This window comes from Sorex fumeus, unplaced genomic scaffold (genome assembly GCF_029834395.1).
Source record: "Sorex fumeus unplaced genomic scaffold, SorFum_2.1 ptg000029l, whole genome shotgun sequence".
Classification (NCBI taxonomy): domain Eukaryota; kingdom Metazoa; phylum Chordata; class Mammalia; order Eulipotyphla; family Soricidae; genus Sorex; species Sorex fumeus.
The window spans coordinates 5,449,006-5,570,901 of NW_026606086.1; the positions used below are offsets into that span (position 1 = coordinate 5,449,006).

General features: G+C 45.0%; 1 protein-coding gene across 2 annotated transcripts; it reads left to right on the forward strand.

Moving 5' to 3' along the window:
- The first annotated feature begins 9,384 nt into the window (after nucleotides 1–9,384).
- USP3 (ubiquitin specific peptidase 3) lies at nucleotides 9,385–121,634 on the forward strand. Of its 2 annotated transcripts, XM_056115635.1 has the most exons (16): nucleotides 9,706–9,722; nucleotides 41,067–41,127; nucleotides 42,626–42,741; nucleotides 45,839–45,970; nucleotides 71,842–71,925; nucleotides 75,900–75,981; nucleotides 79,786–79,868; nucleotides 81,772–81,885; nucleotides 85,543–85,656; nucleotides 96,040–96,186; nucleotides 100,909–101,015; nucleotides 101,191–101,271; nucleotides 114,601–114,719; nucleotides 116,928–117,041; nucleotides 117,160–117,227; nucleotides 118,856–121,634. In XM_056115635.1, the coding sequence occupies exons 3-16, from the start codon at nucleotides 42,698–42,700 to the stop codon at nucleotides 119,019–119,021; spliced, it is 1,455 nt and encodes a 484-aa protein (XP_055971610.1). In that variant the 5' UTR covers nucleotides 9,706–9,722; nucleotides 41,067–41,127; nucleotides 42,626–42,697; the 3' UTR covers nucleotides 119,022–121,634. The 2 variants fall into 2 exon arrangements, with proteins under 2 accessions (XP_055971609.1, XP_055971610.1); XM_056115634.1 differs by lacking the exon at nucleotides 42,626–42,741 and having other exon boundaries at nucleotides 9,385–9,722.
- The last annotated feature ends 262 nt before the right edge of the window (nucleotides 121,635–121,896 follow it).

Below are 121,896 nucleotides of genomic sequence, written 5' to 3' on the forward strand. Positions count from 1 at the left end.
AGCATTAATTCGAAAGGATCCATGCACACCTGTGTTTGTCACCACACTTAGTACAATGATTAAGATCTGGAAACAACTCAGATGCCCAACTTCAGATGAATGGACCAAGAAGTTGTGATCATATACACCATGAAACACTCTGCAGCTCCAAGAAAGAACAAAATCATGCAGTTGGCTACAACACAAATGGAACCAGAGAATATCATGCTGAGTGACGTCAGTCTGAAAGAAAGGAACAGATACAGAATGATCTCTCTAATATTTGGGACTTAAAGATACACAGCCAGGGAGTGACAACAAAAGGCCAGAGGCAACACAGCAGAACTGATGTACACAATTGAATTTTTGGTGGTGCTGAGGAGTGTTGAAATGGAGGAGCAGTGGGGTCACTGGGGGATAAAGGGGGTGCACTAGTGATGGGTATGGTGGAGGAAGTATATGCATAGGATACAACCAATAACAATATTGTAAATCACAAACCTCAATCACTAATAAAAAAAAATTAAAAAAAAACTCTCGGGGCTGGAGTGATAGCACAGCGGGGAGGGTGTTTGACTTGCACACAGCCGACCCCGGTTCGACTCCCAGCATTACATATGGTCCCCCATGCACTGCCAGGAGTAATTCCTGAGTGCATGATCCAGGAGCAACCCCTGTGCATTACTGGGTGTGACCCCCCCAAAAAGCAAAAGCAAAACAAAACAAAACAAAACAAAACTCTTGCCTTTTATCTCCCCAACTCCACCCCCAGATTCTTAGAGTGAATCTGACATTGGTGGTACAAATCCTCTCTCCCTTCTGCCAGCCTCAGCCTCACAGGTGTGAGAAACCAGAGTCAAAGGGGAAGTAAGCCAGGCTGATGAAAGCAGGTAGGGTTCACACTTCCGAGTTCAGGCCTCTCAACCCCGTGGTGGTACTTGCTCATGGTGCATCAGCATACCACGTGTCTCCCGGGCTGACACTACAGGCAGGCAGTGTTAGTCTGAATTTCCAGTGCCAGATACGCTATGCTGGGGAGGGGCTGCTCACAGACACCAGCTGGCTGGAGGCTGCAGGGGGCTCTGGAGAGACCAGCTGTGCTGCAGGTGCCTCTCTCCTAGTGAACCTGTCTGTTCTCTCTGCACTCAGGACAGCCCAGAGGAAGTGCAAGAAAAGAATGTTCCACGTGATTCTGTGCAGACTCAGACAAGCCAGGATCAGGCATACCAGGAGCTTGCAAAGGGGTCTGGAGTGCTAGACACCAGTGTTGGTGCTCTGGGATTGGTTTTCCTCCTGTGAAATTCTTGGGCCCTGCCAGCATTCAAGTCATTCTCCTCTAGGGGCACTTCGGAGGATGATCTCACAGAAGCTTTGGGGATTCAGCTCCTGTTACTGTCTGGAGCTATAGCACAGTGGTAGGGCGTTTGCCTTGCACTCAGCCAACATGGCCGACCCGAGTTCGATTCCTCCGCCCCTGTCGGAGAGCCCGGCAAGCTACCGAGAGTATCTCGCCCGCACGGCAGAGCCTGGCAAGCTCCCCGTGACGTATTCGATATGCCAGACACAGTAACAACAAAGTCTCCAATGGAGACATTACTGGGCCCGCTCGAGCATGCCAGACACAGTAACAACAAAGTCTCCAATGGAGACGTTACTGGGCCCGCTCGAGCAAATCGATGAACAACGGGAGGGCCTTTACCTTTACCTTTACTGTCTGAAAGCAACGGCTGCTCCAAGGAACTGGGAAGAGCTGGAAGGGCACACCTTCCTCCCCTGCATTCTTTGAACGGTCATAACGTTAAACACCTTCTCACCCTGTTGCTGCCAATTCATAACCAGGTTAACCACTGCAGAGATTTGTAGATGATGTAATTAGAAAATACGCTTATAATCTTTGGGGATAATTACATAAATGCACAGATTATGGGTGTTGTCAACTTCAGAAAATAACTCTGACCCTCACCTGTAAATCTCAGCTCCAAGTTCCCAAACATCAGGTACTTGGCTGAGGGAGACATGTGGGCCAGTCACCATTTTAGAAGCAGCTTTCCCTGTTCCCTCCTTCTGAAAGGGGGCTCCAGAGAGGTCAGATTATTGGCCTCGGTCACACAGCAGGCCAGAGACACAGGCCCTCAGCTGGAAGCAACCAAAGCTCGGCTTGTTCCTGCAGCACCAGCAGCATCAGGAAAGCCAGGGTTACGGGGTGTCAGGGGCTTGCAAAGGGTTCTAGATGGCAGGACAGATGTGTGACCCTCTCAGAATCAATTTTCCTCCTGTGACACTTTGCACCCTGCCAGCATTCAAGTCATTTTACTCCAACATCAACTATGCTTAAGGCTTAGTTCTGGCTCTGCATTCAGGGGTCATTCCTAATGGGGCTTAATCACTTAAAATCACTTAACTTCCCGTTGGTCGTCGATTTGCTCGAGTGGGCGCCAGTAATGTCTCCATTTGTCCCTGTCGCGTGCTAGTGTAGCCCAATGGCATCTGTTCGCTCTGGGAACATGAAGAGCCTCAAACCGATTGTTCATGATCTTCACAAAGAAGTCTGACCATCTGGTAGGTGGGCGGCCACGCGGTCTTTTGACATCCGTGGAATCCAGTCAGTAACAGCTCTAGTCCAGCGGTCGTCTTTAAATCTCATTACGTGACCAGCCCATCTGATTTTCGACACCTTGGCAAATGAGACAGCGTCTCTGATCCTTGATCGTCGACGGATGTCAGAACTCCGGATTCGTTCTCTCATTTGAGTGAAACGTGATATTCCAAGCATAGCTCTTTCTATTCTTCTTTGGGAGACCTTCGTGTCTCCCAATGGGGCTTAAAAAAAATTTTTTTTTAAGGGAAAGCTGAGTCTTGACAGTATGATAACCCAAAGTCAATATAAGAAAAAAAAAAAACCAAAGTCAATCTAAGGTGGCATATAAAATAAGCTGGCCAAACATTGGCTGTATCCTGGTTCGTAAAATTATTTAACTTGTCTTTGGTTTTATTCTCTCAATAGTGATAATATCTACCTTTTGTATTTGTTGTAGGGACCAAAGGATAAATGAAAACTACTTAAAGTAGGCTCTGACACCTTGTTGGAAACCAATAAATGCAAAGTTCTGTTCTCACATAGTTGAGGTTCTTTCTGTGATTCCAGAGGACCATGTAATTGCTGGGAAGGGGCATTTCTACACTTAATCAACAAACATAATATTAAAGACAAATCTGCAACTGCTTGACAGGTACCTAAGCTCCAGAGGAGAAAGGAAAAGCCTCTATTTCCCAGGGAGCCCGGCATGGGCCAGAGCAACAGTACACGGGGGAGGGCACACACCTTGCACGTGGACAACTAGGGTTCGATCCCTGGCATCCTAGATGGTCCCCTGAAACCTGCCAGGAGGGATCCCTGAGTGCAAAGCCCTGAGCATCACGTGGGTGTGGCCCCCCAAACACACAAAAAAGTAATGGAGATTGACATTTGGGCACAAAGTCACAGCACCAAGTGCCTAGTTGCAGGGACAGTGTGTGTGTGTGTGTGTGTGTGTGTGTGTGTTTAGTTGCAGGGACAGTGTGTGTGTGCCTAGTTGCAGGGACAGTGTATGTGTGTGTATGTGTGTGTGTGTGTCTATGTGCCTAGTTGCAGGGTGTGTGTGTGTGTGTGTGTGTGCCTAGTTGCAGGGACAGTGTGTGTGTGTGTGTGCCTAGTTGCAGGGACAGTGTGTGTGTGTGTATGTGTGTGTGTCTATGTGCCTAGTTGCAGGGACAGCGTGTGTGTGTGTGTGTGTGTGCCTAGTTGCAGGGACAGTGTGTGTGTGCCTAGTTGCAGGGACAGTGTGTGTGTGCCTAGTTGCAGGGACAGTGTGTGTGTGTGTGTGCCTAGTTGCAGGGACAGTGTGTGTGTGTGTGTGTATGTGTGTGTGTGTGTCTATGTGCCTAGTTGCAGGGACAGCGGGTGTGTGTGTGTGTGTGCCTAGTTGCAGGGACAGTGTGTGTGTGTGTGTGTGTGTGTGTGTGTGCCTAGTTGCAGGGACAGTGTGTGTGTGCCTAGTTGCAGGGACAGTGTGTGTGTGCCTAGTTGCAGGGACAGTGTGTGTGTGCCTAGTTGCAGGGACAGTGTGTGTGTGTGTGTGTGTGCCTAGTTGCAGGGACAGTATGTGTGTGTGTGTGTGTGTGTGCGCGCGCTACAATCAGCCTTGGTTGAGTGATGGAGGGCTTCTCACTGGCGGCTATGCAATGCTTCATGGAGAATGAGTGAGAGCTAACCAAGTAGAAGTAGAAGTTTGGGAGGAACCAGAGGTGTGGGACACAGTTTCCATCTGAGGGAAGTCTCTGAGAGGCAGCTCCTATTCTGACAGCACAGAGCTTTGGGGGAACCAGGGATGGGTGAGTGCTGGTGGCAGACTCTAGGTTCCACATTCCCAGAGATGGTTCACCACGGAACAATTGGGGCACAGAGGTTACATGGGATGGGAGAACGGGGCAAAAATGTCAGGGACTGCCGCGAGCCGGGTGAGAACAGGCTGACTGGAACATGCCCCACTTCCACTGCTTTGCCCAGTCTCCCAGTAAACCCTTACCAGGCTGTGTTCCAGGCTGGAAATCAGGCAGTAAATAGGAGGTACAAGTGACAACAGGTAAGCAAGTGAACAGGAACCGAGTATCAGGCAAGTGCCCTGGGAAAGTCAAACCAGGTGAGAGAAGAGTCCCTGGCATTGGCTTCTTACTCCCCCCCTTCCCTGGATCTCCAAATCGCCTTTGCATCTGGGCTTGGCTTCCCTCTGAGGCTTCCCTCTTGGAAGAATCTCTAATGCAAATCATTAATGCAGCTCCCTGGGTGCCAGCAGCAGGAGTGAGGACACAGCCACAGCCATAGTCTCCAGGGCTGGGTAGTTTGTAATTGATGCTTCCTGAATACCAATTCTCAAGTCTAAGGCTGTGGGGAGGAAAGGTCACAGTGACCTGAGACCTTTCCAGAACAGTTCCCATGGTAACATGCCCCTCCCATATATAAATCTATATCTCCTTTTGGAAACATTTGACAGGATTGAAATAGTGCATTCCTAGTCTCTGAAATAATGCACTTACAAACATGGCTGATGGTCCTGGCATGACCCGCCATCCCCTGCCCCATGCTAGGGTGGTGGGTTGTACAGAGGACCCTTGCAGACAGTTTCCCTGCGGTTCTCTGTATTCCCTGTGGGCTGGATGCTCACTGCCAGAGCTCTGGTGTGTAAATCAGAGCTTGGTAATGCCCAAGAGATATGGGCCAAGGACAGAAATGTGAGCATTGTGCTAAATGCAGCTGAAGAAATATAGGGCTGGAAAGGCAGCTTTCCTGTGCCCTTTCACTGCCTGAGTTTTATTCATGGAAGGCTCAACACTCCCCCCCCCTTTTTTTTTTTTCTAATTAAGAAAACATTTTCAAAGAGAAGAGAATTAGCAGTCCTCAAGGGATGGGGGATTGGTCTTCCTTCCTGTCTCCCCGCCCTTACAAGGTCCTGACTGTCACGCCCACGAACTGCCTCTGGGTGACATTTAAGCATATTAAAGGCCAGGATCCAGACACTCACAAATAAATCTCGGAACCGAGCAGAGCAGCTCCCTGCAGAGATTCTCTGGGCCCTAATTACTTAAAATTTTAGAATTCCAGGAGTGTGCAGCCGCTTTGTGTGAAATCTCATGCATAGCAATACAAAATCTTATCTAGCATCTGCCTGTGGGTCAGGCTTGAGTGGTGGTGGGAAAATTCAAAATCATGGTGGTGGAAACATGTAATGGTGGTGGGGTTGGTGTTGGAATATTGAATATATACTGAATAATAGTAACTGGATCGATAGCACAGCAGGTAGGGCGTTTGCCTTGCATGCGGCCGACCTGGCTGACCTGAGTTCGATTCCTTCCCCCTCTCGGAGAGCCGGCAAGCTAGCGAGAGTATCTTGCCTGCATGGCAAAGCCTGGCAAGCTACCCATGACGTATTCGATATGCCAAACACAGTAACAACAAAGTCTCACAATGGAGACGTTACTGGGCCCGCTCGAGCAAATCGACGATCAACGGGAGGACAGTGCTACAGTGCAATTATTTTGAACAACTTTGTGAAAATAAAAATAAAAAATAAAGGAAATTAGCAAATTAAAAAAGAAAAGAAAAAAAAGAAAGCTATGTTTTGGAGTGACCAAGCAGAAAGCCCAGGAATGCAGACCTGAAGTCCAGCTTCTCTCTGGGCTTCCTGATGATAATACTTAGTTTGTCCAGTCACAAAATGACTAAATTAGGGACCTTGTTCTGAGGTGTGCTCATTCCAGCCATGGAGAGAACACACTCACAAAAGGAGTATCTTTTCTTTCCCTCCATTTTTAGCAGTTGATTCTCTGCAAGGTATGTTCACAGTCTTATTCGCAGGAAAAGAAGAGAAAGCAGAAGGGAATTTGGAGATCACCGGCGGTGGGGTGTGGGAGAGGTGTCCCCTTTCCAGCTCCTGCCTCTGGGACCCCGGAACAGATGTCTTCTCAGTTGGCTACTGACTCATCCACGAACTACTGTTCATGTGCCACATGCTACATTAGAAGCAGAGCAGAAAACCAGACAGACTTGTTTGCCACTCTGGTGGACCTCCAGGGGAAGGCAGACATTAAATAAATGATTACATGCATCCAGAGTGTTTAAAAAGGGCAGAGTGGAGGGGCAGGCAAGGACATCTCACAGGGCTGGGGCGAACCTGGGTAGGAGGGCGGGGAGCAGGGTCAAGAGAGGCGTCCTCTAGGCGCGAGAGTCAGAAACCCAGTTGGACAGGGTAAGTAAGTAGCACTACGGTCTAACACAGGACTCAGCGTATGGCTGCAGGAACATACTGGGCTTAAAGGCTGCGGGAAGGTGGGCTCAAGGGGTCCAAAGAGAAACGAGCTGGTGGAGACAGGCCGGAACCAAGATCAGATGTGTTAGGGCCTGAGCAATAGTATGGCGGGTAGGGCTCTTGCCTGGCCTAGAGCTGAGCCTGGTTGCATCCCTGGCACCCCAGGGGTGAGCTCTGAGCACAGAGCCCTGAGCACCACCTGGTGCGGTCACAAAACAAGCAAAAAGACCGGTTATTTATCAACCCCTTCATGGAAGTTTTCCCTGGCTCAGTCCCCTGGAGATGGTGGGGCAGGAGTGGGGGTTTCATGTCACCCCAGCACCTGAAAGACTGGGTGCCAATGATCTGCTCGTCCCCATGGGGGGACTGCTAGGACAGGGCTTGGGACATTGGTGAGCAGGGCTGGGAGTGAGCAACTGTGTCTCCCATAACTCTCAAGGCGGTGAAATCTTGGACCCAGGCCCCATCTAAGCTTCAGCTGAAACCTGGAAAGCACCGAGGGGCTTTGACGGAGGAATCCATCAAAGACATGGGGGTTAGCGTGAGTGACGAAGGTGAGCAGAAGGCCCTGTGGGTACAAGAGCTTGGGACGGAGGAGTAGGGGGTGGGAGGCCGGCAGGAGGGGCCCTGCTCTAAGCACTAGGCAGCCCAGCCAGGCCAATCATTTCCTGACCTTCCCTGCCCCTTGTGCCCTGATGGCAGGATTGCCACATCAGCTGGCTGGCCCCAGCTCTGTCGCAGGGTTTTCCCAGGAACCCCATGTAATAGCCTCAAGGCCTGCCGGGGAAGGTCTCAGCTGAGCCAGCCCACTGCCAGGGGCAGCCCCTTGCATTTTCACAGGGGGAAGAGAGTCCTGAACTGTTTCCCCCAAAATGGGGAAAGAAAGAAAGACCAGAGTAACCTAGGGTGGCAGGAGCGTGGCTGTGTAGCCACTTTGTGCCTGGGGTGGGCAGGCCTGCGGTGGGGTCACACCCTCCTGGTGACTGAGTACCTGCATCACACCTTCCTGGTGACTGGGTACCTGCATCATACCCTCCTCGTGACCGGGTACCTGCATCTCAGACCCCACAGGGCCAAGTAGGAAAGTCGCACCATAAGTCCTGGAGGTTTGGGGGCCACACAGGGTCACTGCTGGTGGGCTCAGGGACCACATGGGTGGGGGTGACTCCTGGACGATTCAGGGACCGTATGAGTGTGGGGAGGGTGATCCTGGCGGGATCAGGGACCACACGGGCGCCAGGGATGACTTCTAGCAGGCTCAGGGACCACACGGGTGCCGGGGTGACTCCTGGCAGATTCAGGGACCATATGGAGCACCCGTGTCGAACCCGGGGCCGTCGCGCGTTGGCCAGCGCCCTCCCGGCGTCCTGTCTCTCGGGCAAGGCCAGGGGCTTTTACTGCTCTTCCTTCAGGTCCCAGCCCCACCAATTCAGCCCCAACATGCAGGGCGGCGCTCGGGCCCCCGCCGAGCAGCTGTACTTGAACCAAGGCGACGCTGGCCGTCCCCGGGGTGGCCACGCCACCCCCAGCGGCCGACGGGGTGCCTCGAAGCGGGTCAGTGCACGCTGCTGCAGCGGCAGGAACGCAAGACTCGGGTTGCTCCCGGTCAAAGCAGCCGCGAGCCGCAAGGTCAGGCCCTTAACCTCTCTGGACTCCTGTCTTTCTCCGTGTGCTGGTGCCCGGGCGGGGTTTGCTTCTTTACACTGTCCAGCGCGGCCAGAGGTCCGGCAGCTGGATCGAAGGTGGTCAGACCGCCGTCTGCTCCCGCCGCGACGAACCCGACCGACCCGCACGGCGCGCAACCCTCTGTGCCAGCCTTTCCCGGAGCCCACCGAGCCACGACAGTCGGGGTGGGCAAAGCGCTGGCGGGTGGTGGGGAGGATCCTGCCCCCGAGAGGGCTCGGGGGCGGGGCCTGACGGGAGGGGCGGAGCCTACCGGGGGGCGGGGCGCGCCGGGAAGGCGGAAGCAAGCGGGGCTGCGGAGCCTGCGCCTCTGGACGACCCGGGGGCGGGGCCTCCACTGAGGGCGTGGCCTATCGGGCAGGGCGGGGCCTAACCGGGCAGGGCGGGGCCTACCGGATGGGCGGGGCGCGCAGGGAAGGCGAAAGCTCCGGCGCTGCGGAGCCTGCGCCTCCTGAGCGCCCGGGGGCGGGGCCTGAATGGTGGGCGTGGCCTATTTGGAGAGCGGGGGGGCCTAATCAAGCGGGGCGGGGCCTATCGGGTGGGCGGGGCGCGCCGGTAAGGCAGAAGCCGCGGCTTTGCGGAGGCTGTGCCTCGGGAGGGCCTGGGAGCGGGGCCTGCACCGTGGGCGTGGCCTATTGGGCAGGGCGTGGCCTACAGGACGGGGCGGGGCGCGCCGGGAAGGCGGAAGCCGCGGGGCTGTGAGCCTGCTCCTCGGAAGAGCCTGGGGGCGGGGCCTGCGCTATGGGCGTGTCCTGTTTGACAGGGCGGGGCCTAATCGGGAGGGGCGGGGCCTAACCGGGGGCTGGGCGCGCCGGGAAGGCGGAAGCCGCGGGGCTGGGAGCCTGCGCCTCGGGAGGGCCGGGGGGCGGGGCCTGCCCGGCGGGGCGGGGCGGGGCGCTCGGGGAAGGCGGAAGCCGCGCTCGGTAGGCGGCAGCACCGGGATCGCGGAGTCTGCGCTGCGCGGAGCGGGGTTGCGGGCTCGGCGGCTGCGAAGACCCGGCGCCCGGAAGCCTCTCGCTCTCTTTGACGCAGAGCGCGGACGAGCCGCCGTCGGCCGAGCGCTTGGACGGGGCCCCGGGAGTCGGTCCGCTCGAGCCCCGGCCCCCGCCGGCGCCGTCCCCGCGGCCATGGAGTGTCCGCACCTCAGCGCCAGCGTCTGCATCGCGCCCGACTCGGCCAAGTTCCCCAACGGCTCCCCTTCGTCCTGGTGCTGCAGCGGTGAGTCGGCCCCGCGCGCACCCGAGGCCGCGGCTCGGCCCGGGCCTGCCGTCGGGGGCGCGGGCGTGCGGGTGGCGGCGGCGGCGGGCGCGGCGGCTCCTTTGTCTCCGCGGCCCGACGGCCCGGCCTGCGCCGAGGCCTGAGCGCGTGGGGCGCGGGCGGGCGCGGCGGGCCCGGAGCCCTCGGCGGGGCCGCACGTGCCGGGGCCGCCCGGAGCCCGCCGAGCCGCGCCGCGCCGGGCGCGGGAGGTGGGCGCGCGCGGCCCGGGCTCGCTCCGCGGCCGGCGGGCGCCCGGTCCCGGGGCTCGCGGGGTCGGGGCAGCCCACGGCCCCGGCCTCGGCCCCCGCGTCGGTCGGTGCGGCCGCGCCGGCTCGCGCGCGCCGACTTCCTGCTCGGGCCTGCCGCCCCGGCCTTTGTCTGCCGGCCGGGTGATCGATGCTCGGGGCGCTGGACCCGACGGTGCCGGGCCGGCCTGTCGGTGCCTCTCGGGGGAGGGTCGCGGCCCGGCCCGCGCCGGAAGGTCGGGGGCGCCGCGCGCTCTGACAGCTTCCCCGCGGCTGCGAGCCGGGCGCCTTTGTGAGCCGGGCGCCCGACCCTCCCGAGCCCGCAGGACCAGCCGGCCGGCCGGTTTCGCGGCGCGGGCTGCGTTCCTTTTGTCGGGGCGCAGAAACTTGCCCAAGTCCGCCTCGCCCCGGGAGTGCTGGCGGTGGGACGCACGTAGGTGCCGCCCGTTGCCTTGCAGGCTGGTCGCCGCGCGTCACCCTCGTTATCGATCAGAGCGCTCCGGCTCCGGCCTGCATTTAGGCGCCCACCGCCGTCCCCGAGAGCTTGAACCAGGAAAAAACAAAATCTCAGCACGAGAAAAAGATTCTTGCGCGTGTGTAGTGAATCACAAGGACACACGCCGGCCGGTTAGCGCGCTTCTGCCTGTCTCGGGGTAAAATCGTGCTGAAGTTGGGTTGCAGCCACGCAGGGAGAGAGGCGGCCGTTTGTCCGTCCGCGGGTCTGTCGGTCGGTCGGGGTGTCCCGGTAGCTGGGGAAGAGACGCAGCAAATCGTGCATTTCTTGCAGACCTCCTTTAAAAGGGAACCGACTGGTCGGGTCCTGGGGGAGGGGCCGTCGTGTGTGTGTGTGTGTGTGTCTGTGTGTCTCTGTGTCTGTGTGTGTGCCTGTGTGTCTCTGTGTTGCCGTAGGACTAGAATGCCATCTTTCAGCTTGCAGCAGCGTTTGCCTCTGATGCTCTGCCTGGCCGGTTTGAGGGTGGTTCTAATCCTGTGGTTGGATTTGTAGAACCATTGAAGCCAGTTTCGCAACTTCTGTAGGTTTTTCCCTTCTGTCCACATTCTGTGCATTTGCGCCTCTTTTTTGAGCCCCCCCCCCACCCCCCGTGTTAATCTGTTGGCATCCGTTCGTTGGTAGAATCTAGTGTTACTGTATTGTGCTTGATCTTGTTCTTGCCTGTCTCTCATTTGAATGATTGGATGAGTCTCTGCTAGTTCTTAAACAGGTGATAATCTTGTGGTGCTGTGGTGTTCTGTATTTTGGGATTCTCCAACACACTTGAATTTTTAATTGTTTCTAGATTTTTTTTGTTTTGTTTTGTCTTTCTGGGTCAGGAACCAAAAGGGTATCCAGAGCGAATAATTTCACGACTGGGGTAGTGGGTCTGATTACATTCTTATTAGGAGTGAAAAAAAAAATCCCGGTTTTGGCACTGATACGGTTAAGGTAATGCTCTTGCCTAGTTTTCTTTGTGAGTTTGCAATTATACCATAGCGAGAGACAGCCGAGGGCAGCCAACCAGATTGCAAAACCCCAGCTTCCTAGGTATTGCCAGCTAGCAGGCACTCTTGGATGAGGGGTTGTCAGTCCTGAGAGCATCATTTCATTATGTCATCATTCTCATAGGTTGCTATTTGGATGACAGGGCAATTTTGGTGAAAAGACCAAGAAACCCCTATACACGACCAAGCATTAGGTGGTATTACAGGTCAGGGTGCCATTTCTGGCCCTTAAATGTCCAAAGGCCCTTACATAGAGGCTTTAGACAAAACTATTCTTTAGAAGGTGATGTATTAACTCAGCAGGGTTAGGGAATGTGTATGGGTATACTTTAGAATTGACTTACGTGTCTTATCTGTGGAAAGCATTATATATCATTAGGTTGTGTATTTGTGTACTATGGCATTTCTCAAACATTTTGTTCCCAGGAACCCTGAACACTCTTAAAAATGGTCCCTTGAGCCACTCTCTGGGTGATTTCTAAGCAGAGAGCAAGGCTAAACCCTGGGCATGACCAGGTGTAAATTGCCCCTCCAAAAAAAAAATCTGGAAAAGCCATTTGTATGGTATACTATTCATAATTGCTATACCCTAGGTTTAAACAGAAATTAAAATGTGTTTATGAAACAGTTTATAAATGATGTGTCTCTTATAAACATAAATAATAGTTTCTATAAAATAACTTAACATTTCAAATCAAAAATTTGTAAGAGGAGTATTATTCCGTCTCTCGCAGTTCTTTGTCTGGCTTAATAGAAGACAGCTGGGGTTTCATAGCTGCTTTTGTCCTTACTCTCTTGAGATATCACACATTGTGTAGCCTCTGGAAAACTGCTGCGTACTCCTTTGAGAGAATGAGACACAGTGAAAGTAACATACTGCTGTTATTTGTGAGGAACATAGCTTGATCTTATGCGCCCCCAAAAGAATTTTGGCAACTCTCAGGGACTCAGCACCACCCTTTGAGGACCCACTAGTATGTGACGACAGGAACTGGTTAGGACACCTGATGTTATGAGAAAGTCTTCAGGCTTTAAGGCCTTAAAGGCCTGTACATCTTTGTGGCGACTCACAATTTATAGTTCGGATAAACTATGTTGTGGTTTAGGATGAATGTTGAAAATAGTAAGCGCCTAATCAGGTAGAAAGCTGATTTATGTCTTATCCTTTGAAGGCGTTCTAGTTTTTTAAATGAAAAAGTTTAAAATAAAAACTAGGTCTTTCCCCCGGCTTTTGGTTATGTCACACACCAGATGTTATTTTCAGAAGCTGGAGGTTTGGGCATTTCTTATTTTTTGAGTAAAAGAATTGACCTTGTGGCAGAACATACGGGGGGAGGGGAGTGTGAATTGTTTATAAAGATGCCCTGAATACAACTATTTAAGAACCAAGGAAAGCCAAAGATCAGGTATTTGGACTTTGGGAGTTTGGCCTCACTCGCTGGGTAGGCATTCAGGATGTTCTTAGAGCACAGACAGCAGCGAGGCCCTGACTGAGGGGCCCCTTTCCTGTTCCTGCACCCTGTCTTCACATGGCTCTACCCAGGGGGAAGGTGCATGTTCTGCTATCTTTATAGATAATGTAAATACCCCTCCCCTCCTTTTTTGATCTATTTAGTACAATGTGATATCCTTGTCAGTGATTTGTAAGTAGTAAAGTTTGAAATAAATGTGAGACATCCCCTAGATGGAGTGATGAGTTATTTTGGGTTTTATTTGTCACACAACCTATATTCTAGGGAGATTATAAAAAGGTTTTTAAGTTGTAGTTGAAGTAACACGGCTACATTAGTATATTTATAATTTGTTGTTGTTGTTGATTTTGAGCCACCCTCAGTGCTCAGGGCTTACTCCTGGCGCTGAGCTCAGAAATCACTTCTGGCAGTGCTTGGGTGACAATATAGGGTACCGGGAATGGAACTTGGGTTGGCCGCTTGCAAGGCTCATTCCCTACCTGCATGAGCTCCACCTACCTACTTACCTACTACCTCTCCAGCCCGTATTAGTATTTATTATCATGCGGTACACACAATATTACACAATCACCAAAGTACCATCCCCACACCATCCCCAAAGTACACCCCCCCCTCCCGCCACTGTTTTCGTATCACTTCTGGTCCCCATTTTCCTCCCAAACCTGCTCACCACATCACCTTTGTTCTATGTTCAGATTCCAAGGAAGTTGTTGCCATGGGCTGCTTTGTTTCATTTTGTCTTCATGTCCCACATATAAATGAGACCTGGTATTTGTCCTTCTGCCACTGTCTCCCGCGGCTCTGCTTTGAGTGTAGTGGAAGGCAAGAATTGGTAATTTCTTGTACTGAGTAGTGTTCCATAGTGTATATATACACTACAACTTCAGGAGGTTCTTGAATGTCTTATAGACCCAACTAGGGCAATTTCCATAGGATCAGTATCTGTTCCCTTAAGTGAGCTGCGTTTGTTGCTTTTCAGAAATATTGTGAAATTCTTATGCTCATAGTGTAATAGGCTTCTCACTACATGGCCAGGGAGATGGTTCCAACAGCCGGCTGTAGTAGCTGTGTGCCTTGCCTGGCAGGTTCCGTCCCTGATACCAACTGTTTCCTGAGCACTGATCTGGGAGTACCCCTCTAGCACTATTGTGTTTGATGTGGCTCAAATCCCCCACCTCCAAAAAATCAAAAACGAAAACTCAGTTATATATTTGCTCAATACATAAATGAAGGCCCTCTTTGCTGTAGATTGTTGCTCAAATGTGTGTTTTTTTTTTCTTTCTTTTCTTTTTGGGTCACAGCCGGTGATGCACATGCACAAGGGTTACTTCTGGTTCATGCACTCAGGAATTACTCCTGGCCGGAGTAATACGAAATGCTGGGAATTGAACTTATGTCGGCAGCCTGCAAGGCAAACGCCCTACTGCTGTGCTATCGCCCCAGCCCCGTCAAATGTTATTTAATTTGAACATAAAAGCAGTCAGTAGATTCCCGGCCTCCCGCTTGATTTATGGGGAGTTGCATTTAGACTTAGAAGTAGCACCAGTCCCTCCCCCGGGTCCAGCCTCCCACACCTGAGTTTCCCGCCTTGCTGGCACTTCAGTTCTGTGGACTGGTCTGGACCTCGTGTTTTAGTGTTGCTGAGTTGTGGTTTGGATGGAGTGTTGCCACCTCCCTGCATAGCTGAGGTGCCCGAGGCCCCTTCGCTCCCCCATATGCCCCTTATCTTCTTTCCCCCCTTGACTTTTTCATTTTCTTGCCCTCTTCCTCCCTACACTGGGGTGAATTTGTGTTCTGTGGAGGTTTTGTCTCTCTGAGTGGACAGGTGGATGTGATGGGCAGTTGAACGCCTGTGGAGGCCCTTCTCAGCATTTTGGACATTAGTGTTGGGCCCTGTAGACAGTGTCACTTGCTGTCATCTGCAGTGCAGCCCCTGGCACTGCTGAGCCCACAGCCAGGGCAAAGCTCTGACCCCAAACAGACGAACACAGTTTATTAATATTTGTAAGCAATTGAGATGTCCTTTTTTTGTCTGTTTGGTATTTTCTTTTGTCTTTTTCCCTCATCCCGTTTTCCCCCTGCTGCTGTGTGTGGTGTGGTGTCCCCAGTGCTTGGGGGGGGGGGGGCTAGATGCCTCTCCCAGTGCTCCTCTCCTGACCACAGGCCTCGTGCTGTCGGCCACCACAGCCGACCCGTGAGACGGTGAGGGATCAGGGCCCAGTCTTGGGGCTCTTCCTGCCTGGCACGTACTCCGGGCTTTGTGCAGTTTCCCAGACCCATACATTTTAGGTTTTATGGGAACGAGGGTAGAGGCTGAGGCTTCACTCTGAGCCCGGGTCACTCCTGTCCCCTGCCGGTCCCTAGAGCCTAGTGATGAGCGGGTAGGTGGGAAGGATCTGGGGTGTGGAACTCACTGCATGCATGAAGAGATTCAGTGCAGGGACTCAGCCTAACTCGTTAAGAATCTGTTTTCCAAATAGTGTTCTCAGTGGTACAGACCAGGAGTCTCCTCACCTAAGCAGAGGGAAGAATGGGACTGGGGGGATTTGAGTTCTTTGTTTCAGTTTCCTTATTAATTTATTCTCAGCATAATTCCTTCTCATTGTTTGCTTTCACAGCTTTAGCCCTAGGCACTTAAACATCCCACTTTTTCCTCATTGGTATTTATGCAATTTCCTTATTTACTGGAATATAACAGATTAATTTTGAATCCTTCAAACTTGATTTAGAAATATATTTTTATAACATTTGTTTCTCAGTAAACAGAAGAATGAGTAATTTAGTTTGTAGCTCAATTAGTAATTTAAATTCCTCTTTTAAAATTTGAGTCCCACTTTTCATCAGATACTAATTTACATGTACATTTCCTTCTAATCTTTATTTTTTTCCCTTTTGAGCTTTTTCAACCTTCCAGAGAATATTTTATGCTTTTCCCCTTGGTTAAAAAAGTCTCCTTTTATTTTTATTTTTTACTCATTTAAAAAAAATTTTGGGGTCACACCTGGCGATGCGCAGGAGTTACTCCTGGCTCTGCACTCTGAAATTACTCCTGGCAGTGCTTGGGTACCATATAGGATGCCGGGGATGGAAACCCGGTCAGGTGCACGCAAGGAAAGCGCCTTCCCCCCTGCACTCTCTCTCCTGCCCCTAAAGTCTCCTTTTATGAAGCTGCATTTTCTGAATGACTTAACCTACATACTACCTATGGATTTTGTGTTCAACCTATGCCTGGGAGGAGACTTGGTTAGGTAATCTATCAGAGTTTGAAGTAAAGTATGTATTAATTCATCTGTTTTATATGTTTTTTAATTTTTTAATTTTTATTTATTTTTTGCTTTTTGGGTCACACCCGGCAATGCACAGGGGTTACTCCTGGCTTTACACTCAGGAATTACTCCTGGCGGTGCTCAGGGGACCATATGGGATGCTGGGAATCGAACCTGGGTCGGTCGTGTGCAAGGCAAATGCCCTACCAGCTATACTATCGCTGCAGCCCCATATGTTTTTATTAATAGCTCCTTCAGGCATAAGAAAGAACATTCTTAAGTTTTTTTTTTTAATACATATATAGTAGCTCAATGAGTAATTTAAATTCCTCTTTTAAAATTTGAGTCCCACTTTCATCAGATACTAATTATATATTGGGGTTTTGTCCAGAGGTGTGTGATCTGGGATGGGGCTGGTGATGGAATGGGGACACATGGCCATCAGGACCTGGAGCAGGTAGGCCTGTGCTCTGCCCCCTGACTACGTCACAGTGGTTTGGGGTTTTCTCAGAGGTTTGGTAGACTGGTGGTATAGGAGATACAAACGTTCTCAGCAGGGGCTGGTGCTGTCTGGTGGCTTGGTATGGAAGGCTTACCTGGATTGACATTCTGGAATACTGGAATAACATCAATGCCAGCAATAACCAGACTTTCAGATACTCAGATTGTAAGCCTGAGAATTTTACCTAGTAATTGTTCGTTGCTATTGTCTCTTAGAATTTCTTGCCGTTGTTGGGTGACATAGACTTAGAGAGTTGTGATGGAGATGGTCCGTGGCTGCTGAGTGTGTGAGGATATTCGTTCCAGATGTTTTCTTATTCGCTTTACTGAGTAGGAGGAGAATTGGGAGCAGCATAAAGGAACATCAAAGGGACTTGCCAGCTTTTAATCCTGACTAATCAGCTACCCATCTTGTAGTTTTTCCTGTTTTATACATTGTGAAACTGAGACAAAGATTAAGAGAATTGCTTAAGATGAATTGTGGGGGCTGGTAATTAGGAGTAGCTTAGAGCTAGTGTTGAAATACTGCTCAAATCACAACTTCCAGTTTGCCCCCACGAAAACCAGGTCTTAATCAAACAGTATCTTTGGTGCTTGAGACTCTAAAGGATTTGAAATGTATGGAAGTACATTAGAAATAATTCCTTTGAAGATCCTGACATGAAAATACATTTTCAATTCCATATCTTGAAAGTTCTGTATTTGGTTAACTCTCCTTTCCCTTCTATATCGATTGAAATATAGGCAAGTTGGAACAGGACTGGGGATACAAATGAAAGAAGACAACTGGTTTTACAGTGGCTTAACTTGGCTACATTTTGAATCTGATTTTTTTAGGTTACAATTGACATCACTTTAGATCAGATACAATGAATGAGTCTCAAGTAGATAAAATGCAGCTAGATTTTTTTTATTTTTTTAAATTTTTTTATTTTATTTATTTATTTTTTTATTAGTGAAGCACCATGAGGTACAGTTGTAGATTTACAAATCTTTGTGCTTGAGTTTCGGTCATACAATGATCAAATACCCATCCCTCCACCAGTGCCCATTTCCCCCCACCCCCCCTCCCACCCTGCCTCTGTGGCAGGGCATTCCCCTTTGTTCTCTCTCTCCTTTTAGATTTTGGTTTTTTAAGTGTACTTATTAACCCCCTTTCTGTGTTTCATTTTTCTCTTTGTCAAGGAAGAGGCAGCTTTTGGGAGGTGTTTTTACGTGGGCTGGAGATGGGGAGAATCCCTGAGAGAGGGAATTTTGCTTTTGCTTCAGGTAGCTCATCTGAGCGCTTTCAGTTTCTGTTGTTTCCATTTAGTTTTTTTTTCTAAGAATTTCCTATTATATTTCTTGCTTGATTTGTTTCGCTGCTGCTGCTCAGTGCTCAGGGATCACTCCTGGTGGGACCCAGGGGACCATCTGGGTGCTGAAACTGAACCCAAAGGATGGGGTCAGCTGTTGCCAAGTGCCCTGCGGACTGTCCAGGCCCCTTCAGTCGTGTTTCTTAAAAAATTTATTTTTAGATTGGAGCTGAAAACAGATTTCCCTCTGGTTAAGCATGCTGGAAAGTAGTACCATGTAAAGTACAGTTGAGTTTATAAAGGCCGTTTCACATTTTCAGAGCTTGTTGAAGTTAGACGTGGACTTTGGAAGATGAAGTTTATTGTTAGTGTTTGGAGTAGATAAATGGCTTGAAGTAGATTAATGATTTCTAGCTAATTAAATTTTCTCAGACCCCTTCAAGGAGGGAATTGAGAGTTTATTTTTAGGAAGAACCAGCTTATATCTGGTTGAACATATATTCTGACAAATTAGATCCTATCTGGAAGCTGCTCAGTGTTTGGAATGACAAGCTCTATCATGGGCTGTTTTCAATTTTGAGATGTTTGTCCCAACATTTTATATTTGTTCTTGCTGGGTTTAAGAAAGGCAGGCTGGGTTTAAAAATAGGCAGGTCTAGATATCACCTGCCTATTTTTCTTTGATCCATCCTGAACATTTACAACTTTATGGATTGTTCTAGTTAGCTATCCTATTACTGCAGGTTAATGAAACTGGTTATAGAATAATATATTTATAACTTTAGCTTCCTTACACCTTACTGAAAATGTTCTGACTTTCTCTCAAAGTAATGGGTTATTTTCCAGTTCTTTTGTTTCCAACATTTGTTGTGCATTATTGGGGTTGTAATATTTTGATCAAAGATTTTGAAGATCATGTTAAAATTCTAGGAAACAAATTTTTGGAATAGAGTGTTTTCTTGGGGTAACTGAAAAATAACATGTTAAGAGAAGTGTTCTGATGTGACAATTGAGTATTTTTTTTGGTTTGCTTTGTTTGGGAGAAACATACATCCGTGCTCAGGGATTACTCCTAGATCTGTGCTCAGGTCACCCTAGCAGTACTTAGAGGACCATCTGTGGTGCTGAGACTTGAACCTGGGTGTCCACATATAAGGCAAGCACCTTAATCCTGTGCTATCTCTCTGGCCCCTGATATTAGACATTTTAAATTTGTATTAAATTTTTCGGGAGGAGCTTCAGTCACTTTTTTCTTCTTTTTTTATTTCTTCACTTTTTTTTTTTTTTCTCTTTGCAGCACTGGGAATCAAACCCAGGGCTTTAAACATGTAAGGTAAGCTCCACCTCTGACCCTGGACATTTTTTTAAAAAAGACAATTGAGGCTGGAGACCCATAAGGAGCTGAGTACACTGCTCTGCAGGAGGAATGCCTGCTTTTGTCCGGGGACCCCATGAATCCCTGAGTTCAGCAAGTGTTTCCTCAAAACAAAAGTAACAAAAAAAGAAAAGAACCTCTATAGAACTTAGAGATTCAGGGCTGACATATTGATTTATTGGTATTTAGTATCACACAGGAAACTGTTCTTTGATTCGAGATTATCTTTATTTTCATCGGAATTATTCTGAATGGTATCAGTGAGACATGTTGCCTTGGAGGGATTGCTCTGTGTTTCTAGGTACTCAAGGCCCACCTTACCTGTATGCAGTTGTGTCTGACCTCAGTGTTTGTGCATGATAATTCTAAGTGCTTAACTGCTTCAGTTTTCGTCTTAGTTACTTCAAATACTTTGTGGGTAGTCTCTTTAGAACCTCATTAAATTTTTACTTGTTAAGGCTTTTTGTTTTGTTTTCTTCCCAAAAATCTGCACTAATGTTCACTGTAGATCAGATTTTATTTTATTTATTTATTTATTTTGCTTTTTCTGGGTCACACCTGGCAATACACAGGGGTTACTCCTGACTCTGCACTCAGGAATTACTCCTGGCGGTGCTCAGGGGACCATACGGGATGCTGGGAATCGAACCTGGGTCGGCTGCGTGCAAGGCAAACGCCCTACCCACTTTGCTATTGCTCCAGCCCCTGAATCAGATTTTATTGGTTGTAAAAGAATTTCAAATTCTTGGGGCCAGAGAGGTAGGAAGGCCTTGCTGTGGCTAGCCCTGTACAATCCCCGAGCTCTATCAGAAGTGATTCTTGAGCACAGATCTGAGGAAGCTCTACGCATTGCCGAGTGATTCCCCCAAATAAAACAAATTCAAATACTTTAGTTTTGGTTAAATACAGCGTATTTTCAGAGACACTAGATATTTATTCGGTCCTTCTGAGCAGAGTGTGACTATGTGCCAGGTTTATATTTTTCTTTCCGTTTTTCCCTAATGGTTCATTAGTTCTGAGAGGAGTGAAGACTGCTGGCACAGCAGCGTGTGCAAGAGACGCAGCTCTCTCCCGCCTTAACTGTGTAGCGCACAGATGTACATAATGTAACACAGATACTAAGACTGTTGTTCCTGAATAAAGTTCATTAGAAATCTGTATAACTCTCCCTTGTTTTGCTTATTTGTGAGAGGTACTGCTTCCTTTAAAAATTTGCAGCTGGTGGGAGCTTGCCCCGCCCTCACACAGCCAGCAGTTCAGTCTCCAGCCCTCAGCATCCCAGGGTCCCTTGAGCACTGCCAGGTGTGATCCCAGGTGTAGAGTCAGAAGGAACCCATGAGCACTGCTGGGTGTGGCCCCCAGACAAGCAACAATTCTTGTTTTGTCTCTTTTAAATATTCTTTACCTAGCATTTCTTTGAATTTGTAACAAGTGTGGTTCACTGCTTTTGTTTACTGCAGGACATTTTTAGTAAAGAAACTTATAGTCTCGCGTGCATCTAAAAGTAGTATCAAAATCATTTAAAAAGTTATCCCAGGGGCTGGAGCTATAGCACAGCGGGTAGGGCGTTTGCCTTGCATGCGATCGACCCAGGTTCAATTCCCAGCATCCCATATGGTCCCCTGAGCACTGCTAGGAGTAATTCCTGAGTGCAGAGTCAGAAGGAACCACTGTGCATTGCCAGGTGTGATCCAAAAAGCAAAAAACCCAAAAAAACAAAAACAAAAACAAAAAATCCCAAAAAGTTATCCCAGAGGCTGGAGCAATAGCACAGTGGTAGGGTGTTTGCCTTGCATGCGGCTGACCGGGGTTCGATTCCCAGCATCTCATATGGTCCAGCTGAGCACTGCCAGGAGTAATTCCTGAGTGCTCAGTATCCTCTGAACACCATCGGGTATGACCCAAAAAGCAAAAAAAAAAAAAAAAAAAAGTTATCCCAAATAACCAAACAAACCAAATAAATATTTGTGAAGGCACATATTTTATTTTCCCCTAAGAGCCAAGGAAAGAGCTGAAAGATATGAGCTGCATTGTCTGATGGAGCACTGGTTCGCGTCGTAAGAAGTAACACATACAGGAGCACATGAAGTCATGTAGATATCCATTTCCTTATCCTTTATGTTGTTAAGAAATGAATGGTTGTATCTAGTTTACATTTATGACATTTAATTCCTTTTGAAGATCCCATTGCTGTTTAATATTGAATTTACTTGCTGAGAATGTTGGCAAAAGCATGTAATTGCATCAGATTTTGCTTGTACTTCTACATGGATTGGATGTCAGAATTTTCATTCTTCATAGAGCTTCATAGAGCAAGTTATTTTTGACAGTATAAACTGGTACATTTTCTACAGTTACTTGTATTTGCTCTTCTAAAGGCAAATGTAATAACATTTTGACACTGATTTAGTAATTTGCTTTGGCTTGAGTGTTTTGGTTCTTTTTAAAAATTTTTTAAAATATTTTTTGCTTTTTGGGTCACACCTGGCGATGCACAGGGGTTACTCCTGGTTCTGCACTCAGGAGTTACTCCTGGCGGTGCTCAGGGGACCATATGGGATGCTGGGAATCGAACCCGGGTCGGCCGCGTGCAAGGCAAACGCCCTACCCGCTGTGCTATCTCTCCAGCCCCGAGTGTTTTGGTTCTTTCCCCACTGTCCAGTGCTCTAATTTGGAGGTAAGGCCATAGTTCCAGAGGCTGAGTTGTAGTATAGTGGGGAGCATGCTTGCCTTGCTCATGATTGACCCGGGTTCCATCTCCAACATCCCTGAGCGCCACCAGGGGGAATTTTCTGAGTGTAGAGCCAGGAGTAACCTCTGAGCATTGCTGGGAACATTTGTGTCCCAAAACAAAACAAAACACAGCTAAACAAAAAAGGACCATAGTTTCAGTATTTTTGCTGTTTGTTTAGAGTGTATACATATAGCTTAATTAGTTGGTTTTTAACAAAATAGTTCTGATTTGTGATAGAATGAATAGAGGTTTAGTGTAATAAAGTTTTTTGAGAATTTGCTAGTTTCACCTACATTATTTCCATATGTTGTTTTTATTTGGTGTTGCAAGCTGATTTCCCAAATCTATTTCAAAACAGAAAATGCTTGCCCCAGTGAGGTGCTCGCCGTATGGATCAGAGTTTGCTCTGTGTGGGAGTCAGCAGGACCAGATGTCCTCTGTTCCCTGGCTCTGTGGGTGTCTGGATCTGTTACCATACATAACAAATTACGGATAGCTTTGAAATCGCATTTTCTCGTGGAAGACACACAGCATTAGCTTTGTAAATTACCCTTGGATAATAGAGGGAATTCACTAGATGCTGGTCCCAAATTACAAATTACTAATGTGATAATACATTTTTTGAACATTATACATTTTTTGTTGGTTTGGGGGCCACTCCTGGCAGTGCTCAGGCTTATTCCTGGCTCTGCTCAGGGATCACATGTGTCAGTGTGGGAAACCGTCTGTGACACCACGATCTGAGCTGGGCTAGCCCCATGCACGGCAAGTGCCTAACTTCCTGCACTATTGCTCTGGTCCTTACATAATTTTAAAGATAAAAAATTAATGTAGGCACATTTATGAATTGACAGTCTTGTCAATATAAATATATATTTTAACCATTTTACTATTTAAATACGTCACGGGTAGCTTGCCAGGCTTTGCCATGTGGGTGAGATACTCTTGGTAGCTTGCTGGGCTCTCAGAGAGGGACAGAGGAATCGAACCTGGGTCGGCCGTGTGCAAGGCAAACGCCCTACCCGCCCGCACAGCAAAGCTACCCGTGAGTGTTTGATATGCCAAACACAGTAACAAGTCTCACAATGGAGATATTACTGGGCCCACTGGAGCAAATGGATGAACAATGGGAGGACAGTGCTTACAGTGCGACAGCTTCCTCTGATGTTACGTACTTCTGTGTATGCTGTGTTAGCTAGCTTGGCAGTTATATAGGCATTACCTCTTAATATCTTGCAGTGATAAATTAAGGCATTAGTGTTTGACCAACTTGCCCTCTTCCCTTCCATTTCCTGTTTTTCATTTGGGAGATGATTTGGAATCACTCCTGGCAGAGATTGGGGGGCCCGTACCCGTGCTAGGATTGGAACCAGGATGTTGGCGGTTGCTGCGATCCCTCTGCCCACCTCCTGATAGATAACACATTTTTGTTACTATTTTGACTCCCTCTTCTTTCTTTTATTTTATTTTTCTTTGAGTTAATAATTTCCTTTTAGAAAGATTAGTTTACCTTCTGTACATTTTCTCCAAGATGTACCTGTCAAATGCCAATGAATGTTATTTTTCAAGCACTTAAGCAGACAAGTGGTCTCTTAAGTGGACTTATTTTCCCCCTCTGAAAAACTCCTTTCCAGAACACTTTTACTCTCATCCTGATTGTTTTATAGGTAATACTTTAAATTTTTCAATGTCTCCCTGCTGTTCTCCACAAAGGCTTCCTTTATGGACCGAGATGACAGCTGCATCAGCAGCAAGTTAGGGCTGGAGCGATAGCAGGGCTGGAGCGATAGCAAGGGCTGGAGCGATAGCAAGGGCTGGAGCGATAGCACAGCGGGTAGGGCGTTCGCCTTACAAGTGGCCAACATGGTCGACCCGAGTTCGATTCCTCTGCCCCTCTCGGAGAGCCCGGCAAGCTACCGAGAGTATTCGATATGCCAAACACAGTAACAACAAAGTCTCCAATGGAGACGTACTGGGCCCGCTCGAGCAAATCGACGACGATCAACGGGAGGGCCTTTACCTTTTACCTTTACCTTTACCCTGCTGTTCTCCACAAAGGCTTCCTTTATGGACCGAGATGACAGCTGCATCAGCAGCAAGTTAGGTTCGTTTCCCGGCATCCTGTCAGCTCTAGTTGGCTTCTCACTAGTGATGAGATCTCTTTGGTTTGGTTTTATTTCCTTGACAATCATTGGTGATAAACACTTTCACGTACTTGTATCTTCTTTGAGAAAGTGTCTGTTTATCTCCTTTTTTGGTTTGTTTTTTGTCTTGGGGCCGCACCTGGCTATACTCAGGGCTTACCCCTGGCTCTGTGCTTAGGAACCATTCCTGGAGGGCTCGGGGGAATATATGGGATCCTGGGATGGAACCCAGTTTGGCTGCAAGTGCCCTACCTGTTGTCATATTGCTCCTGCCCCGATTTCCTGATTTTTGGTGGGATTGTTCGTTGCGTTCTGTCAGTGCATCATATATTTCAGGTATTAGCGTCTTTTCAGAAGTACGCTGTGCCAACATTTTCTTCCATTCAGTAGAATGTCTTTAACTGTCATTTCTTTCCCAGTGCAGAAGCCTGCTCTGTGGAGGTCACGGAAGTTCCCTGGTGGTGCTAGAGTTGGCTGCATGCTCTCTCCCTCTGCCTCCTCCCCACTTTTTTTGTTACTAAGTTTGTCTTGTTTCATTTTTTCAAAGCCAGCCTGCTTACTGGAGAGAGAGTGTGTGGGTTAAACACTTGCTGGTCTTGCAAGCAGCTGGCCCTGGTTTGAACCTCAGCATATCTCATTTCTAGTTTCTGTTTTTTCTTTTGGGGTCATCCCTGGTGGTGCTCAGGGATCACTCCTGGCAGTTTTCAGGAGAGCTCGCAGAGCAGGAGGTTGAACTCTGGCTCCCATATGCATATTATGTGCTCTAGCCCTTTGAGTTATCTTCCCGCACTGTGGCGTGTTTTAAGAATATGGACCATTTTGTAAATTGTATCACAGTATTAGTTTCCCTGATGTTTTCTCATGATTAGATTAGATTCAGGTTACACACACATACACACACACACATGTTTACTGATTCATGTTTTGGTTAGGAATACTTTAGAAGTAATGTGTTTTCTCTAACATCCTAAAGCTTTTGTTACTAGATTACCTTGTTTGTAGTGATGTTAACTTAATTTTATTAAGGGAATATTTGCTAGGTTAATCCATTGTAAAGTTACTATTTTACATTTCTCAGTAATTTTTGTTTTCTTTTTTTGTTTTTGGGCCATACTTGGCAATGTTCAGGGGTTACTCCTGGCTCTGCACTCAGGAATCATTCCTGGCAGTGCTTGGGGGACCATATGGGATGCCGGAGATTGAACCCAGGTCAGCTGTGTGCAAGGCAAGTGCCCACTGTACTGTGGCTCCAGCTTCCCACCCCTGTTTATTTTTAAAATTGGTATTCCGTGCTTTGTAGTACTGTTGGTGATGGTTTCTCATGCACATCGTTCTGACACCGTACCTATCACCAGTGTACCCACCTCCCCCATGATTTTTTTTGGGGGGGCGTGGGAATGCTAGGGATTGAGGTTTGAACCCAGGTCGCATGCATGCAAAGCATATGCTTTTGCTGCCCAATGAGCCACATACGTGATCTGTTTTTTCCCCCTTTTTGGGTTGGTTTCTTAGGACTTCACATTTGCAAGGCCAGCACTCTACCACTGAACTGTGTCCCAGCCCTGACGATGATTCTCACCTGAAACTGTCAATACTAGGATGTTTTGTAAGATGCTTGTGATCACCTAACTCACTTTCTCTGGATGTTTTAGCTGATATTCTGCTACTGTAAGGAGATTTCCTTTCTTCCCATTTATTTTATTTATGACATTAGTATGGATCTATGGTTGTTTTATTATATGACATTCTTTTTTAATCTTGAACTACACGTTTCTTAGGTTTGTCCAGTGGGAACCCCTAGGGCCATAATATTGATGTGTTTCTGTTCTTTGAGTCCTTTATAGCTTTCTGGGAGAGCAAGATGCTCTTCTAGGCTAATATTGTACTTGGGATCAGCAACCTCTCTAAGTAGCAGATAAGAGAGAGGAAACATAAATAGACATGTTCACATCTGATTATTCTGTGTAACTGTTGGTTCATATGATAGCTGAAATTCCAGTTCAACACCACAAGACCAGTCTTGTCTCTTCCCATATTTGTGACACCATGTTCTAATAGTGAGAATCTGGTTCCCATTATCTTCATCATATGCTCTTATTTGCTCAATTCCAGAGTAGAAGAAAGTAGTTCCAGAGCTGCTAACCTATATCATTGTGGAGAAAATGCCTTATAATTAGCAACATTTATTTATTTATTTATTTTCTTTTTGGGTCACACCGGCAATGCACAGGGGTTCCTCCTGGCTCTGCACTCAGAAATTACTCCTGGTGGTGCTCAGGGGATGCTAGAAATCGAACCCAGGTCGGCCGCGTGCAAGGCAAACACCCTATCTGCTGTGCTGTCACTCCAGCCCCTTTACAGTTTTTTATCTGTATACAGACAATAACTTAAACATTAAACATTTAGTACAATAATGTCACTTTGGTCAGTTTTTTCCTGATTTTTTTTTAAATATTCTATTGGCATAATCCTTTTCTTTATTTTTATTTTTCTTGACACTATGATTTACAAAGTTGTTCGTCGTAGAGTTGTTCAGGCAACAACTTTCCAAGCATACATTGTTCCAACTCCAGTCCCACCCCCAGTTCCCCTCTCTTCCACCACCGCCCCCAGGTTCCCTCCCATCCCCCGCCCTGCCCCCTTGGCAGGCATGCTAACAAATTGATTTAATATTACTTGGTCCAATAATACTTAAAGTAATGGCAAGTAGAGTTATCTGAAAATAAGTCAATGAAAGTCAGTTTGCGATGATTGCTATATATTTTTCACCCTTATTAATCTAGTATAGGACACCCATATGCAGCATTAGTGAGTGCCATACTCAACACCACATGATGGGAAGTTCCTTCTGTCCTTTAAAGGAGCTCTTTCAAAGCTTCTTGCAAAACTGGTTTCAAGGCTGTGAATTCCCTGAGGTGTTGCCTGTCCATGAAGCTCTGTGTCATTCCTTCAAATCTGAGTGATAATCTAGCTGGATGGAATATCCTTGGAGAGATGTTCTTTTCAGTGAGTTCTTACACTACATCCCGTCATGCTCTCCAACCTCACAGAGTCTCATTTTCCAGATGTTCTGTACATCTAATGGGCGTTCTTTTGTACGTAAGTTCCTTTTTTGCTCTTGCTGCTTTCAGTATTCTGTCTCTATCTTTGGATTTTGTCATTTTGAGTACAGTGTGTCTTAGAGTTTTCCTAGTTGGGTCTGTTTTTCACCGGGACCCTTCAGACCTCTTGGATCTTGGTACCTGTGATTTTCAAGTCTGGGAAGTTCTTATTGATGATTCTTTGCTTCTTCATCACATTTTCCTTCCTGTTCTTCAGGGGTTCTGATTCTTAAATTGTTCTCTTGGACTCATCTCGTAGTTCTCTATATGTTGTTCATGTTTTAAAAATTACATTTTTAAATAGTTGTTCACAATAATTATTTCATTCAGTATTCCGGCACTAGTCCCACCACCATTATTTCGAATTTTCTCACCACCACCTAAGCCTGCCCCAAAAGTAGGTACTGAATAATTTATTTAGTATTGTTTGCTATGAATAGTCCACTAAAAATGATCCAAAAAAGTTTCCTTAAAGGAAGGTGTGTGGAGGTTATTGTGTCACTTCCTGGATACCATTAAGCCCCTTGTATAAGAGATTACTAACATTTGTTACAGGTTGAACCTTTGTGTTCATATATATATATATATATATATATACATATATATATATAATTTGTTTGTTTGCTTGTTTGTTTTATTGGGATGAGAATGGTTGCCTTCTACTTCACAGTTCATCAGATATGGTGTGCTACTCTTGGTACATCGAGATGTCGTGTGGCTGCAAATGCTCCCGTAATTCTAAAATTTTAAGTAGGGTGATACAGCTGGAGTTAAATGTTTACTGGACGGTGACTTTGCATCTGGAGGCATCTCTGCAGCTTGTGGCTTTTTTCCAAGATTCATTTGTGAATCTGCTGTTCATTTTATTTTCAAACCATTTTCTACCTTGTGCTGTTTCCTAGCAGTTTCCTCTCATCTTGGAGCTCCTTGATCTTCTGCTCAGCTGCCGCTGTTCTGTTGAGAGTGCCTATTGACTTTTTTTTTTTTTAATATCACCTGCAGTGTTAATCATTTTCGTCATTTCTGAGTGTCGAAGTTTTTTGCACTTGGATTCTCACACTTCCTTGTGCTTGGCCGACTACCTGTGCTGTCATTTCTTTGAGCTCATTGAGCATCCTCCTCACGGTGTCTGATGGATTCACCCAGCTGGTTGATGCTGTTTAAGTCTTCGGTCGGATATTTATTTTTGCTCATTGAACTTGCCGGGCTTCTGCATGCTTTCCCCACTGGTTTCCTAGTGTTCTAGTTGTGCAGGGGGAGGGGAGTGAGGCTTTGTAATTACCCCCCCTGGAAGATGCCGAGGGATTAAATTAGAGGTTGTTCTCTTTGTTCTCTGCCTGTGCTCACAGAATGACAGGGAGCATAACAGAGATCATGTAGTTGTTGAGTAGATCTTTTGCTTCGGCAACAGTGGTGTGAGTTAATATGGCCGGTTAAGGCCTGTTGAAGCCCCCCAGACAAGGAGTCAGCCCCTGCTCTGAGTAGGCCCAGTGGTGTCAGCCAGTGGCAGCCTCCCTGGGATTGAGCAGCAGACACAAGGTCAGCTTGGTTTTTTTTTTTTTTGTTGTTACTTTTAATAAGCTTATTCCTTTTCTTTGGAAGGGGGCACCTGGAGGTGTTTGACGGTCCTTGAGCATCAAGCTCAGGATGCTGTGTCCTTTGACATTACCCTGGCCTTGAACTGTTAGTATTGATTTGACATACTGTTAGACTCATTGTGTTGGAGTTTTGTTTTAGGCATTCTTGACCTCATCCTTGACTTTTATATGTAATTTTTTTGTGTACATAAAACAACATGGTTTCAAAAATTACAATTCATATAAAAAATGACATGCTACCAACTGTCACTGCCTAATCCTTCATTATTCCCATATGCCTCCAGAGAAACAGGTTATTCTGATTTAACAATCTTTAAGATTAAGTAGACATGAGTGTTTTATTTATTTATTTTCTTTCACATCAGGTAGCAAACTGCACTCTTTGTGGATTTGTTTCTGTTTCATTTCCTTTTTCCTTTGGGGTCTGGAGAGACAAACTGGTGCCGGCCCAGGCAGAGTAGGTCTCTGCTGCGAGCCTGCTCCAGGCCCTGCTCTGACTTTATTTTACCATCTCTTCCTTTTTTTTTCCTTTTTGCTCTTTGGGTCACACCCAGGGATGCTCAGGTGTGGCTCTGCACTCAGGAATTACTCCTGGTGGTGCTTGGGGGACCCTATGGGATGCTGGGAAATGAACCTGGGTCAGCCGCCTGCAAGGCAAATAGCCCTACCCGCTGTGTTATCACTCCAGTCCCTCCATTCTTATTTTTTAGCATTGTCATAGTGCTTGCAGTTTTGACTGCATCACACTGAATTCAGTGTAATTTCCACTTGTGTTTTGTTTGCAGTGCCAGGAATTGAGTCCAGGCCCTCCACGTGTTCAGACATGTACTCCACCTCTGCTATGTGTGCCTAGCCCTAGAGTCGCCCAGACATCAGTGGATGGGCAGTTAGGTCATTTTCAGTATTTTGCAATTACAAATGATACTGTATATAATAGTCTCATACAAATATATATTTGCATTATTGAGTATCTTCAGGAAAATTAAAAGTTTTAACTTGTTGGGAATATACCCTCAGGCCCAAAACACACAGCAGAAAAGCCATCTGCACTCCTATGGTCATTGCAGCACTGTTCACAGTAGCCAGAACCCGGAAACAATCCAAGTGCCTGAAAAACAGGTGACTGAGTAAAGAAATCATGGTTTATCTACACAGTGGAACACTACACACCCATTAGGAAAAATGAAGTCATGAAATTTGCTTATACATGAAAGGACATGGAGAGTGTCATGCCGAGTGAAATGAGTTAGAGTGAGCGGGACAGACATAAGAATGATTGCACTCACTTGTGGAATATTAAAAAAAAACCCACCATAATATGAAAATAATACCCAAAGAGAGTAGAAACGAGGATCAGGAGGTTGTCAGGAGGGTCTGTGGTTGGCAGCCTGCCACAAGTGGAGGGAAGGCACTTAGGACAAGGAGGGACCACAGCGACAGTGATGGTTGGAAATGACCATTCTGGGCAAGACTTGAGTGCTGAAAGGAGGGAAAGAGATACAGGGGTAATTACACTCAGGAACAGTATTGTAGATCACAGTGGGGGTGGGCAGGAGAGGGGTGGGAGGGAGAGGGTCCGCAGTAGAGATAGGCTGTGGTGAGAGGAAGAGAAAAACTGGGGACATTGATGGTGGGAAATGTACACTGGTGAAGGGAAGGCTGTTATATGACTGAAACCCAATCATGGACAACTTTGTAACTGTATCTCATGGTGATTTAGTTTTTAATTAATTAATTAATTATTGCTTTTTGGGCTGCACCCAGTGATGCATAGGGATTACTCCTGGCTCTGCACTCAGGGAGATTACTTCTGGCAGTGCTGAGGGACCGTATGGGATGTTGGGAATCGAACCCGGGTTGGCTGCTTGCAAGGCAAATGCCCTACCCACTGTGCTATCACTCTAGCCCCAGTGGTTTAGTTTTTTTTAAAAAAAGTTTTAACTTGTTGATTGACCAGTAATATATATGTGGTTTTATAATACCATAGCCCTGTAGCACTGTACTCCCGTTGTTCATTGATTTTGCTCGAGCGGGCCCAGTAACAACGTCTCCGTTGTGAGACTTTGTTGTTACTGTGTTTGGCATATCGAATACATCACGGGTAGCTTGCCAAGCTTTGCTGTGCGGGCGGGATATTCTCGATAGCTTGCCAGGCTCTCCGAGAGGGGTGGAGGAATCGAACGCGGGTTGGCTGGGCCAGCCGCATGTAAGGCAAACGCCCTACAGCTGTGCTATCGCATTAAGTGGTATTTTAATAATATTAAAACAACATGTAAAATATGGTTAAAATATGGTAACAAAAGAAATGTTATATTTATACTTTACAGTTAAGTATAATCAGTTAAGTAAAAAAAAGATATTAAAGTATTGTGTCAAATATTAAAATAAAAATTTGCCTGCTCGAGCAAATTGATGAACAACCGAAAGACAGTGACAGCAGTGACAGTGACAGTGACAATATCTCCTCACCCACTGTGTTTTTTAAAAATGGTAAAAAAAATTTTAGGCACTGTGGTTCACAATTCAGTTTTTTTTTTTTTTTAAATAGAAAGGTTTATTGGAAAGTAGAGGGAATGAAAAAGAAACTCCACAGTGAGGGAGGAACTTAGTCTAGGACTAAGTTCCACACTCCTGACAATGATAGGATTTTAGACATGACGCGGTCTCTTACCATGCCCTCCCAGGGCGTCCCCTGCCCCCAGCTGCTCCCCTCCTCAGTGCTTCTCCACAAGCTTCCTACTACTGAGGACTAATACTCAGTTCCTGTTGCCTTGGCTCTGGGTGTTTGTTACTCTCTCACTGTGTTTCTTTATACCTACACGTGGGAGAGAGCGTGGAAGGACATGTCTGTCCTTCTTCTGACTTCACTCTTCACTTGGCAGGGCACTCAGACCCCGCCATGGAGCAGCAGATGAAAATGATTTTATCCACACCAACACAAATTCACGCTTCCACTGTAGAACCACGTAGTGTTCATTGTTTGTATGTACCACAGCTTTTCTTTACCCACTCCCCTGTTCTTGGACTCTTGGTTGCTTCCAGATTTTGGCTGCAGTGAACAGTGCTGCAGTGAACATAGGAGTGCAGATATCTTTTTGGAATGTATTTCTTTTGGCTCTGGGTAAATGTTAAGAAGTGGAATTGCTGGTTTTATTGAGAGCTCAATTCCTGTTTTTTTTTTTTTTTTTTAGGATACTATTTTCCAAAAGGACTGGCCAGTCAACATTCCCTCCCAGCAGTGAGTGAGGGTCCTGTTTAGCCACATCCACCCCAGCCCTGCGGTTTTTGTTCACTGTGACATGTGCCAGACTCTCTGTGAGGAGGTTGCATTAAGGTTTTGCTGTGCATTTCCTTGATGACGAGTGATGACGAGCATTTTTTCATATTCCTTTTGGCCGTTTGTTGTGTCTTTGAGGAAGTTTCTGTTCATCTCTTCACCTCATTTTTTGATGGGACTGGTTGTTAAAGTTCTACTATTGCTTTATGTGTTTTTGGATGTTAACTCTCTATCTGATGACTGGTGGGCATCTCTGAGCGTGACCCCCTGGTGCGCGCCCCCCCCCCCCCCCCCCCCCGTGAAATGACAGTTTGTAACCCATTATAATACATAATGGAAATTTCATGCAGAGCTTAGTCTTTCCTTTCTTGGTGTAAATTTTCATATTTTCATTAATCAGTATACTGAACATACACTGACTGCACTAAATGAAGTAGAACACTCAGGGTATATTTTGTTAATTTGATTTGTGATTTAATGTTTTTTATACCTCTAAGACTGGTAGGTTTCAGCATGGTTTTGAAATTTAAGTGGCTTTTGTTCTTTGATTTATCTGAAATAACATCATACTAAGTTTTCTAACATTCTTTGCTATCAAAGGTATCATGGTCATCCTGTTGTTCATCAATTTCCTCGAGCAGGCACCAGCAATGTCTTCATTTATCCTATCCTGAGATTTTTAGCAAGTGCCACATTGGAGACTCTTTCAGGGTCAGGGGAATGAGACCCATTATTGTTACTGGGTTTTGGCATATCAGATACGCCATGGGGAGTTTGCCAGACTCTGTCGTGCGGCAGGATACTCTTGGTAGCCTGCCGGGTTCTCTGAGAGCGAGAACTAGGCAATAAGAATTTTTCTTATTCATGTCTATGTGCTAACGGGAAGCTTGGTTTTATAATCCCTGGGTCTTGGTCGTTGATGGGATAACACGTTGCTGGGGGCAGTTTTCCCATCTGATGGGTGTAACTGTCTAGCTACTGGAAGATGGGGGATCTGGGTGGAAGAGGCCCAGTCCCGATCCAAGCAGGCTTGAAGATCTCAGCCCCGGGTCCCGCACACCTGGGTTCTTCTGCCGGTCTCTTCATGTGTGAGGCTTGTCTGAGTGTGTGGAGAGTGGTCTTGAGCATGGCTGTGGCTGGGTTCAGCTATATTTCAAGGTCGTCTTCTTTGCTATATTTCAAGAATTTTTTTTAAATACATTCTGCTTCCTAAAGTATTTTATATTCGCATATAACATTTTAATTTAACTTAATTTAATTTAATAACATTTTAATTTTAATGATACTGATTGGAAGGTGATTTAGCAGTTGTATCAAATTTGAAAAAAGTTTCTGAGTAACCTCATTTAATATTTTAAATATGATTTAGATCAGAAAAAGAATTTTTTGAAGGATTTTTTTTCTGACATATGTGAGTCATATATTTGATTTTTTTGTGATGAGAAGCTGCCAGTTGTAATTCATTCCCATCCCCCTACCCCTCCATCCATGCTGAAGATAAAACCCAGGGACTCACACTTCTCAGACTGTAATTCTTTATAACAAATATACATTCACTTGATCATTTGACTTGCCGTTAATCATCGATTTGCTCGAGCAGGCACCAGTAACGTGTCCATTTGTCCCTGTTGCGTGCTAGTGTAGCCCAGTGGCTCTGTTCGTTCTAGGAACACGAAGAGCCTCAAACAGATCGTTCATAATCTTGATGAAGAAGTCTGACCATCTGGTAGGTGGGCGGCCCAGCGGCCATGTCTTTTGACATCCCGTGGAATCCAGTCAGTAACGGCTCTAGTCCAGCGGTCGTCTCTAAATCTTATTACGTGACCAGCCCATCTGATTTTTGACGCCTTGGCAAACGAGACAGCATCCCTGATTCTTGATCGTTGACTGAGGTCGAAACTCCGGATTCTTTCTCTCATTTGAGTGAAACGTGATACTTCAAGCATAGCTCTTTCAATTCCTCTTTGGGAGACCCAAATATAAACGAAATATACATTAAAAGAGAAAAATATTCTGAAAACCAATACTCATCAGTATGTAGACATTTGTTAACTATATAGTAAAAAGCACTAGAATTTACCCATAATAGAGTTTTATTCCTTGTATATATTTTTAGTTCTTGGGTTATGAAATACAGGACAAGTTGTCCTGTAAACTGTGGGGCCAACTGTTTAAGATCATAGAGTAAAATAATGTTAAAGCTAAATATAAACATAAGACTTTTAGTTCCTGATGCTTACGTTTTTTGAGTCTACTGAGTAACAGTTAAATTCCTCTAGGGGTAATCTGGTCCCTTGGGTGCGTTGTTTCTTTGTTAAAGAAGGAAGGAGTTTTTTCCTGCAGGATTAGGGGCCGGAGGCACTTGAGCAGGATCTCTGCCTCCTCCCGCCAGAGTGACTGGAGCAGAGGTCTATTGTGTGCCCCTTCCTTTCTGAGCTGGCTGCGGAGGGGCTTGTCCAGTTGTGAGTACTTCCTCCTGTTGTGCTGGGGTCCTGGTTAGAGGTGAGCTCTTGAGCCAGAGGCCTGAGGCCAGACCTTTCTGGATGTCAGGATGGCTGAGGAGATGTCAAAACTGCGAAGAAGAGAGAATTGGAAACAGCTGCAAGAGGGTTTCTCTGCTCTTAGTATTCTTGTTATTTCAAGCCCAGCCTTACGCATAATCTTGAGGTTTCCCAGGATTCTTTAAAAAAAAATCCCTTTGCCAGAGGCAAAGGAACGAAGAACCAGGTCTCACAGATTTTCGTGAAGAGAAAAGGAATTCCTTTGAGTGCCAGTGACACTTTATTTAGGCCCTTTATTCAGAATTTGGGATTCCCATAGGAATACGGCTGTGGGCTGTGGAATGCATGAGGGTTTTGAGATACAGAATAACAGTGTGAGGGATGTTTTTGCTCAAGGAAGCATTAGGAGTATCTTCAGTCCTGCTGGCTGGTATATTGAATGTTGTTAGGAGAGCATATCCAAATAGTTTTCATTTCACAAGGGGAAAAATAATGTTTTTTGGTACCCATATGAGATGATGGATGTGAGCTGGACTTGTAGTTACTGTTTTAACAACGTCATGTTGCCTGTTTTAAATTTGCATGAATGTTGCTGAGTATTAAGTTGATCAGTGAAGCTGAGTGAGGGATGGTGCTGTGTGTGGCTGTGTCTCAGCATTCAGACACATGCCTTCAGTGTTTGATTTTTTTTTTTTTCTTTTTGGGTCACATTCAGTGATGCTCAGGGGTTACTCCTGGCTCTGCACTCAGGAAGTACTGCTGGTGGTGCTCGGGGAACCATATGGGATGCTGGAAATCGAACCTGGGTTGGCTGAGTGCAAGGCAAGCGCCCTACCTGCTGTAGTATTGCTCCAGTCCCACCTCCCCCCTTTTGATCTTGGGTAGCACACATCCTCACGTCATCTTATGTGACACTCCGTACATGGAGTTGAACATAGCTCGTTTCATGGAATGCACGGCATTGATCAGTGGTGGGTTGGTCTTGCTGATTTCAGCCGGACTCTGCCTCAAGTCTCTGTCCTGAGCCTGGTGTGTCTGTGGAGTTTTCCTCTTTGACTCTGTTTCTGCCGGGACCATCTGGCCTCTTGTGTTTGGTCGCCTGTTCCCCTCAGCTCCGGGGAATTCTGACCTATGGTTTCTTCCTTGCGCTGCCCTCAACCCATGACTCTTGCGTGCTCTTCATTCTCTCCAGACTGCTTCCACCTCCTGTTGTTTTCTAGTGGTTTCCTCTATCTTTGGGCTCCTTGATCTTTTCTTGGCTACTTAATTCAACTGCTCAGAGCTTCAGTTGAGGTTTTTTTTTTTTTTTTTTTTTTGGTCACCTGATGGAATCTTTATTTCTGCTTGAATGTAGTTTTTTCATTTTAATCCTGTTTCGTGCTTTGCCGACTGCCTGTGCCATTATTTCTTTGAGCTCATAGAACTTCCTCAGAGTGGTGTCACCGCAGTTTTTCTCTGAGGATGTACTGAGCCTCTTAGGATGCTGTTCTCGATTGCTGACCTTGGCAGGCTTCTTCCTGTTTTCTCTGGTGTTCTCTGTCCTGCTGTGCTGAGGGGGCCTGTTTGCAGTTAGACCCCTGGGAGAGTGAAGAGTCAGGTGGGTGCTGCCTTTTCTTTCCCTGCCTGTCTTCACCCAGTGCCAAGAGGTGTGACTGTGCAGTATTAACCTGGGTGTGCTTGTGGTTCCATTGCATGACAGTGATCATGCTGCAGAACCTCCTTTCTGATTCCTCAGTGGCTGCAGTGCCTCTCACAGCTGAGGCAGTGATTAAATCCCAGATGCACTATGAATGCTTGCCTGGTGGTGCTGTGTGCTCTTGACTATTTTGTGTCAGGACAGTGACTGAGTCATAAGCTATTGTACATGATATTTTGTAACAAAAAAAATTAGAATTCCTTAAAACATGTAGTTGGGCTTTGGTATCCAATGTGGATTATATTATTAGATTTATTGTAGTGAACATAGAATATTGAACAACAATATGTAGCAAGAACTTTCTTTTTCATTGTGGATGGCCTTTTGTCTTACTAACTCCTCACCTCCGAACCCCAAGTGGAAACAGCCATGTGTCAGTGAGCCCCTGCACGTACAGAACTTGTTAGTTCTCTGCTCGTCTGTCGCCCCTCCCTTCATGTGTCCAGCTCTGTGTCCAGGGTTGTAGGGTCGAGCCACTGTGGTCTCGCGGTCACATGGCTTCCTGCCCCTGGCGTCTACCCCTTAAGCTCTCACTTCCTGATTTCAGGAATGTTCCGGAGTGTTGCAGGGCCTTCAGGAAGAAGCTTGCGTTCGGGGCATGTTGGAAGGTGGGCTCCTGCGGCCCCTCATGCTGCCCTGAGCCCAGCCTCAGACCCAGAATTGCAGAGAGGAGTGTGAGGTTGGGGTGGGGCGACCTGAGGCAGCAGAAGTGAGAGTGTGCAGACCTTGAGTTGCAGCAACCCTGCTGTGGTCAAGCATGCGGAGGTGAGAAGTGCTGGGTGAGGCCTTGGCCTTGACACACCCTTGAAGTAGACCAGAAAGCCCCGAGGGCTTATCAGGCTTATCTCTTTGGCCTTCTATAGTTTTCCATTCTTACTAGCTTCTTTCTCTCATCAGCTTTGAGATTGAAACAGAAACTTTTAATTTACTATTTTTGTTTTGCTTGTGGATAGGCGTATATTCATAACTTAAGATATTCCACGCACTATGAAATACGCAGTATTTCAGCTCTGTTATAATTCACGCAGAGTTTTATAAGAGCCTAGCAACTTCTAATACTGCTTCTGTGAAAAATGTGTCCATCCTGCAGATAAACTTTTGAGACACATCTCTAAGTTGATACTTTATTTCAGATTTTCCTGCAACGTGATTAAAATAAAAAGATTTAAGATAGGGGCCACACCCACTGCCTGAGACTCTCTTTCCGATGTCTATGTTGATGGGTCAGTTCCTGGGCCCTGAGGGTACTGGGGGCTTTGGGGGCTGCACCGGGCCCTGCTCAACGGACAAGTAATGCTAGAAATTGAATTGTGGGCTTTGCATGTGGCAGGCATGTCATTTGCTTGCTTGAGGCATAGTCCTGGCCCCTAAAAATTGATTTTAAGGTTATTTTGGTATTCTTCCATTTATGTGATAACCTGTTATATTATTCAAAGTTATTGAGTTAAAAAAATAAACTTTAACAGCCAATTTTTCCCCGTACTAAGGTAGTTTTTCTTAGTTTTTTTTCAAATCTCACAGTGGAGACATTACTGGTGCCCATATGGACTATAGGAGGGTAGTGCTACAGTGCCATGCTTTTTTTTTTTCTAAGAGCAAAAGATATTTACTAAAGGAACAGAGCTGTAGTATTTATAGTTTTCAGTCTCTGAGATTGTATCTGCTCAAATAAATTTTTTTTTTAATTAATGTCTCACCCACACGGCAGAGCCTGGCAAGCCACCCGTGATGTATTCGATATGCCAAACAGTAACAACAAAATCTCCAATGGAGACATTACTGGGCCCGCTCGAGCAAAATCAATGAACAACGGGAGGGCCTTTACCTTTACCTTTACCTTTAATTAATGTGGCTTCTCCCCTCCTCCCAAACTATGGTTATATTCTTGTTCCTTTTGCTTGAGTGGGGAGTGAGAGAAGTAGACGCAAGAAAATCGTTCCTCTGGAGAGTAAGTAAATACAGAGGGAGCGGGTTTGCCTTGAACATCGCCGACCTGGGTTTGTCCCCCGGAACCCCACATGGTCCCCCAAACACTGCCAGAAGCAAGCCACGAGTACGGCTGCTTGTGGCCCCAAAATAAAAACCAGAACAAAGTAAACAACAGAAAGAGTGTTTCACCTTTCTGCTCAGCCCACCGCAGCTCCGGGGAGTGCCAGGTCTAGGGCAGGACCGTCCCAGATCTGCGCAGACATGGGCCTGGCGCCTGCCTGCAGGAAAGGGCCGCAGGAGGAAAGTGGAGTGGTTTTACTGAACAGGTTGGCTTCATTCAGTGCCTGTTCATCTGGGTGTTGTCACAGGAAAGCCTTGCACTGCCGGTGGTCTTGTGATCGCATCCCTCGCTCTGTGAACGGCCTTCTCATGACCTCATCATCGTCATCTCAGCTTCTGTCGCTCCTCCCGGAGCGCCCACCCACCTCTGGCTGTGGGGCTGGGTTTCTCCATCTGGACAGTGCCTTAGCTTCTCCTCAGGATTCATATTTCAGAGGGAAACAGGCTACATATTCGACTGGCAGCAGTGCTGCAGGCAGGTGAGGGGCAGCAGATGCACTTTCGGGGAATAGTGAGATTCAGGAGCGATTTCCCTTACCTGCCTGCAGCACTGCTGAGTCAGATATCACAGAGCTGCTCCAGTCAAAGCCAGAGCCTTTTGTTCTTTTCATGGTCTGCTTAAACTAATTGCTGTTAGCTATCTGACAGGAATTTTCTCTGCATTTCTGTAATGTGGCTTACATATAGCAACATATTAGTAACATGTTAATAACATTAGTTGACTTATTAATGTGCCCTGCGTATGGCAACATTGGATCTGAGTGAAAACCTCAGGTTCCTTCAGGAAGGTTTTGGCAGTAAGTGTGAGTGGGGAAGGCAGTGAGGAGGGGCAGTGGGACTGAGGGGTGTTCGTTAGGCAGCGCCTTGGCGGTCGGAATAGCTGGAGCTGTGTGGGCTGCAGCAGGGTGTTCTCCAGTGCTGTGTGGCTTCCTCTGCCTTCTGCGCGCACGTCGACTGAGCCTGTCAGAGGCTTAACTAGCTGGTGAGGCTGTCAGCAGGGAAAGCGGACTCCCAGTGGGGAGGAAGTGTCATGAGTAAGGCACCAAGGCAAGAACGTGGGAATTAATTGCCAGGGACAGAGTTGGTTGATGTCCTGCAGGGTAGTGAAATCAAAACATTTGGAGTGTGCTGGAAAGAAATAATAAAATCTGCAAGTTTACTTGTAACTTTGTGATTTGTGTCCCAATGAGTTAGTTATAAACAGCAAGTCAAACAATGGTGCTATGATTAAATATCTTTGTTGGTTTAATAATAAACGTCTATTAAACAGTTTCATTTTCAGGGTACTTGATTTATTTTATTTCCGCTTTTGTTTAGTTTTTCCTTTTGGTTTTTGGGCCCTCTGCTGGTTGGTTCTTGGGGGCTCTTTGGCTCTGTGCTCAGGGGTGACCCCTAGTTGTGTTTGGGGACCAACTGTAGAGCCAGGAATAGCCAGTAAAGCCACACGCAAGGCGAGGCCCTGATGCCTGGACTGTCTCCCAGCCTTCAGGTGATTTTCCCTAACAACGTGAAAAGCTCGTTACCATGGTGACCAGATTTTGGGGGAATGTGGTTTCCACAGGTGTCTGTTGGCTACCTTCTGTGTGGATCACCTCCTGTATGGATCACCTCCTGTGTGGATCTCCTGGGATCCTGGGTGTGGGTTTGCTCTGCCCTGGGGGGCTGACTGGATAGTTGTGTTGGAGTCCCTGAGGACACAGCTTGCCCCAAATGCGCATGTTTATTCTCATTCTGGCTGAAAAATGGAAACTTGGGAGATGCTTTCCAGATGATTTTTACAATTTTATTTCCCTTTAAAAGTCTGCTTGAAAAACTGGGTTTTTCATTTTTAGCAAGCCAGCATTGTAATAAAGTATTTCAAAAGTTTGTACACAGTCATATAATAACTAACGTGGTTGTACCCCAGAAGGGATTATGTGCATTGTTATATTTGAGGAAAACTCGGCTTAGTCTTCCTAATTATATCCTAAGACTACTTTTTACTCACCAAACCAAGAGTTATTCTATGCAATAGTGTGTGATCTGCATGGCAAACACCCGTGATCGCAAAATGAGACGTCAGATAACTTTTTGTTCTTTTTTTTTGGTTTTGGGGCCACATACCGTAGTGATCTAGGGTCACTTCTGGCAGTGTTGGGGGGCTATGTGCCATGGATTCAGGCAGGAGCATGTGCTCCAGCCTGCTGTGCTGCCTCTCAGCCTTCTAAAAGTGTTCCTGACACTAGAACTGCCGGAAACTTGCTGGAGAATGGTAAAGAGCACTGAGTGATGGAGAAGAAAAGTGCTTACGCATTTGATTTTTGATCGAACCATTTCAGACAGGCCGGCAAACACAGTGAGCAGCTGTCATGCACCCACTGAAGTTCTTCCTGTGGAACTTGGATTAGCAGCTCTTCTGTGTAACTGGTTCACAAAGCAATAATGGTCATTTCGGTACGCTTAACAGCATGGAATTTCTAGCTTAATCATAGGATGTGTTTTTATGGATTAGTGGAGACTTTGGGAAATAACCTGCTACAATTGGTATCTTGTGTATTTTTCTTTTCATTAGTGTGCCGGTCCAACAAAAGCCCCTGGGTCTGTTTGACTTGTTCAAGTGTCCACTGTGGAAGGTAGGTGACAGACTTACTACTTATACCCTAACTTGCTCTGTTCAATTACCTTTAACTTTTATTGATTTGGATTTATTTCGCACCATTACTTCACATTGTAATTCCCTCTCCTGGGAGAAAGTGAGAGAAAAACCTGTATGTTGATATGGAGGATAATTCATTTTATGATCAAGACACCTGCTGGTAATGGTCAGCCAACAAGATAAAGTAGAAGAACTTTGAAAGCTGGACTGGAAGTCTGCCCGAGTGTGCTCCCAGGAGGGGCAGACAGCTCAGCTCCGGCATATACTATGCTATAGTGTAGACAACTCAGGCTCCATCTCAGTCCCCTGCCCTCCCCAAGGAGCACTGGGGCACAGAGCATCCTTTTTTTTTTCTGATCCTTTTGTTTGTTTGGATTTGGTTTTTGGGGGCCATTCCTGACAGTGGCTCCCTGCCCCTGTGTCTTGCCCCAACAGTGCTCAGAGATCATAGTGCAGTACTGGGGAGCAGATTTGGATTTCATGTATGCAGGGCGCACCTCAATGCACCTGCCGAGCTCTCTTCAGACCCATTAGGGTATTTTTACATTTTGGCTTCTTTAACTATTTTTGTTACTATTTAAACACAGTAACAAGAAGTATCACAATGGAGACTTCTCTCTCACTATGGAGATGTTACTGGTCCCCAGTCGAGCAAATCTATAAACAATGGGAGGACAGTGTTTGTTTGTTTAAAAAATTCCTTATAGTTGAGGTAACATGCTTATGATGCTGTTGCCGTTGACTCTACCTGTGCTCTGAGTAGAGAGTGGCCTGGAGCCCGTCTGGCTCATTCAGCTTCACAGTCACCAGCACCCGGTTCCTGCCCCAGCCCCTCCACTGCTGACGGTCAAATACAAGATACCACATCATTCTGCCAAAGAAAAGCACAGAACTATTTACGGAGAAGGAATTCCCTTGCAGACTTTCTCACTGTGGAGTTGATTATTAATTGCCACACATCTAGTATTTCCTTGCTCCATTAATACCTTTTTTCTTTCTAGGGATTTAAACCAGCCCCAATCCCCAACCCAGGTCAAGCCTGAGCATTTTGTCTTGGTTCTTGGCTTCAAAAGAATGTTACCTAAATAGTAACAATTTTATTCTAACACAAACTCAAATAAATAGCAACCTTTGCATTATTGAACCTTGATACTGCTGTTGCTCATTTAGCTTAGAAAATCCACTTTGAATTTACTTTGGAAATTAATCGATTAACTCCAAGGATATGGGAGACCATGCTATATTATATATATGCTGAAATCTGTATTGTATAAATAAATACAATATTTGTATTTGGACTATTTCCCCAATGGCATTAAAGATCCCTTTGCATGAAGAAAGCACCTTTGTTTATTTATTTTGATTTTTCACATTTTAAGTCCTAAATTGAATTTTTTCATGTACACTGTAGAGTACCTGAGGAAAATGTTTACTTCATATCTTAACTGTGGCTGTTGTGGTTTTGAAATCTCTAGGATTTGGGGAACCTGAAAGTACTTTGTACAGATAACATTTTTTAAATAAAGAAGAAAAGTAGAAGCACTTAAATGCTGCATTTGAAGAGACAGATTCCTCTCCTAGATTTTGAGAGGTGAGAATGATAATGCAATAAATTAATTTAGTTTTGTTCTCCAGTTATATATAGTGCTCTACAAAATAGATCTTGAAGGGCATAACCAACAAAAAAGACCACAAATTATTAAAAATGGAGTATTTAAAAAACCACAGATTTTAAAAATTGAGAGAATAATGTATTTAAAAGACCACAGGTTTTAAAAGTTGAGAGAATAATGTATCTAATAGCAAGAAACCAACAGTTCTCTCAGAAGATTTTAGAAAAATAAATGGAGACACTTCCAGACTTTGTAGGCAGTATGTTTCCAGTCGCAGGAATCTTAAAATTAAAGTTGATCAGGCAGATAATGAGTAGCCTGCATCGGGCTCTTCATTTTGCATAACTGATAAGTCAACTTTATCATGTAATCATGGTTCATTGCCAAAATCAGGATTTTTTTCCAGTTACTTTAGGGGCTCATCTGCAGAGAAGTTTTTCTCTTTTCTTTTCTGTTTCATCGGATGGCCATAAAATACACAGGAAGTTTTTTCATGCTTGGGTTTCAGTCAGACCATGTTCCAACACTGCAGGGAAGTTTTGAATGAAATACTCTTTCAAACATAGTTTGTCACTCATGAGCATATCTGAATTCTGTATCCCATAGGTCTTCATGACATCATGTCTTTGAAGTTTTGTTTGTTTTGGCGCCACCCAGCTGTGCTAGGGGCTGTTTCTCGGCTCAGTGCCTGGCCGGGGTTCCCATGCTGCTCTGTATACCACTCACTGCCAGGTTCGAACTCGGGCCCCTGGGTGCAGAGAATGCACCCAGCCTGTTGAGCAGCTTTCTGGTTGTCTGTGGCAGTTAACTTTACAAGTTTTGCTCTTGCTTTTAGAAACCTGTGACATGTGTATTAACATTTTTCCATTTTTAGACTAATCTGTCCAGTTAAAGTAAAAACTAAATGTCGAAAAATAATTTCTTTTATGCTAGCTAGTTCATACATAACTGTTAACTTTTAACTTCTGATTTTGTTATTTGGGTTACTCCCAGTGATGCCCAGGGGCTACTCCTGGCTCTGTACCAGGAATTACTCCTGGTGGGCTCAGGGTATCAGATGGGGTACCAGGGATCACACTTGGGTCAGCATTGTGCAAGGCAAGTGCCCTACCTTCTGTATTATTGCTCCGGCCCCTTCTGACTTCAGTTTTTAAGTATTAGTTTTGAATATTGCTGATGTTACTGTCAGCAGTAATACTTTATAGTAGCCATTTAACATAGTACATTTGAAGACTGTAGACAGTATGGCGATTCAGCAATACTGTGTGTGAAAGGCCAGTTTTCATAATGTTATTCAGTATTACTTTTTCTTGATTTTGAAGATACTCCTTGGATATACACTAATGTTTTTCATGGTATAGAACAAATAAATATAAGCTTGGGAAGTTGAGCTGATTAGATAATGAAACTGGATGATGTCTTGGGGTTTAATTTTTTAATGAAATATTCTTTCTTGATCTATGATATCTTAATGTGTATGCTTAATATGATCACTTTGCAGCTACCTAATGTGATCACTTTATAAGCAATTAGATTATTTATATCCTGAAGGAAGACTGTAAATAATATTATTACTAAATCATTCTTGTATTCTGAGCCATGGATTATTTAATCACCAATAACTCATGTGACATAACTACTGTCGCATTTTGCAGATGAAGTTGTACAGAGGGGTTAAGTAACTTATCCATAGCCAGCTTATGACAAAGCCTACTTTTGAACCCAGTTGAGTTTTTAAATTAATACTCCTATTTTATTTTAAAATATTTCAGTCTGGGCCAAATGATAGTACAACGGGTAGGGCCTTTACCTTGCATGTAGCTGACCTGGATTTGATTCTCACATTCCATATGATCCCCCAAGCACTGCGAGGAGTAACTCCTGAGCTCACAACCAGGAGTAACCCCTGAGCATTACTGGGTGTGACCCAAAAAGAAAAGAAAACAAAACCAAAAAAATAAAATACTTCAGTCTACTTTTGTGAAATGACAGCCCATTTAATGTGTCAGTATCTGTGATGTCTACTGGGTGGTGCTTTGGGGCAGGGGTGGGGACAGGGTTAGATTTGGAGTTGAGGATGGTGACCCCAGTGCCTGCAGGTTCCCTGGGTAGGGGCTGCTTGAGCTATTCTTCCTGCCAGCTCGGTGACCTGCCTTTCCCCAAGGTAAGTGCTGCTCCCAGTGCTCTGAAGCCTCACAATGAAAATGTCACCTTCACTTTCTGAGCATATTTATTTTGGTACAGTTTAACCACCATTTGATCTGTGTTTCCGCATTAGACCTGGGCATTTAGGACTTTTGTATTATAAGGATCTTCATGCTGACAGTCATGGCATTGCGACTCCTAACCTAGGTGCAGGGATGGGTGATCTGTTTCTGTTGGGACCCTATGTCTATCCATTCTGCTTTTTCCTGCTAGAATGCTAAATTGAACACGAATTGGAAAGTAACCACGCCAATTTTTTATTCATTTAGTTATTTAGATATCTTTGTCCATGTAAAGAACTAACAGTTATTATAAGCTTAAGATGATTAACATTTTGTCTGCATTCTAAACACAGACATGCCCATGTGTGTCGATGATTTATTTAAGTATCAGGAGATCTATAGTCCACAGAAGATGATCCCGCTTCTGCAGCGTTTTCTGTTGAGCAGCAGCCCAGGCAGAACCCTGGCCCTGTGGAAAGTAGTTGCGTGGTTGAGTACACAGAGCTTGTCTTCCACAGTCCTCCGACGCCTGGGAAAGTCTGAGCATTAGAGCTAAAGGGTTGGCTGAGGGGTCGATGAATAACAGCAGGGGGCTTTGAAACTAATTTGCATAGGTAATTCCTTCCCTTGCTTGATCATAGTTTTGTCTTTAATGGATTAAAGTTGACTGCAAAAAATAACTTTTTTTAAAAAAAAAGTATTTGGCTAACTAAATCAATAAATGACAATGCTCTTTGCAGGATTGAATGCCTTTATAAAGGAGGAATTCTTTCTTGTTCTGATTTGTTTGCCATCCAATTCTATCATCTGTTTTAAGTTCCAAAGCCGTAATTAGGTTAAAATAAATTCTAATTTGATTTTTTAAAAGGTATGTGAATGGCCATGCAAAAAAACATTATGAAGATGCACAAGTACCCTTAGCCAATCACAAGAAGCCAGAAAAGCAAGACAAAGCTCAGCACACTGTGTGCATGGACTGCAGTAGCTACAGTGCTTACTGGTAAGTCAAGGTCTCTGGACGCCAGGATCCTCACGGGGGAGGCGTGTACGAGTGTTTTCCCCACTTTGCCCCTCCAATCTTTCAAGCCAGTTGCTGTCATTGTCACCGTGACTTCCTTTTATTCTTCTTAGGGCTCACAGGTATTGGAGTCATTGAAATATGTACTTCTTTTCTTTTTCTCCGGGAGGCTGCACCTGGCGATCTGTTACTTCTGGCTCTGCACCCATCACTCTCTCATGGCAGTGCTCAGGGATAATATGGGATACCAGGGACTGAACCTGGGTCTGCCATGTGCTATGCGAGCACCGTACCTGCTGTACTGTCTCTCCAGCTCCCGAAACACGTATTTCTTTTGGGACTTTTAATTTGGGTTTTACTTGGCATTGTTCTTCAACTTCTAGACTCCTTTTTACGTTTTCTTAAGCATTTAAAAGTATTTATTGTATAATTTGAGGCAAAAAAAAATTGATTTCCCCAGGTAATCGAACTTCCCATCTCTTAATCCGGAGAAAGGCAGATGGAAATTGGTGTTCAGCCTCCTCTCATGGCATCGTCTCGGCCTTAACAGGGGCCCCTCATCTCTCACAGTGCAGGGAGCCCTGAGGGATAGAAGAGGCTCCCCTACACCCAATAGGAAGCTGGGAGCCCTGTCAGTGCCTGGTCAGTTTTCTAGATCGTAACTTGAGAAAAACTGCATTGTTTAGAAAAATTAAAAAGGGTGTTTTTTTTCTTCCCTGTTTTGTGTTGTTGATTTGTAGATTACACTTGGCTGGCAGGACTAACAATGGTGGGGATGGAAAAGGCAGGAATAGTGGGGATTTCTTTCTCTCTCTTTTGCCTTGATGGGAGGGGAAGAAGAGGTGATGGACAGGAGACAAGGCCGGTGCCTGATGACTTGAGTGAGCAGAATGTCCTGGTTGTGGGCTGCGGAGAGGGCCCCAAAGGTCCCCAGTTTCCAGATAAACAGAACTGATCCAGAAAGCCCCCAACTCAGTGCAGTAGGAGAGGGCCCCTTCACTCTCAGGGATGGGACACTTTCTCCTCAGTCCTTTCTGCCCAGGACTGCCATCGGGTCCAGACTTGGGTCAGATACTGTTTGGAGACTAGAGCAGCAGCACTGCAGTTCCCACACACGTGGTGATGAGCAGAGGTCTGGGGCGCAGATATGGGGAGTGGCCAGAGATCTCTGGAGTCTGTTATGTTATCAGAGCATCACTCGGAGAACCTACCTGGGGAAGGGCAGAGACTGGGCATTTTTTTTTTTAAATGGCTGATAAAAGAAATCAGATTTATTCCCAAATACTCCACCGTTGTCCTTGAGGAGGGTCCCGCAGGACTGGGCAGTGGGGCACTGGGGGCCGAGCGGCTCAGCTCTCTCGTGTTGTGGGCGCTGGTCTCCCGAGTTGCGGGTCTCCGCTCCTTCCGAGAGTCACGGCCCACATGTTGGCTGTTGTGTAGATCCAGGAGTCACTGACTCTGGTCTTGCAGTTGCCGTCAGCGAGATGCATATCTTCCCTAGTTGGGCTGACTCGGTGCTGCCTCAGTGCGCCCGGCAGCCCAGGAGGCTGCATTGCCGTGCGGTACCCTGAGCGGGCGTGCAGAGCCTGACCTCCACCTGTGCAGGGCTGTTCTTCAGGGCTTCCCAGCTGGGTGCTGAGAAACATCTTGAAACGTTTATTTTGGTTTTGGGGCCACATCTGGCAGTGCCCAGAGATGCTGTCCAGCAAGTGCCTGGAGATCGGTTTCTGACAGTGGCTGGGGACCATGTGGTACTGAGCGTGGAGCCTGGACCTCCTGCGTGTGAGGCTTTGCTGCAGCCCGTCAACATCTCTGAGGCCCAGATGTCAGAATTCCTGCCCTTGTGTAGTGCAGCATTGCCTGCCTTTCCCTCTCCTTGTAAGCCTAAATATGGTCTTCTGTCGGGGATAGGCGAGCTTTTGGGAGCCAGCATTTTGCTTTTAAATGAAGGATAATATGGTGAAAAAAAAAAAACAAAAACCCAAACAAAACCCTGGTTATGCTGTCTAATTGATAACTTTGTTATATAATCTTTGAAAAAATATTTAAATTATTTTGAAATTACTCTGAAGGTTTTCTAGCAGTTTCACCCTCCTTTGTTTTCCCTTTCTGTGTTTTGTTTAATTTTTGGGTTACACCTAATGCTCAGGGCTCAAGTGTGTGGTACTGGGATGGTACCTGGGTCGAACTTGTACAAGGCAGGCGCCCTGCCCTCTGAACTGCCACTCAGACCCTGTTTCAGCTGGTTTTTCTACTCCTTTATATATAAATGTGTAGCCTTTCCAACTTTTTAAATTTTTTTAAAGTATTACATTCTTTAAATGGAGATTGGAGGTCCTATTCTCTGTTTTTAACATATCTTTCCTGTAAATGACAAAGTATTTTTGCGGCTACTTAAAGCTAGGTTAGTTATGTTACTAGGAATGTTAAAAATTCCATATCCATTTGGTAGGCTCAGAAAGTCAGTATGTTTGTATTTTAATTTTGGTGTGAAGTTAGATTCTTATCTTGATAGTCACCTGCGGTGAATAACTTGTTTCTTTTTTATTAACTCAAAAGGCTTTTGGTCTTGAAGGAAAAGCCCTACCCCCTTCAGAGGATGCCTTTCAGTATTGTTGTTTCTCCCATAAAGCTCAGAGTATTGCATGAATGCAGAACTGGACAGGGTTGGCATTGAAAGTCCAAATACCACTTAATTTTTTTTTTTTTTGTTAAAACGCCACTTTTGATTTGTACTTCCTACGGAAGTTGTGCACGAATCCTTTCTACAAATTCCTTTGTTGATAACTGCATCGTAGAAAGGTATCCATCAAAAATAAGAGGTCAGTGGCTTTCCAAGTCTAAAATTTGTATAGGTTTAGCTTTTTTTTTTCCTTTAAATTATGGCTGTTGAATAATACATCTTAAGGCTAGGCCATTCATGTCGCCACTATTCCAGTCATCCTTTGTGTGCATGGTATCTAAATCTGAAAGAGAAAAAAGCAAGAGGGAGATAAAGATTTCAATAAAAGTGAAAGTCTTTCCACGGTTCTCGTACAATAGTTGGTGTTCAGTTTATTATTTGCTCCTGTAAAGCATTTCTTCGTATGAGTGTTATGCATTAGCCAGGCTGTTAAAGAGATCTCAGTTTTTTCTGTTCTCCCTCAGGAAACCTATAAATTAGAATGACATAGCTACTTAATTGACACAGCCATGTGTTTCTGTAAGATTGTAAGGGTGTATCTTTATGCAGAGGAAACGAGATCATTCTCGAGGGTTCTATCTCATAATCATTTCCATAGGTCATGTGTCCTGGATGTTGAAACGTTCTTGATTTTCAGTGAGTAATGTGCATGGAATGCCTAATAGGTACGTTTGGAAATACAGTTCAGTTGTGTGTTCTAAGAAGTCAGCGGCTTTTTTGTCATTGGTGAGATTAAGAGGAAATAGAAAACTCTAAGGACATTTTAGGGATTATCTTAATAGGGATTTTAAAAAATAGGTATTGACTTGAATGTATTGGTATATTACTTTTCTTAACTAGAACTGGAATTTAATTTGTTTTTTGTTGAATGCTGTGCTAAAGTGCATGTTTCATGACTGAATTGGAATTAAATGGCAAATCTGGAACTTGGGGGGATATTCACCATGGTAGCGGTTTCTTGGCCCGTTGCCAGTCTTTTGTGTGAAGTTACAGAGCTGCGAGTGTGTGGACACCCAGGGATTCTGAGATGCAGGGAAGGAGCTGCAGCTGGTCACATTATCGTGTCATTTGTGGGGTTTGGAACAAAATGCCAGGGAATCATTACACTGACGGTCAATAAGAGTCTATGATCCTTGCAAATAGATGAAGCTATAGTTGCACATTTTTTCCTCACCTAACTGTGGTTAAGGAGCAGGAAAAGATTTCTTTTTTCTGTATCAGAACATATCATACTTGGATATGTCTGTGTTGTTTTCTAGTAAGCCTAAATAATTTCACTTCTAAGTTTTTCTTGTACATAAATTCCTAGTTTTTATACAGATATTTTTTTAGAGGTAAAATATTAGTATATGTGTTTAACCTGCTTGGCGGTCATTGTGCTTAGAGTAGAAACTATTTTGACTCTAGCTGATATTCTTTCCCATATGCTGTGCTCTGAAGAGTTGGAATCATGTGTAAGGTATAGAGTCTTCTTTTTTCTTTTTTGTATTTTTTTTTTTTTTGGTGGGGGGAGCGGGAGGGGGCAATAGCGAGCAATGGTCAGGACTTTCTCCTGTCTTTGACTCAGGAATCACTCTGGTGGGGTTCAGGGACATATGGAACACCAAGAATCGAACCCAGGTTGTCTGCATGCAAGACAGGTGCCCTACCTACCTATGCCTCTGGCCCTCAGGTTTATAGTTTTCTGCCCTATTCCTGCCTTTCCCACAGTCCCTGCCCTGTCTTACCACCGTTTCGCAGTTACCTCTGAATTTTCCCCAACATTGCCTCTCTCCCAGCTCCGCTGTGACTGCATATTATCTCTGCGACACTCCTACTGCTGAGAATTCTTATAACTTTCTGCTGCAGGTTAACTGTTTGATAATGTCCTTGGGGCCTGCAGAACTGTGTCAGACCTTCATGTTTTCTGCCCGGTTAGTGTCTGGTGCAGAACAGGCAGTTTGTGTTTGAAAGATTGAATTGTGTGCTGGTCTTCTGAAAGTGGGGATGGTTGCAGCAGCTCTGTGAGAGCAGGTGCTCTGATGGGAGGCCGCAGAGGCACAGAGCATGTGCCCTGAAGAGGACTGAGTCGTGCTGTAGGGGTGTCATCAGCCTCTCTGGTGAGAAGGTCGTCCCTCCAGAGCAGTTCCCTCACTTGGGGGACTCATAGGCATTAGCAGGAGGACACTCAGGAGCATAAGCACCTGGAAGGTCGGCTGCAGCAGACAACAGCACACGGGTGATTCAAGTTTGCCATGGAGCTGCTCTTAGGACATAAGGCCGACTGGCAGAGCTAGAATTAGGTGAAGATTTCAGTGAAGACGAAAATCTTCCCAAATTGGCATGCAGGGACTGATGTTCAGTTTGGTTGTTGAGTAATATTCCCTTTCCTCTCCCCCAACTCCTCCTTCCCTGTAGTACCAATGTGGATCAAAAGGAGACAAAGGAAAACATCCATCAAGAAGAAACAGATACAAATAAAAAAAACTTAGATTTCTTACAAAGGTAGACACCTGGAGTTACTATATTTAAAATATTGAAAAAAATTTCTAAAAGTATAAAAATATTAAAGAAATTTCAGGTAAAACTAAATTACTGAGAGGAATTTTCTCTCCCTGTGTTATGTTTTAAAGCATCTTTTAGTCTATAAAGAGACTTGTGTTTCAAAAATAGATTTGGAGGGGGGGTTATTTGTACCACATCGACAATGCTCAGGGTGACTCCTGGCTCTGAGCTCAAGAATTACTCCTGGTGTTGCTGGCGGCGGGGAAATATAGGGAGCCAGGGATAGAACCCAGGCTATCTGTGTGGAAGGCAAGTACCCCTACCCACTATACTGTTGCTATGGCACCACAAATAGCATTTTAAATAAAATAATAAGAAGCTCTTATGTGTGGATTTGATACAGAATCATTTTCAAAGGCATCTGATTAAATATGAAAGGGGAAATCTTTTGGTTATCCTTAGAGCTATTTGGACAAAATTAACTTTAAGTGTTGTAAAGATTAGAGAATAGGAAGAAATTTTGTTTATTTAAAAACAGAATTGAAGGTTAAAAAGAAAATTAAGAGAGGTGCACTGAAGGCATCAAGGCTTTTCTTAATAAGTTGGTACTTGTCTGTTCTTGATAAACGTTATGAGTTTTCCTTTGAGGTTCTTCTAATTTTCCAAAATTGGCTTGTTGATCGCAGAACGTCAGAATTTGATAAAAGAAAATAAAAGAAAATTTTAAAATAAACTTGCTTCCAATAATCAAGTCAAACAAAAACCAACCAAGTTTTAGGCTCTAACAGCAGAATGATGGTTTCCAGAAGGAAAGTTGGGGGGCTGGAATAGGTCGAGGCCAGCTGGGTGGTGGTGGTGAATGGTAACTGGCCATCAGTGGTAACTGTGGTCTGGAACAGTTTCTGAGCTGAGAAACTGTTTTCCAGAATCTATCCAGTGTTCTGACCTAGCATTACCTACAGTTAAAAACAAATTTTCTTTTAAAGCTTGTTATCTAAAAGGATGTTTTTGGACTTTTTGCTTTTAAGTTTTTCCTATTCAGGGTGTGTGAGGGGGGATGATGGGAGGGAACCTGGGGAGACTGGTGCTGGGAAATGTACACTGGTGGAAGGATGGATGTTGGAATACTGTATGACTGAAATCCAATCATGAACAGCTTTGTAATGGTCTGTCTCACAGTGATTGAATAAAAAAATTTAAAAAATTTTTTTCCTATTTAATAAAAGCAGAGTTCAAACTTGTCTCTAGATGTAAAAATATCTAGGGGTTGGAAAAGAGTTAAAATCTGATTAATAGTTCTGCATGTTTGATGGGGTCCTTTTTGCATAAAATTGATTTTTGGTAATGCAGGATTATTTTTTTTTTGCATAAAATTGGTTTTTGGTAATACAAATGAACATTGATAAAGATTTCTTTGTAGTCACTAGGCTAAAAATTTATTTACTATTGCAGTAAAACATCCTATTCATTTCATGATTCCTTCCTGTTTCATACTGGCAGAAAATGGTTTCATTTGAGAATATTTTCTTTTTCAAGAATTTTTGTAGACTTGGCTAGTTTCAATACGAATGGGGAAAAAACTCAGAACTTTATAACTGAGAAAGAAATTTTTCCTTAATTTAGGTGTGCAGTCCAAATATAATATAATATCAAGATGGCCACTTAATCATGAAACCAGACTAGTGGGGCTGAGGTTAGCCAGGTTGCCTCACGGAGCCGAACACTATGAGCAGAGTAGTTTTAAGCAACCAACATTTATTTATTTGCTATTTGGGTCACACCCAGCGATGCTCAGGGGTTACTCCTGGTTCTGCACTCAGGAATTACTCCTGGTGGTGCTCAGGGGACCATATGGGATGCTGGGAATCAAACCCGGGTTGGCCGCATGCAAGGCAAACGCCCTACCCGCTGTGCTATCACTCCAGCCTCGCTACTAACATTTAGTAATGAAACGTTGAGAATTTAAGAAAAAAATCTTACAGAAACTTCAAAAGGAAAATAAGTTAAAAATTATAGTTACTGACTATGTAGCTGTTAGAAAAGACGAAGTCATGAAGTTTACATACAAGTGGTACTACATGGAAAGTATCATGTTAAGCGAAATGACTCAGAAAGGGATAGACATAGAAAGATTGCATTCATCTGGGGAACATAAAGTAACAAAATAGGAAACTAACACCCAAGTATGGCAGAGATTAGTACCAGGAATTTTACTCAATGACCCGGAGGACAACCACACATTTTAGGGGAAGGGGGAGCTCAGAAAGAGAAGGGAACACCAAATAAAGGGTGTTGGGAGGATCCGCCCACGATGGGAGAGCATGCTGAGGGTAGACTGTCGACCGAGCATGATTGCCACTCAATGCCTCTTTTGCAGACCACGGCACTCAAAAGGAGAGAGAGGGAAATGCCCTGCCACAGAGGCAGGGTGGGATGGGGGCTGAGGTGGGGAGGGGATGCTGGGATCCGTGGTGGTGGGAAATGCGCACTGGTGGAGGGATGGGTGTTTGATCATTGTATAATCGAAACCCAAGCACAAAAATGTGTAAGTCTACAACTGTACCTCATGGTGCCTCACTATTAAAAAATAAATTAAAAAAATTATAGTTACTGAATTAATTTCACCTGTAGTCTGCCAACATACTCATTATTAAAAGAAACACCAAATTATCAGATAACTAGAAGTAAAAATACTTTCTTCCCCTTTTTGTGTCCGGACAGGACTAAGGAGGAGTTTTCAGTCTGGGCTGTGTGGGAACTTGCTTTCCTGCTGCGTTAGCCTCTGAAACCTCGAGTCAGCTTTAGAAGGAGACTGGGAAGGGCAAAAATATATTTATAAATATCCACTTCAATAGAAATTTTATTCTACTTTTCTGTTTTAAAACACATAACTAGCTTTGAAATGAAGCTATTAAAACATCTTAAAAAAAATAGGAACCAGGGGCTGGAGCGATAACACAGCGGGGAGGGTGTTTTCTTTGCACGCGACCAACCTGGGTTCGATTCCCAGCATCCCATATGGTCTCTCAGCACTGCCAGGAGTAAGCCCTGTGCATCGGCGGGTGTGACCCCCCCCCCCCAAAAAAAAAGACAGCAAATAGATAATTGATAAACAGTTGCCAAAGAAAAAATCAAAATTATACAATACCCAGAAAACTTGACATCCCTGTAGGAAACAACTATAAACAAGCCATTTGAAATGGTGACATGTGGCAAATGTACAAAAATTAATATTTTGGTTTTTTCTTTCTTGTTTTTTTAATCAGTAGCATACATTGTAAAAAAAAAAAGAGAAAAGTCTAAGGAACCAAAACCCATTCAAGATCATGATAAAAACTCTGAACTATCAATTTTAAAGAAAGACAGGGGAAAGACCTATAGGTCCTGTGTGAGGAAAACTTGGTATCATAGTCTGCGCCCTTCTCCAACATTTATGCCAGAGTTTCTACTTCAGACAGAGTCCCTAACATAATGTGAGCAGAAAACTAGAATAGCAGACATGTTACTCTTATTATTCAAACCAACCGAGAACTTCCTGTCTGCTGGGACCTTTTTCAAGTGCTCTAGTCTCAAAAATAATAAGCATAGGATGGAGCTTGGTGGTGAGGGGTAGGGTGCGACCTCCTCAGTTCATCCAGCACTCGGAGCCAGCAGAAACCAAATGGAAAGCGCTTGGGTTCCGTTCCGCTGGAACTTCCATTATGACTTTCTGTTTAAAGAGAAGCCTTAGCGGGTGTGGTGCGTTTGCTGCCATGGCCGGTAGGACAGGGGCCACCGCCCAGGCTCATCCTTGTGTTCACCCTTCGCATTTTGCAGCATATTACAGTTACCGTATCCTGTTACATGGATTGACATAGTTTTAGTGAATCAATCCTCATCAAAGGTAAAGGTAAAGGTAAAGGTAAAGGCCCTCCCGTTGATCGTCGATTTGCTCGAGCGGGTCCAGTAACGTCTCCATTGGAGACTTTGTTGTTACTGTGTCTGGCATATCGAATACTCTCGCTAGCTTGCCGGGCTCTCCGAGAGGGGCGGAGGAATCGAACTCGGGTCGGCCATGTTGGCCGCGTGTAAGGCGAACGCCCTACCCGCTGTGCTATCGCTCCAGCCCTCATCAAAGGAATGCTCATTTAAGAATCCTGCAACAGGGGCCTGGAGCATAGCACAACGGGTAGGGCACTTGCCTTGCACACGACCGACCCGGGGTTGATTCCCTGCATCCCATATGGTCCCTTGAGCACTGCCAGGGGTAAATTCCTGAGTGCAGAGCCAGGTGTGACCCCAAAATAAAAAAAAAAAAGAAAAAGAATCCTACAACAGTACTGTTTTCAGGGGGTGGCAGTGATAGTACAACAAGTACAACAGTGATAGTACAACGCTTGCCTTGTATGCGGCCAGGCTGACCTGGGTTTGCTCCATGGCACCTGATATGTACCTCTGAACACCGCCAGGAGTAATTTCTGAATGCAGAGCCAGGAGTAAGCCCTGAGCATCTCCAGGTGTGGCCCAACCCCTCCCCCCCAAAAAAAAATCTTTTCAGATTATAACAGTAATTATTGCTGTACAAATACTGGGGAACAGGATCAAGTCATTTTGGCCCACTCTCCTACTCTGGGCTGGAGCGATAGCACAGCGGGTAGGGCGTTCGCCTTACAAGCGGCCAACATGGCCGACCCGAGTTCGATTCCTCCGCCCCTCTCGGAGAGCCCGGCAAGCTACCGAGAGTGTTCGATATGCCAGACACAGTAACAACAAAGTCTCCAATGGAGACGTTACTGGGCCCGCTCGAGAAAATCGACGATCAACGGGAGGGCCTTTACCTTTACCTTTACCTCCTACTCTGAGCTCATAAAACATTACAAGGTGAAAATGTTGGCAGCACAAGGCTAATCAGCTAACACAGTTGGGTCAAAAGTTTAAAAAACTGTACAAGGTACGAATTTATATCTGTTGTCATTAATAAATGTCAAACTTTACATTTATGGGCTGGAGCGATAGCACAGCGGTAGGGTGTTTGCCTTGCATGCAGCTGGCCTGGCTGAGCTGGGTTCGATTCCTCCACCCTCTCGGAGAACCCGGCAAGCTACCGAGAGTATCTCGCCTGCATGGCAAAGCCTGGCAGGCTACCTGTGATGTATTCAGTATTCCAAACACAGTAACAAGAAGTGTCACGATGGAGAAGTTACTGGGCCCGCTCGAGCAAATGGATGAACAACGGGAGGACAGTGCTACAGTGCCACATTTATATTGTATTGAGTTTTTTTTTAAAAAAAAATATTAGATTTACTTGCAGAGATTTTTGAAAAAAAGTTTTTGGGTGATGCAGAGCAGTACTCAGGAGTCACTTCTGGCTCTGCACTCAGGAATCACTCCTGATGATACTGTGGGACCGTCTGGGACGCTGGTGATCAAACCCGGATCAGCTGTGTGCAAGGTTGGTGCTCTCTCTGTTGTTCTCTCACTCCAGCCTGCAGAGATGATTTTTAATATAAACTTACAGATAGATTGGGAGGTATACTCCCAGATTTGTGGTTCACTTTTTATATTTTATTAGAAACCTGAAAAATAATTCAGCGATTTCTTCTTTCCAGATTAGTGTTATGTTTTTTTAAAATTAGAAGAAAAGGGAGCTTATAGTACAGGGTACAGATTAGCAGCTAAGGGACCGGAGCGATAGTACAGCGGGTAGGGTGTTTGCCTTGTGTGCTGCTGACCTGGGTTCGATTCCCAGCATCCCATATGGACCCTTGAGCACCGCCAGGAGTAATTCCTGAGTGCCGAGCCAGGAGTAACCCCTGTGCATCGCTGGGTGTGACCCAGAAAGGAAAAAAAGGGCAGATGAGTGTTTCTAAAATTAGAAAAGTAATCAAACATTAAATATTAGTTCAAGGAAATGGCGATAGCACAGCGGGTAGGGCGTTCGCCTTACAAGCGGCCAACATGGCCGACCCGAGTTCGATTCCTCCGCCCCTCTCGGAGAGCCCGGCAAGCTACCGAGAGTATTCGATATGCCAGACACAGTAACAACAAAGTCTCCAATGGAGACGTTACTGGGCCCGCTCGAGCAAATCGACGATCAACGGGAGGGCCTAAGGAAATGGCTAAACTATACTGCATATTTTTATTTTTAGGAAACAGGAAAAGATGGGGAACCAAATGAGGACATTCTTTGTTCTTTTGGGTGGGGGCACACCCATCAGTGCTCAGGGGTTACTCCTGGCTGTGCCCTCAGGAATCACACCTGGCAATACTCGGGATCAAATGAATAGACTCCTGGTTGACTCTGTGCAAGGCCAAAGCCCTACTTGCTGTGATGTCGCTCTAGCCTTGAATATTTTTGAGTGGTGCTTATGGAGATTCCGGAACAATGGTGAGGGAGCTGTGGTACAGTGGATGAAAGTCTGAAAGTAAAACGACTAATACTGAGTGGAAAGGAAGATTGTCGGGAAATATCAGGAAAGAAAATTCAGGTGAGGCTAATACTGCCAAACCATCAAATATTGCTTAATTGGGGTGCGGATAGCTATGGGTTTGAAAGTCACTGTAGAAGAGGAGAGGGTGTTATTTTCACATCAAAGAAATGGAGGGAATCAGATGGCTTCAGGGGTGGATTATGGAAGGAAAAATACATAGGGTTGGTCACATGCTAAGAGTTGATAAAGACCAACCTAGATGTGAGCACTGGACAGTGGGTGCTGGGGCTCCTCAGACTGCCGGGTTTAAGTCCGCAGTGCACACCCCTTTCTCCCGGGGGCCTTCAGACATCTCTGAGCACTGCCAGGATTGCCCCATGACAGAAACATAGAAACTGCACAGTTGCATTTCGCTGTTCGTTAGAATACCGGGATATGAAATCAGCTGTAATTCTTTGTATTTCGTTTGCAGGCCACCCTTGGTGGTGCTCGGGCTCCTCCTGGCACAGTGCTCTCTAGTGATGATGCTGATGGAGCCGAGTGCTTCTGACGTGGGCGCAGGGCTTGGGCTGTGCCTTGCACGGCTTTTTAAGCCATCTTCATAGCCTAGGCAGTGGTTTCTTTAAAATACTACTTTTTGGGCTTCACAGTTGTACAGAAAATGTGAATTTCTTCAAGTTTGCCTGCTGCTTGATATAGGTTCTTTCAGTATAAGCTAGTGAAATTAGTGAAATGAAGGATGTACTGTGTCATGTATGAATGAGTGATGGCTGAGTGATGAATGAATGATGTATAGCATGGCTATACATTTAGTTTCATCATTGAACTAACTTAAAACTAGATAATGTTTGGCTCAAAAATGTGGTTTTGTCATAACATCGATGAACAAATAATGGGGCCAGGGGTTGGGAAGGGTGGCTTGCTGAGCTGGAGTGGACAGAGAGATGGGGTAGGGCTATAGTTGCAGGCAGTAGTAATGCGCATGGTCACTGCAACCTTGGACAGTTCAACCCTTTTACCTAAAATTTTACTCGTAATAAAGTAAAATAAGAAATTTGCTTTTTAGACTAATCTTCCCCGATAGCTTAGATGATGGTTTGTCTCGCGGTGGTAGAAAAAGGCACCAGGCTCCCTCCTGCCTTGCCTTGTTAGTGCCTGTTTCTAGTTTGAACATTTCTATTATGAAATCAGAAAGGAATTCTCAGTATTGATTTTGTTTTCTGGTGGGTGAGCCTTCCAAGAGGTGGTCGGGAGTCCTGGGACCCTTCCTAGTGATTTTCAGCCAGGGGTTGCAGTGTGAAGACCTGAGGATGTGGTGCTGGGTGTCCCTAGGACACTGTGGCTGTGTGGGAGTGAGGCGGGGGGACCTCCAGGGCAGTACTTGGTGCTGCTGGAACCGTGTGGTTCTGAGGATGAAATCTGCATCAGCTGAGTTCTGGGCAGGGGCCCTCAGCCCATGTCGGCTCTCCCTCATCTTCAGCAGTATATTTTGCTTTTAATGTTCTCTCTCTCTCTCTCTCCCCCCCCCCTTTCTTTTTTTCTAAATCAAAAGGGAGACTTTTCTTATCCGACAAAGCCTGTTGGAAGTGTATAGCCTCATCTTTGCCAAAGAATCACCGAAAAATTACTTAATAAAGGGATTGGAGCATGAGCATAGTGGATAGGGTGTTTGCTTGCATGCAGCCAACCCGGGTGCAATCCATAGCCCCATCAGGAGTGATTCCTGAGCGGAGAGCCAGGACTAAGCCCTGAGCACCCCCAGGTGTGGCTCTTAAGAACAAAAAATTGATCAATAAAACTTTAGTATTAATCTAATAGACTGAAAGTTGAGTGTTCAGTGTAGGCGTTTGTTCTGTTGTAGGTACGTATATAGTACAGGGTAGGTATATTGGTGAGTGTAGTTTCTGAGTTTTATGTTAGGTACATACTCAAAAACAGATGCTGGACTTTGGACAGACTCTGATTCTAGTGAAATGTTTGTAGGAAGATGATGCAGAGGAGCGGCCTTCTCCTTCCCTTTCTCCCTTTCCGCCTTTCCTCACGGCTCCTTCAGGACCTCCTTTCCCTGAAAGCTGGAGCCTCAGTCTAGGACAACTTGTGAGTTTGGGCCCACCTAGAGGTGCTTCCTCCTGGCCCGGGGGACTGGATGAGGTGTGAAGGATTGTCAGGACTGGCTGCTCGCAAGGCAAGCAAACTATGTGTTGTTCTGTTTTCTTTTCTTCTTCTTCTTTTTTTTTTTTTTTTTTTTTTTTTTTGCTTTTTGGGTCACACCCGATGATGCTCAGGGGTTGCTCTGCTCTCAGGAATTATTCAGGTGTGGATGGAACCCAGGTCAGTGGTGTGCAAGGTAAGCTCCCTCCCCTTCCTGCCCACTGTGTGCTGTTCTAGCACACTGGCCCCTCCAGGAGAACTTGGTCTGTTATTTTGGCCACAGTTTGGGAACTGTGGTATATTTTCACTTTTTAGCGTGTAACCCTTATTTTATAGCATTTATTCCAAAAGGGGAAGTGCATTCTATATTTCAGAAGACGTCTACAACCTGTTGAAACAGTGTTGCAAATTCTATAACTTTTTTTCTATAACTCTCAGCACAGTTGCAAACCAGGAAGAGATTTTCAGAACTTGTTTACTTTAATTCCATCTGTTTGCCTTGGGAGCTTTATTTATTTATTTATTTGCTTTTTGCTCTTTGGGTCACACCCAGTGATGCACAGGGGTTACTCCTGGCTCTGCACTCAGGATTACTCCTGGCGGTGCTCGGGGGACCATATGGGATGCTGGGAATCGAACCAGGGTCAGCTGCATGCAAGGCAAACACCCTGCCTGGTGTGCTATCACTCCAGCCCCAAGCCTTGGAAGTTTTAATATCGGTGTCGATGGGCTAGTTTTCCGTTTGCAAGCTGTTTTAGCTAAAGACTGAAAGAACCAGATACGTTTGTCTGGTTACTTCTTTCTCCTTGTGGATGCTGCCGAGTAAGCATCGGTTATGGTCCCTCAAAGAGCCGGGACAGCTGCGAAGCTCTTATCTGAGAGTTGAGCTTGAAATGACGACCGCTGAAAGCCTGGGAAGCCGTTTTGAGCCATGGGGCATGCTCAGACTGCTCGGTCCTGAGACATCCCAAAGCTTCCCCATGTTAAGCGCCCCTGAGGCTTTGGGCTTGTCACCTGCACCACAGTGAGGAAGTGGATGCAGCTGTGAGTACAGGCCAGACAAGGTGAACGGAAGGGTTGGGAACCAAAGTGACTGTCTCGAGAGAAGATCCTCTGTGACCTGGTACCCTCTGAACTGTGAAAGAGATTTCTGTCGGTGGCATTAGAGAGAAGACATGGACGGCATCGTGATGGGTGTGGTGGCAGTGGGGTAGCTGTGATGGACTGGACAATGACGGAAGCGATTTTGGAGGTGGCGGAAGTTCCAGTGATTGGCAGCTGCAACAATCAAGCCTTCAGATTTTGGATCCTTAAAGGGAGGAATTTTTTTTTTTATGTAAAAAAATAAATTTTTATTAAAAACACTGTGATTTACAAAGTTGCTCATTACACAGTTGTTTCATGCATTTGGTGTTCCAACACCACTGGTGTGACCTTCCCTCCACCAATAGAAGGGAGGAAGTTTTGGAGGCCGAAGCTCAGGCCCTGTGGGGGAGGCCAGTGCTTCACCCAGCCATGAAGCCAAGGTGGCCGTGGTGGGTCTGGCAGTCGCAGTGCCAGGAGACAAGCTTAGCAGGAGAGGAGGGTGGAGAGGTGATGGGAAGCTGCAGCTTACAGCAGATTTGCCAGCTCAGCCATGCGCAGGGCCGGCAGGACCAGGTACAGGGAAGGCGTGTTCTGACAGTACCGTGGACTGCAAACACTTGGGACTGTGTCTGGGACTGTACCTGTGTACAGGTTATTTTAGTGCCTGTTCTGTGTAAAATGTGAGGCATTCCAACAAAGGGTTTTTTTGCACCTGTGCTGTTGAGTGCTAAATGTGATAGTCTAATCATGACACTGAATAAATGTCTTTTTTTTTTTTTTAACGTGCTGTGTAAAGTTAGTCTGGTCTGTAGCCATCTTGGTAAACATGACTCAGTAGTGTGGAGTTAGAATTCTTCACGGTGATGCCAGGCTCCATTTGGAGCTTACTTGTATCGAGAAGTCATTGTCTTCAGAAATCTTGGTGTAGTTGAACTGACAGTTACTGTGTTGTGATTCTGGAGTTCAACATTAAGACCAAGCACAGTCAGTGTAGTTTATTTGGTTATTAATTATTGTTGGCACACCCTATGCAATATATCTAAATTGAATTATGGTATCAGATAAAATTAAGGGTAACAGTGAAGCTTCTGTATCATCCATTATAACGTATAGTCAGCAGACGATTTCATACCCTCTTGGGGGGAAAAAAGACTAAAAGAAACGGGCAACTTTTAAAAAAAAATTAAATTTTTTTTTCTTTTTTGGTCACACCTGGCAACGCACAGGGGTTACTCCTGGCTCTGCACTCAGGAGTTACTCCTGGCGGTGCTCAAGGGACCATATGGGATGCTGGGAATCGAACCCGGGTTGGCTGCGTGCAAGGCAAACGCCCTACCCAGTGTACTATCTCTCCAGCCCCATTTTTTTTTATTTTTTAATGAATTACTGTGAGATACAGTTACAGACATAAGCTTTTATGCTTACGTTTCATTCATACAATGATTGAGTACCCATCCCTCCACCGGTGTTCATTCTCTACCACCAGTGTTCCCAGTATCTCCCTCCCCGCCCGCCCCCCCCCCCCCCCCCATCCCCCTGCCTCTGTGGCAGGCGCATTCCCTTTTACTTGCTCTTTCCTTTAGGGTGTCGTGGTATGCAGGTATTAAGTGGAACCTGGCATCTTTTAATTTCGCATTTCTCTCATTTATTTTTAACCTCTGGGCCAGGATAAAGAAGAAATAAAAATAGGAGGATGGGGGCATCTTGAGCTGTGTGTGCTGTGAGGCAGCTCGGATTCCAGAGCAGGGAAGCCTGTAGGCCCCTACTCCACATGCCCGGCCTCCTGGGTGTGTGCTCTGGAAGCCGGTGCCCTCCCACCTCCTCATCAGGGCTGTGAATCCCACTGCATTGCCATAAATGAAGACATGATGGAAGTTGTCAACTTAAATGAGGCCTTCTTGGTGATTGTAAAAGAATCTAGAATTTTGTCTTGAGGGAACAGGACTGTTGTCGAAACTTATAAAGCTTTTTTTTTTCTTAAAGTGACAGAAAACGAACCCAGCCAAAGTAAAACTGATTTCTTATTATTCATTAAATTTTTATTATTTTCTTTCTTTCTTTCTTTCTTTCTTTCTTTCTTTCTTTCTTTCTTTTTTTGCTTTTTGGGTCAAACCCAGCGATGCACAAGGGTTACTCCTAGCTCTGCGCTCAGGAATTACCCCTGGCGGTGCTCAGGGGACCATCTGGGATGCTGGGAATCAAACCCGGGTTGGCCGCGTGCAAGGCAAATGCTCTACCTGCTGTGCTATTGCTCCAGCCCCCGAAATTTGTATTTTAAACCTCCTTTTGATACTGTGTACTAGCATAGAACTAAGCAAGCAGTGTGAGAGATACTTTTTAGAATGGCAGTACCATCCAAAAGAATAACAATTCGTACAGATATAATTAAAAAATTTCTAGTCATATTCTATAAAGCAAATAAAACAGGTGAATTTACCTTAATTGTACATTTTATTTAACCCAGTTAATGATCTACAGTTAGATTTATAAACGTAGTAGTTATAGTAGACTCCAGTTAATGAATTGAAAAATTTCAGTGAATTACTAACATACAAAACCTCACCTTTGATATTGCATCTGTATTAATAAAATTTGCTCGTTTTTTTAGAAGAACTGCTTGACACTGAAACAAATAGCTTATCAGTTTGAGAATTACTTCTGAGTTAAATAGTTCTCTTAACTCTTTTAACTATTCAGTATTACCACCTTGATTTATTTTTTTTTTTCTTTTTGGGTCACATCCGGCGATGCACAGGGGTCATTCCTGGTTCTGCACTCAGGAATTACTCCTGGCGATGCTCAGGGGACCATATGGGATGCTGGGAATCGAACCTGGGTCGGCCGGGTGGAAGGCAAACACCCTATCCACTGTGCTATTGCTCCAGCCCCCACCACCTTGATTTAAAGCTGAAAACTTTTCTGAAAACTCAACAAAGAATTCTCCAGTTTCAGATTTTGAAGCCAGCATGTGTAATTTTGTTAAAGTCTATGAATTCGTCTATGTTGAGAAAACACAGTTGTCTTCCCCAGTGTGGCACTGCCTGGGTCCCCTCGGCTGCAGGGCACTGGAGCCGCCCAGGTGGGCGTCAGTCTGTGGGCCCAGACAGGCCCGTGTTCACACTTGAAGGCCTGTGCTCTACCACAGAGCCAACTCCTGGCCCCCAAATAATGTTGGTTTTGTTTGTTTTCCTTTTTGAACCATACCTGCTGTGCTTGAGCTCCTTCCTGGCTCTGCCCAGGGATCACTTCTGGTGGGCTGGAACTAGGTTGGCATTATCCCTCCAGCCTCACAAGACAATTTTTTTTTTCATGTAGGAGTCCATTGCGCTATCCATTGCGGGCTGGAGCAATAGCCCAGTGGGTAGTGCATTTGCCTTGCACGCGGCAGACCTGGCCAACCCAGGTTCCATTCGTTCACCCCTCTCGGAGAGCCCAGCAAGCTACCGAGATTATCTTGCCCGCACAGGAAAGCCTGGCAAGCTACCTGTGACACATTCGATATGCTAAACCCAGTAACAACAAGTCTCGCAATGGAGATGTTACTGGTGCCCGCTCGTGGAAATGAATGAACAACGGGAGGACAGTGCTACAGTGCTACACATGTAGGAGTATTGCTATTTATTCAGCCATTGATTAGGCTGATTGAATTGGGCATGAACTTCACCTTACTTTTTTTCCCCCCTTTTTTATAATTTTATTTATTGAATCACCGTGGGCTGGAGCGATAGCACAGTGGGTAGGGTATTAGCCTTGCACGCAGCCAGCCTGGCCAAGCCGGGTTCGATTTCTCTGCCCCTCTCAGAGAGCCCAGCAAGCCACCGAGAATATCTCGCCCGCACGGCAAAGCCTGGCAAGCTATCCGTGACGTATTCGATATGCCAAACACAGTAACAACCAAGTCTCACAATATAGACGTTACTGGGCCCGCCTGAGCAAATCAATGAACAACAGGAGGACAGACAGACAGAATCTCCATGAGAGCAGTTACAAAGCTTTCGGGTTTAAGTCTCAGTCATACAATGAAACACCCGTCCCTTCACCAGTGCCCGTTTTCCACCACCAAAAATCCCAGTATCCCTCCCCCGCCATCCCACACCCTCCCCCAACCTGTGGAGCAGATGATTTCCACATTACTCTCTCTCTACTTTGATTACATTCAGTATTTTGACACCAGACCCACCATTTTTATTAGGGATTTTACCCCAACACTCAGATTTGCCAAAAAGGCAACCACAGACAATTTGTTTTCTATTGCTGGTTATGAATAACATATGATGTCATACTGCTATAGTGGCTGTGTGATTTTGGAATTCCGAAATTTTAGCAATTAAATGTAGAGGGATTTCTGCTAAAACCTGCTGGGTTCCAAGATTTGTTCCTGAGTCTCTTGGATCATGGCCATTAAGCAGCTAGATCAGGAGCCAGAGAGGCCATTTCTAGGCGGCATTTCTGGGGTCTCATTGGGGCCGGGAGGAAAGGGCCAGCTCTACCCCCATCCCGTGAGGCTGCACTTGTCTTGTCACTGCGGGCCCAGACTTGACTGTCCAGTGGCCTCTGGAAGATGGCAGCCACCGATCCGCCAAAGGGGAGCAGGTGAAGGGACACACCCTGTCCCCCTTGGGGTGGTTCGGCACCAGTAACCCATTGTGGAGACCGGACGCATCTCTGCCAAAAGCTGTTGGATTCCGAGATTTGTCTCTGAGTCTCTGGGATCATGGCCGTTAAGCAGTTTGATCAGGAACCAGAGAGGCCATGCCTCCAATTATATAGCTGAGCTGGAGGTGGTTTGTGGGTGTGTCTCCCACCTACCTAACTTTCAGCCGTTTACTTTCTTGGTAAACTTTGCCCCAAGTATTTGGGGTCTGGCCAAAGGCACAGCAGCAATTTTGGGGTACCTGGAAGTCTGAAGACACCATCAGGCTGCTGATGCACTTGCACAGGTACAGATTGATCTGCTGGCGGCACCATACCCCCGAAGACAAAATGTTTTTAAGGTTGCAAGTAGATGAAGACATATCTTTACCTTTTATTTTGTATACCTTTTCTTCAACTAAAACCAGAAGAACTGAACTTCCAGAAATACTAATTCTGAAATTTTGCTTCTTTTTACCTACCACTTTAAAAAAATTTTTTTTCCAAATTTTATTTTCATAAGATTGTTCACATTAATATTGATTACATTCAATATTTCAACACTAATCTCACCACCATTACACCTTCCCACCACCATGATTTCAAATTTTCCCACCACCACTCAAACCTGTTTGCCACAGGCAGATGTAGATAATTTATTTTCTGTTGCTTGTTATGAATATCATGAAATGTTCTATGACCGCTTTTGTGGCCGTGCACTCCTGGAATTCTAAAATTGTAAATACATGGGGTCCAGAGACGTCTCAGCAGTGAGCTAATCCATTCCAAGATTCATTTGTGAGTCTCTGGATCAGGGTTGTTAATGTGCTCAAATGGCACCTGGAGCAGTTTGTGGGGTGTGACTGCCAGGACCACAGAGGGTTCAGTCCCCACTTCTGCCATGTAGCCTGGAGTCTTCAGTCTCAGGGGCAGCATACCTGGTTTTTGCTGGCTTTTAAATTTTTTTTTTAAATTGAATCACTGTAAGCTATAGTTAAAAAACTTTGAGTTTCAGTCATACAATGATCGAACATCTATTGCTCCACCGTGCACATTTTTCACCATCTAATGTCCCAGTATCCTCCCTCCCCGCATTATACCCCTTCCCTTGCCTCTGTGGTAAATAATTTCCCTCTTACTCTCCCTCTGCTTTTGGGCATTAATGTTTGCAGTACAAATAGTGAGAGGGCATCACGTTTGGTCCTTTATCTACTTTCAGCACACATCTCCCATCCTGAGTGATCCCTCCAACCATCACTGACTTTAGTGATCCCTTCTCTATCCTAGCTGCCTTCTCCCCCAGCTCATAAGGCAGGCTTCCAACCATGGCTGTTAGGAGAGATGAAGTCATGAAATTTTCGTATAAGTGGATGGTTGTGGAGAGTACCATACTAAGTGAAATGAGTCAGAAGGAGAGGGACAGATATAGAATGACCGTACTCATTTGTGGAATATAAAATACCATAATATGAGACTAACATCCAAGGACAATACCTGGATTTTTCTTCTGGAACTTTGTGGCCGCCAGGGTTCATTTGCAGTAGGCAGAGAGAGAACACCTGCTCCATCTGAGGTGCCCCAGTGAAATCGGCTTGGCACGGGGTCCAGAGAAATCTTTAGTGAGCTGCTGTCTTCTGGGATTCATTCTTGAGTCTCTGGATGAAGGCCGTTAATGCACTTACATGGCACCTGGAGACAGTTCGTGGGCATGACAGCCAGGAACCGGGAGGGGCAGAGAGACCTGGAGGGACAGCTTTCGTCCCCGCAATGTTACCTACCACTTTTTTGTTTGTTTAAGGGAGACTCCCAGCATTGCTCAGTGGTCACTCTTGGCTATGCTTAGGGACATGTCTGGGGCCATTGATCGAATTGGGGTCAGCTATGTGCAAGACAAGTTCCTTAACCTCCGTACTCTCATTTTGAGCTGTGGACCCAAAAATTCTATTCAGAAAAGACATTTGTGTTCCTGTGTTCACTGCAGGTCTATTCACAATAGACAAATACACAAATCGTCTGTGTGCCCAAGAATAGAGGAAGATGCTGTGGTACGTCTACACACGGAATATTACTTGGCTGTAAGAAAAGACAAAATCATGTTTGGAGAGTGTTGTGCTAAGTGAAGTTAGCGACAAGGAGGACAGACACAGAGTGAGCTCTGTCCTATAAGGGATGTAAAAAGCATAGTAAGGCAGTCACAGATGCCTAACAGCAACGGAACCTGAGAGCTGGCCTGCAGAATTAAGCTGAGCCTGTGCGCGTGCGTGTTTGTGTTTCTTTGTGATCACATGCGTGGTGTGTCTGGGATGGAGGTGGTGGGAAGCAGACACTGGTGGTTGGAGGCTGTGGTGTTAGAACGTTCAGCCTAGGTTTTAAATTCATAGTGCTTTTAAGGGAAACAGACACTTTCCCTTTCTTTGAAGTCAGCTTTTTTTCTGATCCTTAGAAGCCATCCCAGGGTTGGATGCGGGGCATTCCCCCGTGCTGGAGTGGGGGCGGGCTGTGCTCGGTCACTCAGCCCATTTCATGTATGCCAGGCATGTGCTCTCTGCCACTTGAACAATTTCCTCAAATTTGAAAATAGAAACCCCTTAACTGGAATAATAAAATCATTTATCTGTTTCAAAATACTGTGTTTTCTTTCCTTGGTTACAATACAAGTTATTCTAGGAGCGGAGGTGTAGCAGAGGTCAAGGAACATGCCTCGCAGGCCCTGCTGTTGGCCAGGGCTCTGTCCCTGTGCTGCCATGTCCCTGAGCATTGCATCCTGGGGCTACCTGGACAGTCTCCCCACAAGGCCCCATCTGCACGTGTCTCTGGGCCCTGGCATTGAAATTCTGCCTGCTTGATTCAGAATTTCATAGTGGCTCGGCACCACCCCTCAGCACCACGTACAAGGCCACTGCCCCCTCAGAAAGCAATCTACATCATTTTGTATCTGCCCAGAATAATCTCAAATTATTTGATAACCATTAATACTTTATTATTTCATCTATAATTTTAGTCTATCATTTGACCGTTTTCAGTTACTTTTTCTTACTCTTATGAGAAATTTCTTAGTAAAATAACATGCATTTATTGAGAAATGTCTGTTGTCATAAGGCTTTTTCAGAATTTACTCATTTTGCTCTCCTGCAGCAAATTGTAATAGCCAGTTTTTAGTACAATCTGTGACATACCTTTTCCACTTGCGCTAATTTGTTAATGTGCTTTTTCTGAAAGTTGAAATTTTAACCTATAAAAGTTACAAAAATGTATTTCCATTAAATTGACAGTTCTGAGGCTGCTGTTCCTCAGTAGTAGAGTGTGTGGTGTCTGTGCACACGTTCAGACAGGTGTGCACAGACACACACCCTGGCCCTTTATAATAAATGAAGAATGGTTTCTCCCTGAGTATAGAGCTGTGTTTTGACAATAATAATTTTTGGGGTGGAGGGTGGCAGTCATCCCTCGTGGTCAGTGCTAACTTCTGGAGCTGCAGGGTTTGAACCAGGACCTTCTGCGTGCAAAGCATCTCCAGCCTTTCGAGCCATCCTACTGACCCCCATACAGTTCTACAAGAGGAAAGGCATTTCAGGGACTGGAGCAGTTTACAGCCAGTGGGGCACTTCTCTTGATCATGGTCGACCTGTGTTTGAGCCCCAGCACCTCCAGGAGTCCGGGCCCTTGAGCATCGCCAGGAGTGATTCCTTTTGTGTTTGGGGGCCCCAGGGTTTACTCTGGGAATGGTATTACTGGATCATATAGAAGCTCAATTTCTAGTTTATTGAGGAGAAGCCCAAATTCTACAGAGTAGACTGTCTCTCTTAACATTGATGTTCAGAAGAATCAAGAAATGAAACTTTTCACTAATTCCCTTATTATATAGGGCCATTAGGGTATTAATTTCTTGCCATTGTTGATCCTTTGGTTGTAGACAAAGGGTTTAGGATGTAAAAGGTAGCTCTGTGGGGATGTTAGGGCGTACCCTCAGTAACAGGAGGATATGTGAGTCTTTTTTTTAATTTTTAAATTTTTTTTTTTTAACTTTTGGGTCACACCTGGTGATGCACAGGGGTTACTCCTGGCTCATGCACTCAGGAATTACTCCTGGTGGTGCTTGGGGGACCTTATGGGATGCTGAGAATTATACCTGGGTTGGCCGCGTGCAAGGCAAGCGCCCTACCCGCTGTACTATCACTCCAGCCCCAGATATGTTAGTCTTGATTGACAGCCTAGGCCACCATTTAATTGGGCACAGATAATTAATAACTAGTCTCCCATTTTAAGGTTTTCAAAAATGACTTTTTCCTTTTCATGCTTCATTTTTTTTAAAGAAGGATTTGTCATTCATAGTGCTGTTGATGATGGTTTCGTGTGTGCATCATTCCGTCACCACATCCTCCAGCAGAGTGCCCGCTTCCCTTCCCAGCATCCCAGCTGTGCGTCTTCTAGCCCACACACGAGGGAGGTCACTCTGTGTCTGCCCTCTCTGACGGACTCCACTCAATGCGAGCCCCTTTAGTTCCGCCCGCAGTGGCGAATCGCGGCTCTCATCCTTCCTCGTGGGTGCACAGTGCTCCATTGTGTAGATGTGCCACAGCGTCTTTGTTCATTCATCGTGTTTGTTTATGTGTCCAGCTCCGCAGCGCACATAATTAGCTTGCTCCTCAGGGAGAAAGAAACCCTGACAACATTGAGTTGTCTGGATACAGATCCCACACCACTGGGAAGGGCGTATGTCAAAACAGGCTGAAAATAACTAGTGTTTGTGGGAATGCGGTGAGAAAGGAACCCACTTGCACTGTTGGTTGGTTCAGGGAGAGCAATATGAAGATTTTTCTTGGAAAAGTGAAAATAGAGCTCCCTTTAGGCCCGGCAATGCCAGTGCTTGGCAAACTCCCAGATACGAGAGCATTCGCTTCTTAAACCTTCACCTCCTAGAAATGAAAAACGCAGATCAAGCATTTGCATGTGATGTCATTGTAATTTCCCTGTCCCTCTTTTCATTTTTTCATAGTTCGGTTTCAGATATTTAAGAAATGCAGAGATCGCCTAATTTGTACTCCTTGCTGTGCACTTAGAGCTTGTTTTGTGGGAGATGGCAGTGTGATTGTCATTATTCTTTGGTTACAAGTGTTTTTGTTTTTAACAAGTTGGTGTACAAAAGAATGTATTGGTACTAACTTGCAAGTTGCTTTTGTTAAAAATGGTTTTACCCAATTTTTATTCACAATCACCGTCATGATCATCCTGTTGTTCGTCTATTGCCTCGAGCAGGCACCAGTAACGTCTTCTTCTTCCTAGCTCTGAGATTTTAAAAGAGCCATATTCAATGCTCTTTCAGGGCTAGGAGAATGAGACCTATCATTGTTACTGGCATTTGGCGTATTGAGTACGACACGGGAAGTTTGCCAGACTCTGCTGTAATTTTTATTCAATCCTGGTATTTGCTTATTGATCTGCTAAGATATGGATAGACAAATACATTTACTTTTATTTCATTCTTTGGTTTTGTTTTGAGGCCACAGCTGTTGGTGCTCAGGGCTTACTCCTGGCTCTGCACTCAGGGATCCCTCCTGGCGGTCTCTGGGGATTCTGTGGGGCCCAGGGGCCACTTTGTGCATCTTCTTCAGTGCAGCGATCAGTTTCCTCAAGGTCGTGGCTGCTCTGTTTTTCAGGCACTTCAAAATGGAGATTTATTTTCCAGAGTCATTGGACTTCACTTTATTTTAATGAAATCATGTTTAAGATACTTAGCTTTGGGGCTGGAGAGATAGAACAGCAGGTAGGGTGCTTTCCTTGTACTTGGCTGACCTGGGTTCAGTCCTCAGCATCTCATGTGATCCCCTGAGCACCGCCAGGAGTGAGCCCTGAGTGCAGAGCCAGGAGGAACCCCGAGCACTGCTGGCTGTGGCCCCAAAGCCAAAATGAAATGATAGCTCTCTTTCTCTAGTCCCCCACCCCCAAATATTATCCCATAGTTTAATTACCTTTCCCCTTTCATTAAATAAACATCTTTTTCCCCTCACACTGCCCATTAATTTGAATTGGGAAGTATCATCTTTAAGGTTTAGGCTACTGATACGTGGTGATTTTTATTCCATTTCCCAAACATTGGCACCACTAATAAGAATTTCACACAAGTGGCAGTATGCATACTTTTAATTCAAAGGGAAAACTGAAAGGCTTTTTGAATTAAAATGTGAAAAGAAACCAGTGTTTGTACCTGTGGGCACAGTGGCTTTGAAAAATGGCTCCTTAAAAAAACATTTCCTTGTGGATTTCAAATCAATCCTCTTCAACTCACCACTGACAGTGATCGTCTGCAGAGCCGGGTTTGCCGTGTGGGCACTGCTCGGCCTTCTTGTGATGCCGTTCCTGCGCCTCCTCGGGCTGTGTGCACTCACTGATGGTTGCTCTCCTTGCAGTTACCGCTGTGATGACTTCGTGGTGAATGACACCAAGTTGGGACTGGTGCAGAAAGTAAGAGAACATTTACAGAACCTGGAAAAGTAAGTAACAGGCCTGGGGAAAGGACGGGGACGGATGGGATTGAGGGGTACTTTAGAAAGCTTTGACATTTTATTTATGATTTCATGTATTTGGTGTCATTGAAATGTTATTGTAAGCAACAGTAGCTGCATTTGGCTTCCTAAAATTGCCTGTAGATAGTGATCATAGCTCTGTACTAATTTCATTGAACATTTGTCATCGGCTAGATCCAGAGGCCTAGGAGACTTTTTAGTTACTGTTCACCAGTTTATAAACAACTTGACCTAATTGTCAGGCATAGTGAGGGCTCAGGGAAAGGTTGAGAAAGAGTATAAAATCATCATAGTTGCCTTGGGTATTAGCAAACCCGTTCTATATCTGTATGATAGCATGAGGTATTAACTTATTTTCTTACTCCTTTTGCATGGGTGCAGAGTATCACTGGAATGACAAGATGTAAGGTGCTTGTAAAGAAATTAAAGTTCTTACATGAGCAGGGTTTTTTTTTTCTTTTCCCTCTTTTGCGATAGCCAATCAATTATTAGAATAATATTACCAGGGCAAAATTTCAACATTTTTTGAAACCAAATAGCAATGATTTTCCAAAGTATCAAGCGAAATTTGTACAAATCCCTCCAGATTGTTAAAATGCTACCTCATCATTTCAACCGTTGGTAATACCCTTAGTAAACTTAAATGTATAGTCAATAGGATTATTTTAAAAGTGCAGGTACATTGAGAGAAAATAACCTAAGTTCTTCTGATGACACACAGATAGATTTTGTTACTGTGATCTTTATGCACGTCTCATTTACAAAGCTGATAAGAGGAGAAACATCAGTTACTTTAAAAGAAAGCTAGGGGCTGGAGACAGGTGTCGAGGTGCAGACATCCACTGATTCCCCAATGCATGCACCCAACTATTTTGTTTGTTTTTTTGTTTTTATTTTGGGGCCACATCTGGTAATGCTCAGAGGTCACTCCTGGCTCTGTACTTAGGAGTCACTCCTGGAGGTGCTTGGGGGACCATCTGGGATGCTGGGGATTGAACCCGGGTGGGTTGCTCAGCACGTGACCCCTGTTGATCCATGGACACCCTAGAGGTTCCCAGAGCAACCTCAGTGTATGTCCCCCAGGCTGCTCCTGCCAGGGGCAGCTCTGGTGACCTCCGCACCCATGGCCAAACAGTGGCACGTCCCCAGGCCCCGACACCGAACTGTCTGGTTGACAAGGATTACTCAGAGAAAACTCTCTGGGTATCCTGAGCACTGCTTGGGAGCACCCCCCCCCCCAAATAAAATTAAACTAATAAAACACTTAGGGTTAAAGTAATTTTTGGCCTTTTTAAAGGACTTTATTGACTCCTTTCTCCCTTTTCCCTTTTTTGAGGGGTGGGGGTGAGGGACCACAGCTGGCAGTGTTGAAGGATCTGTCTGGGGTTTGCGTGTGCAAAGCCCATTGAGCACTCTCCAACCCAGCACTCCTCTCTCTTTCAAAAACGATTCTTCCTTTCTTTTATTCTTTTTTGAGACACACTTGGCAGTGCTGAGGGTCTACACTCTTGGCGGTGCTTAGGGAACCAGATGTGGTGCCAGGGATTGAGCCCAGGTTGGCAAAACAATTGCCCTCCCTGCTGTATCTGGCCCTCTTCCTTTGAACAGATAGCAGAAGGAAGCTTAACTCGGATCAGAGATTCAGCTATAGGTATACTCATCCAAAATATTTAATTTGTTTGAAATTTTCACAATTAACTGTGAAGTAGGGAGAAGTGGTAATTTATGTATTATCACTCTTTAGCATGGTGATTCTATTTTAAACTTCCTGCTATACTCTTTGTTAAAGAAAGTAAGACAGCTCCAAATTTTTTTTTCTGCCACTTTACAGTTTTGCTTCTAACACAAGACTGCCTTCTCAATTCAAGTAAATAATCAGTGATTTGTAGGGAAATGAGGGCATTCAGGAACCCTCATATACCAGCTGGAGAGAACTTTACTGGGCTCAGTGCTTGTTCGGCATCAGGAGCCTAGTCTCTGCCCCCAGCACTGGGTAAGGCCTCCCGAGCACTGCCCCGGGACTAGCCCTGAGCACTGCTAAGTGTGACCCACCCCAGTCAGCTGTGCACATTCATGCAGTGAACGAGTCTCTGATTTCTGCTGATGAGTCATCAGGCAAAAAATGTCATGGACAATCTTACCCACACTTGGTCCCACTGAAAAATCTACCTTAAAATTCTTTTCAAAGTTGGTTTTTATTATCAAATGTTAGCCTCTGGTCACACTCTTATTTTAGAAATATGGCTCTGTTTGTGTTTTATTAACTCTGGGCTATTCTTCATATAGCCTGTAGCAGTACTGTGTCATAGAGCTTTCTGAACTGAAGAAAATATTCTGAGATCTGCCACGTACAATGTGGTAGCTATTTCCCACAGATGACCTGAAAGATGGCTAATGTGAACACCTGAATTTTACAGTTTATTTTTTTATTCTTTCGCTTTCTGGGCCCAGCGTTCCACAAGGGTTACTCCTGGATCTGCACTCAGGAATTACTACTGCCCAGGGGACCATATGGGATGCTGGGAATCGAACCTGGATTGGCTGCCCGCAAGGCAAATGCCCTTCCTGCTGTACTATTGCTCCAGCCCCAATTTTACACTTATTTACGTTTAATTTAAATTTGTGCAGCCTTATCTAGTGAGTGAATGCTGTAACATACCCTGTGGGTTAGGGCGGTGGGTTTCAGCTTTTGCTCAGCTCACCCGGCCAATCTGCAGGGATAAAGAGATTGAAAACCATTGACCTAGAGGAGTCTGCTGTTTTGTGAATTACTAGGGATAAAATTTAATAAATTTTATTTTAGAAACCCAACTGCTTTACATATACATAGGATAAAACTCAGCATTAAGGGTCAGATGTTGTCACTAAGTAGTTCATATGCTGTACTTGTGATTCAGCTTCTTCACTTTGAGTTTTTCAGACTAAATACTAGAATATTTGGAATTGGTTTCACCTTTGTTGTCACTGATATTCCTGGGAGTGATACCCAGTTTTCAAGAATGTTTTCTAAGAATAATTTTATATTTGAAGCAAATATCACTAGATTTGATGCTCCGATGCACACATGCCCATGTTTTTCTTTCTTTGTTGGGGTGTAGATTAGTCCAGGGTGACGTGTTCTCTACCACTGAGTCAGGCATGATTTTTATGGGGGCCACACCCGGCACTGTTCAGGGCTTTCTCCTGGTTCTGCACTCAGGAGTTAATCCTGGCGGTGCTTTTAGCGGGACCACATGGGTGTCAGGGATTCAACCCAACCAATGGGTTGGCTATGTGCATGGCAGGTGCCCTCCCTGCTGTATTATCTCTTTGGGTCCACACGTAATAGTTTTTAAGGGAGCCTAGTGATTACTTTGATAAATTTTAAACAAAATACTTTGTTCTTTAAGAATCACTTTGAAATATTTAAATTTAAAATTTCTGTGCTGATTGAGAATTATTTTAGATCCCTTTGAACATAGATACATGGAATGAACCTATGATTTGTTACTCTCAATTTAGGTTGTAGTGTAATCTATTTTGAGAAATAAGTGAAACATGATACCTTTCCCACAGAAAGTAGCAGAGTGATTTGAAATATTTAATCTCAGCAATCATGTCAGATCAGACTTTCGCTTTTGTCACGAGCAGTGAGTATAATCTTAAAGCGTCACTGTTGGTCACTACAGACAGAGAGGGCGGAGAGGGTCGCTTCACAGGCTGCGTCTGTCCTGCCAGGTTTTCTTGGAAGGTTGTAGTGGTGGTTCTTTCGGGTCCATCGTGCCGGGAAGCTGTGGGAGTTTCTGAGGGCAGTGGAGGCTCCTGACTTGAGCATCCACTGGCCACATGGGCCTGACCTGATAGACTCGGCAGCCCGTGTTCCATTGGCTGAGCATCACTGGGTCAGTTTCCTGGGCTCCTGTGTCCCATGTATGTATCCTGCTGACTGTCTATTTCAACAGCTCTGCCTTCACAGCCGACAGACACAGGAAAAGAAAACTTCTGGAAAATTCATCACTAAACAGCAAGTTATTAAAAGTAAATGTAAGTAATTTTCTTCAAATATAAGTAGACTAGTCACTGGTTTATTAGAAGTCATTATCGATGTTTCTCTTTATAAACACTTGTAAATGTGTGCCTTGGATTTAGTATCACTGTCACTGTCACTGTCCTCCCATTGTTCGTCGATTTGCTGGAGTGGGCCCAGTAACATCTCCATTGGAGACTTTGTTGTTACTGTGTTTGGCATATCGAATACATCACGGGTAGCTTGCCAGGATTTAGTATATTTTGCAAAATATTTTCCCCATGCACAGTGGCTCCTGATGTGACTGGGCCCTCCGGTTGACTCTCCTGTCAGCTGGGAGTGGGGAACCTCTCCTCAGCACCTGCCGCGCCCTGCTCCCCTTCCTGCGGGAGCCCAGGTCTCGGCTTCCTTCTGTTAGAGGTCCCTAGCGCAAAGTATGCTTAGGACATCATTAATAGTCTCATCATGAAATACTATGCTTTCTCCTTCTGAGGAGCCCCTCTAAGCTGTTCATGCGTTAACAAGATGTGACAGTCACCACGTAATTTAAAATTCGTCAGTAGCCCTGCGGTCAGCTGTCATATTGGTTGTGTTTGGACAGATGCTTGACTGAAGCATTAGTGTTGTGTGGAAGATGAGATTGGTGTGGACTTAGGGCTGTGCGTCCTCTGTGGCGTGACATGAACTTCGCTGCTTGCAGAGAAATGAGAGGACATGAGGCATTTCGTAGGCAGTGGAGGGACTGGAAGTCAACAGCAGCAAACACTAGGAGGTTGACGACTGCCTGGGGACAGGGGCTGCTCTTCTGACCGAGTCCTGCTTCTTCATGGACTTGCCGGCTGTCATTGTCATAGGCAGCGGAGACACATTCTTGCTCTGAACTGGAAAGGTTAATAGAGACGGAGCACTGTACAGACTCAGTGCAGTTTCCTGAAAGGCCCCACAAACCAAATGCTGTTCAGATTCACTTGTCATAAGTAAAACTCACCAGATAGCCAATGCAACCCTGGGAGAAAAGTTGGGTGGCTTTTTTCCCTCCAACTTGAAATTGTACCATAAAGCTTTTGTCATCAAAACTGTGATGTACTGGAATAAAGAGAATTGTGGGCCCGGGGATTGGCCCTCAGGGTATGAATAGCGAATCTTTGACAGAGGCCTGATAGTATGAAGAGAAACAGGAAGGACTTTCAGCAGCGGGGCTTGGGAAAACTGGTTAGCTATGGGGCTAGGGGAGGAGAGTGTGGGTCCCTGTCTCACACCAAACACAGAAGTTAATTTCAGATGGAAGAAACACCTTGCTCTGAGACTCAAATGCATAAACAGCATTGAGGAAAAGATAAGTAGATCTCTTGGGCTGGAGTGATAGCACAGTGGGTAGGGCTTTTGCCTTGCACGCAGCAGATGTGGGTTTGATTCCCAGCATCCCAGATGGTCCCCTGAGCACTGCCAGGAGTGATTCCTGAGTGCAGAGCCAGGAGTAACCCCTGTGCATCGCTGGGTGTGACCCAAAAAGCAAAAAAAAAAAAAAAAAAAAAGAGAGAAGCAGATCTCTGTGATACAACCCTAAGGGCATCTGCAGTGGCTCAGCACCATTGACCAAGCAGACAGAAATAAAAGTAAACAAAGGGGATTGTACTATCAAATTGAGAAGCGTCTACACTGCCAAAGAAAGGATTGACTAAAATAAAAAGATACCACAGATTGGGAGAAAAATACTTGATTACACATCTGACAAAGGGCTCACAAAGCTTAATAAGAAAACAAACTCATCGAAAAATGAGGAGAGCTGGACAGTCCCTCAAAGAAGATGTAAGGTGCTGAAGGGTGTATGAAGGAGCGCTCTTCGTGACTCACCGTCAGGGAGTGCAGAACAGCAACAGAGACAGTGCCTCACGCAGAGGCAGCAGAAACAATCCGTACTGGTGGTGCAGGGAAAGTTGGTGGGTGAAGAGTTTTATAAAAAAAATTATGAATTGAGCTTCCTTATAACCCAATAATCCCTCTTCTCTTTTCGGTATCTTCCTCCCCACCCCCACCCCGCACACACACACACACAAAATAAAAACCAATCTTATTTTAAAATGACATTTGTACTCCTGTTTATTAGCACACTATGCATAATAGCCAAGATCTGGAAACAGTCCAAGTGCCCGAAAGAATGGCTGTATGAAAAAGGAAATTCTGGTATATGTACCCAGAGCGTGATTCTACTCAGCCGTAACAAAGATAGAGTCAGGCAGTAACGGGCTCCGTGCAGGGAACTGGAGGTGATGGTGGCGAGAGGGTCAGTCTGGAGGAGAGGGATGACTCAGGAAGATACGGAACAGTAGGGAGTAAGTAGCATGGCCAGTGGTACCAGGTGACAGCCAAACCCCGGGAGTTGCCCACACTTGGGTTTGCTCCTAGCGTGGGGTAGGACCAGGCTGGTTGGAGACAGACTCTGGTGGAAGGATGTTGGCAGTAGGTCTGGGGCCGAAACAGCATATGCCTGAAACTTTGTTAGTAACAGTTTTGTAAATCACAAAGCTTAACTGAAATTTAAAAAATTTTACGTGGTACTTGCCTTGCACGTGGTTGATCTGAGTTTAACTCCTGCACCTGTGTGGTGCCCTGAGCCCCGCTGGGAATGACCAGATCTTTGAGTGCAGAATCTGGAGTAAGCCCTGAGCACTGTCAGGGGTGGCCCCGAAACCAAATAAAATCAAATGCAGATACACATTCAGACCGTCCAGATTATGGGTAGAGATAGTGTGGACTGGTTTTATCTCCTGGTTATAGTTTCCAGATATCATGGTGCATTTGTCGAGCACCATGTTTTAATGATAGTTTTAATGGTAAAGGTAGTTTGGGAGGCAAAATACTTAGATTGTACATATTTATATTTTTCCATTTTGTGGTATTTTCACAGGTTCTTATAAGAAACCGTTTTTGTCCAATTTTTGGCTGAACCAGTAGTGCTCTGGGGTTGCTCAGTTTGTGCTTAGGGTTTACTCTCGGCTCAATGCTTGGGGATCACTCTTGGTGGGTCCCAAGGACCATATGGGGGATTGGGTATTGAATCTGGGTTGACCATGTGCAAGGCAAGTGCCCCACCTGCTGTAATACTGCTCCAGTCTCATTGTCTTTTCTTTTTCTAAAGAGAAGACAAAAAGAAGTTTAAATAATAGCTTGTGCGCCTCCAGGGTGACGGGAGGGAACAGCAGGGCTGAGCTGGGTCTTGGTGTCTGCCCCAGCGGCCTCCCACAGGCACAGTGACAGCAGAGCCCCTGCAGCGCTCTGGCCCCGGGTGGGAGCAGCCAGATAGACCCTCAGCTAAGGCGGGCTGCCGGGCTGCCGGGAAGGGACGTGGTGCCTGTTTCAGGACAGGCACGGGAAGGAATGGGAGGCGGGTGGGTGGAGGTGCCTTCTTCATTGGGGAGAGGTACGGGGCCCTTCCGGGGTGCCCCCTCGCTGGAGAAGGGACCTGAAGGGGAGCCCCAACCTTCCCCAGCCCTGCCCAGCCCTGCCCGTGAAAGCAGCTTTTCTGCCAGGCAGCTTTGGGTGGCAGGAGATGATTTTCCCTGCATCCTGGTTCTTGTTTGGATCGTGGCCAGTCCCTGACAGGAACCTCATGCTGGTTTCCCCCAGCCTTCCAGAAGGCAGGCTGATCTAGAACAGGCCTTGGGTTTGAAACGAGGGGGAGGGAGAGAGGCAGAGGGGGAGGGGAAGAGGAGAGGGAGTCACAGAAATGGGTCAGTCCCTGAGGGACTTGCTGCTGAGTTTCACGTGATGCTTCGCTTTCTCACTGCGAACACTTGACCACTGTATCGCCTGTTTCGCAGGGAAGCACCACTGCCATTTGTGCCACAGGCCTTCGGAATTTGGGGAACACGTGTTTCATGAACGCGATCCTTCAGTCACTCAGGTATGTCTACACTGAAAGCTTAAAACCAGGAAGGGGGTGGGGCGCGGGGAGGGAACAATGCGCCCACTGGGAAAGCTTGTGGTCCCGAATGGAGATGTGTTTGCGGTTGCTTTTACCCTGTAAACTGGCCCCATTGGGGATTTTCTCTGTGGAGAAGAGCCCCTGGCCTCGGGTGTTCCCCAGAAGAAGAACTCTGAATTCCAGCTGTCGTCTTGGCTCAGCACAGCCTTGCCTGAGTGCCCCGTCCCTGCCCAGGTCCGAGCCCTGGGGGCCTCAGTTTGCCTGTCCAGGGAGGGCCTGGCTACCAGCACTTGGGCTGCGTTGGGGTTAGTGACATCAGCTTTTGTGATTCCTGCCAGATGGCAGTGCTGAGCTTCCTGGTACTGCGTTAGATTCTTCTTTTTTTCCCTCTAGATATGCATGGCTTCTATTCATTTAATTATTTATTTTTGGTTGAATTTCTGTGAGATACAGAGTTACAGAGTTGTTCAGGATTGGGTTCAGGTCACACACTTGTACCCTCAGCAGTGCATGTTCCCCACTGTCAATGCCCCCAGTTATCAGAATATTCAAGGAAAGACTCGATTTAGGATTCTTACTCTGCCACTAATGCTCATCATTTGATGGGGGGGCAACTTTCAACTCTCTCTTTCTTGTGCCTTAGTTTCTTCTTCATCGGGATAGTTTGAAATGTTCTCATGTAGGGCATTTGGGAAGCTTAAATATCCAGGCACCTAGTTAAGTATGAAGTGCTCAGAACAGTGCTCAGCAGTAAATGACTTTTAGCTGTTTGCTCAAAACTATTGCTCTTTAAAATGTTGGGATCAGAGATCAACAAGGTTTTTCTGTCAAATGACAGAGAGGAAATATTTCAGTTTTTTTCACAGTATAAATTAACTCTCTCGTGGGTGGGAAAGACAGCCCAACAGCCTGAGTACGCGCTTCGCATGTGGGAGGCCTAGGGTGGATTCCTGCTTCCTCCTGGTCCCTGAGGTCCTGGGAGTAACTCCCAGCAGTGCCAAAGACAGCAGCAAAGAAACCAAATATTCTCTCTCATCATTTCCTCTTTCCCTCCACTACCTTCCCTTTACCCTTTCCTTTAAACGTGTCGAAGCTCACATGTGTGGCTTTCGTTGTTGCCTGTGCTGTAGTTCACAGAAGCCAGGACCTAGGGACCTTGTTTGGAAACTTGATCCAGTCATTGGCTGAGTAAGGTCAGAAGTTGGATATTTGCAAGGACTTTGTTGTTTTTGTTCTTGTTCTGGGGCCATAGGGGGTTTCAGGGTTAATACAGGGGTTAGGGGTCTGCAAGGCAGTGCCCACCCACGCCACTGTGCTCTCTCTGCAGTCTCCGTACTTTCAGATTTCAGTACTCTGGTTTCAAAGGCCAAAGGAGTCTTCTCAGGGCTCTCTTGCTGGTGACCAAGGCACAGAGTGGGTCTGGCTCTCCAAGATGGTGTCTCTGACTATGGCACAGGGTGGGTCTGATCTCTCCAAAGGCGCCCTCTCTGTGCTTCCTGATTGGTCTCCCTGTCACACTGCATATATGGATTGAAATAGTATGGCTGCTTTCGTGATTGGTTTATGGTTGAAAAAATTACTGAATTATCTAGAACCAAGAGTTGTTGAAAACTGTGTGTGTGGAAGAGGGAGTTGAGGAATTGGTTTTAAGCTTTTTTATACAGCATACAAAGTTGTGTCTTTATGCTGTTTTATCAGTGTAAATAAGGAAACAGAATGAAGAAACTCCGTGTAAGAAACTGCGTTAAGTCCAGTTTAAGGAGAAGTGGCAAGACTGCGTTTTCAGGTTGAAAGATCACAATTCATGTGTTGTTTTCACAGAACTTTCTTTGCAGTCCTATTCTTTTTTGTTAATGATTTTCTTCCCTTTCTTTCAAAATAGTAACATTGAACAGTTTTGCTGTTATTTCAAAGAACTGCCTGCAGTGGAGCTGAGGAACGGGAAGACGGCCGGGAGGCGGACCTACCACACCCGGCGCCAGGGCGAGGGCAGCGTGTGAGTGTGCTGCGGGGGAACCCCCTCTCGGGTCTGGTTTCTGCCCACACCTGCCTCGCAGGGCTGACGCCTGGCTCTGCACTCGGGTCACTCCTGGTGCGGCCCGGGGACCATCTGGGGTGCCGGGTGTTGAGCCGGGCTGTTGCGTGTAAGGCCCTGGCTGCTGTGTTCTCTCTCCAGCCTGAACAAATGATTCTTAGTGTGTGTCATTGTATTAGGCGAGTCAGTAGGTCTATATACTTTTAAAGAAATATCTTGAAGCCACATTCAGTGTGAGCCACTGAGGGTCTCTCTCCGTCACATCCAAGTCTTCACGTGCCTCACTGGGGATTGTCATGACTGTTGAGGTTCTTCTGTTTCTGTTTGCCTGATAGCCTGGATAAATCCTAAATTTCAATTGCTGTTAGGTAATTTAAATTTAGAATTCTGAGTATGGAAGTGTTACGGATTTGGACATTCTAAATTGAACATCAGTATATGAATTACAGTTCAAGTTATAACTGAGACTGAATATCATTAGTCTTTGTAAAACTGATTTGTCTGATAGTGTTAAGCAAATTGGCCTTGAATAACACAATTTGTAGACATAAAGTTAATTACAGGCCAATTTTCGGTTGAGATGGAGAAGGGGGGATTTGACATGTGATTGTCGAGAATCAGTATGTCTTCAGGTTCAGGGTCAGCAGCTCTGTTTGGGCCTCAGAATATGTCATGTGATTTCAGTTACACTATGTCACTCAATTTTTTTGTACTTTAATGTTATTGAAATAGGGCTTTGATCTACGATTTTTATACACTGTAACTTTCTTCTGCTATCCCACTTCCAGAAAAGCCATTTTAAAATCCCACAGTGTTTTTTCTTAGGTAACTGGAGAGTGGGAGAGAACTTGCTAGGCCTCCCAGTATTCTAACATGTAGGGCCAGCCACCTCAGACTAGGTATTGGAGCAGGGAAGGGATTGACAGCACCGGAAGTGGTATTTTAAGAGTTTAACTAACTTCTTAAATTTAAATTTAAGAAATTTCAGAGGCCGGAGCCATAGTAGCCATAGTTAGTACACTTGAGTCAGGCACTTGCCTTGCTTGCTGCTGACCCGAGTTCAGTCCCCAGCACCCCTGTCGTCTGCCGAGCCCCAGCCGCTTGGAATTCTTTTCGAGTGCAGAATCAGGAGGGAGTCCTGAGCTTGACTGGTGTGGCGCCAAAACAAATACAAGGATTTTACTTAAGTCACTGCCTGAGTCGACGGTGCCTGTGCTCAGGGTCTCGGACAGTGCCTGTGCTCAGGATCTCATGCTCATAGGCATTAGGGTGGTGTGAACAGCAGTAGAAAGATGGAACATATGTGTGCAGTGAAGTTAAGGCCAGTGGTAGTCGCCCTAGGTGTGTTGGCATTATTTAGCGTTAGTTTAAATCACCACAAAGTCAGCCACAGTTGAGAACAAGAGATCAGCTTCAGTAACCAAAATAAAAAATGTGGCTGTAAAGGTGGCAGTCTGGAGGCTGGTTGGGAGACACCGGGGGTGGGATCAGTGCTGGGGACCCTGGTGGAGGGATGGAGAAACGGGGGACAGGATCGGCGCTGGAATATAGCATGTCCAAACTATGAACAGCTTCATAAATCATGGTGCTTTGATAACAGAAATAAATAAACCAAAAGAACTGCAGTGGCAGCCTTAAAATATTTATGCAAATAAAGATCCTTCAGCAAATGGAGGATACTCTTTTAGAAGAAATTGCCTCTGGCTATCTCAGGTAGACAGAAAAATGAGCACTGGACGAGCCTGGGGCTTGGTGCATGACCCCAGCTGTGCGGCCCGCACGCCGCTTTCTGTGGCACCTCCTTGCAGTTCCATTCCTGAGCTAGTGGACAGCACCACTGGCCCTGGGTGGACACTGCTGTTGAGGCTGCCCTACCCTTGCTGTTGGTCTTTGCTGCTAGAAAGGTTTTGGTCCCACTTTCTTTGTGTCTCTAATTCCCGATTCAGAGTCAGAAGTCAAGTCCTGACCTCACAAATCGAGTATCTACACGGTTTCTCTGTTAGGAGACCAGCCCACTCTCACTGGCAGACCTGAGTCAGGGAATCCTCAGATCTGGGGAGAGGATTCTGGAGCTGCAAAGTCAGAATCAGGCGTATGTGCCAGGCGCCTCCTGGGCACCAGGGTCTGAAGAGGAAGGCGCTGAAATCTCTGGGTAGCAAGTCCTGCAGCTCTGTGGGCAGAATGAGGCGGAGTTTCTCAGACTAGCCTGGCACTAGACTAACACCCCCAACCGTGGGTCATGTTCTCACGCCAGAGCTGACCGTTCCCTTGGCTGTGTCACACAGTCAGCAGACACCTGGCTTTCTGTCCTGTCCCCCCCAGGGTGGATCGTGCCTCTGTGTGTTGAGGCGGGGCTGGAGTGCCTCCTGGTGTCTCCATCCCAGCCAGAGGAGCGAGGAGGGCTGGAGCAAGAGCCGGCTTTCCTCGTGAGGAATTTCCTGGGGGTTGGGCGCAGAGTCTTATGACCGAGGCTCATGTGCCATGCATGAAATGCAGTTTTTCCTGTGAGAGAGAGAGGACTGATGGGGGCGGTAGGTAGCTAAATAGAGCAGGTTCTTAAGAGACCACATGGATTTGAAAGGCCAGGAAGGGGCTGGAACGATAGCACAGTGGGAAGGGCGTTTGCCTTGCACGCAGCCGACCCGGGTTCGATTCCCAGCACCCCATATGGTCCCCTGAGCACCGCCAGGAGTGATTCTTGAGTGCAGAGCCAGGAGTAACCCTTGTGCATCGCTGGGTGTTCACCCCCCCAAAAAAAAAAATAAAAAGGAAAGAAAGAAAGGCCAGGAAGACATTGGTCAAAAATTCTTGTTGGAAACTAGAGAGGCAGGCAGGGAAGTGGCCCGGGGAAGGTCTGATTCGAGAATCCTTCAGTTTGGGCTTGAGTGCTTAGATACTGTTGCTCTGAGGTCCTGGAGTCCCTGGGCGGGGGTGGAGACTGTGTCTACGACTCAGGTCTGGGAAATGCAGCTAGGAAGAGACAGGAAGAAGGATGCAGGAGACGGAGAAAGGGCTCTGTTGTTTAAGGTTGTGTTTGCTTTTGTTTTTATTTCTGGGCCACACCTAGGGGTGCTCAGGACTGACTCCTGGCTATGCACTTAGGAATTACTCCTGGCATGGTTGGGGACTATATGGGATGCCAGGGATTGAACCCAGGTAGACCATGTGCAAGGCCGGTTCACTGCCCACTGTGAACGCTGGCCCTGTTTCATTTTTTTTAAGTGTGTATTTGTTATGTATGTTCATCAGTTTGACTTGTGACCTGTCTGTTGCTCTATTGTATAAGGGCTATAGCACACCCAGAGTTCACCAGAGAGTTAAGATCTTGCAATCTTCTATTTTGCTTTATTCAGTTTTTTCTTATAATTTTGATGAGAGAAGTCTCAGCCAATCATGAAATGTTATTCAGTGATCTTTCATTATGTAGTTTCTCTTAAGGTTTTAATTTCTGAGAACTTACTGATCCTTCTAAATGCAGCTTATTTTAATCACTGTTGTGTGTGTAATAAATTACCAAACACTTTGGAAGGATCATTTTTTTTAATCATGAATTTTGATGGATGGATGTACAGTTGGATGTTATGCATTGAAATAGTGACCTCATTTCTTCTTTTTCAGATCTTTGGTGGAAGAGTTTCGAAAGACTCTCTGTGCTCTATGGCAAGGTAGCCAGACTGCATTTAGCCCAGAGTCCTTATTCTACGTTATTTGGAAGATTATGCCAAATTTTAGGTAAGTGTGATTTAATGAAGGGCGTGTTTAGGCATTGATACTAATCTTTACACTATTCCAGAAATGGTTTCCAATAAAGTGATATTTTTTTTCCAGGGAGAAGAGAAAAAGTTGGCTATATTAGTCTTAAATATGTTTGTTTAATAGCTGTTGAAATGTCTTTAGAAAATGTCCTGTTATTTCAACTGAAAAAAAATCACGTATAATCAGAAATTTATTCTTAAGTTCACTCTTGTGGGATGCAGTTGCAGTGGGATTCCCTTTCCAGAGATTAACTAAAGACAGTCTGAGGAGGGAGGCATGGTGTGTCCTGCCCTCTGCCCCCATTGCTGGGGAGAGGGTCCCCTCCGTTGGCCTGCTTATACTGTAGGGAAATGTTTGGATTGCAGCAGGTTTGGGTTGCTGCAGGCCTCTGATAGCAGCCTTTGCCAGTTCTGTTGATTTGATCCATAGGACCAAGTCATGGATTTTCACTTATTCATCATGAGATGCATGCTTATTTTTAAAAGCCTGTATGCTGTAGTGTAATTAGTATATTTTGTTCTTTTGTCTAATTGTGCTTTGGATATAGGGTAGAACAGAAAAATGTCTAAAGGACAACTTCAGAGGGCTGAATTTGTTTGTTTCCTTGCTTGAAATGTGTATCCTTGAAGCTCTGACGTGAGTGGTGTTATACCTGGTCTCTGTTTGAAGAACTCTTCTTTCATTTATTTATTTTTTTATTTAATTTTTTTATTTTAGTGAATCACCATGAGATACATTTACATACAAACTTTCATGATTGCGTATCAGTCAAACAATGTTCAAGTACCCATCCCTCCACCAGTGCCCATTCTCCATCACCAATGTTCCCAGTATCCCTCCCCCACCCCCTCCCATCCCACCCGCTGCCTCTGTGGCAGGCACATTCCCTCTTACTCTCTCTGTCCTCTTGGGTGTTATGGTTTGCAATACAGGTGTCAAGCGGCCATCATGTTTGGTCCATAGTCTACTTTCAGCACACATCTACTATCCCGAGCAATCCTTCCAACCATCATTTACTTGGTGCTTCTCTCTCCTGGCAGATTCTGGCAAGCTCCCCGTGACATATTCGATATGCCAAACACAGTAACAACAAAGTCTCCAATGGAGACGTTACTGGGCCCGCTCGAGCAAATCGACGAACAACGGGAAGGCCTTTACCTTTACCTTTACCTCCTCTCTCCATCCCAGCTACCTTTTCCCCCAGCGCATGAGATCGGCTTCCAAGCCGTGGGCCAGTTCTCCTGACCCTTACTGTCCTTAGGTGTTAGTCTCCTATTATGTTATCTTATAGTCCACAAATGAGTACAGTCCTTCTATGTCTGTCCCTCTCTTTCTGACTCATTTCACTTAGAATGATACTCTCCATGTTGGTCCACTTATGTGCAAATTTCATGATTTCATTTTTTCTAACAGCTGCATAGTATTCCATTGTGTAGCTATACCAAAGTTTCTTTAGTAAGTCATCTGTTTTCGGGTTTTTTCCAGATTCTGGCTATTGTAAACAGTGCTGCAATAAACATTCAAGTGCAAATGCTATTTCTACTGTACTTTTTTCATCTCTGGGATATATTCCCCAGAAGTGGTATTGCTGGATCAAATGGGAGCTCGATTTCTACTTTTATGAGAAACGTCCATACTGTTTTTCAAAAGGGCTGACCCAGTCGGCATTCCCACCAGTAGTGAAGGAGGGTCCCTTTCTCCTCACATCCATGCCAACACAGGTTGCTCTTGTTCTTTTGGATATGAGCCAGTCTCTGTGGTGTGAGATGATATCTCATAGTTGTTTTGATCTGCATCTCCCTGATGATTAATAATGTAGAGCATTTTTTCTATGTGCCTTTTGGCCATTTGGATTTCTTCCTCGAGAAAGTTTCTGTTCATTTCATTGCCCCATTTTCTAATGGGATTGGATGTCTTCTTTTTGTAGAGTTCAACCAGGGCCTTTCATATCCTTGGTATTAACCCCTTATTGGAGGGTTTTTGAGTGGATATCCTTTCCCATTCTGTAGACTGTAGGGATCTTCTTTTATATATCATGTGGTTTCAGGCTGGGGAGCTTGCGGGGAAGAGCTCAGTGGGCTGAAGCACATCCTTTGTGTGCAGGAGGCCTGTGAGGCCTTGGCGTCACAAGGTTTCCTGAGCATCCCAAAACAGAAACAACAGGAGGGCCAAATTTTGTGATGTAACCATTCAGATTCTTTAAAGGATTCTTTAAAGTGCATTGGTGAAGGGATGGGTGTTTGATCATTGTATGACCGAGACTTAAACCTGAAAGCTTTGTAACTGTTCTCATGGTGATTCAATAAATGAATTTATAAAAATAAAAATTTTAAAAAATTACCCTGCTTCATTTAAAAAAAATAATAAAGTAAAAGCTATCCCCCTACTTCTACATCTGAGTCTGAATTTCCGAATCTGAAATTCTGAATTCTGAAATTCCTTACTTTATTTTTGTTTAGTAATGATTCCATTTATTGACTGCTTGCTGTTTGCCAGGTGCTTTAGGTGTTTTATGTCTGTCCTCATGCATTTGCAGACAGGACACTTAGCTGGTGGAGCTTGATGCAGCTTCCTGAGTGCTTCCTACAGTATCTGAACTCTTAGATTTCTTTAACATGTAATGAAAACTTTGCGTGTTTTTGAGATCTTGGCTGGGCTTTTGCTGATCAGTAACTATCGAGGTTTTCCTGCAACTGGAAGAGCTGTTTTCCTTGATTAGATGGAAGAAAGAGCTAACCCTTGCAGGACCCTGCACACCTGGGAGCGACCTGCCCATGTCCCCAGCTCCTGCTCCTGCAGGTGTGCAGGGTCCCACCATCACAGTGGTTGTGTGTAATGACACTGATTGCGTTTATGCTGCAGTCATAATTTTTTTAATGGGTTTTTTTTTAATGCCTAGAAAGTCCAGTTTTTTTTTCATGTAACCTTTATTAACATGACATTGTTGAGGGAATTTGATCTAATGGAATGAAATTTGAGGATTCGGAAATTCAGACTCAGATGTAGAAGTAGGGGGATAGCTTTTACTTTATTATTTTTTTTAAATGAAGCAGGGTAATTTTTTAAAATTTTTATTTTTATAAATTCATTTATTGAATCACCATGAGAACAGTTACAAAGCTTTCAGGTTTAAGTCTCGGTCATACAATGATCAAACACCCATCCCTTCACCAATGCACTTTTTCCACCACCAAAACCCTCAGTATACCCCCGTCTCACCCCCTTCCACTCCCCCTACCTGTGTGGCAGATAATTACCACATTGCTCTCTCTATTTTGATTACATTCAGTATTTTGACACCAGTCCCACCATTATTATTTGGAATTTTCCCCCAATGCTCAGAACTGCTGAAAAGGTAACATTAGACAATTTGTTTTCTATTGCTGATTATAAACAGCATATGATGTCTCATGGCCGCCTGATCTTGGAATTCTGGAATTCTGAAATTTTAATAATTAAGTCTGGAGAGATTTCTGCTAAAAGCCACTTTGTTCCAAGATTTTTTTGTGTGTCTCTGGGATCATTACCATTAAGGAACTTAAGATGCAGCCAAAGGGGCCATTCGTAGGTGGCATCTCTGGGTCTTGTTGGGGTGGGGAAGGAGAAGGAGCCGCCCCACCCCTATCCCATGAGGCCCTGCATGCCTCGTCACTGCTGGTCTGTACCTGACAGTCCAATGAGCTCTGGAAGATGGTGGCCACTGAGCCGCCAGGGGGAATAGGCAGAGGGATGGCACCTTTTCCCACTGGGGTGACCCGGTGCTGGTAGCCTAATGCAAAGTCTGGACACATTTCGAAGCAGGGTAGTTTTTGTTGAATGGGACTCGCTTGGAAAGATGTGGAAGGCGTGAGAAGGAATATGTGTTCAGGAGTGAGCACAGGCTCCTTCAGAGTGGAAAAAGCAAGCAAAGATGCATAGAGGCAGGGAAGTGAGAAACATGTTAAAGTGAGAACACAGGCTTGAAGTGCAAGCCTAACTTGCACTTTAAATGTAGGAAAAATTACACCATCTAAATGTAATCTGCATGGAACAATTACCATCCCCAGTAGCCAAAGCAACCCTCAGGAGAAAGAAGATGGAAGGCTTCACTTTCTCCAACTTCAAACTATACTGCAAAGCCGTAGTAATTAAAACAGCATGGCACCAGAATAAAGACAGACCCTAATGGAATAGAACTGAAAATCCAGAGAGAGACCCTCAGGTATATGGTCAGCTTTTCTTCAATAAAGAAGCAAAAAATATGAAGTGGAGCAAGAAAAGCCAGCGTGGTGGGAAAACTAGTCGACCACATGGAAAAAGATGAATTGAGACCTCAGAACTCAAATCAAAATAGATTAAAGACCACAATATCAGACCCAAATCCATAAGTTGCATAGAGGAAAATATAGGCAAGCCTCTCCATGACATTGAAGTTATAGGCGTTTTCAAAGATGAAATACCACTGACCAAGCAAATGGAAGTAAAGATAAACAAATGGGACTACGCTGAACGAAGAAGCTTCTGCACCTCAAAGAAAATGATCAGAATACAGAGAAAGCCTACGGAATGCCCAGCACCTATCTAATAAGGGCTTAATATCCAAGATATACAAGACACTGTTGGAACTTACAAGAAAAAAAAAAAAACACCCCACCACATCAAAAAATGGGGAGGAGAGGGGCTGGAGCGATATACAGTGGGTACGGCGTTTGCCTTGCATGTGGCCGATCCAGGTTCAATCCCTGGCATCCCATATGGTTCCTCAAGCACCACCAGGAATAATTTCTGAGCGCAGAGCCAGGAGTAACCCCTGAGCATTGCTGGGTGTGATCCAAAAAGTCCCCCCCCAAAAAAAAAATGGGGAAGAGAGATGAATAGGAACTTCTTCAAAGAAATGCAAATGACCAGAAAGTATATAAAAAATACTCTACATTACTGATCATCAGGGAAATGCAAATCAAAACAACAGTGAAATACTGTCTTACGTCAAAGAGGCTAGCACTCATCAAAGACAACAACAGTCATCGTTGGGGAGGATGTGGTGGAAAAGGGATCCTAATTCATTCCGGTGGGAAAATCTACTGTCCAACCTTAGAGGAAAACAATCTGAACATTCATCAAAAAACCAGGCATTGAACTTTCATATGACCCAGCACTGCTGTCCCTGGACATCGCCGGGGGCCCAAAACACAAAGCAGAAAAGACATCTGCACTTCTCTGTTCATTGCAGCACTGTTCATAGCAGCCCAAAGCTAGAAGCAACCCTAGCGCCCAAAAACATATGACTGGATAAAGGAACTATGGTATATCTACACAATGGAATCTGTAAATATCTGTACAACAAGATGAAGTCACAAAATTTGCCAATCCGTGGGTGAATCTGAAAGAATCATGCTGGGTAGAATGAGTCAGAGGGTGAGTGACTGAATCATCTCTCAATGTGCAGGATCTAAAGAAAAGCATGGGATGGGATGGGAGGATGGTCTAGTATATGCAAGTCACACACTCACACACATTTATACACACACACACAAGCATAAACGCAAGCAAGAAATAAACCCAAGACATAGTAGGGGACTCGCTGATGCCTGGAGGCAGTGACATGAAGAGCAGGACTTTCCTTATAGGAAGCTACAACACCATCAAGAGGGTAGTGGCCACTCTGGACAAGACTTGGCGTGGAAAGGTGGTCAGACAGCGTGCATTGCGCCTTATCAGGGACAGACTTACAAGCCCCAGTGCCCAAAGAGGGGAAAAGAGAAAGAAAATAGTGCCTTTCGAGAGGTGTTTGGGGACAGGAGGGAAATGGGGGGAGAGGTAGGAGAGGCCACTGTGAAAGGATGGTGTTGGGGCATTGTTAATTGTCAATCATGAATAACTCTGAATTCACAGTGGTGCAACTAAAATATTTAAAAAAAATACCCCAATAGCTTTGTCTATAATGATCATAAGAGCCATTCTTTCTGTCTCCACTCAAACCAGGTTTCTTCACAGGGAAACTGTCACTGGAGTTTGACGGTGCCAACATACGTGTCCACTTAGACATTCCTTAGGCCTTCTCAACGTGTTCTCTTTCCTTTTTATAAAAATGCATTTAAGCTTTTGCTAGTAGGCAAAATTCACGTGGTTCAAAAATTCAAAAGTGAGAGTTTTTCTTCTCCAATTCCTAGCCATTTATTTTGCTTCCTAAAGTAATCATAGATACTAGATTTTTGTGTATTCTTATAATGATGATTCTTTGTGAGTATATGCAAACTGGTATATAAACCATTTTTAACATTAATGGAAATATTGCACGGCAGAGCCTGGCAAGCTACCCGTGGTGTATTTGGTATGTCAAAAACAGTAACAGTTACGGTCTCATTCCCCTGACCCTGCATGAGCTTCCAGTACGGCAGCATTGGGAAAGACGCGTAAGGAGAGGCTGCTAAAATCTCAGGGCTGAGATGAATGGAGACGTTATTGGCGTCCGCTTGAGCAAATCGATAAACAACGGGATGACAGTGATACAGTGATGGAAATATTGAAATGATGCACATTAGTATAAATTTTATTTTTTGATGTTTATGACTGAACAATACTTTGTGGTTGTGTCATATTCTTTGCAGTGGTCTCCTGCCAGTGTTGACGTGGGTTGTCTCTCTGTCTTTGGCCAGTCTAGTAAATACTCGGTGCTGCATTCATGTGTGCGTTTGCATCACTCTAAGAGAAATATCTGGTCACGTGATATTCGCTTGTGAATGTTTTTTCATTTCAATCTTGGGGCCACACTTGGCAATGCTCAGGGCTCACTCCTGGCTCTGTACCCAGGGATCTCTCCTGGTGGTGCTAAGAGAACCGTCTGGGATGCTGGAGTTTGAGCTTGTGTCTGCTGCATACGAGGTAAATGCCTTCCCCTGTGCTATCGCTCTGGCCCTGGCGCTTTTGAGATTTTGATGGTCTTTTCTACTGTTTGTTTCCTCTTGCTTGATACAATAGGATTTTTTTACATGTCACTTCTGTGTCTTTATCATGTGCCTTCCTGACTTATGGCATTTGCCTTGTAGACATCATCTCTTCCTTTTTTTTTTTTTTTTTTTTCTTTTCGGTGGCAACTGGCTCAGGTTCAATAACTGGCCCCTCATATGGTCCCACCAGAAGTGATCCCTGAACACAGATCCAGGAGTAAGCCCTGAGCACCTCCAGTGTGGATTCCCCCCCAGTCCTCTTCCCCCCCCCAAAAAAAAAGGGACCTCATTTATCTCTTTGAGATTCATCTAATGCAAACATTTCTCCAGAAAGAAAAATCTCTTGATATTCAAATCAGGTCATTCGGGTCATTGTCTTTTTCTCCTTTTCATAGAAATTGTGTACTGTCTCTGCTGGATAATTTCAGGTACCCAATGCCCAGGCTAGAACTCTGGTGTTTTTGGAGTTAGGGTGGGCAGCCTCTCCCCACCTCCCACCCCCTGTATTTCCCGAAATCCCGGCAGCCGCACTCACCTCCCCTAACTGCTGCCATGGCAACTCACTGGACCATTGATCCTGAAGTCTCTGGACACTTCCTAACTCCTCAATACTGACATCCCAGTAGGAGCATATCAGATTAAATGGGAAAGTAACATAGAAGCTAACTAAACTCAATAAACAACAGTAACACAGAAAGCTCAACTAGCAACAGACAGCTTAGTAAATCTTTAGACAAGGACTAACAATTCTCTGATAAGGTGCAACAATTTTCACATAAATTAATTTTTGTTTAACCCTTATGGAAAACAGTATGGAGGGTACTCAGTAAACTCAGAATTGAGCTCCCCATATGACCCTGAAATTGTACTTGGGGGTTTCTATCCTCAGGACTGAAAATGTTTCATTCAGGAGAATGTATACACACAACGTTATTCATTGCAGTACTCAGGAAAGTAAGATTTGGAGTCAGCCTAGTTGTCCAGTAACATAAGTGGACCGTGAAGATCTGGTACATACACATATTAATAATGGAACGCTGCCCGGCTGCAAGGAATGATGAAATCCTGCAATTTGCCACAACATGGATGGAACTAGGAGACATCATGTTAAATGAAGCCAGCCAGAGAAGGATAAACGCGGGATGACGCTGTAGCTTATCTGTGGTATTCAGAGTAACTGGATGAAGGAATATAATGCTTTAAAGGGGATGACCGTCTCAACCTTGGCCCCAGAGTTTAGGGAGAAGAGACAGATGAGAAGCAGTGGCGACCGGCTCAGGGGAGTCAGGTACAGAGGTGGGGTTAAGGAACGGTAGAGCCAAACTGCAGAGTTAACCATACTGAAATTAAGAGACCCAGACTTGAACCGAACTTGGGAAAGGCGCCTGTCTGGAGGGCAGGCTGGAGGGAGGAGATGGGATGAAACCCGGGGAAGCTGGTAGAGGGAGGGTGATGGTGGTGGTGGGATTAGTGCTGAATGTTTTATATCTAAAACTAAACGGAGAATAACTTGGTAAATCATGGTGCTTTAATAAAAAAAATTAGTTTTTGTTTTTTTTTTAATACTTACCTATTTCAATATTGGAGCTTTGTTACCTGATCAGTTTCAGCTCTAGAATTGTATCAACAGTGTGGCTTTTGTCTACATCAAAAAAATTTTTTTTTGAAATGTATTTGAAAAAAAGCATCAGCGCAGATTTTTAAAAGAAATAAGTATGTGTTTGATGAGAATAGTATGTGTTTGATAGTTCTCGTACTAACTGATTAGTTGACTAGGTTATTTTGGGGGAGAGAATGAAACTTTTTTTATGTGACTCTCAGCTAATTTGTAAAATACAAATCTTACCTTTGAGAAATAAAACCAGTGTACTTTTTTTGGTTTTGTTTTGGTTTTGGTTTTGTGCTACACCTGTTACTGCCCAGGGATTCCTCCTGATGGGGCTCAGGGGACCGTACAGGAGATTGAGTCTGGGCCAGCCACCTGCAGGGCAAGCTAAGCACTTTATCCAGTGTGTTCTCTCCAGCACAAATATGGGTATTTTTTTTTTACACATCCTTAGATACAGAAAATGAGCTACCAACGTTGAAATCATTTTTTTTTCCGTTGAAATCATTTTGACAAAGAACTTTAACATTTTTATTCATGAGGCTTACAATACTCAAACATATATTGATTGTTGATAGACATAATATAGAAAAAGTTGTGAAATGCTAAAAGGACCTCTGATTTAAATTTATACTGATTAAATTGTTTTTTATAATTTGCATGAAAAGTTCCCGGAAAGGGAGAAAAACCTATTGAGGGACCCACCAAGGCAGTGGCGGGACAGACAGAGCTTATCAGTGGGCTGTGTGGTATTAGATATCGTATGTATGAATCTCACCACTAACAGTACTGTAAAATAGTGCCTCAGATAAGTTAAAAACAAAACGTACACAGAGAGAGTTGTCAAGTGACGGAAAAGGGTAAACACTGTCAGAATATTTTGTTTTGGGGATCACTGCTTGAAGAGCACTGTCAGTTTTGACTTAAGACCGGGCCAAGAAAATTGTGACTGATAATTATATTTTTTATCTTTATTGATGATGAGTTCTAGTACTGTTAATGATGGTGTGTGTGTGTGTGTGTGTGTGTGTGTGTGTGAGTGAGTGAGTGTGTGTGTGTGTGTGTGTCTTGAACACCACACCCCCCCATTCCCTCCTGGCGGCCATTAGGGTCTGTGTTGCTAGGGAACAGATTCGAAGCAGACCTTTGCTGGAAAAATGCAGGCCACGGTCTTTTCTGCCCAGAGTTTTACGAAAATGCTTCCCATATTGTGCCTTTATTTTATTTTGGGCTTCCTGGACAGAGCTTGGGACCTGGGCCCTCTGCGGTTGTACTCGACAGGAGCTTGGGGCTGGTGACGGGGGGCTGTTTGGGCCCCGAGGTGGTGAGGGGCTGCAGTGATCCCCCCCGCTGTGCTCCGTGACCCTGAGCAGGCCCAGCCCGACTCCAGCTGCCTGAGTTCTGCCTGTGAGGGTGATTGCGTTTAGCTGCATCAACTGCCTTCCAGCTGTGCTGGCTTTGTTTCTGTCATCTCCAGCAAGTTCTCTTGTCTTCGTTCCGTGTAAACGTGAGAATCACGGATGCTTTCCTGTCCAACAGCAGGAACCTCTGAAGTCACCCCAGAAAACACTCTGCAGAAACTCCAGGTTAGGGACAAGGCCAGTCACCCTCGATGGCCCTGTTTTCTTGTCTCTGAAGGGAAGTAGTTGAGGCCACTGAAAGCTCATTTAGCTGCTTTATGTTGTTTGTCTTTAACTTTAGTTCTCTCTCGATGAGAATTTGCGTGTGAGTCGTGTGGTCAGAGGATGAAAAGCTGGGGCCTTGAGGGCCCTGAGCGGGGCCCATCCCTATATTTGTCCTCCCATGACAGACTGTTTGTCCATGCAGGGGCTACCAGCAGCAGGACGCCCACGAGTTCATGCGCTACCTGTTGGACCACCTGCACCTGGAACTCCAAGGCGGCTTCAACGGGGTCTCGCGCTCAGCCGTCCTGCAGGAGAACCCCACGCTGTCTGCCAGTAACAAATGCTGCATGTAAGTTCCGGTCCCGATATCAGAGACCCTGGGCTCTCCTGTCCCTGCTCGTGCCCACCAGGGCTTATAATGAAAGTGGACAGTTGTGGGCTGTCGCTGGACCCTGCTGTACCTGGCCAATATGGCCAGGTGGGCATTGGTTGCTGCTCCCTGACTGCAGGCCACTTGTGTTCACATCTCGGTGTCCCTCGACTGTGATTTGCTTTCAGTGCTTCTGAATGGAAAAACCAATAGAACATATTTGTGCAATTAAGCAATTAAAATTTCTTCTTCAAAGGGGCTGGAGCCATAGTACAGCAAGTAAGGGGCTTGCCTTGCACGCAGCTGACCCCATTTTAGTCCCAGCACTTCTTACAGTTCCTGGGCACTGCCAGGAGTGATCCCTGAGCACTGCCGGGTATGGCCAAAAACCAAAAAGGAAAAAAAAATTTTTTTTCCTTCAAAGAAAATTGAATGAAGACTTTTAGTTTTTATGTATTAAAATGATTGTATTTATTCACTAAAAGTTAGGCTTTTACGTATACTTTTACGTATGTGAATTTTCCTAATGAATCTCTTGAACTTGAATATTCTTAAAGTGTATTTTTTCTTTAATGATATCAAGGCATTTGTAAATTCTCCATCATTTTCTGTACCTCTCAATCTGAATGAAAACCTTTTCAATTGCTTTCTGGGTACGAATGCCCCAACATACATTGAGATTACAGTGTTGTTTTGCTTGAGACAGCAGTGTTACTTCTGTCATGTTACTGTTACTTCAACCTGGATTTTGGCTAATTGTAGTTATTCTTTTGTTTCAAAGTGCTCTGATGCATGCAGGAAAGGGAATTAAAAGACACACTCCCCAAAATAAAAAGAGAAGAGTAAATGATGTGCCAGAGTCTAGATTGTGGCCTGAAATTCCCAAGTCTGATATAATAAGACAGTGAGGGTTTTACAGAGACAATCTTATCAGTTCTTCTGCCCAGAGCAGTGGGAGGGTGACAAGATGAATGTCGTCAGACATTCAGGTCCTGGGGCTGTGATTGCAGTCAGAAAGAGTCACGGAAAGGGGTGACATTGCTCAGGTCACCCTGTGTACACTTTAGTAAGTATTAAATCAGCAATGGTGTCAAGTGAAAATGTATTTTGTTTTATAATGGGGAATTCATTCACAGAGGATTTTGAATTGTGTTCTAAATATTAGACAAAAATATGCTACATAGCTGGTCTCTATCAGTGATTCCCAGGGCACCCTCACGAGTCACGTTGTGTCATACTCAGAGATGTTCTTTAAGTTGCTAATGTTCTTTCAAATCCTTTATGATATTTAAAAGACCAATATTTACACATCCCATGAGTGAATTAACAACCTGAAAGGAGGGCTGGGATGGTAGTACAGTGGGCGTTTGCCTTACACGAAGCCCCCATGAGCTCCATCCTCAGCACCCCAGACGATCCCCTGAACCCCAGCCAAGAGTGATCCAGGAGTACTTAAGCCCTGAGCACTGCTGGGTGTGGCCATTAAAACACACACACACACACACACACACACACACACACACACACACACACACGAGAAAAGATTTGATACTCAAAATTCAGGGTTTCTAAATTTTCTTTGATGAAAGATGTACCTCAGAACATAAGAGTCATATTTAATAATCCTAAAAGTATAGATCCCATTGTGTTTATGTGAACAGCCAACCCTAGCTGATGGTGGGGATGATAGTCTGGGAGAAATAAATGGCAGATGTTTTCTTTTTTAGCACCTAGAAAATAATTTATGCAAAAATCATCTACACAAGAACCCTGTCCAGCTGTTTAGTGGTGTTCAGTTGTCTTAGCTATAGTGTGCCTATTTATCTATCTACACACACACACACACACACACACACTATATATTGCATATATGCACTATGTATGTGTATATAAGTATATGTTTGTATATATAGTGGAGACCTACTACATATATACAGATAAACACATTATAGATAGATAGATGTATAGTGAAGATGTCAGTGACCAAGGTGTAATAAATATTTTCACTTAAAGTCAATATTGTATGTATACTTTATTTTCAATAGATATTTTTAGGGTATGTCCTTTTATTTTATTTTTTATTTTTATTTATTTATTTATTGCCTTTTTGGGTCACACCCAGCAATGCTCAGGGGTCTCTCCTGGCTCTGCACTCAAGAATTACTCCTGGTGGTGCTTGGGGGACCATATGGGATGCCGGGGATCGAACCCGGGTCGGCCGCTTGCAAGGCAAATGTCTTACCCCCTGTGCTATTGCTTGGGCCCCGGGTATGTCCTTTTAAACCTTAAACATGAATTGGTGATTATATCCAAGTTCCCAGTGTATCTCTCATTTTTTCTTTCATTTTCAAATAAAAATCTCACTTCTTAGGGACTTTTAAAAAACTGTAGTATATTTGTTTTGCTGTTAAAGAAAGGAAGGAAGCCTTTTGTAGAAGAGAAAGCAGACTTTTAAAATAATAATCACGCAGGTCTGTTTGGGCAGCCTCGTGCTTGTAGTGGTTTAGTTTGGAGCAGCTCAGGGTCTGTATGCGGTCCACCCAGTCTGTCCACACCGTGGGATGGCCCTCACGTATGGCCATGGGTCAGTCTGAGGACAGAGCCAGGATTAGCCTCTGAGCACTGCCCCAACATTCCGTCCCCTCCCAAGTGAAAAGAAAGTATACTTCGAAGTAGTCGGAGTATTACTGAGTGTAGGGCCAAGACATCTTAGATTGCTGTTAGCATACAAGAGCAGTTATTAGTGCAGAAGCTCTCTGTATGCACAGAGATGATAAGAGAATGTTCATATTGGTTCTGCTAATGAACGCAGATGATTCCAGTGACCTCAGCCTCCATTAACACTGGATTGGTTAATGTAAAAGAAGGGCTAGTGTCAGAGCAGGCAGGTCCCTCAGATTCCCAGCGTGGGAGATGGGGGCAATCCTTGATGCTCTCTGGAGGAGGTGTGAGGACTGACTGATGGAACAGCTAGGAGGTGCTCAGAATGGAGCTTGGCATTTGGCACAGACTAAGCGCCATCCAGGTCTTTGCTAAGCATGTTCTCATGGGTGCACTTTCTCCATTTTTTTTTCTATCATTTAATGTCCTGTGACATACTGTGTAGTTGTTGAAGAGTGATTTAGGGTTTAAAATAGAAAAATTTGGGCCCGAAGGAATTTGGGGTGGAGACAGGGCACTTGCCTTGCATGTGGCCAACCTAGCTTGCACGTGAGATATATTCCTGATGCCCCTTATGATCCTCTGAGTCCTGCCAAGAGTTTATCCATGAGTGCAGAGCCAGGAGTAAGCCCTGAACACGGCCTGATGCGGCCCCAAACCAAAAAACAAAAAGAAAAATTGGGGTATGATCCTAATAAGAAAGCTGTAAAGCACTAAGAGCTTTTCGTTCCTTCAGTGTTCTTTGAAAGTAGTATTCTAGATACTGACTTTATCTTCACACCAGGGCTGGGGGGTAGACAAAATGTTGTTCCTGTTTTACATTTAGTTAGATTGATGCAGAGAAAGGCTAAGTAACAGTCTTACTGCTCTGAAGGTGGTAAATGTTCTGTTTCCACAAGAATGTTACTTACAGTTTTTGTTTTTGGTTTTGTTGTTGGGACAGTGCTCAGAGCCCAGGATCAAATTAATCAGAGCCCTGGTTGAACTGGAGATCAGTTGTATTGGTGTCCTCTGGTGTATTGAACCTGAACCTTGCTGTCTAAACTCTCTCCAGACCTACAGAATCGGTCGTTTTAGAGGGGTGGGGAGGTTTGGGCCCACACCTGGCTCTGCTCAGAGATTCCTTCTGACTTTGTATTCAGGGGACCCTATGCAGTGCTGGGGATTGAACAGGGACTATAACGCCTGTACTGTAACATCTCTGACCCTTGTAATTTTAGTTGAAGTTTTAAAAAGACTTAATTGAACTCGAAGAGTATCCGGCACTTAAGTTATGAAGTCATAGCTCTACCAGTAGTGACCTTATATGTGTTAAATTTTTTTCACTGCTTTGTCTCCCTTCCAGTCAGATAAATGACTGTCTAAAAAAATCTGAAGTAATCTCTAATTGAGGTTGTTTCAAGTAAACTAACTGAGAGAGCTCCCTCTATCAGAAAGCTTGCAAAGACTCCCTCAGTCAGAAACGTTGCAAAGATTTAATTATAAGGCAGCTTCCTTAATTTTGAGGGATGTATACGAAGGACATCTTCTTGCCAAGAGTATAAGGATTATACGTGAGTCATTAGTTTGTAAATATCCAGTGATGCTGCTTTCAGAGAATGTACATGGATTGGAAGGAACAGGCTTTAACCTTTGATTTAGTCACTGTCACTGTCCTCCTGTTATTCATCGATTTTCTTGAACGGGCCCAGTAACATCTCCATTGTGAGAGTTTGTTGTTACTGTGTTTGGCATGTCGAATATGTCACAGGGAGCTTGCCAGGCTTTGCCGTGCGGGTGAGATACTCTCGGTAGCTTGCTGGGCTCTCCGAGAGGGGCAGAGGAATTGAACTTGGGTCAGCTGTGTCGGCTGCGTGCAAGGCAACACCTTACCCACTGTGCTCCAGCCCCTTTGATTTAGTACATAGCTAGTACATAGCTAAATATATTGAACATTTTGTATTATTTTGTAACTTAAATAAAAGGTGGTATACATCCTAAGGGAAACTTTACACATTAATTTTTTAATGAAGTGTTCTTCTTTGTGGTGATTTTCTTTAGAAATGGAGCATCTACAGTGGTCACGACTATCTTTGGAGGCATTCTGCAGAATGAGGTTAACTGCCTCATATGTGGAACAGAATCTAGAAAGTTCGATCCATTCCTAGGTGAGAAACATTTGGCATGTGGAGATATGATACCTTTTAAAGATGAAAGTTCTGATGTTCATGAAATACTATGAGGATGCTGAAGAAACCTTTTTTAAAAATACAACACATTTTGAAATTTGTTTGAAATATGTTCATATGCCTTTAATAACACTCTTTCTATTTCCTTTCTAAGACCTTTCATTAGATATTCCAAGTCAGTTCAGAAATAAGCGTTCTAAGAATCAAGAAAATGGACCAGTTTGTTCATTACGAGGTAAAATGTTTGAATGTTTAGAATTAATTTTTCCTACTTGAATTGCTTGAATAGATTTATAAGCCCTTTCTATATGTGCTGTGTTATTCGCTTTAGTGACTTTGTACTTTAGCTTAATAGAAGTCAAATTTGTCTTTTTGATTCTAAAAAACTTTTTTGACTAGAATGCATGCCAGAGATGTTTGATCAAGCACAAAAATATTCTTACACTTCTTTTCTTTTTAATAATGGTTTTAAATTAGAAGTCATAGCCCAAACTCTTTCTGACCTAATTAAACAGAATTTAATGTTTTTATATGTGGTATTTGGGATCAAGCTCAGGGCCTCATAGAAGCAAGACAAGCTCTGTCACTGAGCTGTGAACCTGGGTTTCAAACAGGATTTATCTTTTTTTAAAAATTTTTTAATTTATTTTTTGTTTTGGGGCCATACCTGGCGGTGCTTAGGGCTTACTTCTGGCTAAGCACTCAGGATCACTCTTGGCGGGGCTCACGGTGCCAGGTTAAACCCCGGGTCAGCCGTGTGCCAAGTAAGCATCTTAGATCCTGTGCTTCTCTCCAGCCTCGCCTGAGTCCCGGCAAACAGCAAGCAGGCAGTAAATGGAATTATTACTAAATAAAAATAAAGTACTCATTTTAAGTTCCTTTAAGGAATCTGGATGGTTTTGGTCAGAAACCTTATAGTATTGCACCTGCTGTACTATTGTTCTGGTCCCTAAAAAATTTTCTTAGTTTTATTTATTTGGTTTTTGGGCCACATCTGGCAATGCTCAGGGGTTCTTCCTGGCACTGCACTCAGGAATTACCCTTGGTGCTCAGGCAACCATATGGGATGCCCAGAATTGAACCCAGGTCGGCCATGTGCACGGCAAAGGCCCTGCCTCCTGTACTGTCTCTCCAGTCCATAAAAAAATTCTATTTGAAATTGCAAACAGTTCGGCAAACAGAGGTCACATGTGACTGTTAGAATTAAAACGAAAAATTCAGTTGTTCAGTTCTAGTGCATTTCAGGTACTCTGTAAGCACACATGGTTAGCAGCTGTTGCTGAAACAACCCAGATGCAGAAGTCTTTTAAACCATCCCTGGTATGGACTCAGAATTTTCTTGAGAAATATTTGGTTCTGTTGGGGGAAGAGCAGGCGGCTCTGTGTCATGGGCCCATTTTACAACATTCGGCTTGGTAAGAGGAGCTGCCTGAATGGCTGCAGGGCTGGATGCAAAGCGACTTTGTATTTGTGGATATTCTGTAGCAGCTTTCAGATTGTCCTCGGCCTCTGCAACAGTATTTCCTGACTCCTTGAATATGAGTAAGAAGAAACTTCAGCCCCATTCACTTGACTTTCCCTTAAAAATATACGAGTATAGGGGCTGGAGCGATAGCACAGCGGGTAGGGCGTTGGCCTTGCACTCAGCCAACATGACCGACACAGGTTCAATTCCCAGCACCCCATATGGTCCCCTGAGCACCGCCAGGAGCAGTTCCTGTGTGCATGAGCCAGGAGTAACCCCTGAGCATCGCTGGGTGTGACCCAAAAAAAGTGAAAAAAAAAAAGAGTATAATGGCTGGAGCAACAGGACAGCAGGCAAGGTGCTGGCTCTGCACACAGCTGACCCTGGCTTGATCCCCCAGCATCTCATGGTTCCCCAAACCTTCAGGGATTCCCAGACTCCTGAACATAGACCTAGGAGTCAGTCCTCAGCATTGCAGGGCGTGGCCCAAAAACAAAAACAGAGACAGAGACATCGATTGGCTAAAAGTTGTTTTCTAGAAATGGTTTTTTAACCTACTTGATATTTAGATACTATCACAATATACTTTACATTAGAAATTTTTCTTATATATATTATATGTACATAATATATATGGCATGCAAATTTAAGTTAACTTAATCATAAACGTTGGCTGGAGCAATAGCACAGTGGTAAGGCCTTGCACACGGCCGACTTGGCCCACCCAGGTTTGATTCCTCCGCCCCTCTGGGAGAGCCCAGCAAGCTACCTCGAGTAATTCACCTGCATGGCAAAGCCGGGCAAGCTCCCCGTGATGTATTTGATATGCCAAACACAGTAACTACAAGTCTCACAATGGAGACGTTACTGGGCCTGCTCGAGCTAATCAATGAACAATGGGAGGACCGTGGTACTGTGCCGTTAGAAAATCAGTCAGAAATCTCTTTTTTTGGTTTTTGCTCACTCCTGGTGCTATTCAAGCTTCTTCCTGATTTGGTGCTGGGGAACCATTTGGTGCCAGGGATGGGTCTGGGCTTCCTGCTGGCTAAGCATGGGCTCAACTCACTGAACTCTTTCTGGCACTTAATGAGAAATTATCAAAGACACTCGAATACCTCAGACTACCTTATCTATTATAGCCATTGTATAATGATATTGTTAAATGTGGAAAAGTGTTTCCTAATATAAACTTGGGCATGTATAAATATGTGTAAATATTTATGTGCATAAACATAGGTATGTATAAACATGAGTACATGCCTATGTATGTGCATAAACATGATCATATATGAATGTGTGTGCACACTTACACATGCCTAGTGTTCCTGATATTTCTCAAGAGCTGGTAAATTGAGATATCAGTGGAAGATCCAGAGACACAACTTCAGACTTTTCTTCCTTAATTCTGTGCCTGAATTCTCCATCCTGAATTTGTCCTATCCATGGCTAGTTTTGCTTTTTGTAACATTTCAGTGGTTACCTCTGCAGAATGACTTAAGACTCAGAGATCTGCCTTTTTTGAGATCATCTGAAGGAGACTCTGTAGCAGAGCTCAGGTGATTCACCAGTGCTGTAAACCAGTGTGGTGGTTTACACACACACACACACACACACACACACACATACACACACACCACACTCACACACACACACATGCCTTTGCCTCTGTCCCAAGCAGTTGCTTTTCTTGGTGTAGGCTCACTGTGACAAGTGTGGTGGGTATTAGGTTTATGGGGTTCAGAACATCCTGAGGTATTTGGGACTAACCAGAGACATATTTCCTTGATTCTCATCTGACTTTCTTTGACCTCTCACATTTGATTTTTATTTCGTTAAGGAGCTTACTTTAGATGGGTGAGAGGGTGACCTGCCATTCTCGGTATGCTCATGATCTTCGTCAGCAAACATCACTTTTCTTGGACATCCAAATTTTAGTTGATTTCTATGCGTATCTTATGAGATGAAAATGTGTTTATGTGATGTAATTTTTTTTCTTTTGTTTTGGCTTTTTGGGTCACACCTGGCGATGCACAGGGGTTATTCCTGGCTCTGCATTCAGGAATTACCCCTGGCAGTGCTCAGGAGACCATATGGGATGCTGGGAATTGAACCCGGGTTGGCTGCTTGCAGGGCAAACGCCCTACCCACTGTGCTATTGCTCCAGCCCCTGTGACGTACTTTTAATGATTCTCCCTGGCAAGAAATACTTGTGTGCTTTGGGGTTTATAATTAAGTTTATAATTAGTTTTTATTTGGGACTGCAGCAGTAGTAATAGGTCTTGATTAAATTTCAAATCTATTACTGATCAGAAGAAGAAAAATATATTACAAACTTCTTAAGCTTGGCGTAGGGATGTCTTTATATTTGAATGAGGATTATTCATCTAAAACTATTAGTGATTATCATAATTAATAAGCAAAGCATGAACCGTTTTCCATTATAGTCAGAGATAAGCTAGGAGGCTTGTTACTGAGGGACAAAGGAAAATTAGTAATAAAGATGAAAGACTAAAGTCACCAGCACTTTCAGATGAGCCTCTCATATTCCTGGAACTTTTCTAGAGACTCTGTTGGAACGATGGGGGTTAGGGGGGGAATGGTGCGCGTCAGCTGTCTCTGAGAGCAGGGCTGGCCGGGAGATTGCTTTTCTAGATCTCACAGTTTAAAAAAGAAACAAAAATGCGAATACTGAACTTAGATAAGTGTAGAACTTTGATGTGCTCTAAACATAGAGGTAAAAAAGGCTAATAAGGTGGCCCAGTAGGAAATAAATAGGTATAAAAATATTTTTTTCCAGAGGGGCAAAATCACTCGTGGCTACTTGACTTCAGTGATATCTTGCGAGTTTGTACTTGAATGGCAAGATAAAAAATAAACTAAAGATTATGGCAAACTAAAAAGTTTTTGCACAGTGCAAGAATTTTTTTTTTTTTTTTTTTTTGCTTTTTGGATCACACCTGGCAATGCACAGGGGTTACTCCAGGCTCTGCAGTTAGGAATTAATCCTGGCGGTGCTCAGGGGACCATATGGGATGCTGGGAATCAAACCTGGGTCGGCCACATGCAAGGCAAACGCCCTACCCGCTGTGCTATCACTCCATTCCCAGAAACAAGAATTTTAACTTCAGTGGTGAGAAAAATAAACAAACGTGCGATTATATCAAACAAATAATTCTGCATAGTGAAAAAAAGTTGTTTAAATTAAGACATGCACTGATGGGGAGAAAAATATTTGCACATCTGACAGTGTTAATACACAAAATAAAGAACTTTGAAAGACTCAACCATAAAAGAAAAATTAACCCATCCGAAAAAAATGGGGAGAACTGCTAGATCCATCACCAGAGCGATAAACAGATGGTCGGCAAGCACAGTGAATAGGCTCCTTACTTACTGCCACAGGCATGTGAATCAGAACTCCACTGAGATAGCATCTGATATCTGTGCAAATGTTCTGTACCAGAGAAGACAAACATGACGGAGACTAGAGTAAAAGGAACCTTTATGCGCTGTTATGAGGATGTCTGGCTTCCTTCGGAAATGATATGGCGACTTCTCAGAAGATCCGAAATACACGTGTGCCCCACAGCACAAACACAGGCCGATGCAGCTCGTGCCTGGCATGTGTGAAGACCTAAATTCAGTCCTTGACAAAGAATCCATAACTTGCTTATTTTATTAATCTTGCAGGGGTTTTCTAACTACATCAGCCACTTCTGTGGCCAGAAGTTGATGGAGGAAAAAGTTTATATATACTGTGCATAAAGCACTGCACTGTCCCGTTGTTCATCGATTTTCTCGAGCGGGCCCAGTAACGTCTCCATTTTGAGACTTGTTACTGTGTTTGGCATATCGAATATGTCACGGGTAGCTTGCCAGGCTTTGCTGTGCGGGCGAGATACTCCCGGTAGTTTGCAGGGCTCTCCGAGAGGGGCGGAGGAATCGAAACTGGCTCAGCTGGGCTGGCTGCGTGCAAGACAAACGCCCTACCGCTGTGCTATCGCTCCAGCCCTATAATGTGTATAAAGATTATAAAAACTGCGTAATGGTAAAAGACACCATATATCATAAATGAAGTAGATAAGGCAGTGATCAATTTGAAATGAATATTAGTAACAAGAAAAATAGTACTTGGACAAAATGTGTGAATAAGAAAAATAAATGCAAGTGGTTAATTCAACATGTGGAAGAATATTGGTGCAATATAATATTAGATTCAAGCAGTTGTAAGACATGCAAAGTTGATCAGATTCATATAGTATCCGCTAGTGAAAGATTTGGAAGGGGGTTAAATCTGGATAAAATTCAAGAGCACCGAGGAAATATAAGTGCCTGTATAAGTCAGCTGCCCATAATACCATGATGAGGATATTTTTACTAAAAAAATTGGTGAAGAAGATGCTTTTAAAAAAGAACTGGAGCTGTAGAATTATTGTGAGTTGCTTTTTGTTTTTTAGATTCTATTATAGATAGGTATTCGACTTTCAGGATTACTAAAAGAACCTTCTAGAAACCCGTGTGGCGTAATTGGGGACAGTGAGTGAGGGTCATCTCTGCTGATGGGAGTGGCCTTGGGGGCTGCCCGAGGTCACACCAGCCTCTGAATCCTCAGGTGCTGTCAGGCTCCCTAGCCCGTGTCTGTTGCTGCCACAGGGTACGGACTGGGCCGAGCACATGAGTCAGGTGCCTCGAGGTGGGTATGTGGGAGCACCATTTATTTATATTTAAATTTCAGTTTCAGAGTCGTTCACAGTAATTGATTGCATTCAGTGTTTTCACACCAATCCCACCACCATTATTTTGAGTTCTTCCACCACCACCCATGCCTGCCCCAAAGGCAGATGGTAAATAGTTTATTTTGTATTGCTTGTTGTTAGTAAGGTAAGGTTGTTAGTAATTGACTAAAAATGGTCTAAAAATATTTCCTTTGAGGAAAATGTGTGAAAATTGTAGTATCCCATCTTGGAGCCATGAAGGGAGTCCCAGTATGAGAGATCATTAGCTTGTTGTTAGGGGGTAGGCATTTAAAACATACTGCATGTGTATGTTTATTTACTTTGGTTTTGGGGCCGCACCCAGTGGTGCTCAGGAATCACCCCTGTGGGGCTTGGGGCTCACATGTGCTGGGAGTGATAGACAGGTCAGCCTGGACCAGTGTCTGAGAGGCCACTCCTGGCGTGTGCTGCCGGTGAGCAATCTCGGGGCCCTTCGTGTCTTCTGCTTCATTCCGGGGGTCTTAATCTGGGAAGTTGGGGACTATCTGCCCACTTGGCGGTCACCCTCTGTGCCCCTCAGAGAGGCCGGGAAGGAGGAAGTTACAGGCTGCGGGGACCACAGCCACTCTTGGTTTGGGAAAGAAGATCTGGAAAGCAGTGGCTGGAGGAGAGGGGGTTGTTTTCAGAAGAGAAGGGGGGGCTCGAGCGAGACGAGGCAGTGCGAAGGTAACTGACCAGTCAAGGGGGCAAGTACCAGTGTTTGTTTATTTATTTATTTTGAAATTTTACAGGTTTTACAGTATTTGATAAATGCCAGTTCTTAATCTAGTTATGCATCTTACCATTCACTTTTTGGTCTCAAAACTGCAAATGAGTGGCTGTGAAAATTGATGTTTTCTTTCTCTGAATAAACGCTGATGAGCAAGGATAAGGAAATGGAGAGTCCTGAGCAGATGACCGAAGGGGCCCACAAAGTGACCCCACTGGGCCGTTGTGTGCTTACAGTGCACAGGCCTTTTCAGAAAGGGGCTCAGGGCCAGTTCCACAGAGTGAGAAGACCCAGCCTCAGAGTTGTTTCTGCCTGTCAGTGCCCTGGCTGGGGCAAGACTTTCAACAGCAAGTTTCTGCGTAACGGGACGACGGGGCTCATGGGGCTCATCTCAGCCAGCACTTCCGCTCTCATTCAGGAACATTCTGAACAAACTCTGACTTTTACTTGTTTGTACAACACGTCACATTTACCATGGTAGTGATTGAAGGGTAGAATTTAGTTGTCAGTACACTCAACATATTTTGCAATCATATGCAACCACTATTTGCAAAATGTTCTCATCCAAAACAAATTTGTCAGTTCAACTGTCACTCCTCTCTCCAGCTGCAGTCACCTCTGTTCTGCTCTGTTCTGACTTTCGATGTTATAGGGCTTTATGGAAATGAAGCCATACTACACTCATCCTTTGCTCTCTTGCAGGGCTTGGTTCCAGGACCCCTTGTGGGTACCAGAATCCAAGGATACCCACATTCCTTAGATCAAGTAACGTTCTACGTAAAACCTGTGTTTATTCTCCTGAATACCCTATTCTTTAGCGTCCCTTTAAAATAGAATTATTGTGTATAGTTATTATACTGATCATTAGGAAGTAGTGGCAGGAGGAAGACGCCTGTATGTGCTCGGTACAGCGGAAACCTGTCATTTGAGACTGTGGACAGTGCACACCCCCAGTGGCGGCTGCTGAGCCCCGGCTGCAGAGTGTGTCGTCACAGAGGGCTGCTTGTACGTGGTTCTGTTCCTGGCTTGTTTCCTTTGGCATATCTTAGGTTCATTCTCGCTGTGCCATGTATTGGAATTCCCTTCCTCTGAAAGAGTGCATAAAAACCCATTCTGTGGTGTAGTACTTCTTACCGATAGAGCTGTTGGGGCTGCGACCACCTATTGCTTATTGTGACTAACGTTGCTAACATAATGCACTGTGGCACTGTCCTCCCGTTGTTCATCGATCTGCTCCAGCGGGCACCAGTAACGTCTCCATTGTGAGGCTTGTTGTTACTGTGTTTGGCTTATCGAATACGCCACGAGGGGCTTGCCAGGCTCTGCTGTGCGGGCAGGATACTCTCGGTAGCTTGCCGGGCTCTCCCAGAGGGGCGGAGGAATCGAACCCGGGTTGGCCCCGTGCAAGGCAAACGCCCTACCCGCTGTGCTATCGCTTCAGCCCTGCGAACATAATAACTGAACAAATATTTGAGTTCCTGCTTGTGGTTCTTTTGGGCATATATCTAGAAGTACAGTGGCTAGACTCTTGTGTTTCACTTTTTGAGGAACTTCTAAACTTCTCATAGTGGTTGCTGTATTGCACGTGTCCATGCATGAGGTTTATAATTCTAGGGAAGACGTGATTCAGCTTGTAGGTGGGGTTTGCTGCCTTCTTTTTCTTTTTTTTTTTTGCAGAAGGGTTCCTTCCAAGCGCTGCTCATGAGGTAGAGACAGGCACCCACAAGAGATTCTCATTTCAGTGTGGGGACCTGGAGGGGTAGGGGCGGTGCCGTGGGGTCCTGCCATACAGAAATTGTCCGGTGAGGCCGCGCCTGTTCCTGCCCTGGGAGTCGATTTCAGGTCAGATCACGCTGGGCTGTACCCTCACTGCTAAGTTATCCACTGGCCCTAGGTTTTCTCTTTTCCCTCTTGGTTAGTAGGTATATTAATAATTTGTGTGTGTGTGTGTGTGTGTGTGTGTGTGTGCACACGCACTTGTGTGGTTCAGAATCGAACCCAGTACTTTCGCATATATGAGGCGTGTATTCTAACACTCTCATCTCTAAAGGTAAAGGTAAAGGCCCTCCCGTTGATCGTCGATTTGCTCGAGCGGGCCCAGTAACGTCTCCATTGGAGACTTTGTTGTTACTGTGTCTGGCATATCGAATACTCTCGGTAGCTTGCCGGGCTCTCCGAGAGGGGCGGAGGAATCGAACTCGGGTCGGCCATGTTGGCCGCTTGTAAGGCGAACGCCCTACCCGCTGTGCTATCGCTCCAGCCCCCTCTCATCTCATCTCTAGCCCCTAAATATTTTTTTTTTTGCTATCATTGTAGGTGGAATTGTCTTACGTTTCCTTTTCAGGGTTTTCATTGAAAGTTTTTATAAAAGTAATTTTTTGTGTGGGGGGGGCTGGATAGATAGTACAGAGGGGAGGGCACCTGCCTAGCACGTGCCCAACTTGGGTTTGATCCGTGACACCCCACATGGTCCTCTCAGCCCTCCGGGAGTGGTCACTGAGTGTGGATTCAGGATCAAACCCTGTGCACTGCCAGGTGTGGCCCGGAAACCAAAATAAGCCAAAAAAAAGTTTTTGTTAATTGATTTTATATTCTGTAGCTCTGCAAAATTTTATTCTCGCTTATTTAGTCTTAAGGGTTTTTGACACATGTGACATTTCTTCTGTAAGCAGTTTTTTGTTGAATGCCTTTTATTTGTTTTTGCCTAATTGCTGTGACTAAAAGTTTGAATATTATATTGAGTAGAAGTGGTGCATGCTGGCATCCTTGTCTTGTTTATGATCTTGGGGGACAGACTTTCAGTCTTTCCCGTTCAGTCTGATGTTATGTGTGGGTTTTCCTGTGTGGCCTACATCATGTTGAAGAGATGCCTCCTTTTCCTACTTGAAGTGTTTACATACTGATTTGTAAATATGGAAGATTCTTTGTTTCTTTCTTGAATCTGACCCCATACTCTCATCCCAAGACTTCAGCTTTTTACATGGTGCATCAAATACTTGGCTGATTAAAGCGCTCACGATTTCAGCTTCAGAGCTTATGAGCGCCGTAGTGATCCGTCTGAAGGGATTCCTGGTATCAGCCATGGAGTACCCTGGGTGCTCTGGGGTAACCAGTGCCTTCAGAGCTGGAGAAGTGAGTGGCAGGGCCCTGAGGGACAGTAGCACTCTAGTTACTGTTAAAAAGAAGCTTGAAACAATAGCTCCTCTTATGTTTCCTAGGACTTAGCCATCGACATAAAATAGCAAATTGGCAATGTTGTATTTGTGAGATCTGTTGGGACCAATGGGAAAGAGAAGGGGCATTGTTCAGTACAGTGTGAGGAGGAGTGTGGGCTGGAGAGAGCAGAGCAGGAAGGTGTCCAGCATGCAGTCACCTGGATTCAATCCCTGACATTCCTGAGCACTGCCAGGAGTGAATCCTGAGTGCAGAGTATAACCCCCAGGGGAGGGGAGAGGGGGCAGGAGAGAGAGGAGGGGAGGGGAGGGGAAGGGAGGGAAGAAGAAGGGAGGGGAGGGCACCAGGTGGGATTTACATCGACTGCACTGGGATCAAGGAGCAAAGACCCATTTTTAACAGTGCATGGAGGGCATCAGATAGCAGATAGGATGGCCCCGAATAACTTGCTCCCCACGAACACAGAATCTACAGTAGCAAAATAAAAGGGGTCATTTCCTCGGGAGGTGGAGGGGACGGATAGTTGAGTAGCTTGGACATCAGACAAACCAGAAGGAAGTCGCATCAGTGGGTGAGAGGGGCTGAGACACTGTTCCCCATAAGCCTCGAAACCCAAGGGAACAGGATCTGAGCCCTGTAGCCAGCCTCCCAGCCAATACCTGGCCCTGAAAGGACCCTCCAACATCTAGATGGGAAACCAGCCCTTCAGCCAAGGAGTGGCTTTTATTTTAAAAATTAAATTTTTTTTTCATTTTATTTATTTGGTTACAGATAGACCTATACATATATAAATATATATATTATATATATACACACACATACATATATATGTATACATATATGTAAAACTCTGAGTCAGAGTTATTCACGGTTGGGTTTCAGTCATACAATATTCCAGCACCCGCCCCTTCACTAGTGCACATTTCCTGTCCCAAGTGTCCCCAGTTTCCCTGTCCCCACAGCCTGCCTCTGTGGCAGACCCTTCTCTCTCCCCCTCTCGTTTTCCTTGTAGGCACTGTGGTTTGCAGCTCTGTTACTGAGTGCTTACCGTGCACGTCCCTTTTCCTTTCAGTGCTCGGTTTGTCCAGAGGGATCATTTCCACTGTCACCGTCATATGGCCTGAAAGCATTGTCTGGCTACACAGACTGGTGCCCACCTGCTAACCTGAAGGCCTTTCTCGAACTGCCCAGGGGGCCGTGGGTCCTCCCTCCCCCCCCCCCCCCCCCCCCCCGCCCGTGTGCCTTGTGTGTTTCTCATTGTGTCTCAGGCAGCTGTGCCGGGAGTGGCGGGGACCCCCCTCTTTCCCGGGTCCCAGATGCCCTCGGGGCGGCTGTCTGCAGCGCAGCTCTGTCTTCCCTGAGTGGGGGTGCAGTGGGATGTTGGAGGGGCAGTTGTAGCCTGTTGTGTAGTCGGGACAGGGTCGGGGAAGGGCGAGCTTGTATCAGTAGAAGAGAAAACAAAGATTCATATGGAACCAAAGCTGCAGCCGAGGCAGGCTGAAGAGAAGATGGGTCTGGTGCCATGACTGCACATCATCTGACAACGCTGTCTGTGTGCTGTTGACATAAAGATATACTGAGAGTAATGGAACTAATAAAAGGCCCAGAGATCTGCTCTGTATGGTTGATTCACCCAAAAGAGCCAAGAATAGTCAACGAGGAAAGGACAGTCTCTAGTAAGCGTTACTGGAGAAGCTGGACACACAGGCATGAGAGACAAAAAAAATTAACTTAGAAATAGATGAAAGCCCTAACTGTAATACCTGGAACCTTAAACTTCCAAGAAGGAAACCCCGTCGGCTTCTTTGCCATCAGCCTTGGCAGTGTTTTGAGACCTTACTCCAGAGGAAAGGCACTTGAGTACAAGAACAGATGCTTGTGGCATCCAGAAAACAGAATAAAAACCGCAGTGAGGTAGCACCTTGGGCCTTTGAAAGGCACTTCCCCTGGAAAAGGACCAGCAGGTGTGCCCCCACCCCCACCCCCCGCCTGTGCTGTTGTTCGAGTGGGTTGTTTAGCGCAGTGAAGACAGCTGCAGTGCTCAGGAGCCCGCGGGCCTGTGCTGTGGAGGGCAGGTCGTAATATTTTCATTTCACAGCAGGTTTGTGTTCTCAAGACTCAGTGCTGTTGTCAAAGCAGAGCCAGGAATGGAAAAGCAAATGTTTCACCCGAACTTTATTTGCTGTACCAGGTGGCCGGCTTTGGCTCAGGGCCAAGTCCCAGATTATATGATCAAAAGATTATTTTTGGGTTTAAGGCCCCACCCGGTGGTGCTAAGGGCTTTCTCCTGGTTCTGTGTCGCAAGATCATTCTTGGCAGGCCTCAGGGGACCATATGTGATGCCTGGACTGGAACCTGTATCCAGTGAAGTATTTAAAAGAAAAATACGTAGCTTTAAAGGAGAAGCTATTGAAAACAGAGCCTGCAACTCAGGATTCCTTGGTGCTGCCCAGGACGGTACTGATACGTGCCTTCGTGATCTGCTGCTTTTCCCTAAGTGATAATCGTGATAGTGATGAGTTCGGGCTAGAGCCCAGCAAGCACTCCGGCGCCAGGGAAGCGACCTCTCAGACACATGTACAAGTGTGAAAGTTACACAGGATTGTAAACTGGTAGGGTATCCGTGAAATTCCCACTGGATTATTGCTCAAACTCCAGTTTCTTTAGGGAGCCGTTGACTTTCCTTCCCCAAGCAGTGGGGTTATGGGCCAGGCTGACTCCTGCGGGGCCACGCCTGGCATTGGCAAAGGGCCACGTGTGCCTCACATGAACCTCGGCTCCCTCTCGTGTCAGGCACGCACCCTAGCACTGGGACTGTATCTAGTCCAGAATGAAGCATCTGTACCAGAGTAACTAGCCTATGCTAATTGCTAGACTATTTTCCTGTTAATACTAAAGTCAGTAGCAGTAAGATGCCATAATTGGTTGTCACTAGATGTCAGACAGACCAAGAACTTCACACGTTTTTCTTCCTGCAGCTCTTTCCAAGAAATTCTGTGTTTTCAATCTCTGTTATCCTATCAAGTCCCCCAGGCACCTGAGCACAAAGCCAGGAGTAAGTCCTGAGCACCGCTGGATGTGGCCCCAAGCCCCAAAATAAGAAATAAGTTTTGTTTTTTTTAAAAAAAATGGCTACACCTAGCGTTGCAGTAAGTGTTGGCCCAGGGTGTTGGGATAAACCCAGTTCCCTTGCACGTGCCAGGCGTGTGCTCCTGCCACTTGAACCATGTGGATGGCCCCAAAGTAGGTTGAATTCGGATGGTGGGCTGGGATGTCTTTATTTTGCAGCTGAGATTTGGTGAACTTTTCCGAGGTCATATCGGTCAGAAGGCTGAGATTTGAACCTAGTCATTCAGCCTTAGAGTGCAGTTATTTTTCGTAACTTGTGGCACCTGTGAAGGTCATCCTGTTTTAAATGCTGCCAAAACAATTTGGTTTTAGATTGTCTTCGCAGTTTCACTGACTTGGAAGAACTTGATGAAACAGAGTTATACATGTGCCACAAATGCAAAAAGAAACAAAAGTCTACGAAAAAGTTTTGGATTCAGAAACTACCCAAGGTAAGTGTGGTTTCAAGGTACAGTTTAATTCTGAAGGGAAAATGTTCGATCGATAACAATTTTTTTTGGATACAGTTTTAGTGTCTGTGACCTGCTCTGCATTTGTCTCTTGGTTTTTAGTAAAAGCTAAGTAACCCCTTTGAGAAAGCATAACTGTCCTGTCCATATACTCAATATGTGGGGGGCGGGGACCCCCCCAATAGCACGCATGCTGACAACAGCTAGAGTTCTTCCACGGTCAGCCTGGAGAGAGCGTCAACAGTCCAAGGTTACGACCTTGTTCTCATGAGAGCCCCTTCCCCTTCATGCGGCGGTCTCAGTGCCAGGCGGTTATCCTGCTTCCGACTAAAAAACCATAGGCTGGAGGTTCCCAGCACCCTGCTGGGCTTCATTGAGAGGCGAGAGCAGCTCGTGGACTCAGGGAACTTTCTTACTCCCAGGGTCAATGTTACTCAATCTTCCCACACCTTGGGGCTAGCACCCGCCCTGCACACAGGTCCACGGACCAGCACTTCCAGTCAAGGCAGTGGACAGTGACTTTCAGCCTTTCCATACCTGTGAAGCAGTGCTGCTGCTCTCTGGCCTCTGGTCAGCGCACGGCACTGATCCCTGATCTGTTACAAAGGCTACTAAGGACCGAGGCCCCTACAGCGGAGCCAGTGTTGGAGTGTGGGGTCTGCCATGTTTGAAAGTGTTCTGTTGCTTCATCCTGGATGCTTCCAATCATGTCTTCCTTTTTTTTTTTGGTTTTAAATTAGGAGTACTGCTTATTATTCAGTCACTGATTAGGCTGACTGAAGCAGCATGAACTCCACATTTTTAAAAAAATGTAAATTTAATTTTCATAAAGTTGTTCACAATAATTGTTTACATTCAACATTTCAACACCAGTTCCACCACCATTACACCTTCCTACCACCATTATTTCGAATTTTGACACTATCACCCAAGCCTGCCCCATAGGCAGATGCTAAATAACTTATTTTGTATTGCTTGTTACGAATTTTAATTTTTTTTAAATATCTGGGTTCTGGAGGCATCTTTGCAGTGAGCTGCTCTTTTTGAGATTCATTTGTGAGTCTCTGAATCATGGCTATTAATGCCCTTAAATGGTAGCCTGAGGCAGTTAGTGGGCGTGACTGTCAGGAAACTGGAAGGGCAGAAGATGGGGGGAGGGTGTCCATCCCCAACTCCGTGAAGCCTGGAGTCTTCAGTCACAAGTCCTGCATTCCTGGGTTTTTCAGAGGATTCATTCTCATGCATGGGGTGCTTGCGACGGGCCTGTGAAGGTCAGCCATGAGCATGGCGGCGATTGGGGCCTGGAGGTTTGCAACTGCCAGGGTTCACTTGTGGCAGGCAGAGGGACACACCCGGGCCCCCCCCCCCCCCCCCAGGTGCCCTGATGAAATCAGCCTGGTGAGGGGTGGGGAGACATCTCTGCAGTGTGCTGCTCTCTTTCGAAATTCATGTGTGAGTCTCTGAATCATGGCCACTAATGCACTCAAATGTCCCGCTTTTGCTCTCTTTTGAGATTTATTTATGGGTCTCTGCAATAAGGCCGATAAGGGAGCTTGTATAGCTGAGCAGGAGGTAGTGTGTGGGCATGACTCCCACAACTTAACTTTTGGCTTTTCAATTTCTTGGGAAACTTGGTCCCAAGTTGTTGGGGTCCGGCCAGAGGCACAGTAGCAATTTTGGGTAATCAGGAAACCTAAAGGCATCATCAGGTGCAGGTTGACCTGCTGGGCGGCACCATACCCGTCTTTTTTTTTTTTTTTTAATGGGAACTTCATTGCTTAAATGTGAGTGATTTAGTCACAGGCTACTGACAGTTATTCAGTGTCCAGCTCCTCTCAGTTCCTCACAGGACACAGATAACACTAAAAGTCCCAGCCTCTTAGTCACTTGCTTGCAGCTCCTGGTGACCAACCAGCCTCTCCCTTAGTGCAGTCTGGAAGTCTCATCAGGAACATCAGAAAGGCCCTTGCAAAGGATCACAGCTCTTAGAGAATTATGGTCAGGAACCCTGTCCCAGACCCAGGAATGTGGTGCTCATTACAGATTACAAAATCACAGTGACATTTCCGGAAGAAAGCAAGGAGCAGAACAATGTGCAGAGTACCCATTATCGCGAGGTAACTAGTACTAAATAACTCATTGAAAAGCAAATCAGATGTTTATTTAGTCTTTGTACTTCTCTCCATCCAGGTGCTCTGCTTACATTTGAAAAGATTTCATTGGACAGCATATTTAAGAAACAAAGTCGATACATATGTAGAATTTCCACTCAGAGGCCTAGACATGAAATGCTACTTACTAGAGGTGAGATGTTTCTTTAGTAAACCTAATTCTCCAGGAGAGGGTGGGGTTACTGAAGGAAGAACCATGGTGCTGCAGACCATCCTAACCCAGTCCCGGACGCTTCTCCCTTGTTCTGCAGCCTGAGAACAGTGGTCCAGAGAGCTGCCTGTACGACCTCGCCGCTGTGGTGGTGCACCATGGGTCAGGGTGAGTTTGGGGGTTGCACAGTCGGGAACAGCTCAGGGAATAATTACAAATTATTATTTGCACGTTTGATAATTCCCCTGACTTCCTGGATAGTGAGTTCAGGGACGTTGAAATAAGCCAAGTAGAACTGCCCTTCAGTCTTGGTATGAAAGAATTTCCTTGAGATGATGTGAAGCGTGAAGAAACAAGATCCTGAGTAATTTACCCCAAAGCTATTTATTTCCTTTGGCAATTGATATTTAAATGGAACATTATTTGTGTAATAACTTAACCTGTTAGCTGCTTTTAAGATTAGTTCTTAATTTTGCAGAATGACTTCCCCCCCCCCCCCGAAAATTTGTTATTAGGGATATTTATTTCATTTGATTTCCGGCCTGAGAATGGTTCTTTTGCCTCTGAAGCTGAACTACTGTATGTACTCGGTCAAATGACTCTCCACACTAAACACCTTTTTCCTCAGAGCATTGTAGACATTGGCTTTGCTGCTTATAGAGTTAGATGCAGGACCACCTCAGGTCTGATTTTTTTGTTTGTTTGTTTGTTTGTTTGTTTTTTGGACCACACCCAGTGATGCTTGGGGGTTACTCCTGGCTCTGCACTCAATCCTCTGCTGGGGATTGAACTTGGGTCGGCTGTGTGCAAGGCAAGCGCCTGACCTGCTGGACTGTCTCACCAGCCCGTTGTGAAGGCAAAAGCTTACATCTAATTTGTTTATTAGAATTTAAAAAATTATTGGTGGGACCGGAGCCATAGTACAGTGGGTAGGGTGTTTGCCTTGCACGCGGCCAACCCGGGTTCGATCCCCGGCATCCCATATGGTCCCCCAAGCACTGCCATGAGTAATTTCTGAGTGCATGAGCCAGGAGTAACTCCTGAGCATTGCTGGGTGTGACCCCCCCCCCCCCCCAAAAAAAGCAAAAAAATAAAAAATTATTGATAAATGGCAAGGACTTTCCTCTCTTAGATGCAGCCTTTTCTCGGGAGAAAGGGCTGAGGAATCTTCGTGTTATGGCAGGAGGCAGATGGGGGTTCATATTGACGGGAAAGGGGAGGCGAAAGTGCTTCTCTGGAAGCTTTTTACTTTCCTTTGTGAGGAAGGGGGGGTTGGGAACCACCCCAGTCCTGCCCGGTCCTTGGGATGATGCCTGGTGTGGGGTTCAGGGGCTCGAGGGTCGAGCCAGGATGGCTGTGAACAGAGGGGGAGCCTGAACCGCCCTCACCTCTTTCTGGCTTCACAGACTACTTCGTCACGCTCAGGTTTTTTCTGCCTTTATGGGAAACTTGATTTTCATCTTTCTTGACCTAGAGCTCTACTTGTAGGTTGAGAGTTCCTTTGTTGGTTTCCCAGTCCAGCATTGTGTGAACACTTCCTTATATGTTCTGTCAGTTTTTGGTCAGTTTGTGGCACTTTCCCGTATTTTCCAGTGCCAGTTTTTTCCTTGTCATTTTTCCTTGTCGGTAGGGTACAGGGGAAGGTAAAAGTGTGAGCTCCTCTAACCGTCTCAACCGCATGTCTCTTTGGTTGTAGTAATTTCTAAAGTTATTCTGTGTCTAACAAATCACAAGACCGCACAGATCTTTTTATGATTCTCTAGTCTCTTTCTCTGATCTTTTCCTTTTCCTTGCAGAGTTGGCTCTGGACATTACACGGCATACGCCACTCACGAAGGCCGCTGGTTCCACTTCAACGACAGTACTGTGATGCTGACCGACGAGGACACCGTTGTGAAGGCAAAAGCTTACATCCTTTTTTATGTGGAGCGCCAGGCCAAAGCCGGATCAGATAAACTCTAATACCTCTTCTCAATCATTATTCATCAACTATACCGGACAAACATTTCCAATTTTCCATAAATACTTGATCCAAGAGTTAATTTCATTATGCACTTTTCAATTTCCTATTTTGGGTTTAGTTTCGTCAGTGGTAGTGACTTATTGAACTTGGGCACCAACTAATTTTTGTTTTTAGTTCTACCAGAAAACCTCAGCAGATATTTTGATTTGCTGCTTTAGTTGTAATAATTGTTTTATATGTTAGTTCCAAGGACTTAGTTCTATTTGACATTTTTTATATTAATGCGTTCAGTTCTCACTGGGAGGCACATTCATGTCAAAGCTTTTGTTAGTCACATGCTGAAAGCAAGATCTGTTCGGAGTCGTGAGGAGCAAGCTCCCTGCCTGCCACCTTTCCCCAGATGGAGTGGAGATTAGGTTGGTCCTGAATCGAAGCTCATGGGTGCACGGATCTGGGGGTCCACAGGCTTCAGTGATGCTTAGTAGCAGTCCTTTTATCAGAGATGAATGAGGCATCATGAGGTAGACCAGGCAGTTCCACCCAGACATTGCCACTCTTAGCATCTTTCAAGCCTGCTGTTTATCAGCCTTACCTAAATAAATTTGTTGGTTCAGTTGTAACTGTACTGCAGATTGAAAAATTGCTGATTTTTGTTTTGTTTTTTTTCCTGTTTATTGGGAATTTGTATTTGTGCGTGTTTTTTACATGAAGAAGATAGTATAGAAAAGTCCAGGTAATACCAAATGCATCGTGCTTAAAATTTCCAACTCAGCTCCATGGTATGTGTTACCCAAATAGAGGAAAGCACGGGATTTCTTCCTTTCAGTTAGCATCTCATCGCCACTAGTTGTAGCACTGACGGTCACTGCATGTCTGCTATGCGTCAGGAAAGGGCTTGCTGCTCAGGAGGCCTGGCTGCTCAGTGGGCCTAGCCTGATCGCAGATAAGTTGCAAATACTCTCCTGTTGTATACGTAGAGCTTCTATTCTTGAGTTTGTCTTCACTTGATTCTATTTAGCCTTATTTTATTTTAGTTTAATTCTATTCTGGAGTAATCTTCATTTTAAAATTATAAAAAATGTGGAAAAACACTATTGAGATTTAACTTGTGTTGAAATTTGGAACCAGAATCCTATCTGAAAGTATTTATGATTTTTGCCATTATTCCAAATCAGTCAGTTGGCTTTGGGGTGGTGTTGTTATTACTTGAAAGTTACTTCTAAGCAGAAAGAGCTCCAAAATAAGCCAGTAGGGGTGGGACCACACAGTTCGTATGTTATTCTTTTGTCCCAATAATTTTCTTCCCTTCTCAGTTTTCTACAAGTTGTTAGAAGAGGCAGAATGTATTTTATGTTAAGCCAGCCAACAAGATTTTTGGTAAACTTGCTTTTTTCTATTAAAGGGGAAAAATGGTCAATATTCTAAAGTGTATGACTATAAAGTCTGATGGCTCTCTTCCTTGACGTCTAAATGAAGTTGCAGGAGCAAATGTGGCTCCATTTCCACTTAGAATTAGCTGGCTAAAAAAATCTTCATTTCTTAGAGCAGAACACATCTGCTATATACTTTAATATGATGAGGCCCAAACTGCAATTATGTATAAACGTGTACTATCCCAATACAGTGGCCACTAGCCAAATGTGGTTATTTCCATTTCAGTTAACTTCATTTAAAAACTCAGTTCTTCAGTTACACTGAGCACATCCAAGGCTGGGCAGTAGCTGGCTTAACTGTGGCTGTGGGGTTCCTGTCGGGGTGTAGATTTCTTCCGGATAGCGCAGGTCTCAAATTTTGCCCTAGAGAGAAACTTTGCCATCAGGTTTAGATCTGACGAGAATCTCGACCAGTTTCCCAAAGTGAGCAGCACTGCCCTTACGGAGGAAGGGAGCATGGTACCACGTTGGGCTGGTTGTGGGACTGGGGTGTACTTTTGTTTGGTCACTTAAGGTGCATTTCTGGAGAGTGAGGTGCCAAGTGAATTTTAGGGGAAGGCACACCAAATGTGCTTGGGAAACTCTGGTCTAAAGGGAATTATGTATTTTAAAATGTTTATAATGCTAAATTAAAGTAGATCAGGCATATGGAATGGTGATGGTTTTTATCTAAAAAACATTAGTTTCACATCATTTGATTTAGTATGTAGCACAGCTAATTGACCTGACACATGCCTCTCCTGTGACCTTGCTGAGTCCCTCAGTGAGGACGAGCCCAGGCTCTTTTCCTTAGCTGGTCCACGGCCACTAGTGTCTAACAGTTGCTCCAAGAGTATCGGCTTCTGAGTGGGCAGCTGATGTGACTTCATTACCCCAGGCAGGGCTGGTGAGGAAAGGCCCTTTCATACCAAATGGAACTCAGTACAAAGTGTATCAGTTTATTAGAGAAAATGGTCTTTAGACAGGCAGCACTTGATATGAGATGAACACTTTTTTTTTGGTAGTACTTAATTATTGCTCAGTTTTATGTAAGCATCCAAATTATATCATGAAGTCCCTTTGGAAAAGCCCTTGCACCCATTGTTTGAACTGTGTGCTCGCGCACCAATGATGTAAATGTGCCTGTTTGTATTTGAAATTTTTAACTGTGTAGCTTCATTATACTTATTTTAAAAGCTGGTTCTTTTGTGTTTCTCTGGGCTTTCCCTCATATCATGACGTTTCTGGTATGTATGTGAGTGAAAAAGCTAAGATTTAGCCTTGCCACGAGTGACTTGGAGTCCTCGGAACGAGAAAAATTTCTCTTAAGTCCTCCCACTGACTGGTGAGAGAAGGTCTGTGGCAACACAAGATCTTGCACCATGGTGGATACACCTTTGCATTCCTGGTACTCTTGACAAACAGAACAGAATTAAGGCAGCCCGGTAGCCTGATCCTGGTT

Coding starts and splice junctions, on each gene's coding strand:
- USP3 (XM_056115634.1), top strand. CDS start 9,632: ATGGAGTGTCCGCACCTCAGCGCCAGCGTCTGCATCGCGCCCGACTCG. Junction 45,971..71,841: donor AGTAGCTACAGTGCTTACTG/GTAAGTCAAGGT, acceptor CTCTCCTTGCAG/TTACCGCTGTGATGACTTCG. Junction 114,720..116,927: donor GGATTCAGAAACTACCCAAG/GTAAGTGTGGTT, acceptor CTCTCCATCCAG/GTGCTCTGCTTACATTTGAA.